The sequence below is a fragment of the Xyrauchen texanus genome, chromosome 45 (genome assembly GCF_025860055.1).
Source record: "Xyrauchen texanus isolate HMW12.3.18 chromosome 45, RBS_HiC_50CHRs, whole genome shotgun sequence".
Lineage (NCBI taxonomy): Eukaryota > Metazoa > Chordata > Actinopteri > Cypriniformes > Catostomidae > Xyrauchen > Xyrauchen texanus.
Window position 1 is genome coordinate 23950967 of NC_068320.1, and position 117973 is coordinate 24068939.

The window sequence follows — 117973 nt, forward strand, 5'->3', positions numbered from 1 at the left end:
TTTTCCACTAGGTCCAGAACAAGTGATCACATAACTCCTATATTGTGAGTGGTGGTGGTGGTGGTGGTGGTGGTAGTGGGCTAAAGCACATAACTGTTAATCAGAATGTTACTGGTTCAATCCCCACGGCCACCACCATTGTGCCCTTGAGCAAGGCCCTTAACTCCAGGTTGATCCTGTCCCTGTAAAAAGTGCACTGTAAGTTGCTTTGGATAAAAGCGTCTGCCGAATGCATAAATGTAAATGTAAATATTGGAGTCCTTGCACTGGCTCCCGGTCAGGTTTCCTGTTGATTTTAAAATTTTCCTGGTTACATACAAGGCTTTGCATGTTTGGCTCATCAGTATTTGGCTGAGCTTTTAACCCATTACAATCCAAAAATGTGAACTCTGCTCCTCCAATTCTGGTCTTTAAACTGTCCCTCAGACTGGTCTACGCACTGTGGGTAATAGGGCATTTTCTTCTTATCCAAAACTGTGGACTTCACTTCCTACTGATATTAGAGAAGTATTTTAGTGTATATAAAGCTTATCTCAAAACATATTTCTTTAGGATAGCTTTTACTTGATTATTTTGTCTCTTTATTTTTATTATTTTGAATCGTGTTTTTTTTTTTTTATTATTTTTTTTCTGTTTTTGATGCATGCCTTGATAGGCCTTTTTAAATGGCACTATATAAAATAAAGTTTATTATTAGGCTGAGTTATACAGCGAAGGGTAAATGTGGCATTTGCTGGAAGCTTCCCCCTCATTGATAAAATACTAATAATTGAAATTACAGAGAACCAACAGTAACATGTCAGTAGATGGCAGCTAAAAGTAGTGGAATGTCTTTCACCCTTCCCACTGTTCTCACCTCTTTAAAAATGGATTCATGATTGCAGAATCATTTGGGTCAACTCCAGAGCCAGCCTTCATCTCAATCCTCAGCAGAACTTTACCATCTGAGTGAGAGAACATCAAAATTATGTCATAAAATGGATCACCAGAAAATGAAAATGTACAAACTATCATGTCATTCCAAACCCACATGAAATAATAAGAGATTTTGAGAATGGCACTTGTGTGCTACTTTTGTGTCCTTTTTAACATTAAGTTATGTTAACTTATTTCTTATCTTTAACTCCAATTATCATGGCAAGTTTTGTACATTGAACTCAATTTTCTACTTTTTCAAAAAATTAAACAAAAGTAATCCATTGTCTTGACTACTTGCGAGTTTTGTTGGGGTTTTCAGTGTTCATTTAAATCATGTCTGTAAGTTATACGTTGAAAAAGGGGAAGGAAGGGTGATACTGAGCAGGAAATATAGAGAAGTTGCCATCTTTTTGAGTGAGCTGGAGAAGCTGAATTTCTGTTGTGTAACACAAAGGTGGAGAGAAGGGGAGTTTGTATTTTTTAATTTGCATTGATAACATTTAAATAGGATGCCACTTTCTTGCGTGGTGAAAAGTTCAGCACTTTGACCGTGCTCTGCGAATGTAACAGCACCGGTTCTGTAAAACATTGGAGAAACCTGGATATTATTTTGATTAAATAGGTGTTTTTACAATCAATCTTTATTAGAAACTGTTGTTCTATGAATTCCAAAGCCAATGATAAAGCTTGTGTAACATTGTTCTTGTTAAAATACATGTAATATTTTTTGAGTAGATAAGTTGAAAGTTCATTCAGTGTAAATAAGGAAACATGGCAAACTTATGACATTAGTCAAGATGAGAAATACATTAAAGAAACAATGTAAAAACATTAGTACTCAACTTAAAATGGCAATTGATATGAACAATTTTTGAAGATTTGTTGAATTTGAAACAAAGGTTATCTTCACGCTGAGTTTATTCATGTTTTTAAGGCAGTATAGGTGAAATTTTGTTTCTAAGTTTAACCAACTTTAAATGTTTTACAGTCTACACACCAGCCATCATCACACACTGTTCCCCACTGACCATCGAGAACCTCCACTCTTCCAGAACAAGAGTCACGGATATTGACCAACCTGATGGGTGCTAATGATAGTACAGATAAGGAGCAGTTTAAACTAACAATGGATATTTTTTAAACTGTATATATATATATATATATATATATATATATATATATATATATATATATATATATATATATATATTATATAATTAAATACATTGTTATGCATGTCTGTCAATCAATCAATCTACCCCTAGACTTTATTTATTTACATAAATGCAGTAGAAAACATAAGCTGTTATTTCAAGTTAAATATTACCAACTTAAACTGAAAAATGTCTCCAGCATCCTCAAAATGGTTGCAGCCAAGCATTCCCCATTTACTAGATTTACAAGTGCACAGTGTTAACTTATTTCAAGCACACTCTAGATTTATTGTCATTATTGGTCCTGATCCCCCTCCAAAAAAGGCAGCTCTCTTTGCCTCTATAACATCTCCACAGCCCATCTCTCTACACACCACTGCAGCATCTGATAGATCCCAGCAATCATCACACACTGTTCCCCACTGACCATCACAATGAACCTCCACTCTCCCAGAACTGCCGTTAACTAGTCTGTCTGAACCAGCCTAACTTGAAATGATATTGCCTAGGACTTCAAATTACAGAACTAAATAAAAACAACAAAGTAAAAAAACTGCACATTTCTTTTGTGTTGCAACATACATAAAAGTGGAACCAGCCACATGGAACACAGCATTGTTGCTCAACATATATCAAGGGCATCAATGGAGTTGTCTGGGGAATTACAATCAATTTATTTATTTACAAACAGTTAATGTGAAATCAACAAAGTATCTGGTTAAAATGTGATATGATTCATATATTTACGTTGAAATAGACATACACCTTTCAAGAACAAATAGAGAGACATCTATTTTAAGTAGGTACGAAAATAGTAAAAAGTACAGAAATGAGAATTTCATGGTCTTTGTAAGCACCCAAGATGATAAGATAGCATCATCAAAATTCACACATAAAATACAAATCACCAAAATATTTTTTTATTGTATAATTTTGCTGCTCACCTGCACTGTAGACTGCCTGCTGCCTTTGAAAACACCCAGTTAAAACGCATGAGTAGCAACAGTCATGTTTGGCTTACATGCCATTCCACTCTCAAGGTTTCCTCCTTGTTATGTAGGAAAGTCATGTATTCAGACTACAAAATGTTTTTAAATATATATAAATATATACACTGTACTGTTTCTGTCCATAAGTGTGTACCCCAAATGCTTCATAACCAGTAATGTAATTAACCTCACATTGATGTCTGAACCTGTGATTGTGAATGTGGCTTAATGATCAGTGAGATAATTGGAATAGAATGAAATCTATTTTCACTCTTTTATATTATTATTCTATATTTTTCCCCCTTCACTTGATTTACAGTTTCTCACTGAAGATTCAGTGCCACATTGTTTATTACTCAACCATACTGGCCCTGAGCCCAGGCCAAAAAATGAATCTTTTTTTGCTACTGCAGCATTATAACCACAGCCCATCTCTCTACACACCACTGCAGCATCTGTAGAATCCCAGTCATCATGACACACTGTTCCCCACTGCCATTCACCAACCTGATAGGAGCTAATGGTCACACAGAGGAGAAAAACAAATTTGCAGTAAGACATTTGATATGTAAAAACACAAGCTATTTAAGATATTGTTCTCACTTTAAGCACTTCTTCTGAGCCCTATTTTGCAATTACTCCTACACTTATCCCAAGTCAGAGGAGATCACAAACTCACACAGGTGTCCTCATCAAGTGTTGTTAATCACATTATGATTCGGGATTATGCAATAAATATGGTTTGAGGACATTTCTAGTGTCCCATAATTTAAATAGCTTAAAAAAAAACATTATGAAACTATGTTTTATTGAAAATGTAAAAATGCAGAAAGTTTTTCTGTGAGGGTTAGAATTAGGGGTATGGTTAGGGGATATAATCTATAATTTGTACAGTATAAAAATCATTATGTCTATGGAAAGTGCTCATAATGATAGGTAGACCAACATGTGTGTGTGTGTGTGTACACATATATACTCTACAGTGCAAAAATATTAGGCACATTAGCTATTTCACAAAAACATTTGTCTTAAGACAATTATGTTATATCTTCCGCTTTGGTACGCTTATATATTATATATAGAGACACACACACACACACACACACACACACACACAGAATATACATTTTAGTCTAGATACTTCTGACAGAAGCTTCAAAGCTTCTGGACAAAAAGGTACATTATCATAAATATTTATTTTCTGTTGATTTTGTTGAGTTGTGGCCTATTTCCGTTGTGTTGTGGCACAATCCCATGCCTTGCCATGGTGCAACCATTTTGGCAGTCCTCACCATCAATTTGCATTAAAAAAAAAAACTAAGAAAAAAAAAAAAAAAAAAGGATGCTCTAGTCGAGTTTGTGTTTTGAACATTTGTGAAATGCATTAAACTTTGTCTCATTTACCATGCTTTGTAGGTGTGACATTTTTGCCATTTCATCACCATTTATGATGGGAAATAATTGCTTACAAGAGCACGAAGTTCTTCATAGATCTAGCCTCATAATTTCGCTCTCAATGAATGTGCACCAGATTGATGCATTCAACTTAAAAATGTAATATCTCATATATATATATGTGTGTGTGTGTGTGTGTGTGTGTGTGTGTGTGTGTGTGTGTGTGTGTATTTTTCTAAAGAGATTATATAAAAGGATTAAAGCATAACAAAATTGTACAATTATGTGCTATAAAATTGAAGTATTGTCTATAATATATTGTGATTTTTGTCAATGTCATTCTTTTCATACACAAGAAAATATGGGTAGCTTGCTCATTCAGAAGTTGCCACCACAAAGCTAATGTGTTTGGAGTATTTTTTAGTCTGTGGAAGCAAGAGTGTTACTACTAAGTGGTTGCAAGTAGTCTACGGATTTTGTGTTTTTCATTTTATGGTTTGTTAAGCAAAAATATCTGTCTGAAAGTCTGATCACTTGAAAAAAATCTCTCCTCAACAAGCAAAATAATTTGAGGAATCATTCAGGCCCCTTGCATAAATGGTCTACTTAAAAGCACGAGCATCAGTAATAGTAATCTCGAATGCTGAAGCGAAGCAATTTATGCCATTCAGACTACCAATAGCACAGATATTGAGGTTTAAAACATTGCTAGTAACAAAGACCACAAAATAACAACGCACATGGAAAGTTTGCACATTTTTGCGCATTATGAGATGATGGGTTTTAGTGAAATAATTTCCCCAACTTATCCATACTTTAAATTACAATGAGAAAATGAATACATCTATTGTTATGGATTAAAAGTGGTGCTCCTTATACATAATGAAAGATAAATCTACTTAAGACAATTATCTAGGCACTGTTTAAATAACCACACAAAAAAGACGCACTCAAAAACAAATTCTTTTTTATTCATGCGATTTCTTTGTGTATAGTATTTGTGAACTGAGGCACAGTGCACTATCTATCCATCCATTTACTCTGTGCCATCTACAATTTTACTACTGTAAACAATTAATTTCAAAGCAAGATTTCATCTAAGGGGATTTAGTCATTGTTTGCAGGCTGATATGGATTGAATGGCTGGATGAGTTGTTTAGATGGCTATCAATTCACCAAACTGTGTCAGGTCATTAATGTGGCAGACAGCACCGACTGTCTCATAGATTTATCACATGCTTATTATGGTTGCTGGGGCTGTGATAAAGAAATACAACCTTTCATAAATAAACTTGCTTGAGAATCCAGATTGAGGTGCAGACAGCTAGATTTGGGAAATTAAAAGATAAATCAACTGTAGAAGGCACAGTTAATGCACTACTAATGACTTCTAACATCCAATCAGATGCAGCTGTGCATTATGGGTTAAAAAGTGGATTGTTTCTACAAAGGTAGTTTCTGACATGCATGTATGCATTCAAATGGAACCGTATAATTATAGGGATCAACTTAATGTGTCTGTGCAAAGGTACCTGTCAAATCCACTTTTTTGGGCATCACAGTTAGGGGTTGTATAACAGGCGAGATTTTATTCAATGTATTTTGTGCTTATTGCTTTTTTCTTCTAGAAAAAATAATGAAAAACCTCAACAGCTCAGTAGTTTTAAGAAGAGAAATCTTACACCTCTGCTTTTCAAAGAAATGTTTTAAACATGGGATTCTTTATCTCACTTGTCTCTGAATGGCTACTCTTATTTTATACTGTCAAGTCTTTGTTAGGAGATGGGATGGGTCAGCATTTTGGCTGATCAGTTGTTCAAGCCCTGAAATCAAAGGATATGTTAGACGGAGTGTTACAACTATCCCTTTAAGGGATTTAGAGTATACTTAAAGCAAAACATGCTAACCAATAAGGAAAATAGGGAGTAGTGCAACAACATTTTATAATATATTTTAATTGTTCGTGTTCATAATCAGCTAATGATCGTTATTTGAATGTTGACTGATGCATTGATCCAGGTGATCAGGCTACTGATTTCCATTAGTTCCATTAAGTTTGAAGAGTTCATTCAAATTAATTTTGTTCACAGAGTTTTAGGTCACGACCCATTAAACTGACCAAAAAAAAAAAAGGAAAATACTGTGGCTCATCCAAAATGTTGCTATTCTTCACTAGTCGGCCACTAATCCAATCTACTTTGGGTACCACAAATAACTACTACACAATAAAAATACAAATAAGGGTTAAATACTTGCACTAAACTTGTATTGTTGCACTAACAACTCATTATATACATATTACACAGAGAAAGGGTTAAGAGAAAACTACTGATATGAATCGAGTATCTTTGGTGTCAAACTCTGCCTTCCCTGTGGCGTCCATATTCCCCTTTTATGCAGTTAGTTTTTAAGACCAATACATTTGTCTTTTTTTTTTCATTCTTTTAATTGTCAATATTTGTATAATGATAGTACAAATAAAGCATTCCAGGGAAAATGTGCTTAGAAGCCTTATACCACTGATAGAAAAAAAATATAGAATGCATATTGAAACACTTTGTATACAAGAATCATACAGTAAGGGATACATTGCTGATCTACAGAATCACAGAACTCTGGGTTTGATCAATTAAAACTGCCTTTGTAGTATATTATTAACATAGTTTTTACTTTGCATTACTCCACAAGACAAAGACATAAGTCACTCTGTAATCATGCAAGTTATATATACATAAAACCATCCACAAAGGTTTATAATACGCTACTTAAATATTTACAATTCACACTCAAATGTATTATTTCAGACATTTTGTTGCATTTGTTGAAAAACACTCTCTGGTCCCCTCCAGTAAAAACAAAATCAAATCAGAGATCTCGATGTAACATGCTTTACTATACCGTCCATGCATTTTGAAGAAAGTTATTGGTTAACAACTACAGCTCAAGGTCTACAATTTTAAAGCCCTAAACTCTGTTGTCCAAATATGAACTAAGCAGGCATTCATTGGACCAGAAAATGCAATGCAAAAACAAAGGGAGAGGACATAATTTTGTCAGTGGCCTTTTGATTCATGGTGCTTTAAATTTCAGTGAGCTCGTCTTCGTGGCCTAGGTGCAAGACGATTGGCAAGCAGACATGCAAGGGCAATACCTGCCACCTGGGTGAAAGCAAGACCTAAAACTGTTGCAGCAATGTGGAAGACGTTCTCATTGACAAAGCTGAAGACTTTGCGGAAACAACCGTGGGTGTGAATCCCTGCTGGCTCGATGTTCCCACGTTCGTTCTCCGGCAACGGTCTGTTGCGGCAGCCTTTGCGCCTTATACAGCAACTATCTGGTAACGAAACGGCAAAGGAGTAATTTACAGAACTTCCCATTAAGTAAACAGCATCTTGAATGGCCCAATCAGACATCAGCCAGTCTCGCCAACCCTCAGCACCACAGCACTCTAGTGCCCTCTGAAGGCTGTCCAGTGCATCAGCACAGCCCTCATCTTCTCCATAGTCCAATACAGCTTTCTGCAGGCCACTATGGAACCCTTCAGCAATTTCCTCCCTGTAGAAGAGCCCTGAGAGACCTGCAGCCAGACCACCCAATAGTGTAGCCAACTGGAAGAAGCCATAAGCCCGCAGGAGGATCGGCAGGTTGGCAGCAACGCCCAAGCATCCTAAAAAGCCCCAGACGGTCACAGCAGCCCCTGTGCCTAACAAGATGAAGGGTGCATTGGGGTAGCGGTTAGCTGACAGTAGCATATAGTCGGCTAACGAAGCTTGTGCCCATACCCCAAGGGTGAAGATTGCAAGCCCTGCTGCCCAAAAGAGGAAGCTGAAAATCAGGAGTGCAAGACGCAGTAAGGGCATGACTCCCACCACCCGGCAGCACGGTGGAGCAGCACCCACTGCAGGAACAGGGGGTGCCAGCGAAGCCTCCGAGCACAACGACAACGAAAGTCGTTGCTGTTGGTCAATGTACTCTTGGGAGGGTGAGAGCAGATATCCAGGGAGTGCAGAGGGCCGTCGAGAGACTGAAGGCAGCGTTGGCAGAGCTGGCTGTAGTGGCGAGGAGAGTCGTCGAGCACCGTGCAGCTCTCTTTCCCACTCCTTTGCACGACAGGGGCTTGGCCGAGCTGGCAGGGAGTCATACGGTGGCGCAGAGCTCATGGTCTTTATCTACCCCCTGTTTCACTCTCTCTTTTCCTCCTCCCTTTTCCAAGCTTCTTTTGTTTATCCTCTGTTGTTTATGTCTTTCCTCATCTCGCCAGTGTTTTATGGCTGGTCATCAACCCACCTCTCCGCCTCTTCACACCCTAATTTCACCATAAATCGCATTTAGCGGATGAACGCGTGACACCCTTATCTTTGTCTGCAGATTCCCTGCAGTATTCCGCTGTTTATTTCAAAAATTCTTACACTCTCTTGATCACAAATGCTTCATGCTTCTGCAAAGGCTGGCTGACTATACTGCATCTCTGACAATGTTTTGTGGTTATATGGCTAGGATACTGTTAGTCCACCCTTCTCCAGATCTCCCTCTACTGGTGCAGGATCCACAAGTCAGGATCATAAATGCTGTACTGATCAATATGTGGCCTTAATAAGTCATTATTAATGTAATATTTCTAATATATAAGATATTCAGCATTACTCAGTCATGCAGGGCTGTGCATGTGTATGTATTCAAGGACACTTGTAGGGATATTTCACTTTCAGCTCTTTGAATGGGATTCAATGGCGTGTACATCACATTGATTATAAAATGTTCCTATCAGTTGTGGAGCAGACATGAGATATGTTAACTAAAATCATACTGTTATATTAATATAACAACATATAGGATACATATGAATGCATATGTTTTCTGAACATAGGCTCTTGTTCTTTTGCTTTAGAAGAATACAAGTAAAAATTGACATACCTTCCTTTTTTTTGTCTTGTCGTCCATATTTAGTTTACTAGTTCATCCAAAACATGAAGGCTTAAAAGAGCAAAATACAAAGTCTTAACCATCAACAGGCCACACCCAGGTAGGCTGAGAAAACTTCATATTAGTCAATATTAACTCCTCTCTTATGGATTTAAGATTTTATCAGTTTTATAATAATTTTTCTTTTTCTAAAAGAGCATTTTCACAGCTATTTCTTGATCTTCATACTTTAACTTACCTTGAGAGAAAAAGTTATCTGTTTACAATATACACTTTGTCAAACACTGGCTCAATAAACCTTATTATATATTACAGTCAGATATAGCGCAAACACACACACACACACACACACACACACACACAGAGGAAACACCCCATTGTTATGATCCATAATTATAAAATCTATGAATAGAGCAGTATCTCCCTCGACAGATGTTAGAAACGGCTAGGATGTTAGGAAACGTGCCCCAATCCCTCCTCTCCTCATTCCACAGATCCCTTTATTGTCTCTTCCGCTAATTAATTGGGTTTATGAACAGTGGTGCTTCTCAGAAAAAGACATCTGTCAATAAAAAAAAAAAAAAGTAAGACAGGCAAGGATGAGAGATGGGGCCAGAATGAAAATGGTGAGAGAGACACAGTACAGTGGTGGTTAGTAGACCGTTTGTGCATTCATGCACAATTGAAATAAGTATGCAAACGTGTCTTTATATTACAAATGTATGCATTTTATGTTGCCAATCCTATTATCTGAAATCTGAACTCTGCAACGAATCAATATTTTCTTTTGTAATTAATTTAAAAAAAGAGGTCAAATGCATTTGATTGAACTCCTTTTTAACATTCGTGATTAAAGTTTCCATACTCTTGTAGAAGTAGAAGACCTTGTAATATCATAGTACCAAAATGGCAGCCTTTATTTTGCGATACATGTCTTTTTGCTGTGAAATCTTTGCTGATTTTATTAACGTTGAAGTAATCACATTAATATTTTCATTCCATTCCATTCATGTTCACCACAATAAAAATTATTTTGAAAATATGACTTCTAATTTCATAAGATTTATTTAAAGTGGGAAATGATATTTATATGTACTTTAAAAATGCAGACTACTCTGTCATTATAAAGATCTCATTGTTTTACATTACAAGCTATTATGATGTCATCTTACTTAATTTACCTCATAAAACCCAGCCAAAAAAAAAAGGTTTTGTTGAACATTCAATTGAACTTTTTTAACGGTTAATATAGTATTTGGTGCATAAACAGCATATTTTTTGGGGGGGATAAAAAGATTTTATTCATATTTTATTTGATGTGTTGAATTTTATGTCATACATTTCAATAAACCAAGGAGATGTTGTTGTCATGGCCAAACATTCAGTATGTCTGAAAAGCCCAGGGTGTCCTCATAAAATATCCAAGATTTACTTCTGTGGCATGTATGGGCCAAGATAAACTTAAATAATAATAGACCTATACAAAAATGAATTGCTCTGTCTCAGAAGGATAATGATCTTTATACATAATCAAGCCAGATGCATCAAATGGTACAAAAATAACAAATCACATTAAAAATATTGTTTTTATATAGGTTAAAAAGAGCTCCATTTATATATATATATATATATATATATATATATATATATATATATATATATATATATATATATATATATATATATATACACATATACATACATACATACACACACACACACACTGGCAGCCAAAAGTTTTTGCTCTAATGGAAAGAAATTGGTACTATTATTCAACGACGTGGCATTCAACTGATCAAAATGTATAGTCAGGACATTAATAATGTGAAAAATGAATATTACAATTTGAAAACAAATTTCAGAACTTCTTAAACAACTTCAAAGTGTTCTGATCAAATAAGCCTCCATGTGCAGCAATGACAGCTTTGCAGATTCTTGTCATTCTAGCGGTCAGTTTATCCAGATACTCGGGTGACCTTTCACCCCACACTTCCTGTAGCACTTGCCATAGATATGACTGTCTTGTCAGACACTTCTCACGCACCTTACAGTCTAGCTGATCCCACAAAAGCTCAATGGGGTTAAGATCCATAACACTCTTTTCCAATTATCTGTTGTCCAATGTCTGTGTTTCTTTGCCCACTCAAACCTATTATTTTTTTTTTGGTTTCAAAATTGTTTTTCTTTGCAATTCTTCCCATAATGCCTCCTGAGTCTTCTCTTTACTGTTGTACATGAAACTGGTGTTGAGCGGGTAGAATTCAATGAAGCTGTCAGCCGAGGACATGTGAGGCGTCTATTTCTCACACTAGAGACTCTGATGTACTTATCCTCTTGTTTAGTTGTACATCTGGTCTTCCACATCTATTTCTGTCCTTGTTAGAGACAGTTGTCCTTTGTCTTTGAAGACTGTAGTGTACACCTTTGTATGAAATCTACGATTTTTGTAGAGAAATCGATTTCTTTTTTGCAATTTTTTACCCAATATTGACCTTAAGACATGCCAGTCTATTGCTTACTGTGGCAACTCAAAAACAAACACAAAGACAATGTTAAGCTTAAGGTGTTGGAGTGATAAAGGACTTTTTTTAAAAAGTAATGGTGCTGGTTTTTTACATCAGTAATGTCCTGACTATACTTTGTGATCAGCTGAATGCCACTTTGGTGAATTAAAGTACCAATTTCCTTCCAAAAGAGCAAAATCTGCCAGTGTGTGTATGCATGTATGTATGTGTTTGTGTGATATATATATATATATATATATATATATATATATATATATATATATATATATATATATATATATATATATATACCACATTCATGTATAAATAACGTACTATTTTATAAGTCGGGCTTTATAGGGTTAAACTTTATTTTCTAACTAAAGCTTAGACGCAAACAAGTACTTAAATAGACAGCCCGACAAAATACATAGTTGCAGCTTAAACTATGTAAATTTACGGAATGTTTTGGTTGTATTTCATATTTTTGTATTTCGCTGAAAAGCCGGTTCCATCACGACGCTACAGGGCATGTTGTCACAGAAAGTCAACGTGTGTTCAATGAACTGTCTGAAACGTAAAATAGCTTCTTTCTTTTTTATTGTGAGACGCTGTTTGTGCTTGTATTTCAAAGACACACCCACACTGAGAAATATTCACTTGCGTAAACAGTGCGCCGTGTTAAGGATTTGCAGTCGAACTGTTTGATGGTACTTACACTTGAATGAATACCTTGTTGGACAAAGTTGGGCTTTGCTTTGGAATTTGTCATCTGTAAATGCCATGTCTTCTTCAAACACGTTGCGATACATTAAGTTTTAAATGTTAACAGTGTAAACTCACTGGACATCGCTTCCGTTCTCCGCCAGACCTCAAGGTGTCGCCGAAAATTTCAAAATTCCCAAAAGGCGCGAACAACCGACTTCCTGCACGCGCTTCCGGTTGATTGTTGTTGTTCGTTGCTTCGGTCAACTTCAAGACAACCGTTCGCAAGCGAGTTTATCAGTTGTAACTGTTTAATTCAGTGATGTGAATCGTCCAGTGTTTAACAGAAACAAACACACAGACTTAATTTATCCGTAAATAATGGAACTCTTTAACGCAGAGAGTCGCGAGGCGGGTAAGTTGTTTAGCTTGTCAGCTAAATATGCTAAGAGAGTGAAGCTAGCAAAACTAATCCCGTTAAAGTTACTGACGCACAATACAACTCAAACACGTGTTTATGTTATTATTTTAATTGATGCTTTGAAAATAAATTCCTCCTTTTGTTTTTTGACTGTAGCTGTGATGAAACAATAAGTGTTATTTTTTTTTTATATATTTAAGGATATGTGCTGAGTAGTGCTAGGAGTTAAAGTTAATTATATGTCATTTGTTCTTATTGCATTATAAATGTAATTTATTAAGTAAAAATTGAGTTTTGACTCAGATTTAAGTTATGGTGAGAGTTTTTGAGAATGCCCTTTAAGATTTATATGCTATGCAAATTTATATTTTTGATTTGAGTTTTGTAGGATTTACAGTACCAACTTCAACACAGGCATACAACAACCCCTTCTTCTAAAGTTAGACAAACGGCATGTAATAAAGTTTCTAAACTTGATCCCTGCCTTACAGACAGCTAAACCCCCTTCCACACTTAAATTATTAATTAGATTCAACCTATAAATCATTTAGGCATTCATTCAGTGTACTATTGAGTACAGAATCAGAACAGGAGTCTGTTTGTGTGTATCCGTCTCTTTTATTTTTATTAAGTTATCCTTGCTTAATATAAGAGTTCTTAGAAATATCAGGACTTTACCCCACAATTATAATTAAGTTAAACATCAAGTAAAAGGCTTTCTTGTAAAATTCACTTGTTAATATTCATCTGCATCTCTCTCTCTCTCCCCATCTATCCACCCCCCCAAGCAATCCCTGCTCTACCTCTCTCTGCTCTGCGTCTGGTTGTGCCACCTCTCCGGCTGATGTCAGCGTTTTTATGGCAGGTGATTCAGCGTCGTAATGTGACACAATATGGGAAGCTGGAGCAGTTTGTGGTGCTGGTAACAGAGACTATTCCAGACATCATGAGTCGAAGTCTGGTTAATAAACTGATCTTTCACCTGAGGAAAAAGGTAAACCTCAGTTGAGATGAACAGCCAACACCTTATTAAATATTCATATTTAAATTACCAAATGTAAGAAAATTTGTGTTATGAAGGATATTTATATTTACATTAGCTTACATGCTCAACATTAAATCATTTTGAATTCAGAGACAACATGGATTAAATTCTGAAAATGTTTTAGGTGATCTTGGAACTCTGTCTGAAAGATAAACCACCAGACCTCTGGATCATTCAGGCACATCTGGATTCACTTCGAAATCTCACACACAAAGCAAGTGTTATTTTTAGCACCAACCATATACAATAATTCCATCTCCTTTGCATAAGTAACCTCTTTTTACCACTTTCAATTTATTGCAGTGTAAAGATGTGGAAAGTGAGATCATCAATAACAAATTTGTTAGAATGGTGCACAGCATCTTGGAGGACACAGAAAAGAAAGAAAATTTCATTCAGGTTAGACACATTTATATATGTTTGTCTCTTTCTTGTCTTTTGCGGTCTCTCACTCAGAAATGTTCTCTTAGAAAGTGTTTCACCCCGGGTTCTCTGTTTTCAGCATGTATTTCCTGTAGAATATGGATCAGGATATGATGCAGTGTTGCAAAGCCTGGCATGGGAGTTCCTGTCTCGAGTGGAAGATCTACTACCTGTTCCCAACCTTAAAGAGGTGGGTTGTTCTCTCCAGTGAAAGGCTGTTAAATGCATTGTCCATCGTATGAACATTTTTCAACAAGGAAATGGTCCATTTGACTGGGCCATTGTGTTTTTCCTCAGACAGCTTCAAGGCTTTGTGGTGGTCTGTCTATGATGGAGGAGATTGTGCAGCCACTATCAGATCCAGTTGAGATCAAGGATGTGCTTCAACACTTCAAAATCAGACAACTCCTTGTGAGAAATAATGAGCACTCTCAAAGATTTATCAGTGAAAGTGAGCTAAATTACAGTACCATATTTGTTTGCATCTGGGTTCATAATTTAGAACCATCTACCTAGAGTTTTTGCATTGTAATGTAATTTTCATTACAAAATCTGAATGTCTTCACATTGTGTAGTTATACAATTCTATATTCTTTAAATTCTAAAATGTTTACTGTATCATGGTAGTATTTGTTTTATTACCTTATTTAATTGTTTAAATTAAAAAAGCATCAATACAAAATTGTAGTATTTTCTAATATTATTTTGTAATATATTAAAAACAAATTGCATTTCAGTAATACAAATCAGAATAGTGTAAATGTTAAAAAAAAACATCCGAAGAAATAACGGTTATGGGAATTTTGGTGGGAAATGTGCTTAATTGACATGAAATGATTTGCAATGCAAAAAATAAAATAAAAAAGTCTTAACAGTTCACTTAATTTCCTTTTAACCACAATCGTAATATTTGGTTTTGATTTTAGGGTGTATTGTGACCTGGGCATACTGTTTGCATGAGATTCACCAATATGTATAGAAAAGTTTGATTTGTTAAAATTATGTTACTGCCAAGCCATTATTAGAATTATTTCTTACAATTTTTTTCTTTTTTGTCATTCAGTGTCCATTCCTTCTACAGCTGAAGTGGTTTGTTTGCCTCATCCAGTTGCACAAGAGACAATCTCGCCTGCCATTACCACTGAACATGAGGAAAGTTTACCACCCACTTCCATCGCACAAGAGACAATTATCGTTGAATCTAGTGGCACTGAGAACGAATCAGAAACTGAACAAGCGGCCATTACCATAATGAGCCCTGCTCACAGTTATACTGAAGAGGATGTAGCAGACAGCGAGGAGTTTACAGCAGTAGCCAGCACTGAAGAAGCAGAGGAAGTCTTGGAACAAGAAGAGACAATCTGTGAAGAGAAGGATTCAGAGATCTGTGAAGTCCAGCAAATCTACCTCACTGCAGATGGTTCTGCCGTGGTTGTGTCAGAGTTTGAAAATGAGCTAGAGGAGACGACTCAGCTGCAGTTCCTAGAACAACCAGATATGATGGAAGCATCTGGTGTGAGGCAAGTCAGCTTAGAGCAGTGGATCTCAGAATTAACTGGAAAGGGCATCTCTCTACCAGTTTTGCCTCCGAATCCTGTTGAGATTGTGAGGGAGGAAATGATCTATGTTCCCGTCATAGAAAGACCACCATCTGTAAAGTCCATCATCCACAGAAAGAGCAATCCACCACAAGTCGCTGTTTCCAAAAAGAAAGCTGCCGCAGCTTCTGAATCACAGACAATGCAAGAGGAGAAACGACACACGTGTACCGAATGTCACAAGGAGTTTCGTTTCGAGTGCCAGCTGCGCAATCACATGCGCACTCACACAGGCGAGCGTCCGTTCCAGTGTTCAGACTGTGGTAAAAGCTTTCGGTGTCTCAGTTTCTTGACCAATCACATAAAAACACACTCGCTAGCCAGACCTTTCAAATGCACACAGTGCGTCAAGACCTTCCGCAAAAAAGCAGACCTCATCAAGCACATCCGTGTGCACACGGGTGAAAAACCATACAACTGCACCATCTGCGGCAAGAGCTTCTCCCAGGGCTCATATTTGAAGATTCATCGTGAATGCCACACCTCGGAGAACCTCCACCAGTGCCCTCAATGTGACAAGAGGTTTCCGACAGCATTCAAGCTGTCCATCCATGTCCGACACCATTCCATGGAGCGCTCATACCAGTGTAACCTGTGTGGGAAAAGTTTCATCTATGCCAGCCTTCTCAGAAGACACAAAGGTTATCATGCAGGTGAGCGGCAGTACCTGTGTTCTCTCTGCGGCAAGTCCTTCGTCTACATGTTCGACTTAAAGAAGCACCAACGCAACCATGAAAAACCCCGGGACAAGATCCCATGCAGTCTTTGTCAAAAGACCTTTGCAGGACCAGAGATGTTGAGGTGCCATCTGCGCATACATACAGGAGAGCGGCCATTCCACTGCAAAATATGTGGAAAAGCCTTTTCGCAGATCGGTAACATGAAGAGACACGAGCGTGTGCACACAGGTGAGCGCCCATTCACCTGTGAGAGATGTGGAAAGACCTACAAGCATTCTTCTCACCTGAAGAACCACATGCTCAGCCACACAGGTGAACGGCCGTGGCAGTGCTCTCATTGTGGCAGGAGCTTCAAGTTTGCAGGTCCTCTGAAGAAGCATGAGAGAATTCATCTGGGCGAGCGCACAGACCGCAGAAGGAGCTTTGAGCAAACCCGTGGCCGCAAGAATCTCGAACCCAAAAGCCCTTGACTGAACATTTGATTCTGCCGTTAAAACGTGACATGACCAGTAAACCTGTTGAAATATGTGGCATCATGGTATTTCAATCATGCTGGATGAGTTCAACATACAAATAAATAATTGTTTATTGCACAGTAAAATGGCTGAAAGCAATATAGGATTAAAATAACTAAAAACAACAAAGTATCTTGAATTATGTACAGAAGAATTAACAGAAGGTTATGGCATATTTTTGTTGTCATTTTCTCAGAGTTTGTAAGGAGATTACAAAATTGCCCATCCAGAGAATTAGTGGATACAATTCAGTCCTGATTTTCTTGTCTCTTAAACAAAGTTGGCTTATGTAATAAATTACTTGTTTTAAGCCACAGTTTCCTGAAAGAGTATTAACCATCGTATTATATATACTATTCCATAACCACTGTGCAATGCGCAGCTTGGCAAGGTATTTTTTTAAACCCAGAACGTGGACCGAATGTTAGCTTAAACCTTAATTTACATCATTTGGATCATACACATTGGGCTCACTCTTATGCCAATGAGATTTGGCATCATCCTGTGTACTGGTAACCTACAGATTTTGTGGCTAAATCTAGCAATTCAAATACACTCATATCTAATACATTTATGTAACAAGGAAATCTTTAGTGTTGCATTTATTTCCAGATCATGACTTTTCCTCTTAAAATAGGTTCTCATTAAGATAAAAATATACAATAATAATTCAGTAGTGGAAGTTGTTTTTAGAAGACATTATTCACTCCAGGAAAAATCTGTCTAAACCAGGAAGATAAAGATTAGCTAAATTCACAGATTCCATCATGTTATGGTATTAAATATTTCAGTGTTTGTTTTTTATCATAACCAAGTTTGCAACAAAGTCAAACTAAGGTTAATTCAAATGATTGCTGCTTCTCATTCCTGTTACTTGATTTTTGAGTCCACGACTTTTAAAAAACAGTCTGAGAAAAATTAGATTTTATGCCATCTTTGTCATTTTTCGTAATAGATGCTTAAAATAAATTCAGTTACAAAATACAAAGGAAATAGCACTGATTGGCCTCTGAGGAAAGGACTAATCTAAAATAATGCCTTGCTATGCAAATATACTGCCTTCAAAGTCATGAAAGTAGTTGAGACGAAGTTCAGTGTTCCCTGTGAAAATGTGTGATCAACTAAAGCCACAAAACAATAGCACTGTTAGGCAAATGTTGTTTAGATCCAGAAATCATGTACCAGTGCCGTTGCACTCAGCTGATCAGAGGGTTTTGTGTCCCCTTGCTCCATCATCCACAGGCCATGTGACAGAAAATACCTCAATGTCAGGTCCCGTTTGTACCTCTCAGGCCAGATATGGAGGAGAAAGTCAGTTTTATGCCCACTCCACAGGAGATTCTGTGGTGGAGTTGAACTGAAAACTGCAATAAGATGTCATGTGATTAATCACTAATGAAGAAAACTATTTTTTCTTGTAAACATCTAAACTACACAGTATCTACTTTAAAAATGCATATGAAAGATGTCTAGCGCATTAAAATCAAGTAATTGAATAGGTAATTCAACCAAAAATTACAATTCTACTCACCCTTTTCAAAGGTTGCTCCAAACCCATAAGCTGTTATTTTTTCCATGGAAAGCAAAAGAAGAAATGTTTTGAAGAATCAGTTGTCAAGTTCCAATAAGGACAAAAAAACCACAACAAAATATGATAAAAAGTAGTTCATATGCACTATATTCCAAGTATTTTTAAGAGGAACAGACCGAAATGTAGGTCACCATTTATCCATGGGAAATCAAATAGAGGCTTGGAATGATGAAAATAATGACATAATTTTCGTGTTTGGGTGAATTATTCCTTTAACTAAGATTAATATTCACCTGAGCTTTATGCATTTGCAGACGTGCTGGCGGTTTCCCTCCCAACTGTCTTTGGCTTTTGAGTCACGGTGGTTTCGGCCTCATCTAAATATGGATACTTTTCAAATATTTTCTTTATCTGGCTGAAGAACTTCCAATACACCTTCTCCCCATTATTTCTATATGTAAAAAACATATACAATTCTTATATTTGTCTTGTAGTTTTAAACAGCATTACAGCAACATTTGAGGTCTTTGTTGTCGCGTTTACCTGTAACTTTCCAGACACTGGCGGTAGCTAGCCTTCAATCTTTTGATCCTGGTCCGACACTGTTCTGCGGATCTGCTGAAGCCCTTATCAGCCATGGCCTGAGCGATCTGCTCAAAAATAGGTCTGCGTATGACACTGACTTTCAACTTCTCCTGGATCTTATCACTCCCCCAGATGGATATGAGAGCCCGCGTCTCAACGTCACCCCACGTCAGCTTCGGCCCTTCCCCAGAGGTGGGTTTGGAGAGAGCTGCTGATTCTAAGCATGCAAACACATTTTTAAACATCCAAATGCTGTTTCTGCAGATAGTTACAAAAAATATATATTTAATGACTTTCATGTCATGAAGAACTTATTTCATGATCTAAGTTAGAAAAGAGGATTTAAAAGGGATAGTTCACCCAAATATGGAATATGGTGATAATTTACTCAACCTTCCATTTCCTGTGAACTATCGCTTATAAGTCAACATGAAAAATGCTGCTTCTGCTGCTCATTTTTCTTTTGTAATGAAATGTAATTATAAAGAAACGGGATATTCAATGATGTCGGCTGGAAAGGAAAGCCTTTTCAGAGGTGGAGTAAGTTAAATCTTTTTGACAAAAGAATATAAAGATAAAAAAAAATTCTCTGGCATAACATGCGCCAATGAATCACTGTCAATAAGACCAGGAATGTGTATTTGGAAAGTAAATGGGGTCAATTTTGATGATCCTTTTATATTTATGTATTAGATCAAAAGGAAAAGACAGTGTAAATGATTGGCATGACCAATCTGAAGATGAACCTTTGTCCAATATACCTGAATCAGAATCAGTTATGGATTCCAGCTCGCTGATGTCCTGCTCATCAGATGTTTTGTCAGTGCTTGTGTCCTTTAAAAGAATCTGTTCCATTTGATCGTAGAATTTACACTCTTCCTTGCTGAAAAAATATTGTACTTCAAACTCTGGCTATGTTCAGAATCACTGATTACATCATAACTACACACTATTTTTGAACTATGCAATATGTTTACAGTATAAACAGTATTTATTGTTCCATTATTATTCCATATACAGTAATAAACAAGCAACACACAAGCATTGTCTGAGGTCAAAATGACTCATTAAACTGAATTCTGTGTTTCTGACTCACCCTTCATAGTAAAACTGGGCTTTGAGTCTTTTCACCCGTGAGTGGCACTGTTCGCCCGTTCTGTTGAAACCCAGTGCTGCCATTTTCTTTGAAATGTATCTGTAGATGTGCCTGTTTTTCAGGGAGCTCTTGAGGCTGTGCTGCACACGACCCTCACCCCAGATCTCCAGCAGAGCCTGGGTCTCCTGGTGTGACCAGGGCATCTTCCTGCCTGATTCAGTCACTGCAACAACTCCTGCCCACTGGGATTCTGAGGAAGAATGACAGGATGAAGAGAAAAACAAGAAAATCAAGTGGATGGATGAAGGGATGAATGGATGGATTTTCATGGTGGCTGTGGCTCAGGTGGTAGAGCGGGTTGGCCACTAATCGCAGGGTTAGCGGATCAATTCCAAGCCTAAACGACTCCACGTGCCCTTGGAGGTATGTCCTTGGGAAAGACACTGAACCCCAAGTTGCTCCCAATGGCAGGCTAGCGCCTTGCATGGCAGCTCTGCCGTCATTGGTGTGTGAATGTGTGTAAAGCGCTTTGAATACTGCTAAGGTTAAAAAGGCGCTATATAAGTGCAGACCATTTAACATGGATTTCACATACCTGCATCCTGATCATCTTTCTCATCAAAGTCATCCGTGGAAAAGTCCTCATCGCCCAACACCTGCTCCAGTTTATCATAGAACTTAAAACCTACTTCCTTTATGCCACATCTAGATGAGAACAACATTGAGGACATTATTAAACCTCAAATAAAAAGCTTTTCATGAAACTGTCCAGTTATTTGTAAAGTCAACCAGCAAAAATAACTCACTTTTTCTTTTCATAACACTGTCGGAAATTCTTCCTCATGTTCTTGATCTTCAGTCTGCATTGCTCTGGTGTTTTGAGGAATCCCTTACTGTTCAGTTTCTCTGCTATATCAGCAAATACGTGGCCATTATGGATGGAGCCTCTCAGGGCGTTCTGCACCTCATCTTCTGCCCACACATCTATGAGAGCTTCAGTTTCTGCGTCTAACCAGAAACCTGATGCTGTCTGCTCCACACTGCTGCAGGCCTCCTGAGATTCTGAAGGAAGGAAAAACTTTATTTTAAGGGACTGTAGGCAGTCCATAATAGGGTCGGGCAAAATGAGGGTTTATACTGTGTGTCAGCTAGTAGAGATACTGCTGTACTGGTAGTACAAAGTAATATCTGCAACAACAACAAAAAAGTCTACACAAAACAGAAAACTATAGGCTAGGGTTGAAGTTATAATGCTTTGGTCATACTAAAATAATACAAAAACCTGATTTGATGGTGCTAAAGGATTCATTATCTTGCACTTCTGGCACTTTGGGAGAAGAATTCTTTTGAAAAATGTCTTCCATCAGATCATAGAATTTGAAATCTACATGTTCGGCTTCAGATGAACTGCAGAGATAAAAAAACAAAAAAACAATGAAATCATAAGCAGAACCTATTTTCAATTTCTAAAACATTATATAAAATTTTCTGGCAATATTCAGTAAGTGCCCTCACACTATAAAAGCTCTCCTTAGATAAGGTTTTTGTAATCATGCTAAGTTAACAACTAAATATTATAAAAGCAATTATATTTTCCAATATTGTTTTTTTTTTCTTTTTTTTGAGGTTGCCATTTTTGCAACCATGTTAATGAAAATTGGGACAAGTCTAAATACAGCTTTAACCTATGATTTTTATATTTTCTAGCCATTTAAAATAATAATAATAATAAACTTAAAAACATAGATCTTAGCGAAGTCCAAATTATGATACGTCTTGGTGTCACAGTTTTATGGAATGTTACATTTTTATTTTGGTAACAGGGTTGCTTGCAAAATGTGGGTCACAGCTAAATATGACATTTTTGGCCATTAATCTTTGTCAATAATTTTAAACCGAGGTAATACTTCACAATACGTTTAAAAAAAAATAACATTATGCATGAGGAATATTTATTAATAGCATTTATTAATCTTTGTTCATGCTAATTGATAAAAACACAATTGTTCATTGGTAGTTCATGTTAGTTCATATTGCATTAACTTATGTTGACATACACACTTTTAAAATTAAAAGATGCATAGGTAAATGTGAAATTAACATTAACCAAGATGTAACAACAGCTGTAAAATGTGTTCATTGTTAGTTCATGTTAACAAATGTAGTTAACTAATGTTAATAAATGGAACCTTATTGTAAAGTTTTACCAAAATTGAATATTAGTTCATTATTTTATGCCTAAATTATGGTAGGCAATAATTTACAGTAACCATTGAATGTGCAATAAATAGGTTTTAATGGGTGTGTGACTGGCCTGATGCGGTCTCTGCACTGCCGGTAACTGATCTTCAGCCGTTTGATTCTGGTTTGGCACTGCTCAGCGGAGCGCGGGTAGCCGTGGGCGTTCAGCTTGGCTGAGATCTCAGAGTAGATGTGGCCGTTGTGAGGGCAACGCTGCAGGTTCTGCTGGACCTGCTCATCACCCCATAACTGCAGGAGAATCAACGTCTCTGCATCGGACCACGCAACCTTCTTCCTGTCGTCTGTGCAGTTCACTGCCGTTTCTGTTTTTGTTGATTAAAGGAGCACATATAAAAGCTCAGTTTCAGTGTCATTTCAATGTTTAATTATACTCTATAAGAACATTTGGATCATTGCATGTAGTCAATAAGTGTGTACCTATTCTATCTTTTTGTTGAAAGCAGGTATTATGTGAAAATTGTAGAGGTGTAAATATTTGCTCTGACAACAATTTGATTTAAATTATGTAATGCATCATAAAATCTATCAATATTCTAACAATTATAGTTCAAGACTTATATTATGGATAACAAATAAACACACAATACAGTGGGAATTATTAATTCAATGTCTAGTAGCTTTGAAGGAATCTATAAGCTATTGAACTCCTAAAAGTTTACATACGCATATCAAATAAAAGTCTTTCTCTTACAAAACAAAAAACAGAACCAAAAATATGAATGACTCATTTTGCACTTGTACTTTCAATAGGAAATACGTCACACTTCAAGTGGTTTGATTGGTTCTTTAAATCAAGTTTTCGTTACATTGAATTTTCGTTGTCAGATTGATGCATTGTGATGCATTTTTACAGCCATTTTTATAGATTGTATGAACTATGGAAACAAATGCATACCTATATCCTGGTATGTGTACACCTGGTATTCACTGTCCGATTCTTCGTCTTTGACCTCTGGCAAAAGCATGTGACTGGACTCTTCATTACTCATAATTTTCTCCATCTGTTTATAGAATTTAAATTCAACTGGTTCTTTGCCCTCCGTGCTGCTGTTTTGGGGGAAAATAACAACACAACACAATAGCTTTTTTTAAATATTTGATATACTACAAAGGGTGCTCTTAATATATTTCTGAATTAGGTTCTGCTTTCAATCCATCAGGATAATCTAGTATGATCTTCAATGGTAATCATCTAAACTTTCTTTTTAATCAATGCCCTATTAAAGATGGTGAAGCACTCACAGGTTATTCTCAGAACACTGTTTGAAACACTGCTTCAGTCTCTTCATTCTAGTCTGACACTGTTCTGCCGTTCGGATGTAACTGTGAGCGGCCATCTTTTTGGAGATCATGGCGAAGATGTGTCCGTTCTGGTGGACTCCTCTCAGTTCTCGCTGGGTTCTGTCCTCTCCCCAGATCTTGATCAGGGTTTGAGTCTCCAGGTCTGTCCATGAAACATTCCTAGTGTCTTGAGAGGGCATAACAGAAATACACTGATATATAGTTTGCATAGTTTAATATACAAAGTTACCCTACTTGAAAATGACCAATGTCAACAGCTGGACTTCAGCAACAGTAAAATGGAACTGAAACCAGAAATCCCCAAAAAATGCTAAATAAGAGTACCCTCCTGTCCGGCATGACCAAGAAATTCCTGGTCTGTAGTGTCCTCTTCCTCCTGCTGTCCTGTGGACTCGTACGAAATTGTGTCGTCTTTAGCGTTGATACGGACTTCTTGGTTTGTAAAGGACTCTTTACCACAGATGATTTTCTCAAGCAGATTGTAGAACTTCCATTCGGGTCGCACTTTTCCTCTCATACTGCCAATCAAACACATATTAACTTCAGTTACGGCCTCTTCCTAATTCAGTTTTAAAGGTTTCTCAATCCAAAGTTTCCCATATGTCATCTATCAGATCAGTAAATTTCTGCTATTTGTTGCTAATAGAAACCTTCTAAACTGCGGCACGGTCACATTTACCTTTGCATGATGAAATTCTGAGGGCGAAATACAGTAATTTCAATGGGAATTCACACGATCGTGAACTTCATGCGATGGCCTTCCGGTGCCGAAGAATTTACCCTCGTGGATTTCACATGGAGTTCAAGACTGGTGAACTTTGACAGGCAAATTCTCCACTTTGACCAATAGGTAGTTGTTTGGTTTGGCAGTGACCTCTGTGTGGGCGGAGCTTCGTAATCAGCTACACTAAATATTCACAATGGCAAGGATTTTATTTGATTTCGCCCACGGAATTTCACCATTCAAAGTTAAATGGGACCGCGCGCCTTGAAGGCACACAAATTTCTCATATTGTTTCATATTTTGTTCATCTAATATTTTTTCACATCAGCAGGAGAGTAAACAAATGTAAGGACTAAATGATGACTAAAATGGTTTTATTTTTTGGGGGTAAACTATCCCTTCAAGTGTATTTATGAGTTAGTAAACTCACTTGCTTTCATGGCATTGTCGAAAGCTCATTTTTAAGCGTTTTATCCTGGTGTGACACTGTTCTGCTGTTCTGGCAAACCCTCGCTCGGACATCATCTTTGAGATGAGGTTGAATATGTGGCGGTTGTGGGCACAGTCTTTCAGAGTTCGCTGGATACTGTCTTTCCCCCATATGTCGATGAGACTGAATGTTTCTTCATCTGTCCAAGGGACTTTTGAAGCCTCGGTGGTGGGATAAGAAGCCTCGTCTAAGTAAATGAAGCAAAAACAAGTGAAAATCTGCTCTTTTGCTTACATTAGTAAAATTAATGCATGAAAAAATAATCTGTAATCATTACCTCATGTTGTTCCGAACCCAAATGACTTTTTTTCTTCTGTGGATCACGGTTTGGAACGACATGAGGTTGACTACATGATGACAGAATTTAAAAGTTGTTTTGGTGAACTATCACGTCAAATTCAGAGTAGCTTATATCTTAATAAGCTACAGTTTCAAAGTAGCTTCCCCAACACTGTTTATAATAACCTCACCTGTATATGCCCCCAAGTGATTGATAAACGTGAATTCTCTGGACACTTCAACGTCTTTGTCATCTCTTTTCCTTTTATTGGATTTCCCTAGTGTTCTTTTCGTGCTGGTTTGATTCCGAGAATGAGCAAGCGTTCCCCTATCACTTTTGGTTGGCAAGTATTCCTCATCATCATCATTATTATCATCGTCATCATCATCATCTTCTTCTTCATCTTCTCTCTCCATCAGTTCAATTGTCTCTTTCTTGAGTGTTCCCTTAGCTGACCAGCCAGAGATATGGAAATCAGATGGGGTTATAGAACTGTGGCAATCATCTTCAAGGCCATCTAAATCATTTCCCAATTCAGACAGGTCACCAGATTCTGTGTGGTCACTGGGTATGACGACTCGAACCAGTGGAAGAGACTCTGCAACAGAGAGAGAAATAAAATGTGTTACATCTTTTAGTATTCGAATTAGAAGATGATGGGTGGCTCACTAATGTGCTTGATTTCGTCTAATACACAAATAATAAGTAAGGAAGCCATGTGTTCAAAAACAGCAAGAATGAGGGCAACACATGTAAACGTATTGCAGTGGTCTTGCTGAAATTTTAAAAACCTAGATAAACTAGTTAAACATGCTGCCCATACCTAGTTAGGACCTCCCTAAGGAGTGCCCACAAATGGTTTTCCTTGAAACCGTCCCTTTATGATTTGGGTTTTGTTAGTGAAACTGTTCCTTTGTAATTCAGATTGTACGGGCCTTTTGATTCACATCATGAACACAGATGCAACTGAATGCACCTTAGGCACAGTTGCAATGTAACTGCATTGTGTGGTCACACATATAATTATATATTTCGCATGATTATGGGGTAAACAGAACGAGTAAACTTTAACTTTAATGCATTTAACATCGTCTTGGTACCAAAAGCGTACAAATTTGAACCACATTTAAAGTTCTACCATTTTCCAGAAGATGTCCGTTAGCTCTCTGGTGTTCAAGAAGGATCTTCATTTGCTTCGGGACCGTAAATGAATGAAGACACTTGTCTAGAAGAGAGGGACAAGCCCTGAGCCACGAGACCGTCTGAGGAATAAAATCATATAAATAGTGATGGATATTTACCATGAATGTCCATGCATAACTTGTTTTTAAGAATCCTTTATGGATTTTAGTCCACATCTATTAGCTTTGAGGTAAAATTGACAAAATATTAATTTGTCACTGTATTTACTAACATACCTGTGAAAGATCTGGGACTGATATCATCCGATCAAGCTGCAGGAGGAAGTCTTCCATAAGTGTATGAATTGTTTTGTCAAATGTTGGCCCGTATTCCACTGGGAAAACATTCTATGCAGAACACAGGAATGGAAAACTGGTAAATGCATTTCATTACACCGAAATAAAGGCAGAAACGTGGAAAAAGTGTATAGTGAACGTGTATGTATGTGGGTAACCTGAAAAAAGTTCTCTCTCTCTACAGGGTTGTTGATAATGGTCTGAACAAGGTCCAAAAAATGGGTCTCAGATTCCTCAATGTCTTTGTCAACCTGTGGATAGAAACAACATGTAAACACCATATACAAACAGTCCTAAAAACCACCCCCAACCTTCTCATCAGGGTCATCGCTAAATTTCAAAATTTGTATGGGTGGTGCTGGGCCCCCCTCATCACAGGCCACAGGCCAACATTCCCAGTTTTCCGTCCGCAACGACAGCTCTGCTTCTCATACCTCACTGAGTGTGGTGTTCACACGAGGACCCCGGATTCGATCCAACTGAGGCTGAAGATTGTCCATGTCCACTTGATTTTTAACACGACACGACTCCAGAAGTAGCTATACAAAATAAGAGACACTATACTGTGACCAGTTTTCTCTATAGAAACAGAAAAGCTATGTTTTTACATGGTGGCCCTTTTTATTTTGTACTATGTCTTACCCTTGCTCTTAATCCAAGTATCAGCTGGGCTCTTTGACGGTAATTCAGGAGCTCAGGCACAGCCTCCGTCACCATGGTTACAAACTCCTCCAGCATCCCATAGTGCTTCACTTGTCTCTGTTCTGTCACCTGCCACATGGCTGCAGAGAGTAACCTCAATGGAGGAACCATGAAGCTCATCAATGAAAGGGGGTCTGGTAAATAAAAAAACAAAAGAGTCATCAATGAGAGTGCCAGCATATGCACTGAGGTTAATATAGTCTGGGTTATACATTTATGGTATAGCATTTATATTGCATGTTGAATGACACCCTTATTAAACAAGAGGCTTAATCTAATAAAGATATCATGTCTGATGCATGTATTTAAGTGATATGATAAGCTACAAATTATTAAAACCTAAAAAACTACAATCTTCTAGAATAAAACACGATAATCGTGGAAATCAGATCAGACTGAATTTACCACATCGCTACTATTATTATAACATTTTGCTTTGTAGTGTTGTATTTTACCACAAAGAAAAATAGACAGGTAAAATCAATTACACACCTTCGATTGGCTTCGTCCACAGCGCGTCCATTCTTTACAACTTCAATCAAGTTTAAAGAACCTCGAAATTAATATTTTCTCCATCCAAGTAACATAATTCATAAGAAAGGTACTTTCAGTCAGAATATTTACTGATTACGCTGTGTTTTCCACATGACCTTTTTGTTCATTTGTAAACACGAGACTGGACGACGCAGGTTCCGGTCTAATCCGCTTTGGTCTGGTCTATAGTGTATTTTGACTGAGTTCTCCCTCTGGTGGTACAAAACCATATCATGCTGGTTTTGCTAATGCGAGGCCACCTCACAAACCAAACTGTCCACCGATTCTTTCGGCTCGCGTTTGTTTACTCGCGTTTTTATCGTTAATGTGGATTATTCTAGACTGGTCTGTGACAGATGGTTCAGAGCCACTGTGGAAACAGAAGATTTGTGCCCATGGTTAAAATTGAGGTGACTTTTATTATGAAGGATGTATCCGAGAATTTCCGATTTAGCTCATGAATATTAATTTAAGGCGGGTGCCGTGAGATAATCCGCTCCCCTCAAACCGTTTGCACCACCATAGCAACATTTGTACCCAGTTATTACTCTAATCAAGCACTTTCAATGTTTTTTCTTCTTTTAATATTATATGAAAAGTTTTAATTAATAAATAAGCAGAAAATACTTAGAGAAAATTGTAACACGTCAGCAATATGAAAGCATTAATATCTGAATTACATGAAAATAAATACATGATTGCATTTTCTCTTTTTTTTTTTCTCTCTTCACATTTATCATGCATTTTCTTTACAAGGTTATTTTAATTGCTATTTTACTTCTAATAAATGTACTTTAAACGTCTGTAAACGTCTTTAGTTAAGCATCACTCCAATAGTATTTATAAATAAATAAAATAGAAAGATTGAACAATTTAGTCTGGTAAGTATTAACTGTAATTAATTTTCATTGAAAATGAAATTGTTTTCATTGTTGATGGGTTTTCGAGCGCGTGGATCGCCAAACTGGATCACGCAACCTTAAAGCCCAGTCGTAAATTGTACAGTGTGCACCCACCTTTAGTCATGCAAACGTAACCTTCTTGGAGCGTCAGATCACGGATTCTATTTAATATTCATGAGTCACGTTTACCAACGTCTGTCATTGGTCATAACTTATAGTTTATTCAAAAGTGTAATGAATCTAATTAAAAAGTTATTATCTTTCATTATTACGCACTGATTTCGAGTAGTTCGAACTCCCAATTTCAAACTTTAGTTTTCTTTAGATTTTGTTTATAAATTCGTTTTTAAAAATAAAAACAACCCTCCACAATAACCGTATTGTTAAAACAGTACAAGTATACTGTATATCTTATATAGAAGAGTATTATATATTAGACATTTTTTGACAAACTATTTTTTATTGTCTTGTTTTTGTGATTACTGGCTAAGGATTGTATTTTTTTTACCATTATTATATATGATGACTTTTAGAGCAAAGCATAACAAGAGAATTTTAAATTCATTAGAAATTGCCATACATAATTCTATTATGTTATATCCATTATTTTTAATAAGTGTAAAAAAAAAAGAAACTGATGGATTCCATTTTTTATAAACTACACTTTATTTCAAAGCCTCAAAAATGGTTACAGACAGAAAGCAAAAACATCTCCAAAATCATTTGAAGTACAGGGATTTTTATTTTATTTAATATTTAACAATATTTAACCACCACTAGATTGCAATAAATCAGACTTATTGTAAATGTCAAAAGTTAAAATAGCACCAAAGACTCTTGTAAAGAAGCTTGTACAAATTGATCAGCATGAGAAGGTATTTTACAAGCTTCAGAAATATTTTGCTATAATCACAATATCCAGACAATGTTTATTACAGTAGTTTTTGCAGGGTTTATCATTTAGATAACAGTTTGTATGGCTTTTCTAAAACAAAATATAAGGGCCAAATGCCTTTATTATTCTGACTATGGTGAGGATTTTAAGAGAGCAATATTAACAGATAGGAAAAAGCATCAAAACTACAGAACAAATTGACTGATTAACTATGACACACTTGTCTGCTCCACAGATATGTCTACAGTAAATCTGGACCAGTGTTTTTAGAAAGGAAATGCTAATCTAGGGCTAGGACTCTGTATCAATGCAGAGGATGTTTGGGTGCATGTGGCCCCTGATATAGTGTATGAGACCTGATCTACACGGCCAGATACAGGGTGATGGGGCAGTGGTCACTCCCCATGGCAGTGTTTCGAATCTTGTTGTCACACAGGCCTGGCAGCAGGGCGGCTGACAGCACAAAGTAGTCCAAACGCCAGCCCACATTCTTGGCCCGAGAGTTCATCATGTAGGTCCAGAAGGTGTAGGCATTGGCTTGTTCCGGATACAGCTCCCGGAAACTGTCGGTAAAACCGGCCGCTAGAAGCTGAGTGAAGCCATCTCGTTCCTCAGGGGTGAAGCCGGCGTTCTTGCGGTTACCCTTGGCGTTTTTAAGATCAATCTCTTGGTGGGCCACATTCAGATCACCGCACAGCACCAAGGGCTTACGCTGGTCCAAGCCGCTCAAGTAGGCCCGGAAATCTACATCCCAGCTCTTGCGGTAATCGAGCCTCACCAAACCGCGGCTGGCATTGGGCACGTATGCCGTGACCAGGAAGAAAGCTGGAAACTCAGCAGTGATCACCCGTCCCTCTTTATCATGTTCCTCCTTACCTATGTTGAGGGAGAATAAGATTATTTAAAGGTGCAATATGTAACAATTTTCAAGTAATTTTTTGCCAATGTGTGAACAGCTTGTAACACAACTTCAAAAATGAGCCCTTTACGGACTTCCTTGGTTTCCTATTAAAGCCTGTAGACTGATTTTCACGCGAAGGGAGCGGGTCGCTTTTGCCGGCAAAATCCAAAGGATGTGACGTTTATGCGAGCTCCCAAGAGCCTTGCCTCATTGCTTCCGCTATTCAATAGTGACAACAAACTGCAACACTAAGTAACGTTATCTTAGAGATGGAATCCAGCAAACATCCGGCTCCTAGCACAACACCGACTCCTACACACACTTGGAGTAAGCCAGGATAAATGTAAGCAAATATGCAGGTATCTTATTCATATACAACATATGAAATACAAAACATACAATAGTGCAACAGAAAACTGTCTGATAAAGCTGATATAGTATGTAGCTGTATGTGTGTATCAGTATGCTACGTTAGCTGATAAGTAGTTTTAGTTTAGTCTCAAAGTTTGTAGTAAAAAAAATAATAACTGTAATTTTAATTATGCTACCTCATCTGTCAGCATGATGCCGGTGAATCACGTTCAGCCTCTTTGTACATTACGTCATTGTTTTGGATGCTCGCTCGCGTCCCTATGGAGTGTGTGCATGAGTAACAGGTAGCTGGCTGCAGTTCACTTAATGGCCACGAGTGTAATTAATAACAAAGGTTTCTGAATCTTACATACTGCACTTTTAGAAAAGATAATTTTGTAAATGTATGGATATAGAGTGATATACATTCACTGAGCACTTTATTAGGAACACAATGGTCCTAATAATGGAAATCAACATTATATCACTTTTAATTGAGCTTAACTTTTATTGAACCTGGATTATTGCTTTAAGTCTATAGCAAGCACCACTAATAACAAAACAAATACGGATAGCAAATTAAATAAATAAAACAGCAAAAAGACAAACCTAAGCAATACTTACCAATACCATAGGTGACATTGAGTGGTTCAGTCTTGCACAGCATTGCCACACCACTGTAACCCTCCTTGTCCTCTGATCCAGCCCAGTACTTGTGTGGATACTCAGGCATGTCCTTGATATCAGCTGGCAGTGCTTTCTCAGCACACTTTGTTTCCTGCAGGCACAGCACGTCTGGATCCTCCTGACGTACCCACTGCAAGCAGACAACAAAACAAAGAGAAAAGGGTTCAATCTGTCTATTCTGTACATCTTCAAAGAAACTGACTGGCATGGACTTACTTAAACACACACAGACTGGTTACACTACTCATGAGAGATCATCCAATTCATGAAAAATGTCAACAATGAAAGGATCAAGCAGACTTTTGCAGTGTGCAGTGTCCAATGTTTGCACAAATCATCTGATCTCTTACATCAAGGCCGTTCTTTTTCACCCATGCACGCAGGCCATCCACATTCCATGAGGTGATCTTCATGTTGGCGGCACGGCCATCCTTGCTGGTCATCTTATCTGGGGGATCTTCATACAGAATTGGGGCTTCTGGTTCTTTCCCCTTTTTCTCTTTCTTTGTAGGTGCTGTGAGAAAAACTCATGTTATCTCATGGCATCTGTAAACGTGCCAATTTTTCTTAGACATTATGAAAACACTGTACCAGTTCCATTGTCAGTCTCCCCATCCACAGATTCCTCGTTCTTCTTGGCTCTTTTGGGCATGTTCACAGTTGTTCGAAGACCACACACACGCAGAAGACTGACAGCAAAAACACGTAAACCTACAAGAGAGGACATGCGCAATGGAATGTGTAAGCGTGTGTAGTCTTGCAACCGCCTCAAAACAAAGGCCATAAAGACGTGTTTAACTCACATACAAGTGATTAAAATGCATGCGTTTGCAGTACGCTGCAATAATAAACGCACATGCATTAGCTAACTGACTAAACAGCCAGCCAGTAACATACGTGCGGCCTAAATGAATGAGACAATAGGAACTAACGGCTCGCGAGCAGTTTTTAAAATTGATATATTTACATTGACCTAAAGAAAATATCAATTTGCATATTAAATTTAAAAAATAGCTCTCTCTTACCGAGCACTTTAATCTTTGGTTGGAAATACAATAACAAATATGCGCAAAACTATACTATATAAGCTCCTCTTAACGGGTGCACTGCCACAGCGTCTGCAGTGTGCAGTATGCATGCAGACAGTGGCCATCAGGCGCGTGGTTTCCCATGAAAGGGTGCCTGAGTTACTGCCTGACGAAAATTTCCATTAAAAACGTATTATATAAACTATACGCTTGATTTTATAGGTAATTATGAAAATTATGTCAACATTTATTTTTCAAAACATATTTATATGTGTATATAATAGTTAATTGTTGTATTACATACACAATTTCGTTCTGGCATATTTTCAATTTCAATTTAAATTATGTTATGGTCCTGCAACCGACGAGTGTGCAAGAGTGGTAAGTGTGAACCGTGGAACATCGATTAAAGAATGTAAAATAACTATCATTAATATAGTTATTATTAATAATATTCCTAGATATGATCGTCGCGACATTTTAATTAATCTTAATATTTATCAAATTGTTTTATCAGCTGCACACGTTAAGACATGTCGCAAAATTATTCATAGATACTATCCACCAAATTAATCAATAGATACATCCAAACTATATGATAAATGTACATTTTGTAACACATCAATTGAAGACAGAGAACATCTAATTACTGTTCTTACTCTCATTTTGTAAAGATTTAAAATTGGTAAAGCCAACAAAGTTTTGATGATATCTTGCAATAGTCCATAGATATCAGAAATGGACAGTATTTTCTCAAAGCATTCATTATTTTATTCAAGAACTACGTTCAAACTAGAAGGCATTGCATGTTGTATTTTGCAATACTGGACTTAAAGATGCACTCAGTATTTTTTTTCTCTCCTCGTTAATAAAGATTTACTCTTAGAGAAATTAATTGTAATTTGTTTTTTATTATTAAATCATGACCCCTCACATGAGATTTAGACTCCAGTCAGATCAGTAACCTTATAAAAGCAGATTCATTTTGCATGGAGAGGGTCTGCACATGGGGGCTGCCATGTTATGATCACATGACCAGCCAAAGAATATTTGCTTAACTCTCATTAAATGCCCTGCTATTATGTTGCCTTCATGTGCTATCGGAATTATTCTACTTCCCACTTCTGAAGTAGTAATTACGAGTATGTTGCGTTCAAGTGCTTTATTGTTTACAGCTCATCATTCTACACCATAGTGCCCTCCAAGCTTGATGTGAGGCTCTGGGCTTAAACAGCTTGTTGTGCAGCTGGATCCTGGACTTCCTGTCAAGCAGACGCCAGGTGGTTAGAATGGGCAGCAACATTTCCTCATCACTGACCCTCAACACTGGAGCCCCACAGGGCTGTTTTCTCAGCCCACTCCTGTATTCCCTGTACACACATGACTGTGTGGCAACACATAGCTCCAATGCCATCATTAAAATTGCTGATGATACGATGGTGGTAGGTCTGATCACTGACAGTGATGAAACAGAGAAGAGGTGCACAATCTGACATGCTAGTGTGAGGAGCACAACCTCTCCCTCAATGTAAGACCAAGGAGCTTGTGGTGGACTTCAGGAGAAAATATCGTCTGTGCATCACCTTCAATGGAGCACTGGTGGAGAGAGTCAGCAGCTTCAAGTTCCTCGGTTTCCACATCACTGAGGAACTCACATGGTCCGTCCACACTGAGGCTGTTGTGAAGAAGGCTCACCAGCGCCTCTTCTTCCTGAGATGGCTGAGGAAGTTTGGAAAGAGCCACCACATCCTCACACGGTTCTACACCAGCACTGTAGAGAGCATACTGACTGGCTGCATCACTGCCTGGTACGGCAACAGCACTGCCCTCAACCGCAAAACCCTGCAAAGTTTGGCAATATGAGCTTCCCTCCCTCCAGGAGATCTATACCAGGCAGTGCATGAGAAAAGCTCGGAGGATCATCAGAGACTCCAGCCACCTGAGCCATGGGCTGCTCTCACTGCTACCATCAGGCAGGTGGTGTCGCAGCATCAGGACCCGCACCAGCTGACTTCACAACAGCTTCTTCCCCCAAGCAATCAGACTTTTTAACTCTTGATCTCTCGATCAATATACATCAGCACTGCACTTTATTAATCTTATTAATCTCACACTGAACTGACATGTGATTTTATTTTTGTTTTTTATTTTTAATACATTTTCAAAGATTTCAAACAAACTTCTTTCACTTTGTCATTATGGGGTATTGTTTGTAGAATTTTGAAGAAAATAATGAATTGAATCCGTTTTGGAATAAGGCTGTAACATAACAAAATGTGGAAAAAGTGAAGCACTGTGAATACTTTCCGGATGCACTGTACATTGTTTATTATTATTGTATGTTGTGTGTAATTATGTGTATATATAAGATATGTAAATTGTGTTGTGGAAATCTGATGTTTATTGTTAAATGTCTCATCACTGTCATGACTGCTGTTACTTGGAACTGCACCCAAGACTTTCACCCACAGTTGCACTTGTGTATATGGTTGAGTGTTTTTTGTCAGCAAGAACAGGAAACATGGATGACGCCAGATTTATTTGTACATGTTTTTTGAGGAACTTTTATTTTGACAGCATAATACATTATCACTCGGTTAGCCTGCTGATAATAATGGAATTTTGGTGAAATACAAGCTATTTTCACAGTGTAAAAATGGACAAAATGCATCAAATGGTTGCTGATATACATAAATGAATATGACTGAAAGTGCAAGCATTAACAATTAGCTGTGTTTAGAAACATTTATAAAACCTGTCAATCACTACAGAAACCATATTCTCCTCCACCATGTTGAAAGTTTATGACTCCTCCCATCTCAGAAACTCTTATCAAAATGATCTCGTTTCCCAGTCGTTCAAGTGCAACTTTTGAGTGGGGAAACTCGTATTTACAATAATTACGATAGCACGAAGGCAGCATTAGACACTTCAACTTATCGATTAAATAAATCATGGATGACTGTGAATAGTGAATTTCTACATTGGCATCAAACAATTGCCCTTGCATGATGCTGCATCCTTGCCCCTAGGTGTCAGCGTAAGTCCAAGACAACTGTCATATTGACCAGCACAACATAAACAAAACATTACTGAGTGCATCTTAAAGTGCAATATTTCTTTTTTCATATAAAACATTCAAATTTTGTCTCTTATTCTTTCTACAGTAAAATGACTGTGGTGATTGGATTTGAGGGCAGTGCTAATAAGATTGGCATTGGCATAGTGAAAGATGGGGAAGTCCTGTCAAACCCCAGACGCACATATATCACCCCACCTGGCCAAGGTGAGCTGATCAGTGGTCCTGGACAGTATCATACAAGTGATTACTTCTAATTTCTTTAGCTCATTCTCTAGCCGACTAAATGATTCAGTAACAATCTTCTCAGGGTTCCTACCTGGTGAGACTGCCAAACACCATCGTAGTGTCATTCTCACTGTCCTCCAGGAGGCGCTAGATGAGGCCGGGCTCAAACCTGCAGATATTGACTGTGTGGCGTATACCAAAGGTGAAATAAAATTTTAGAAACCAGCTAATCGTGATCAAAATACTGTGTTTCTCATGCTCGTTTTCGGATTAAATCTTTTACAGGGCCTGGAATGGGGGCTCCTCTGGTGACAGTGGCGATTGTGGCCCGGACAGTCGCTCAGTTGTGGGGGAAGCCACTGCTGGGGGTGAATCACTGTATCGGGCACATTGAGATGGGCCGCTTGATCACCAGAGCCCAAAATCCCACCGTGCTTTATGTGAGTGGAGGTAATACTCAGGTGAGAGATGTTTTTCAAATTCAGTTTACTATAAATAATAGACATATTGATATGATCATCTCAATCAACACCATCATAGAATGACATTGGCGTTATCATGTTGTGTGTACAATTTCATACATTTTCAGGTTATTGCATATTCTGAACGACGTTACAGGATATTTGGAGAAACTATAGACATTGCTGTGGGAAACTGCCTGGACCGGTTTGCCAGGGTCATCAAGGTAAGTGTTAAAAAAACTCACTGAAGAAAATTGAACAGCATGTGTCCAGAACCTTAAAGGAATAGTTCACCCAAAAATGTCTCTGTAGGACCAAACAATGCAAGTAAACAGGGTCCAAAACGTTGAAGCTCCAAAAAGCAAACAAATGCAGCATAAAAGTAGCCCAAACAACTCCAGTGGTTAAATCCATGTATTCAGAAGTGCTATGATAGGTGCAGATGAAAAACAGATCAATATTTAAGTCCTTTCTTTTTACTATAAATCTCCACTTTCAAACATCCCTCCTAAGTGCTCTTCTCTCCTAAGAGGAGTAGTTCTTTTTTTTTTTTTTGCGATTTGCGTTCTTCTTGTATATCGCCACCTACTGGGCAGGGAGGATAATCTATAGTAATAAAGGACTTGCATATTGATCTGTTTCTCACCCATACTTATCTTAAAGCTTTTGAAGTCAATGATTTATAAACTGGAGTCGTATTGATTATATTTATGCTGACTTAACATTCTTTTTTTGAGCTTGAAAGATTTGGGCCCTGTTGACTTGAATTTTACGGACCTGCAGAGCTGAGATTTTTTCCTAAAAATCTACATTTGTGTTCTGCAGAAGAAAAAAGTCATGCACATCTGGGATGGCATGAAAGTGAGTGAATGATGAGAGAATTTTCATTTTTGTGTGAACTATTCCTTTCAGTATCCATAGTTTCATTGTCCATGTTTTTAAAAAATGCACCTTGATTATTTATTTTCATCTTTGAAAATATTTAGTCATGCTTTTGAGATTGAGATTTCTTTGTCCTGTATATGCAGATATCAAATGATCCCAGTCCCGGTTACAACATTGAACAGATGGCAAAAAAGTAAGTTCACGCTCCATGTGAAGTGCTAAAAGGTCGGGACACTTATTTTAAAATAGTCAGATGCCTGATTTGTTTAAAAGCATATCGATCATTCTTCAGGGGCACACAGTACATAGAGCTGCCGTATACAGTGAAGGGCATGGATGTGTCATTTTCTGGGATCTTGTCCTACATAGAGGTGAGATGAAGACCTGTTTTTTATTATTTGAATAACTACAAAATAATATGAGGGTTCCAAAAAATAAAAAATCTATGTGCGAGTTCTTTTCATAGAATTATGCATTTTTTAAATGATGGATGAACTGTTATGTTGAAATGCAGGAAGCTGCTCACAAAATGTTGAGTACAGTTCAGTGCACGCCTGAGGATCTGTGTTTCTCCCTACAAGTAAGTGAGCTCCCATTTAAAATTGTCATATCTCAAACATGATCAAAAAAGGAACTGAAAAGACACTGTAATTGGCAGGAGACTCTGTTTGCTATGCTGGTGGAGATCACAGAGAGAGCGATGGCTCACTGCGGCTCTCAGGAAGTTTTGATTGTTGGAGGAGTAGGCTGTGAGTTCATTTTTTAAACAAATTTACAGATTACATTAGTCTCAATGCTAGCTGCAGTGTTTGTCAGCATCTGAATGACACTGAGGGATGTTTTGCAGGTAACCTGCGTCTGCAGGAGATGATGGGAGTCATGTGTAAAGAGAGAGGTGCTCGACTCTTTTCCACAGATGAGAGGTGAGAGAGACAATCTGGAGATGATTTTGAACGGTAGTTAGTGTTCAGACCGCCACAGACACTCTATGCTATGTTGTTCTCATGACGTTTTCCCTACACATTGTGTCAGTGTCAATTGTTTGAATCTGTGCAGGTTTTGTATAGACAATGGTGCAATGATTGCACAGGCCGGTTGGGAAATGTTTCGCTCGGGTTACGTCACAGAGTTACCAGATTCCTGGATAACACAAAGGTAAACATTTTCACAACCACTCTGTCCCTTTAAACATTACTAGCCCACTGGTTGACATTTTCCAATGCATATTATGATTAAATACAAACCCTATATAGGACAGCTGTTTTGCTTACTTGGCCCTGTCTGTGAAATGATCATTTTCAGTAACAGCCTGGTTTGTTTTTCTCTCTCAGGTACAGAACAGATGAAGTGGAGGTCACATGGCGAGACTGATATTTGTGGCAATTTTGAACCGATTATTTATGGATTTCAGTGGCACTAAATAACATGGTCAATTTCCTTAGTATGAGGTTTTTAATAAGGCCTTGAACAATATGTAGATCTTAAATGATTTAACTAAACATTTGTCACATCAGTATCAGAAAATCTTAAGTTTCATACCCCAGTTGAAATCGTCAAGGCAGATTTTTCTTTGTCTTGTATTTTTTGTACAGACATTTAGTGAAAAATAATACAAAAGAGTGTTTGTATAAAATTGTTTAATAAAACCTATTGAATTTCTGCCTCTTCTGCTGTATGCACAATGACCAAATACTTGCTTTACATTTAACAGTGCTTAAAATGTCTTTATTCAACAGTTAGATCCAGTCCACTACTATGATTGAACAAGCAGCGCTCCAAGCTTGTCCAAGTTCACAACATAGAAATCTAATGCTAGACAATGCTTTTGCTTCTTTTGGAACTATTTTAATTGGCAGAGCAAAAATAAACAAAAAAGCTAGCTATAATGTGTCTGAATTGTGTTAAATGTGACAGCCCTGTAATCCGCTCCAACATGATTCAATATAGTTGTACTAGAGATGCACCGATACCAGTTTTTGAAGACCAACTGAATCTCCCTGAATTGGGAGAGTACATTTTTTTAACTAGTGTTATTTCAATGAATTTCTACGCAAAATAAACAAATAAGAGACTTGTTAGTGTTTTATTTTCTTATATACTTTTCTCATGAAACAAATACTAAGGTATCTTCAGAATAATGACTGTTTGGTAATCTGTAAACTCTTAAGCATCACCTAACTTGTTAAACGGTACAGAAAGATATGTATAATATGTTAATGTGTTTGTTGCTAACTAGCAAAAAGCTGCAAGGTTCAATAATTATTTGAACAGCTCATAATATTGAACAGCTAGGCAAACTCAATTCATTTAGGTTTTCACTACACAAAGTATTTGAGTAGAGCCTACATTTTAATTATTTATCGAAAAATTCATTTTCATTGTGTAAAGAACATCCACAATTGAATTAATTTAAACCAAACAAAAATGTCTGTGTATACTGATACAAGTATGACTAGTTCTAATTGATAAAAATTAAGATATAGGCAGTATAACCAGTAAATAAAAATTACATTTCATGACTGTTTTATCAGGGCATGACCTACCTTGAAAAGTAACCCAGCTAACATGTAAGATATGTTATTGGTGCTTTAACATCTTGTTTAATGCATTTTGTTCTGGGCATTCATGGAGAGGGCAATGTGACCTGTGACGATCTTTTGATTGCTTTATCCTGTGTTGTTGGGCTAAGTTTCAAATGGTTTTCTTTCTTTTCTATTTTTATCTGTCAAATTATGTAACATCTTAATCAGATTAAAATCACAAAAATAATGATTTCATTTTTTTTATATATATAATTATGCATTAGTTTGTCTTCATTTCCAATACAATTTGCTAGATCATACAAACAAAAAAAGAAACAGGCCAAATAATTGTATAAAGTTTATTTTTTTTATTATGCAACACTGTTCGATTAAATCTCTGAACATCTTCCAGTGTAAATTATTTGTATGTTTCCAAAAAAAAAAAAAACACGTTAGGTCATACACAGCAATGGATTCCTATTAGGATTTATGTCCGACATTCATTTTAGGTGAAATATATATATTAAAAAAACAGCATGAAGACCAATAAGACATTTAAAGGCGCTGCCATAATGTGCCAGCTGCACCTCTGTAAACTTCATGAAAACAATTTATGAGGGAAGAAAGGGATTATTCAGGAAGGGAAGAAGGATGAAAAGACATTCTGCATTTGGTTCTAAATATGAGCGCAGTCTTTAGAGAGAGGCATGACGTGTTTAACTACAGGTCAGAAAGTGCTCCATCAAACCACCTGCACACAAGTAGGAACAAGGGAGGAATAAAAACGGATTTCTTAACAGTAAAACTGCAGCTCATTGAAATAAAATTGCAGCTTGGTAACGCTTTTTTTTTCTTTTCTTAAAAAGAGAATTCTCCACCATTAAAATGACAGTTATGCAGAGGCAGACTCTGTTGTAAGGCAACCAACAAGTCCAAGACATCTATCTTCATTGGGGAAAGTCCAAAGTGTCTCAGTACAAACGTTGTGGGGAAGATAACCTGAGTGCGACATGTATGTGTGTGTATGTATGTATGTTGAGCTGTGTTAGTGTGTGCTAGGCTGGTGACTCCAGGGTGTTATTGTACCAAACAACCTTTGCAGGATCTGAAAAACAGAGTAACTCTGTTAGTGAGTATCAAAAAATTATATAGACAAGTTTTGTTTGGGCCCATATAATAAATATTTATTTTTCTCAACATTAAAGAGTCAAAAACCTCTTAAAAGAGTAGTAGAGGTAGACCGATATATCGGTTTTACTGATTAATCTGTGCCGATAGTTGCTTTTTGGAACTATCTGTGATCTGCAAAAATCTATGTTGAAAGTTGCCATTATTTTTTTTTCTCCTTAATTTTGTAATTTCAAAATAAGTGTCCCTGGTGTGTTTTGGGCCCGTTTATACTCAAGTCCCACGTAATGCACCAAATCTTTATCTAAAACTTAATCTGAGATTTTATTCATTTTGGACTCTTCGTCTTTACTCACTATAGCAAAGAAATAAGATTTTATAGATATAAGATTCTAAAAACATTCGGTCGATTAATCTGTTTTCGGACTTCCCCACCAACTTAATTATGGGTATTGGCAAAACCCACTATCTGTCGACCTCTAATTTGTACCACAAAAATAATGACTCGTCCTTTATGTAAAAAAATTGCAATTACAGATAGGGCTGGGCGATATGACGATATAAAAAGTCAATCGACATAGATTTTGCTATATCGTGTACATCACAATATGTAAATATCCATGTGCACAGCATGACCATATCTATCAGTGGGCAGGTTTCATATGAATCTGAAACCAGGCTTGGGTGGGGAATGAATGCGTGTGCTGGTTTAACGCCAGATTCACTAAAGGAATTATGCAGATCAGGAAACGGCACAAACGCTCACATACTCATGGCTTATTCTTTGCCATTCTTATTTTGTGGGCTGGTTCAGAGCGATCTACAGCGAAGGATGCAGAAATCCACTGTGATCTGACTGACACTCCCTGCCAGGACAACGTCACTGTGATCCAGACAACTGGATCATCTCTTTAACATGCAGAGGTATGCTCGAATACACTCCACATCTGTGTGTCTCAATCATTTGATACCTTTCACGGGGAGCTTGTTATAAAAAAAGGTGTGACATCTGGTTAAAAAAAAACTGACACAGATTAGAAATTTTTTATTTGCAAACTATTGCGTGACAATCACTTGAGGTAATGCAACCAATTTGTTGTTTAAATAAAACACTCAAGAATATTATGAAGGCTAAAAGATGCGCTTTGCATTAATTCAGTCTTTTTTTTATATTTTGTTGTTGTTGTTGTTAAGTGTTTATTCATATATTTTAAATTTATTTTCGTTGTGAATCTTTGACTATATGTATGTAATATTTTTTTACATGGTTTAGAAAAGATCTTGAGTTTCTTGAGGGAATTTATAATAATATTGGTCAAACAAAATATTGGACCGAAATGTGGCATAACGTGAAATTGAGTATTATGGTATGGTTGATTTAATAATGAATGTTTTACTTATTTTTAACTCTGTCAATTCCTAAATAGAGAGAAAATTATATAAGAGGAAGTAGTTTTCAATTAAAAAGCATTTATTTCACTAACTAGATATTTAAAAAACAGACATTACAATATGTTTATTACGTTAACCGATTTGTATTGATTTACCAGAACAAAAGTAATATCGTGATATAGGTCATTATCGTGATATAAAATTACTCATATTGTGATAAGATTTGTCATATCGCCAACCCCTAGTTACAGTGAGGCACTTACTTTAGAAGTGAATGGGGCCAGTACATAAACCTTAAAATATACACAATTTCAAAAGAATAGCACCAAGATGTGTGTAGTTATATTCAATATTAACATAACTTAATTGCCTTGACAAGAAAACCCTGTAATCCCAATGTTAGTAAACTCTACCCTCCCTAGCAACCAGGCCAATTTGGTTGCTTAGGAGACCTGGCTGGAGTCATCAGCACACCCTGGATTCGAACTCATGACTCCAGTGGTGGTAATCAGTGGCAATACTTGCGAAGCTAGAAAGTGTTTTTCACACAAATCATGTTAACATGCATACATCTTGTTTCCATACTTTTGTGAGAATTTTAGCATTTATTGACTGTCCCCAGTCCCAATAAATGTTTGAAATATATACCTTTTTTTTGTTTCCACAATATTGCCTTCCATTCTGCAAAACAAAAACAACCAGTCAAAACAGAAAGCATAGCTCAATATTATACAATCAAAACAAACACCAACTACATAATGCCTTGCATGAGCACATCTTCCATAATCATCTTACCTTGTGTGTGATAAGCCAATGCTTCCTCCAGGTGGCGACAGCTGAGCAGCAGTTCCTCTGAACTCTCTGAGCCTCTTGAAAACTGACTGGGCAGAGACTCTGAAGAGGATTGGGGTGGTTTTTCAGTAACCTCTCCAGCAACCGGGTGGACAACTGGACACTTCCCTGGAATGGCTTGTGGCACATCTGCTGGTGGGCCATCGCTGATGAAGCTCAGTCCCCACTGGTTCTGCAGCAAGACACAAATGCCAGGGGGCTCCTCAGCTGCACTGACAGAACCTCCCCCTGCCTTCACCTTGGAAGCATAGCTGACAGTCGGTTGTAGCTTGGCAGGGCTGTCTTTCACGGGGAAAGCAGGAGGAGGTTTGAGCAAAGACAAACTGTTTACTACCCATCTTTCCTTTAGCGCCTGGTTCTGACTGGTTCTGGATGGTCTCTCATCTGTACGAGGCCCTGGTCTCGGCCCATCTCTCCGAAAGCTTCTTCCTTTATTTGTGGCTCGCCGGTCTCGGTCCCATTTGGGGGTGTAGATGTGGCCTGACCCATTAAGATAACCTTCAGAGTTGCTTGGTGAGGCTTGACGAGAAGATTTCACCACCATGGAGGTACAGCCTCCTCCCCCACCACCACCACCACAGCTGCCAGAGCCGGGGGAGAGGCGACGGTTTCGGATCTGTGGTTCGGGTTTAGAGGGTGACACTAGGACAGCAGGATCACACAGGGGGTCGGACTCACACACAGCATTGCTTGACTCCCAAGTACCTGACAAAGGAATCAGATGCAATTTGAATCAGTACATAAATATCTGAAACAATGGCAGGAAAATTGCTCAACGGCGGTATTTACTTTTATTTCCAAAAGCTAAACTTGATTTCTGATGTCTGTGTATCCACATGAGATCCCATTAATTTGAACTCAACTGTTAGAAGACCATACACCATAATAAACACCCAAAATTATACCTAATCTTAAAAACAGTGCATGGAAGGAACGCACAAAATGCCCCATGCAAACCAATGCTACTCAAGTCAGCTACAGCGAGATGTAACTGGAAATTTCTAGTCGGGGCCTCATTGCCATCTGCAGACGGAGAGGCCTAATGGGACAAACGTAGCTAGATCTGTACATTTCCCCCATATCATAAGCAACATTTATTAAAAATAGCCTGACATTGATCACTGGTTTCAAAATGTACTTTTTGGTTTGATGTAGTTTACTGCAGCACACCAATCTAGTCTGCAAAAAACACTTAAACTTGCCGTTTAGCACATATTTCAAGGAACGTCGGAAAGAACAACCAAATAAACGCGTTTTCAAGTTTAACTCACTGTTTAAAAAAATAAGTAGTACTAAAAAAAATAACACTTCTAGACATGAGCACAATTGTTTAGACGGCTAAAGCTAACGGCAGGCCGTTTATGTTTGGATGTTTAGGGCCCATAACAACCGCATAATAGACAACCAGCTTTAAGTCGAACACCTTAACATAGTAGTTTCAGATCCATTAAAACATATGTCGTGTTTGGACTTTGACATTCAGTAAAAAGATTCCCAAACATTCAAAAGTTTCATAAGCCCGAGAACGTTTCATCCCGCTTCAGCACAAACATCTTCCAATTTCAAAATATTCACATTTTTAAACAACAAAATATCCGGTAATTATAAAGCGAGCGATACATACTCAAAATAATTCCCTCACCTGTTTTGATATGCATTTTGGTGTGATAAATCAAATCCGGGGTTGTATGCGCGGTTTGGACTTTAGTGTGTGTATGTCGCTTAGCGGCGTGTTGCTTAATACGATCGTACGGATGTGACAGTCACCAGGGGGAAACGGGCCTATGACAACTTCCGGAGTGAAGAAGGCGCGAAGAAGAGCGGGAAAGACATGTGACCAGATTTGAAATCTTTTTTCTTTTCTTTTTCTTCTTTTTTATTTGTACGTGGGACATAAAGTGATGGAACAAAGGAAACAAATAAATAAATAAAATAAAGGGAGAAAAAACAAACCAATATTGGATCTCTATTCATAATAGACTTCATAATCTTATTGAATATCTGGGATGTTTTAAAGGGTTTTTTGTTTCATTTAAGTTTACACAGAGAATCCAAAAAATCTTTTATCACAGAGCAAAATAAAACAAAGCTATGTTTAGATGCTATTTTCCCAACAAGCACAGGCAGATTTGAAATCATGTGTGACTGGCTACAACTGGTTATGCGTAATTAAACTTAGCCACTTCCTTTTCATGTGGAGGTGAAATTTGATTTGAATATTATTAAAACAGTTAGCTGAAAAGTAGACATAACAAATATTTATCTCCAGTATGCTTCCTTTTATACTCAAAAAGGGTTAGGCCTATAGTGTTAAGAAGAACAAGTACAATCTCTGTCTCTAAAACGTGTGTTGTGGAGGTACCTTGGTAAACTTGATGGTCTCAGATGGTAAGACCATGGTACTCCAAGATATCTCAAAGAATACTTTCCATACTATGATGGTACACATCAGAAAAACATGATACTGCCATTGTACATGTCCAAAATAACCTATGGTTATTTGAGACCATCCCTTGATAGCACATGTACATCTTCCAGACATACATTTTTTGTGCGTTTATATCTGTGACACATATTTTGTACATAATTTGCCCATCTGCAATCTAAGACGTATGTCAATAAGGATGTCTCAGATGTCAATGGGAAACTCAGCAGATGTCTTTGAGATGTTTATGATTTAGAATGTTTGTAAATCTGATCTTTTTAAGATGTTTAGCAGATGTTAATTAGAATGTGATGCTTTCCGGATGAAAAGATCTAACACAGACATCTCGGAGATAAAGGTGTGCTATCAGGGATGTTCCTAAAAGAAACCAACTTGGTATAAAAAAAAGAAAGAAAGAAAGAAAGAAAGAAAGAAAGAAAGAAAGAAAGAAAGAAAGAAATATCCATGAATTGAGTCAGACTCAAAACTAATTCAGTCTATGTCCACAAAGTAATTCCAGCAATCTCTGAAAAAATATTGAACAAACAGGAATATTGTTAACCTGTCTCACCTTTCCTGTCCATTCTGTTCACTTCACCTAAGCATTTGTTTGACTGAAACTCATTCATACACTTACTCCTCTGGAACGTATGCCATTGGCTATTCCTTTTTTCCTCTCTGTCTTTCCCCTCATGATTGTGGTTACTTCTTCTCATGTTGCATTTCCAGGCCTCTCTGCAGAAATACTGCCTCATCCTGTCTTCCTTGCATCTGACTTTTTGTTGCCTTCCCTCATTTGATTGATCTCCCTCATGGACTTCATCAAGCACCTTCTCTGTGAGATTTTCTGTATATTTCTCTTTATAATGTTGCATTTCATCACTCACTTGTGAAGGAGGCTCAGATTTGCGGATTCTTTGTTGTTCGTTGGTCTTTTTAAGCTTAAACAGTTGGTCTACTGACTTTATAATGTTGCTAGCCTGATCAATCTTCCCTGACAAACTCTCTGAAACATAACAATGAAAAGACAATGACAAAAAAAATCAAATGACATCAAAGATAAAAGAACAATTTAATAAGCAAAGTCTCAAAGTCTTGATACACTCACAATAATAAGATTAGCATTTCCTTTGGGAAATGCCAGTGCTTTAAGGAAGCAAAATAATAGTTAAGTTTTAGATAAAATTAGGTTTTAGTTTTTATGTTCAAGCTGAATTAAAGGGATAGTTCACCCAAAAATTAAAATTCTCACTTCATTTACTCACCCTCATGCCATCCCAGATGTGTATGACTTTCTTCCTTCTGCTGAACACAAACGAAGATTTTTAGAAGAATATTTCAGCTCTGTGGGTCTTTTAAGTTTCAAAATGGTGGTGCCCATTCACCAGCATTGTATGGACCTACAGACCTGAAATATTCTTCTAAAAATCTTCGTTGGTGTTCAGCAGAAGAAAGAAAATAATATCCAGGATGGTATGAGGGTGAGTAAATGATGAGAGAATTTTCATTTTTGGGTGAACTATTTATTTAATTACTTTGCTACTCCGCACATCACCTTTGCACTCCTGCAGAGGTACAACTTCATTCTGCAAGCTCATTGCAGTGATTCTCATCTTCTCGTGCTCCTCACTCCACCCTTCTTTGGTTTTTGTCCCTAAATGAATCCTAAGCTTTCTGCATTTGTGCAGATCTTCTGCAGTGTAATCAAAAAGATCTGCATTGTTTCTATCACTCCATGCAGCCATGCCATTTTGCTTTTCATTTATGCAGCCAGTTCCCATCATTCTGTACTCGTGGAATTTGCGGGCCCTTTCCTGTACCTGTTTTCTGTGCTGCAGTGTTCTCTGGCTGTTGTGAGCAAATGGCTTGATGTCTCCATACAGCAGTTTAAATGTTTGTTTGGCAGAAAATCCTGAGTTGTAGTAGTCAAGAGGAGTACTTTCAGGCCTGGGAGGATCAGTAAAACACTCCAACTTTTGTATTCTACTTTTGTCCAGTCTCATCGAAAATCTTTGCATAGTCATCTGGTCCTTTTTGTCTGACTTTTCTCTTCTTTTCTCTTTAACCTTCTCTCTGGTTTCCTTATACATTCCTGTGGCCCAACTCATCCTCTTGCATTGCTCTTTCTCTATTCCTCTCATCATCTCTTGAGGCAAAAGCTGGCCAGTCAACTCTGATCCATCAAGACCTTTTTTATAGATGTCTGTCCAAGCATCTACTCTGGACCTACTGATCTGACCTAAGAGATGTTCCGAATCAAGGCTTAAACGGCATGCTTCCTCTTCTTTGTTCTCTTCCTCTTCCTCCCAAAAATAATGGAGCAGATCCATTTTAAAAACACCATTTCTTAGATGGTCAGGCATTAGATTCTGTGTTCTAACATCTGATACATTTTGATGCTTTGTATGCTTCATTGGCTTCCATTTGAGGCTTGCATTTTCCCCTTTTGTTTGTAAAGCTATGTATGTGTCATTTCCTCGATTCATATATTCAGATGTCACATGACCACTGCAGTGCCTGTAAGCATTGTTGCTAGTGGTGGAATAATAGGGGTGAATAGGGTGGATTAGTTGCTGTTTAGGAATACAAATACTGGACTCAGTTACAAAGATTTTCAAATCAGCATCTTCCCTAAGTACGACTGGCTCAAGGTACCATTCATCTGTTCTTTTACTCGTACTGATTTCAAAATTTTCATCAGCTTCCAACATGCTGAAAACTGAACTAACATCATCTACTGCCTTCTCAGAAACAGCATTCTCTGTTTCATCTATATGTCCACCACAGAGCACAGACATCCTTTCTTTCTTTATTTCAGCTGTAGCTGTTGTTAGGATCTCATTTATGAGAAGTTTGATGGTGGAGCAGAGTTCCTCATTTCTACCCAGCTGAGAAGATGAGAGACTCTGGATGTGCATGATAGGCACAGTTATCAAGCTAATCTGCAAAAATAAAAAACAAAGAATAAACAAAACATATGCATAAGTATATTTGCACATAGACCATTCACAACAGTGCATTTTCTTTTGTAGGCCCCATAAGCACAAATAAAATTGCATAGTGATTGCATTTGGATCTCTTCCATAATCTTACAAATATAAAATAAACATGAAATTGGCATGAAAATGAACATCTTGCAAATCTTCATTTGAATGTTAAAAAGGCATCACCCATCTTTCAAGACATTAGGCATTACCCATGTTACACAAGCATTTATTAATCATTTAAGTTAATTAATAAAAATTGTTCATTGTTTGTTCATGTTTGTATATAGTGTATTAACTAATGTTAACATTTACAACTTTGATAATATATATATATATATATATATATATATATATATATATATATATATATATATATATATATATATATATATATATATATATATATATGTTGAAATTAATATTAACCAAGATTAATAAATGCTGAAAAAGTATTGTTCATTGTTAGTTCACTTTAACTAATATGCTATTGTTAACAAAGGAGCCTTATTGTGAAGTGTTATTATTAATACAATTGTTAATAAAAAATATTGTGCTTACCTCTTCTGTTTCGGGCTGATATTGCATTGCTGTCATTCCCTCCCCGGATAGCATAGGCTAAGGAACGCGACCCGTTCATTTATTCACCGCTAAAAAGAATAAATGACTGAATGTTTAACTATCGGGGGACCGTGGTTGAATGTGTTGTTCAGATTTGTCTTTGTTCTTTTATCCGCTTTCAGTGTTTACTTTTAAATTAACAACGATGTTGTAATGTTTACGTTATGATTTGAAATACTTTCATTACGCACATCCAAACAGATTATTGCCGTTCACGCGCTTTATTGTATTTTTATTTATTTATTGTTATTATTAATTCGCTATTAATGTTAGGTTATTTATATTATGTTATAGGTTAATGTAAGGATTTATTTCGGAAGGGGAGGGGTGCGTTTAAATGCATTTTTTCATAATTAATAAACATTTGAGAATTAGGACTATAGGCTTCCCTATTCAGCATTAAATTAATAATTAATGAATGGACTCGAAATGTATAGCATTTTATTTTCTGAATTGAAAGAAATGTCCCCATAAGGATAGTAAAACCAGACATTTTTGACCTTGTGGGGACATTTTGTCAGTCCCCATGAGGAAAACAGCTTATAAATCATACTAAATTATGTTTTTGAAAATGTAAAAATGCAGAAAGTTTTTGCGAGGGTTAGGTTTAGGGGTAGAGTTAGGGGATAGAATATATAGTTTGTACAGTATATAAACCATTATGTCTATGGAAAGTCCCCATAAAACATGGAAACACAATATGTGTGTGTGTGTGTGTCTGCAGTTTCTCATAATATTCAGGAAGCATTGCACTGGAGTGGAGTAATTTTTCTTAATGCATGTTATATCACCAAAGAATGTTTTGGCATTGTGTTTGTGCAAGGAGTGCTTTGATCAGTGGATGTTAATCTTGTTTTACTGGATGAAGTCTTGCCCATTATGGGGTCCATGATAAAATCTTGGTTAGGGTTCTGAGCAAACAGAAACTAATCACACCACAGAAATATACTTTATTATCCTGTTCTGTTTATTGACATGCAGTAATTGTATAACTGAGGGAAAGTCACTTTAGGGATTGGTTTATTGCAGTGCAAACTTTGGACCGTGTAATGGGGTTGATAAATTGTTTCAAAACACACCTAACACTGAGTATGCTTTACACTCAGAGCTGTCCGCTTCCACTGGAAAGAAAACTGCAATAATGATCTTTGAAATAAATAAGAGAAATAGGGCTGTTTATTATCCTGTATGAACCACTGCTAAGGTCTTATGTGATTTGTGAAAACACCTGCATGACCCATAATGGCCTTTGAAGGAGCTCAGAATCCAAGTAAGTTATTTAATTGTCATATGTTTATCTTGAACTTTGTTCCTCAAGATAAATATTGTGTTTACTATGACTTAATGAAATGGCTGTTGTAGGGACAAGAACATATCAAGTTTGAGGATTTGTTTATTGGTAAACTGAAACATTTATAATGAGCAGTTACTTGTGATAAATCATTTTATCTAGGTTGTGGCCTTAAGAAATGGCTAGGGACAACAGATGAAAATAAGACTACATTTATAGTTTTTCTGTTAATTAAGGAGTACTGTCCCTATAAAAAAAAAGAAAGAAAATCCATAAAATGTGTATGCCTACACATGCTTAGCAAAGCCACAGTTAATAGGTAACCCTTTACAGTGTCCAGTTATGACCATATATGTTCTACAATAAAGGGCCTCAGATCCCACACAAATGGATAGTTGTATTTATACAATAACAAGTCATATCATTAATTTACCATTTTATTGCTTATTATAAACTGTGATGTAATAGCAAGCATTGTTTGTAACCTTCAGTTCCTACAGTTTAATTTCCTAATTGTAACACATTTCTATAATGTTCTCCCGTCAGTAACAAATTCAATAAATGTAATTAAATTGTTATTTTATTTTTGGATTTTCTCCCCAATTTGGAATGCCAAATTCCCACTGTGCTCTAAGTCCTCGTGGTGGCGTAGTGACTCGCCTCAATCTGGGTGGTGGAGGACGAATCTCAGTTGCCTCCACGTCTGAGACCATCAATCTTATCACGTGGCTTGTCGAGCATGTTACCGCGGAGACCTAGCACATGTGGAAGCTTCATGCCATTCTCCGTGGCATCCATGCACAACTCACCACTTGCGCCACCGAGAGCGAGAACCACATTATTGCCACCACAAGGAGGTTACCCCATGTGACTCCACCTTCCCTAGCAACTGGGCCAATTTGGTTGCTTAGGAAGCCTGACTGGAGTCGCTCAGCACACCCTGTATTCCAACTTGCAACTCCAGGTGTGGTTGTCAGCGTCTTTACTTGCTGAGCTACCCAGCCCCCCTAATGTAATTCAATTTTTAAACAAAATGTAAAAAACATGAACATACTGGGTCCTAAAAGGTACTCACCCTCTGTGTCAACACTTTGATCTTTTACAGCTACATGGTATGTCTAAATAAGTTTAGATATGTAACACATTTAGATGTGTGTTTTGAGGTTATATTTTAACTTTATATACATACATTGATCTGCTTTTGCAGGTTCTTCATACTTTATGTGTTTTGGGAGAAGTCAATATATGCATGTTGAATATTAACATGAGCTGTGCATAATGTCATGTCTTCTGATTTAAAATCTTGAAGTATATCAGACTTGTCACTTTTTGAAGGAGAAATGCAACATCCGATCACGTTGAGGCTCGTCCTTCTTGGGGGTCGAAATTCTGGAAAGAGCTTTGTGGGAAATGCCATCTTAAACCAAGAAGAGTTCGTCCTCCGTGAGCGGACCACATGTATGAAAAGAGAGGCTGAATTTCAAGGGCGAAGGCTGACTGTGGTGGACACCCCAGGCTGGTGGTGTGACTTCTCAGCACAAGACACACCTGAGCTGGTTAAGAGAGAAATCAGACGCAGTGTCTCCCTAAGCCTCCCAGGGCCGAATGCTTTTCTCCTGGTGGTCAAAACAGACTCTACATTCATAGAAAAGCGGAGAAGAGCTGTAGAAGAGCATCTGGAACTCCTTGGAAAGACAATTTGGAGTCACACTCTGGTGCTGTTCACCAAGGGAAAACATTTAGGAGATACATCATTTGAGGAACATGTTAAGGCATCAGGTAAACCCCTCCAGTGGCTCCTGAAGAAGTGCAGTGGCAGGTTTCATGTGCTGGATATCCAGGGAACATGCAATGCCACCCAGATAAAGGAAATTATGGGGAAAATTGACAAAATGGTGACAGGAAATCCCCATTTTGAAATGGATGACAACACTTTACAGGAAATTGAGGACAAGAGGAAAGAAGTGGAGCTAAAGGCTCACCAGAGATTGATAAGGATAAACAAAAAGAGAGCTACTCTGAAAGGTGAGATCATTAAGGCACTTAAAGTTTTGAGAAAGTTGTATTGTACATAATGTCACAGTGCAACTACATCTGAATTGTCTTTAAAAATATGCATTAAATTATTCTTTCCCTTCCTTCCATCAGTGCACTCATATCACCTCCAAAACTTTAGACTTGTCCTGCTCGGAGCAAAGGGGTCAGGGAAGAGCTCGACAGGAAAAAGCATTCTAGCAGCAGGAAGTGACCAAACGTTTACAGCAAAGAGGCGGACCACACGAAGCATGATGGAAACATGCATAGTGGCAGGAAGGCATGTGACAGTGGTGGACACACCTGGTTGGTGGATGAACTACTTTGCCCAGGATTCTTCAGCTTTTGACAAACAGGAAATAGTCAACAGCATGTACTTGTGTCCACCTGGTCCTCATGCTTTCCTTTTGGTGGTGCGAGTGGACAGGTCATTCACAGAGACCTACAGAAGAGCGATTCAAGAGCATGTAGAACTTATTAGTAAGGAAATCTGGAATCACACTATAGTCGTCTTCAGCTTTGGAGACTGGCTTGGTGACACAACCATCGATCAGCACATTGAAAGTGAAGGAAAAGCCCTTCAGTGGCTTGTGGAGAGATGTGGAGACCGCTATCATGTTCTAAACAACAAGAGTCTTGGGAATATGTTCCAGATCACAGCACTACTGGAGAAGATAGAGGAGATGAGAACAGGAAATGGGGTGAGCCACATCAACATAGACAAGAGTGTTTTTAAAGACATTGAGAGAAAACAGAGAGAAGAAGAGAACAGAGTAAAACTGCGGTGGGACAATGTTTTACGACGAAGGTACAACTTGAGGGCTTTCAAGGGTAAGTTAAATGGATAGTTCATCCAAAAATTCTGTCATGATTTACTCACCCTCATGGTGTTTAAGCCCATATGACTTCTTATTCTTCTAGGGATCCCAAAAGGAGATGTTAGGCAGAATGTTAGCCTCACAATCACTTTCATTTAAACGTTTTTCCATCCAGAGTTACTAGCGAAAATGTAAAGGTTTTTTAATGCTTCTAAAGTTGCAATCACACCTACTTTGTAAAAACTATAGAAAAAGTGTTTGTTTTTTATTTTATGTTTTTTAGTTTTTGATCGTACACCAATGGCATATACTGTAATGCAACTCGAGGTGCTGAAGTCAACTAGAAATACACCTACCTATATCTGTGTAAAAATAAAATAATAACGCTACCACCTATCAAAGGTTATTTTCACCTGTAGTTTTGCTCCAAAATCATAGATGACAATATCATTTTTACTTCAAGAAAAGTATTAACAAAATAAAAAATGGTTCATTTGGCCTAGGAATAACCCTATATGACTTTCTATTCAATTGTTTCCTCTTAACAGAACAGGTGCAGCTGCCCACATCCGTACGAGTCATTCTTCTGGGTGGCAAAAACTCTGGCAAGACCTCTGCTGCCAAGTGCATTTTGGGAAATGAGGGACTAGAGATTGACAGCCAAAAACCCACGAGAGGTACTGTTATGTTCAACGAGAAAAACGTTGAAGTTGTGGACACAACAGGCTGGACCACAGAGTGTCCAGATACTACAGAGTTCCGCAGGCAACATCTCAAGGACTGGGTTTCTGGGTCGGCCAGTGGGATCTGCACCCTACTGCTGGTAGTCAATGGCAGCTCCTCATTTACATTAAAGAACTTGAAAGTGGCTGACGAACATCTGCGTGCTCTGGGAGGGAACGCATGGAGCTGCACCATTGTGTTGTTCACAAATGGAGACTGGCTCGGTGAAGTTAGTGTGGAACAGTATATTGAACGTGAAGGAGAAGCACTACAAACGCTGATGGAGAAATGTGGAAACCGATATCATGTTTTTAACAACAAGATCAAAGACAGTGGCACTCAGGTTGCAGAGCTGATGCAGAAGATTGAAGAAATGGTTTTAGAACAGATGCTAAACAGTACCGAAAATCAAGGGAATATTAAACAACCTTTGGTAAATGGTGTATTGAAGTTAGATGGAAGTATACAGATCGGGGAAGAACAAATAACCCCTTTAAGCAGCTCTACAAACATCAATCATGGTAGGTTATCAATCTTATTGTGCACAATTGTACTGTAGAATACTAGGATTGCATCTCATCCATTATTACATAAATATAAATATTATGTATGTTTAATGTTGTAATGATGTATCGGTATAGGGATGGGAATCGTATGTAATTTAATTAATCTGTTTCTGATTGCTCTTAACGATTCAGGTTCCTTACTGGTGATATTAATTATTATTTTAGTAGTTTAGTACCACTAATTACAACCAAACTAATAATGTATATCTTTAACTGCACACTGTCATATCAACAGCCATCCAGTATCAACAACCATCCAGCGCTGATGCTTTTTAGTGTAGATTTAAATAACAGTAAGTTAATAAGAGTAATTTGTTTGGGGATTGGGTTATACTGGTCACCAGTATGTTTAGCGCTGCTGATTCAATAGCGGTGTTGCAGTGCCAGTAGTGAATAGTGCAAGAAACTGTTTCTCATTGCTCTGTCTGCACTGGCTGACGAATGCACGCTCAAGAACTGTTAACGGAACCGAAAGTCATGGAAATCCCTCATTTCCGGTATTTAAAAAAATATTCCCAACACTCCGTTTCAGTGTTTATAATTCTTTTTGTAACAGGTGATACTGACGTTCCAGGAGAGCATCAAATGACTGGGTTCTCTGGACATCCGCTCCCTTCTTCTTCCTGTGATTCGAGAATCACCATCACAGACTCCAGCCTTTCACAGAGTGAAGATCAACAACTGACCTGTATAAATGGCAGATTATATAGGAACTCATTGCCGAAAAACAATCAGCAAAGACTGGTAGTCGTGCTCAACACCTCTGAATGGTTTCACTCAAATATACCATGGGGGATTGATGTGAATAGAACAAGTAGGCCTGAATTACCTCCTCTTGCTGTGCTCAATTTTACACCAGCTGAGCAATCCAGGAATGAATTACGAATGTTGAGGAACGGATCACAGGAGGGAAGGTTTTTTGAGCAGTCCTTTCCACAGTCTCAGACGAGGACACCTTACACAGGCCAAACTGCAAAAAAAAGAGCCTTTGTGGATTTTGTCCAATCAGGGAGCATGCAGGACTTAATCGACCAATGGGGCGACAGTAACATTGAGGAACTGGAGGCATTCATAGATTCTTATTTTGAGATGGTGTGGCAGGAAGCTATGAAAGAGGCTGAAGCAAAGAAATGCAGCAATGCAACCCCAATAAACTGTGAATGTTCAGAGAAAGATCAAGAACATCTGGCCTCAATTGACAGGAAGCTGTCTAAACTTGAAATCCTGGAAGAAGTTCAACGAGACCTGCTGGAGCTGAAGCATAGCTTCAAGCACTGTAGTAGGATATTTCTGGAACTAAATGACAGGAGTAAAGAGACAAATAATCCCTGCCGACACACTGAGGCAACAGGGTCAGCAGTAAGTGAGGAAAGGGATTAAATAGATGTAAAGCGAATAAAACTGTCGAGTGCTGAGTGATAAACCTTCATAAAGACACCAATAATAATCAATGTCCACAGCCTGGGGCTTTGACTATGGCACACAACCATCCTGACATTGTTTTGACAACTTAATGCAACATCACAACATTAATTTCAATCCAGAGTTGCTTTACTTTTTTAGCCGAAGTCTTGTATTGATGACGGAGAGTCGAACCAATCTGTAAGGTCTTCTCCAACACACCCCAAAGACTTTCAATGGGGGGGTCAGGACTCTGTGGTGGCCAGTTCATGTATGATTCTCATACAGTTCCTTATACTCACTGAACCACTCTTTCACAATTTGAGCATGAAAATATTGGCATTGTCGTCCTGGAATATACCTGTGCTGTCAGGGAAGAAAAAATCCATTGATGGGATAACCTGGTCATTCAGATAGTCAGCTGGCTTCGTTTTATTCATAACACTTCCTCCAGAGGCTTGTACACTGGGCACAATGCATGACGAGTGCATTGCTACATACGCTTCCCTTTTTACCATGACGCGCCCATTGCTTTGGGATTGCGTAAATCTGGACTCATCAGACCACATGACCTTTTTCCATTGCTTCATAGTCCAGTCTTTATGCTCTCTAGCTAATTTAAGTAGTTTTTTCTTCTGACATGGTCGTTTAAGAAATGAGAAGCTACACACTGCATCAGTTAGGGTTCAAAAATTGTTGCCAGATGAAACATATTAATCACTGCAATAATGATCCAATCATAGGCTCTTAAGTATCTGCTTATTTAAATCCAAATGATGACTTTTTGTTTTTGGCCAGGCAGTAGTATTTCTTGTCAAGGTTGGTCATTACTATAACTATATTCTCGTCCTACATCCAGAGGAGACCACGTTTGAGAATTCTTTATTTTTGGGCAAATATTTAACTACATGTCTGAAGCCCAAACATGTGTGGTGGTGCATGAGACTGTTCTGATATGAACAAGTTCCCTTAATTGTAATGAAATTACTTTTGCTTTCTGCAGATCAAAAATATACCAAGGAAGAAATGACAATTGTGAAATTCTCTTGAACTGTAAAAAATGCTTCAGCTATAAAGGCATCTGTGTACAACTGACATATCAAATCACTTACTGAAGCACTAAAGCACCTTTTCTGAGAATTGAAAGCAGTTTAGAAACCTGAATTAATGAATCGCAATTACAACTAGATTTGTAAATTTTCTGAAGAAAATTGGAGTGGTGCTTACCTGTGAAAAACTCAAGGTTGCCCTAGGCATTATGTTTTTTTCTTAACTTATTAACTTAATCCTAACAATGAAACAATGTACGTGTGGTACCTCACCTGTGCTCACAGACTCAGAAGAAGATGATCTCTCTGTTTGCAGGTCAGCAGCTGGGACCGTGTTTGAGTCTAACATGGAGGAGTGTCTAACTCCTCCATCTTCCCATAATCCATGATGCAGACAGAGGGAAGTCAGTGGGAGAAAAATAACTGTACACAGACTGACACTGCTTCTACATGAGTTCAAAAACTAAACTCAAATTATTATTATTTTAATAAATTCTATTTAAAAGGACCCAATTCACAAATCAAGATTCTAATGCAAATACTGTCTGCCTTTTACATTTACATTATGCATTTGGCAGACACTTTTATCTAAAGCGACTTACAGTGCATTTATTACAGGGACAATCCCCCCGGAGCAACCTGGAGTTAAGTGCCTTGCTCAAGGACACAATGGTGTTGACTGTGGGGATCGAACCAGCAACCTTCTGATTAACAGTTATGTGCATTAGCCCACTACGCCACCACCACCAGGAAATCTAAATCCATTATTTTACAGATGTCTCTCACCTTCCTCTCTTGTGGTTCTCTGAGCAATTTGCAACGTTGTATTATGGCACTTCTCACATTACTGCCTCCTTAGGATAAATCGCTTCTGTTGTGTTCCTCATTTGTAAGTAGCTTTGGATAAAAGTATCTGCTAAATGAATAAATGGAAATTTACTATAATTATTTAGATTTAAATGCTGAACACCCTCAAGTATGTTATTGATGAATCCAATAATCTCAATATTATATTATAATCTCAATATTATAACTCAAACAATACAATTCAAAACTATTTTCAAATAAATATTACAGGTGTTCTGAAAAAGATTTAAACTGATCCAAATGCAATCTATAAAAACACATCTTTGTGCAATAAGAGTAGACCACAATTTCTCAAATGTAATTCATGATTCCCATATATATATATATATATATATATGAGAGAGAGAGAGAGAGAGAGAGAGAGAGAGAGAGAGAGAGAGAGAGAGAGAGAGAGAGAGAAAGAGAGAGAGATGGAGTTTAGATAAAAACTGCACTTAATGAATTTCCGGTTCGCTGTATAACTAAAGAAAAATAAAAGCGGAACATTTAGCAGCAACAGTAGAAATTTTGTGAGTGTGTCGCATGGTTGACAAAAGAAAAATATAAATTCTTCTAGCTTTAAGAGATCCAGATTTGTTGGACCAAGTATAGACTCTACAAGCACTGTTGAAAAACGCTGAGGATCTACCAGTGTAAAACTACCACACAGCCATAAAATAAGGTTATTGTACGATTAAGAAGCAGTTCTTGTGGGAAATCTGACTTGTGCATCAGGAGTTTCATTAAAGTCTCCAGCTATAATCAAATAGGCATTAATAAAGTGATTGTATATTAATAAGTGTCCCCCCCAATTGTTTAAACATACATATAAGTATGCAATGTGTGAGGGTTATGCCAATAAACATTACAGAGTATGAATACTACATTTTCGGTCTTGCATACTTTTACGATCCATCTACCCTCATTCGATGAAAGAGATTCTAAAATGTCACCCCTGAATTTATGCTTCAAAATTAAAGTACCAGCCAAACAATTAGAACTGTGACTCATAAAGAGTGAATTTTCCCACTGAGTTTTCCAAACTTTGGAGTCTGATTCACATGAATGTGAACAAAAATAAAATCTACATTACTGCATTTATAATACAAAAATCAAGCTTTTCTTTTCATAGTTTCTCTTAAACCTATAACATTAAGAGAGGCTAAACTGAAATAGGTAAACTCAAAATAATGCATAAACAACAATTAAACACTAGTGCAACAGGAAACAGCTTGTGAACCAAACAAAAACCGACTTTGGCTTATAAAAATTGTCTTCTCTACCTTGAACAAAGCAGAAGGTGATTAATCAATAATGTCTCCAACGTGACATCATTAGAACATGTAACGGCAGCACGGTTGTCCATGCAATTCAGCAGAGTACAGATGTTGTTCCTTTGACTATATCAAGTGCCATTACCCTTCCATCTCCAAAGTTCCAATCTGTTGTTTATTTTGCTTCAATTTTCTGTCTGTCAATGAATGCAAACAATGGAGTTAGAATTGCTTCTAATTCAGAGACAAATGGAAAGCGACTCACAAACAGAAAGTTGGTTCACAAATAAATTGAATGAGATCCACAAATATATGTTAGTTTCAAAAAATAAAGTGAATTCTCAAATAAATAAAATGAGATATAGATAAATATATTTTTTTACTTTCTTTGTGGCTCGCTTGCTGTGCATTTGTGGATGGCAGCTGATATTTGTGAATTCTGAAACATTTCTTGCCAGAGCTGCAGGCAATCCACAAATAGGTGGACTCATCGTCTACTCAAGCCAATCAGATAACGGCCACATTACTCGGACCAATCGTAGCACGTTCTATCTTCAACCAATAATCTTTGTTTTAATATTAGGGCAGGATCAGAGTCACAGTGCTCTCATGAGCATGGAATCAAGCACACACAGTTAAGTTTCAAGGCTGCAAATTCTTAAGAAATGGACGCCATCAGAGGAATACTGTGACTTAAGATTTGTATAATTTTCTCTCAGTTATAAACTTGTGTAATGTATATGTCGACTGCTGAAAATTGCTCATTTGTAGAGTATCCTGATCAATAGCTGTATAGCTACGCTAACCTTTTCTTTGCTAAAACCTTTTCTCTTAATGCTACTTGGCAGATCCAAACAGACACACTACTAGACACTACAAAATATCAGTAGTACAGATTGTGCCTTCATAAAACATGAATCATTAGGTGATCTTAGGAGCACAAACGTATATTAATACTCAACAGTATATTTCACAGTGTACAAGATCTGCTATGCCAATAATTTGGTTTCATATTATGTTAATGCATTTAATAAAAGCAGTTGTAAGGTTATATTTATTAGAATTTTTTAGGAGGTCCTATTATGGGGTCCCTTCATAAAATACAGCATCATGTTCTGACAGTGATAACTGACTCGTTGATTGTAGACATCTTTTTCAGATGTTTCCCCTGTGTACTGCTCATCAACTTTGAGCAATTGACTCACCTGCTCCAAACCTCAGTGGTTCCAGTACAGGACACCTTTTAAAATATGAGATTCTTTATTATTCTGTTATGTCAGATTTATTTAAGTTACAATGTCATGTCTTGAAATGAAAGCGCATACAAATGTAAATAAGCTGTAACACTGTCTTTAGGTTTACTTACTTAAAAAGGAAAATTCTGTCATGTACTCTCATGTTTTTTGTTTTGTTTTTAGTTTTTTGAAAATATGAGAATACATTGTAAAATGTAGATGCAACTAATTTGGTTGAAATGAAAGTGAAGCTGTCAGTCCGTATCATAATCTCGGACATTTCCTTTTGAGTTCCTCCCACAAAAGAAAGTCAGTCGTTTGGGTTTGGAACAACATGAATATGAGTATAAATGATGCCTCATCTCATTTGACAAAACATTTTTTGTCATTTAGTTGACAAATCTTTCACTGAGTTCTATCAAGGCATTTTGAGGTAAATAGGTTTTATAGAGTGTCTGTTTTTTAACACCTTGTTTTTGGTTGCAAATTACAGGTTGTCATTCATGTAACTACAAAAGACAATCAATTTGAGTACATGTATTCATACACAAACACTGGAATTGAAGATTACAACTGGAGTGCTTGAATTTTGCTTGAGTATTTTGTACATGGACATCCTCATTGCCACATCAAGGTGTTTTATCAGTTGTCTGGGACAGATACTCCCAGTCAGGGTAAGAGCATTCTGCACAAATGATTGGAAAAAATAACAGTTTCACATTAAAAACTAGTCCATTACTGTATAGAAAAGAACATGTTAAACAAACAAGATTGGGTCATGGAGCTTTGTGATGGCTAACCACCAGTAACACAAAAGTCCCACAACTCTATCCATCTTTTTGTGTGGAGCAGAGAGCACCAGTCCTCCAGTCTCTTCACAACTCTTTTATTTTTATTATTGTCCTCCTGTATCTCACAGCCCACATACTTCCAGAGTAAATAAGTGAAACACGCATTGTTTAACAGGGTTAACAAATAATTTATTGTGAGTAACATTGGACTGGTCTGCCAGAACACTAAGTGCTAAAAATATACTTTAAATACTAAAAATTACTTCAATAAATGTTTGTTTGTATGTATATATATATATATATATATATACACTACCGGTCAAAAGTTTTGAAACACTCTAAAAAGAGGAATACATTATAAGTGAATCATCTTAAGGAGACAGTGGTATGAAAAGTGCTGTATTACAAAGTTTCACTAGCATCAGAATAGTAATAAGATTTTTTTTGTGACTGGTTAAGTACTCATGGAAAAGCTGTTTTTAGGCATTTTTTGAAGACAGAAAGTGAGTCAGCTTCATGGATGGAGTTGGGAAGGTCATTCCACCAACGTGGTGCAATGAAATCGAATGTCCAGGAAATTGTTTTATTCCATGCTCATAAGAGCGCTGTGACTCTGGTCCCACCATGATAGTAAAATGAAGCATGATTGGTTGAAAATAAAATTAGCTACAAATGGTCAGAGTAATGTGGCCATTATCTGATTGGCTTGAGTAGAAAATGGGTGGAGTCCACCTATTTCTGTATTGCCCAAAGCTCTCGTGCAAGAAATGTTTCAGAATTCCCAAAGTCAGCTGCCATCCACAAATGCACAGCAATCGATCTACAAAGAAATGCTGGAGTTGTGTTTGTGAGTAAAAAATATATTTGTAAAAAAACTATTATTTTAAATAAATAATTTTATTTAATTGTGAATTCACTTTATTTTTGTGAAACTTCTTACATTTATTTGTGGATATCTTTCCATTTGTCTCTGAATTAGAAACAATTCAAACTCCATACAAAAGGCCCTGAGAAGGACGCATTCTTACCCTCTTCTCAAGCCTTCATTTTGATCTCGCAGCAACATCTGCAGGAATCAAGGCCTCTGAAAAGCGCAGAGGATTTTCATTCAAGTAAGTGTTATCCTTGCAGCCTTCCAGATGAGGTCTCATGTGAAACTCAATATAATACTTTGATGAGGACAATCCTGCTTCAGTCTCCCAACTCGATGCAAAACATCAAGTGCATCGTTGAGTTTACCACTGATGTCAGGTGCCACATGCTTCAATATAGTTAGAGCAATCAAATGCAAATCCTCATTCTTGGTTTCAGGAACACCATGTCAACGCCAACTGTAGTGCTCAAGCTGCTCAAACTGCGATCTGACATACTTGTCGAAGCTCTGGAATTTCACTAGCCATTTTGCACATCTTCTCTGAATGCTCCTTTACGTCAGATACAATCTTCTGCACCACCACGGACAGGTTGTCAACAGCTTTTGTTGTAGCTTCAGCCGAATTCTCAATGGAGATGAGCTTTTGGAAGGTAGCTTGCTTTGAGGATAATGCCTGAATTCAAAATGTCTGAAAGGTTCTCCCTTGTTTCGGCCTTCATTTCAGTCTTCTTAGAAAGAGGACGTTTGCGGGAGTTACTGGGAAGGGTTACTGGGAAGTTATGATGACAAACTCCAAGCAGAGTTTGTCATCATAACTCACACTAGGCGACCCAGGAGGGCCGGCGAGCACAGCATACCTGTTGCTCAAGCAATCGTCAGAGACTAACTCAACTTTGGGCCAACCTTGACTTCCATAACTTTTGACAAAACACTTCTATTTCTTCCCATTTACAAAAAGTAGATGCAATGCTTAGTTATAACGTTGGGAACAGCAAAATGTAAAGAAAGACACTCAACAGTTAACAGATTAACCACATTCCTACCATCACCGCCAGAATTACACAATTGCACGACCACCCTCCACGACGCCATCTTGGCTCCTAATGCAATAATTCACATTGCTGTTCGTGCAAATCTATTACGTCAAATCACCGTGTTCAATGGACTCTACCTAGTGGTGAAATTATGGAGATGCTATTCATTCACAAGAAGGTGATTCACCGTTCTGTTGCAAGGTTTTCTAAGTACAAAAAAATGCACAATTTGAAATAAATATTGAGCTTATAGCCTATGTGTTCACAGACCACATGAAATGTCCAACACACAAATATCATAGAACAGGGAACCTAGACCTGAGGATCGGAATCTCTAAATTAGAAGGACATTTCATTTGCATCATTCAACATGCCTGCCCTTCTTCTGACTAATATAATTTAAAGCCCACGATAGAGAGCTCTATATTTGTGCACATGAACCGTGAACGCGCACAGACCCCTTAAAGGTGAATGACAGCGTGACGCCGCTTCCCTTTAAGAGCCCGTTATGCGTCACCTGACCTGGTCCACCGACAAGCTAGGACCTTAAAAAAAATACAAAATAACGAAATAATCCAAACCGAAGCAATACAACACTTAACCTAACAACATTTCTGTCCTCTAACTCGTGCCCTTGAAAAGGCTTGAAAACAGACACGCCATTATTATTCAACCGGACGGGAAGGAAACACGGGCGGCTTTGACCGAATACAGACTCCGTGATCCCGAACAGGTTCATAGTAGATTAAACGACGAGGACACCCTGCAGGAAAACCCTTTTAATGTGTTTCTACGTGGTTTGAATTTCTCATCCGCTCGTTTTAAGCGTTTATTCATTGATTTCATTGCAAAAAAAAAACAAACAAAAAAAAAAACTATCCAACGCAAAACTTTTTTTGGCTAGATTGGCTTTTATAATACAGATCATAATCAAATGCAACAGTTTACTCTGGTAAATTGATTAGGCTACTTATTCCTCAAGAGAACCCGAAATACTCGATATTTCTCAGCCTTTGGGTGTTACGTAATAGGGGCATTACCTAGGGTGCTGAAACCAACCCCATAGACGCCGGCATCCACCAATCTAAAAAAATATATTTTTGAGTGTGTTTCTGAATATATATTTAGTTTTTTGTTGGCAATCAAGAGGAGAAATGCTCTGGCGATTTTAAAGGGATCGTTTGGATTCCGTCTCTGGTGTTTTTGTCGGCGAAAAGCCTATACATTTCGTCTGTCCTTCCCTTTTTCCCGGTGAAGTTGATTCGTGAGGTGGTTGTCGACTCTACGGGGAGAAAATGTCGGGGCAGACTCTGACGGATCGTATCGCCGCGGCGCAGTACCAGCTCACCGGATCCGATGTGGCTCGCACCGTTTGCAAAGCCACCACGCACGAGGTGATGGCGCCCAAGAAGAAGCACCTGGATTGTAAGTGAAACGCTTCTGTACCGACCCTCATTTCAGGCTCAATCATATCTGGAGCTGTCCAGTTCAGCACCACTCCACAGGAGCGCGCCTTCGGTACATTCAGGCCGACTTGTGTTGCTGTAGTTACCTTGAAATTGGCCCTGTGATTTGCATTGTGCTAGTTTTTTTCCTCAAAAGAAACACAGTTGTTACTAGTTTGGTACTAGTTGCAATTCTAGGTTGGAAAACTTGGCTTTTTTGGGTGCTTACTTTTACTACAATCTTAAAAGCAGAGTGTTAGTTAGAATTGAATGTACTTTTATGGATAATTGACAGTCTATAACAGTGGAAAACCCTGAAGGGTCTCTATGTCGGTGGTGTGGTTTAGGACTAGAGGCTAAAAGAAAGTGATTGCCTTAAAACAGACAGTGTAGATAGGTTAAAAAGCATCTTCATGTCTTGCTTTAACTTTGAGCTTTGTGTCCTACAGGAGAAGGCCTTCTGAATTATAAATCGATCAGCCAAAGCATGCATGTATTATTTACAAAGCCAAAGGTGAGGAGGCTGGAATACAAACAGAAGACGAATCCAAAGACTTTTGTGTGTTAATAATATCGCCATTTATTTCACCTGCGAGTCACCCATAGAGATTAATCAAATGTGTTTTTGTACACAAGTTACACCAGATTTATATAGCAAAGCCCACTTTGAATTCACTCAATAGGGGCTCCCAAAATCCATATATTTATTGATCCACATCTTGGTTCAGTTTAGAGTTGTTGGCCTGTAAAAAGACACATTGTTCATTCTAAAGAAATACCTTCATTGAACTTATTTCATTACAGAAAAAAAGTGGTTTTACCTAATGGTTGAATTTTAAGGAGTGAGGGGTGGTGAGGTTGTCATGGAAACTGTAGTAGATTATTGGGGTTGGGGGAGGAGTGAGTGACATCATGATGACATGACATCAGTGAGCATAAGGGTGTCTTAATTCTCATAGAGCACCATGTGCTTTTAAGTGAACTAAAATGTAAGCAAAATCTGCATTTTGGTCATCCAGACATGAACATATTCCAAAACTTAGGTTAAATGTTTGATTTAAGTCTTTTATGTAAACTGTTAAATCTTCACCTAATGATTGAGAGATTGTTTTTTTTTTATATTGCTACCAGGCTTGTATTATTTTGTTGCATCATCAAGAACATAAACAACAAACAGAACATTCGATTGGCAAAGTTTATCGTGCTCACTGTGATGTGACACTGCATGTGTGTGTGTGTGTCTTTAATCTGGTCACTTGAATCACGGTGTGGTGAGCAATTCCATAATCCCAGTGAGCTACACCTGCTCACATATTCAAAGCCTACATATAGACATATGGACATGTGAATGGTGCAATATACTTCACTATTTCTGTTGTTAAGTAGCAACATATCGTGTACTATTTCTGGCAATACACACTGTATCTAATCTGTACTAATCTTTGCTTCTTAACTCTCCTGCAGTCCGCTCTGTGGCAGGCATGACTAACATATTGGCATCCTGAACACGTTTTATGTATTATAAGCATTATATGGTTTTAACTCTTAAATGCATGGAAATTTCACCAAACGCTCTTATATTTTCGAGTCTTTAGAGACTCGGCACTATCCATCCATCCATCCATCCATCCATCCATCCATCGAACAACAAAATGCGACAAATCTGGACAAAAATCTAGAACAGGATTCACACTGAAATTTCCTGAGACGCAACTGGCTGTCAAACACACATTGAGCTACACATAACACATAATCTACACATAAGCTACACATAAGTTACACATGCAGATTTTCTCATGCTCTAATTGAGTTTAAATAGATGCATAAGTTACATAATTTCAGTAGTAAACCCAAATGACAATAGTCATATACTGTTCATGTGTTAAACTTGCTATAGTTTACTTCCATGTTGTTTGTTCATCAGACAGCAATGTCAAATGTAAGTCAATCACTGAACCAACAATGACACCTTGAGTAAGAAATAGCATGTATAATATTTTTGTACACTCATATGAATAATGATAATTCACCATTGTTGATAACTCATTGTTCCACAGAAAATCAACATGATATAATATTTATTTGTGTGAATATAGTACTCATTCCTATAGTACATTGATATATTATTTAATTTCTAAAGTATTTGGACATATTTGTTGCACCACCCTTAATTAATGCTGATTTAAAGGGGTCATGACATGAGAAACCAAATTTGCCTTGATCTTTTGGCATATAAGAGGTCTTTGTATCATTAAAACGTCCTGCAAGTTTAATATTTTAAGACGTCCTCCCCATTCTAAACGAATCATTTATTTAATCAAGCTCAAAATACAGCTCGTTCTGGATTCATGGTTAGAAGTGACGTGACGGTTAGAAGTGACGTACCAGCGTTTGCATATGACCGCCTCCAGCACAAGATAACTACGCTTTAAGCGCAAGACAACTACGCTCATTTCAGTATCGCCGTGCGCCTCACAAGTGTTCAGTCGATGGACAGCGAGCTCTGACAGAGACTACTTGTGCACAGGAAAATTACGATGCCACACAGATGTGCTGTTCCTGGCTGTGGTCAAACAAAACCTCTGAATAAGCTGCCGAAAGATCCAGACGTCAGGGAAAAATGGATGCAGTTTATTTTTTGCGGACGTCCCAGTCACGGCAGTGTTAACTTAAGCGTTTGTTCTGTACATTTTAAGGATGACTGTTTTGAGAACAAATCTCAATATGATGTTGGCTTTGCCAGAAAACTGTTGCTCAAAGATAAGTCCGTGCCGACTATTCTGGGAACAACGACGACGCAAACTGTAAGTAATCTATTTTAAACTTTAAACTACTTTTTAAAGCGCAATTTCATTCATTATGAATAATCACAGTGTTTTTACTTAGTTTACTTGCATATTGTTCTGGCTGGGGGCGTCAATAATTGATACATAGGCACTGACGTTAGCCAATCATAACAGTGGGTGTTAACACTGAGGTCTTCAATGGAAAACGCCCCCAAAACAGACTGTTTGAATCAGAGGATGAGAAACAGGGTGGGAAAAGGTCATAAATCACTAGATTTTAAAAGTTTTTCTTAAAAAAAATATATATTAATACTATAATTGCACCTAAGGGAACATAATAATACAATAAAAAAACCCATGTCATGACCCGTTTAAATAAATAGTATTTTTGTATTGCATTACAGTATTTTTTAGTCTAATGAGCAGGGACTGAAAATGTTTTTTTGGCAGAACGTAACCGAAAAGTCCTTTCCAATTGTTACAGAGTGAAAATGTAATTTTCAAATGTTGGTAACCAGTTAATAACCTATTAATTTCATTCTGACAATATTTTCATAAAACCAAACTCTAAATTATTTATTACAGTACATTTTTGGAATTACACCACTTCCTGTTGCCCCAAAAATTAGGCTTTCTATCTTTTTAGTTGAATATGATCAGCATGTGGTTTGATTCTGAAGGAAACTGCTGGATGTAGCCTTCCGTGACATGCTGAAGACCTTTTGGACAACTATATATAATTACTATGTATACATGCACGGTTAATCCAGATACAAGGAAAAAAATTGTGGTAAAAAGTAAATTTCTCAGTTGTTTCCAAGTCTTCACTGAATCATTGTTAAATATAACCTCATTCACACTGGGCTCTGATCCCAGAATATCGGCGGGATCAATGTCGGGGAGATTTCTGTGTGAACACTTTCTTAGTCAGGGTTGGGAGGGTTATTTTTGAAATGTACTCCACTACAGATTACAGATTACATGCTGTAAAATGTCATTTGTAATGTATTCCGTTACCTTACTCAAGGTCAGTAACATATTCTAAATACTTTGGATTACTTCTTCAGCACTGGTAGATTTTTTTCAATAGTTTTGACTATAAAAATACACATGTTAAAAATATATTCTCTGAAAAATCAAAATATCTTATGCAGTGTTATTTCTAAAACAAGATAAATCAAAGCGATCTTGTTTTTAGGATTTTTAGATGTTTTTACAGGAAAACAAAACAAAAATTATAATCAAAAATATGATTTTTGCCCTAATATCAAAGGTCTTACTAGAAAAAAAGAAATTATGATCTAACTGACTAGAAATAGCGTTTTAGCTTAGCGTAAAGCTGACAATTTACACAAGGATTATTTATATTTCTTCTGCTCCAAACTTACTTCAAACTTCTCTGTCTGCTCGTATGAATGTAAGACATTATAAGAAAGTGTGTGAAAGGGGCTTATGATGCATTTGGCATTGCTTGAGGATCCCTTGGCCTTAAGTGGCACACTAGCAACTGATGCTAAAGGCTGTAGCCTCCTCGTTAGCCTCCTCATTAGCACGTCTGCCTCCCATCCCAGTGATGCTGGTTTGAATTCGGCTCAGAGCGGTCAAGCAGGACCTGTTACAGTGGTGCCATGACATGGATGGAAGTGAGGTTTAGGGGGGTGAGTGTAAGGGTGGCTAGCTGGTAGTTAGCAGTGCTATGTGTATACCTCATACCCTTGGTGTCAAGTGACGCACTTGCGACTGATGCTAGAGTCTGTGGCCGTTAGCCTCCTCGTTAGCGCGCCCACCTCCCATGCTGTTTCGAATCCTGCTCGGAGTGGGTCGATGCAGGACTGGTTAAAGTGGTGCTGTAACCCAGTTGGGAGAGCGGTTTAAGGGGTTGAGTGTAACATAGTCAGCTGGTAGGTAGTTATGCAGTGTGTAAACCTCACTCCCTTGGCCTCAAGTGGTGCACTAGTGACTGACCATAGAGGCTGTATCCAGGGGCAAAAATTTCATCTAAATGTTGGGGGGGACAATAAACATAACAATTCTCAAGAGCAAATTTTGAAGGGGACACCAAGGTTTTTTTTGTTGTTGCCCCGTTTGCATTTGTATTATTTTATTTCTTAAACAATTATTTTAAGAATATATCATTATATTATTTACAATACACATATTTTAGGGGGGGACAACCCTCAGACATCACTGTCTTAAAAACTGTCATTCGTCTGTAATGGATATCATTAACATGGGCTTGGGATAACTTTAGTAAACCTTTGTTAGACAACAGCATTCACCGCTGCATCTACAGATGCAAGTTAAGACTTTACTATGCAAAGCAGAAGCCCTACATCAACACTGTCCAGAAGCGCTGCCGACTTCTCTGGGCTCAGTCTCATCTTAGATGGAAAGTAGAACAGTGTAAATGTGTTTTGTGGTCTGAAGTGTCCACATTTCAAAAAGTTTTTGAAAAACAAAGCTGTTGTGTTATCTGGGCCAAAGAGGAAAAGGACCATCCAAGCTGATATTAGCATCAGGTCCAAAAGCCAGTGTCTCTATGGACCAGGGGTGTGTCAGTGCCCATGGCATGTGTAGCTCACACATCTGTGAGAACACCATGAATGCAGACAGATATGTACAAGTTTTGGAGCAACATGCAGTATACTGCCATCCAACACAATTTCTTCCGTGGATGTCCATATTACAAGTGCATGGCTGTGTAAGCAGAGAGTGTGGGTGTTAGATTGGCCTGCCTGCAGTCCTGACCATCTCCAATTGAGAATGTGTTGCCCATTATTGAGCACATCATCCAGCAGCGAAGACCTCATAGAATTGTGCATCTAAAGACCTAAATAATGGGTGAATTGGAAAATTCCACTTTCTAAAATTCACAAACATATGTATTCAGTGCCCAAATGCTTAATATGTGTTATTAGAAGAAACGGTGGTTTCACAGTGGTAAACACTCGAATCTCCCAACTTTTTTGGAGCATGCTGCAACCATCTGATTTGAAATTACTGTATATTTAAAATAAATAAATAAAAAATGCACAGGGTAAAACATCATATGTATCAAAGCATCAAATGTAACAAAGTGTGATTATAATTTACAAATCCCTAATTATTGTTTTTATTATCATTTTTCATACTGTTCCAACTTTTTTGGAATTGGGGTTGTACATCACCCACACTTAGCACAGTTTCATTTAAAAATAAAAAAAGAATGTTATTAACCATACTTTATTTGCATTCAAACCGGTTACTAATTGGAAAGGTGGCAGCAGAACGTTGGAACCAGACAAAAAAATGTGCACAGTTACTTCAAATCTCAGAAATGATTTCTCAGTCTGTTTGGGCTATTATTTGCTCCATATATTGGTGGTTTGAGGTTGGAAACATTCATATTGGGTCAGAAAGAAGCTACATTAACAGTTTATGTGTACAGTTCTCTTGAGTGGTGCTGATTGCTTAATAGGACTATATTTAGATCTGTCAAGTGTGATTAGTTTCACACTCCACACTTATGTATTTATGAAAGCAGACACCAGCTACAAGATAACCTAAACAGAAAGATAGATTGATAGAAACGTGTCTGAATAATGGAACTACAAATCCATGTTTATTTCAAATACATTCATTGGTGTTTGATTGTGACTGTAGTATGACATCCTGTACATCATCCACTAGAATGGCTGTAAGTGGTAAGTTTTATGTAGATTTCATTGAAGTGTGTAAGAAATGTGTGTGCAGTTTAGCAACCTTGATATGACCTTAATCTCTTTCAGCAGAAACATTTCCTTCATTTAATTCCTCATAAATTCCCCTGAATGCAGTATGTTATTCTCTGCTAGAAAAATGCTCAATCATATTTATATCTCTGTGTGGCCGCTTCGTGCTTCTTAAATGCAGTTGCTGTTATGAATATGTCCCCTAAGAATCTTTCTGCTGGTTCAATAAACTTAAAACTCTCAATGCTGTTTGTGTAAAAGTCCTCAATCCCCATTGCAGTGCATAGACATGGTGGTTCATGTGTGTGTGTGTTTCTGTATGTGCAGATCTGATCTCAGCCACCAATGAGACAAATGTGAACATCCCTCAGATGGCTGATACACTCTTTGAAAGAGCCACCAATGCTAGCTGGGTGGTCGTGTTCAAAGCCCTAACCACAACTCACCACATCTGCATCTACGGGAATGAAGTGAGTTGTCATATTACTTCTTTTATTCATTTATGGGTGTTTCTTCAACGTAGGGCACTTTTAGTACTGTGCACAGCTAGAAAGGAAAGTCTCAGTAACACTCACATAGTTTTTTTTTTATTTGTGTACTAACAATGTCTAACTTTGTATGTTCTTATACCATAGAAAATTAGATTTTTCTGAAAGTCATTGAAATTTCCCACCAGTGTCATTTCCAGCTCATCTCAAATTCTGTATCGTGTAATAGAATTTTGTGGTGAAGTTGATGGTGATGGATGTCTCGCTAAGGCTAATTTCATAGATAACATTTTATGTATCCTTAATAAACATAATGAAATCATATTTTCAGGCTTTTTGCATAATTTGGCATAATAACAGCTTGATTGATAATGATGACCAATTAAAAATTTCAGAGTGATATTAAGATTACATTTTCTTTGTTTTGCTCAAACATCACTTGACTCAAATTTCATCTCAAGCATGCTCTTCTCTGACACTTTTGTCGACTTGGTTAAACAAGTACACTTACTAAAAAAAATTAAAAAAAACTTTATTAGAGGCAGAATTGTTTGGTGTGGTGGAACTGGTCGTCATTTAATTTTTTTTAATAAAAATCATTATTACAAAGAAAATATTTAAATTATTTTTTTATTTCACCATTTGTTTATATTAGTACATATTAATACATAGTTTTACACATGTAATCATTTTTATTTTTTGATGGATTTTCATTCTTTAAAATTGAAAGTCTGGACCTGAGACATGGCTAAAACAATTGTCAAATATATACATAAAAAAACATTTGAAAATTACCAAAATCAAACATATTTTAAGATTTGTCCTGTTTAAATCTCTACAGAGATTCATCCAGTATTTGGCCTCAAGGACTTCTCTGTTCAATCTCAGCAACTTTATCGACAAAACAGGCTCCCATGGTGAGTTTGTGCATATTTGAGTTTGAGCTTAAGACACATGAACTTTAATAAAATTTCACTTAATAGAACGCCAGGTAAAAGAACAAGCCCCTAACTCTCAAGTATAACACTTATTCTGCATAGCTTGTGTTACGGACATGAATGCTAACTCATACTGTGCTGCTTGTCAAGAATTTATTGTGATTTCCACCTGGTAGAAAATAAAACCGGCTAGCAACATTCACCATTTATTTAGTTATCTACTAATGTAATCTCACTCTTTGTAATGACCTTAAATTTGTTCTTTGTCATGTTAAATGCAACTAATCTTCTGTTTATTCCTTTTCTGTTTATTATTTCCTGTCTCCAAGGCTATGACATGTCAACATTTATCAGACGATACGCACGGTACCTGAATGAGAAGGCATATGCCTACCGCGCTATGGCCTTCGACTTCACTCGAGTCAAGAAGGGGTATGTTGATTGATTCTGGGAATAGAAGGCTGATGGGTTTCTTATTTTGGCATCATTGAGACACCAGTTGCTCACAGTTCTCAAATATTGAGTTAGAGTGCAATTTGGATAGTTGAGGAGTTACAAGAGACAAGGTTAGAGATACTTTAGATCACAATTTTACTCCCAGAGTTGCAAAGCATATAGAACACAAAGGAAATGCCATCTTTTAGGATGGCAACTACAAGATGCCAATTCAAAGCTGTTTTATCATAATAAGAGGGTTTAAGAATTTTAAAGTTCCCCCACTCACCTTGAAATGCTCTGTCCTCTGTGTGTGTGTGCTCAGAGCTGAGGGTGTGATGAGGACTATGGCTCCTGACAAGCTCCTGAAGGCCATGCCTGCCCTGCAGACTCAAGTGGACACACTGCTGGAGTTTGACGTGAGTAACGTCCGCCCACATTCTGGAACATTTAGCAGACTCTGAAAATGTAGCAGACCTGCATTTAGTCGGTTGACTTCATTGTGTCTATTTCAATCATTTTTCATTGAATTCATTTGATCTAAAGTGTCAGCATCTGGTTCATATCTATCTTACTTTTCTGTTTTCTGAATTAATGTTGTTACAATCCAAATACGTTTTCTAGCAATGAAAATGTCATGATAACGATGTTTAAAATGCTGCTTTTCCTGTTTGTTTCATGTGATTCTGTGTCTCCTTCTCTCTCCTGCAGGTTCATCCTAAAGATTTGAACAACGGCATCATGAACGCAGCGTTCATGCTTCTCTTTAAGGATCTGATAAAGCTGTTTGCCTCCTACAATGATGGCATCATTAATTTATTAGGCATGTGTTGCTATAACAACTTACTGTAGATCATCATCTCTCACCTACAGTACATCTTTATTTAGAACAATGAATTTATCCTTTAAATTATTAAAGATGTTTCTGGTTACACAGAGAAATATTTCAAAATGAAGAAGTCTGAATGCAAGGACTCACTTGAAATTTACAAGAGGTTTCTGACCCGAGTGACCAAGATCTCAGAGTTCATGAAAATTGCCGAGGTAAGAAACAGAGATTAAATGTCGCACATTATTAAGAAAACGATTTTGATCAGTTTAAGCCGTAAGAAGTTAGTTTGAAATGTTTATGTAACCTTCATGTATGCTTGTATATAATTCAATCTGAATAAAGTTTTCGGTTTCTGTTGCAGCAAGTGGGAGTGGATAAAAATGACATTCCTGACATCTCTTATGTAAGTCAACCACAGGACATCTGAGCTTAGTTTTCTAATATCCAAGTCTCCAAGTCGTTTCAATTATGCATATACATTTGTGCATTATAATTAGCTTCTTTTTAACATTACGATGAGATTTTGACATCATGAAATTAATAGCTTTAGAATTTTTATTAAGCAAATTGTTCATTCAACATTTTTCCTAACTGATTGTTGTTATCATAACTCCTCCCTGTGGGGATTCCCAGTGTCTGCACCCCCGCGTGGTGGCTGACCTGGCAGATTCAGACAATGAAGACTGTCCCTTTAAAGACAGCCAGAACGAAGAGCCGGTAACCATAGCGACTGATGTGGGACCCAGTTTGCATCTCAGTGCATTGCTTTTTCCAGTTTGTTCAGACTCCTTTCCTGCCTGAGCTAGTTAGTTACAAAACACAATTTCCTGGAACTGATGGTTTTAGACCTCTCAGAATCACAGTGACTACTGATTTAAGATCAGATTTTGCCCATCCTCTCCTAATAAGTGTTTTATGTGAACAGAGGCAAGCTGATCCTGTTTCTTCCTTGTTATAATACACCGTTTTGTTGGTTTTCTACATATTAAAATGACAGTGAAGTCACACCACAATATTATCATTCAGCATCAGTGTAAAATTAGCCGGAATTAGTCAGAAACAAGCTTAGGCAATGTACTGAAGTGTCAAAGTTTCAGAGTTTGCAGTGGTTGGATGGAAAGTTTTCAAAAATGTGTTCTGGTGTGGTTTGCTCTTAAGATTTGCAGTGGAACTTTGAGAGATATTGACATAAGTTGTGCTCTGATGGTGTTTGGGCTGTCCTCATCATGTGACTTTTTCTCTGCTCATCATATGTGTGTGCTTGATTCTGACATCTTCAGGCTCCCAGCAGTATCCTGGAATCTCTGGAGACACATATGAACAGTCTAGAGGGAAAGAAAGGGTACGAAACTTCTGAACTCACTCTAAATCTCATTAAATGTCAGAGTGGCAGGAGCAGTGGTTCAGATGTTGGGCTTGTAAAGCAAATGTTCCAGACTAATTAGAAAACCTGATAATTATTGTGCTTTTGAAAAAGGCACATAACCACAGATTGCTCCATGGGGACGTTCATTAAAGTTAGTGTACTGTGTGTCCATTTAGATGAAATATGGCTGCTAATAATAAGTAACCATTTTGAGAACTGTTATATGAACTTTCTTTTTGATTTATGTATTTTTTACTCTCCCTGCATTGCACCGTTGGATATCCAGGGAAGGGTGAGTTTGTTTGCTTCAATCATGTTCTTTTTACATGTAGAAAAGAAAATTCACAAATGAGATCTTGTTAATATCCTATTTGGGTTGCACTTCATAATTACATTCATTAATAAACCATTAACAAACGTGCATGCTTAAGTTAGTAGCTCAAAATCCACTGACCATAAAGATACTAAATAATCATTAGTAAACCTTTAATTAACATTTACAATGTATGAATAGTTGCAACTTTAGATTGGATACTGCAAAATATGAACAAATAATTAAAATCAGTTGCAAAGGTCTGTAAAATGTAAAAGCATACATCAACAAACAAACAGTAAATGTGCAGCTTTTACAGACCTTGGTCACTAGTTAGTTAGACATTAATAAATAATTTGTAAACATGGAGTGTTTGAAGGGGTATAAAATATTAATGATCTCTAAAACATTTGTAAATGTAAAAAGTGCATGAGCTCATTTATAAAAAAAATATTATGAAAAAGTTTAATAACATTTATAAGCATTCAAATGTACATTAAAAAATGATAATTTAATCATTATATAACATTTGTAATAAAAACAAACATTTGTAGATGTTAAAAAGTGCAAGTCATATATGAATGAAAGCTTAATAACGTTTGTAATTATTTGAATTTAGATTACATAATGTTTAACAGATCATTAGTTAATGTTAGTTAATAGTAAATATTAACAAGCACATTATCTCATATTTCTATCTGAATACACATTAACTAATAATCTGTTAAGCATTAAATAATGTTTGTTAATGATTAATTAATGAAAGTTATGGTAAATTGTTACCCTTATTTGTTTATCCTAGACAGCAATGACATTAAATAGAGAACAAATAGAGACTTTTGATTAAGTATCATGTTACTCATGAGTCACGTGTGAGATTACCAGGGTCTTTTCTTCTGAGAATTTTCAGAAGAGATCTCAAACCTGTGATATATCAAGATTTGCCAAGATACCAAAGTCTCCAATCAAATGTCAGATTTCAATATGAACTCAAACATTTCTCATCAAATTAACTGAGCTATGCTATGCATCCACATTAATCTTATAGCTCTTATAACTCTTACTATGTGTCAACATTGGTCTCAATTGGGTCTGATTTATTTATCAAAGTTAAAGAAATAGTTCTCGTAAAAATTTTAATTCTCATATCATTTACTCAACCTTATGCCATACCGGATGTGTATGACTTTCTTTCTTCAGAAGACCACAGATGAAGACTTCTCAGCTTGTTTGGTCCATACAATGCAAGTGAATGGGTGCCAAGATTTTAAAGCTCCAAATATCACATAGGTCAGCATAAAAGTAATCCATATGTCTCCTGTGGCTAAATCAATGTCTTCAGAAGTGATTTGATAGGTGTGGGTGAGGAACAGGTCAAGACACCTGGAGTCTTATGCATTTTTTTATGCTGCTTTTATGTGCTTTTTTGAGCGTCAAAATTTTGGCACACCCATTCACTTGCATTTTATGGACATACTGTACAGAGCTAAAATGTTCTTCTAAAAATCTTCATTTGTGTTCTGCAGAAGAAAGAAAATCATACACATCTGGGATGGCATGAGGGTGAGTAAATGATGAGAGAATAAAAATTTTGGGGTGAACTATTCCTTTTATACTTAAAAACATTAAGCCATTAAGAGCAAAACAACAAATATGACGCCATTAAGAAAAAAATAAATAACCAATAAGTCTAAAAGAACATTTGATCCATAAGATTATCCTATATAAGATCTTCTGCTCACTTTAGTTTTTTATTTTCTCTCCAATGTTTCTGATAGGTCACCCACAAAGGTAAGGAATTGATTTTACATGATACATTTTTTTTAACACATACAAATAGAATGACGTTACTATAAATACATTTTTGCTAAATTATTTTTACATGGCCCATTGTACATATCGCGGCAGTTTCTTGGTGAAACTAACACTAGATACGCTACAACAATAATAACTTATATTCCTTTTCACACAAATCACGAGTAAAATGGCAGATTATCAGTTCATAATCACTTACTCTTCACCTTATTCCTCACACAATGCTATCATATGACATCAAAACACTTTTACTATATTGCATGTTTTGTATTTACAAGCTTGTTCTAGTGTGATTAGATAGGTAGCTCAACTGATAGAGAGTTGCACTTGCGATGCAAAGGACTGTGGTACTAGTCCTGAAGAGCATGCAAGTCGGCACTTTGCCAAAAGTGTTATAGAAGCACTACAAAATTATGGGTTGCTTCAGCAATTGCATTTTAATCGTTTAGGTTTAGGGTAGGGAGGTAGGTTTTGTTGAATTATAACTTGATCCTTAACCTTAAACAACTCATCTGTTTGGGAGAAAATTACCCCGCTTTAAGCGCCACACAGTGAACATTTCACCTTGGAATTTGAGTAAGGAAACACATAATGTAATTTAGCAAAAATGCCACCACAATCATGCAATTTTCATGAGATCAGGCTCAGACTCAGCGCACTACTCTATTTGGTATTAGGGATCGCCCTCCAATAATGTGTCTCCGACCTCCACTCCCGCCAAATCCTCTGCTGCCGTACCCACTCTGGAGCCGCCACCCACTGAGGCAGCATCCGCTGCTGAGACTGCCACTGAGTGAGTGACCTGTTTCACCACCCTTCACTTCCTATCTGATAACAACTAAATTATTGCTAATCAGAACAATAGTCCCAATATCTGACCTTACAACTTTATTTCATATGGTCACTTATTCTCCGTCTTTTTGTAGTTCTCTGTTGGATCTGGACCCGTTGTCTTCCTCTGGACCTTCTGCAGGTGGCGCATCAGCTGCTCCCACATCCTGGGGAGGTAAAAAACATAATAGTCAGACAAACACACTCGTTCAAACACACCCTAAACATCTTACCTTCGACCGGTAATTAAACGTACTCCTTTTCTCTTTCTTCCTGTCTTTGTTATGGACTTCACACAACAGATCTGCTGGGGTCAGGTATGTGCCGAAGACTTTTTGTTTGTTTTTTTACATTTGTTTTAATGTCTTAAATGTCTCATCCACCTTCTTGAACGTTTTAAACACTTGTTACAGTTTATCTGGCGAATTGATATTAAGTTATAACAATTGTGTGTGATGTATATCCAACCTAGTCTCCTAAAACCCATTTAGAGTGTGAACCCATTTCTATCCCTCTGTCTTGGCTCAGTTGAATCTCTTTTTCTTTCTGTCTCTCTTCTGCTCTTGCCCTCTCCTTTTGGTTCTCTCTTTCTTGGTTATCTTTTTATTTACTTTGCGGTTTATATTGTTCATCTGGGGGCGTGGCTATGCAGAAATAGGTTCCCTTACTACAGAGACTCTCCTTCCTGACTCAACCCCTGCCGTAGACTCCGCCTCCTCAGCCACGCCCACCACAGCTGCAGAGGCAGCCGTTTCTTTGGCTCCTCCTCCTTCCGCTGCCGGTGCTTCCTCCGGCTCAGCGGATCTCCTCGGAGGTCAGTAGTGACGTTTTTATGTTTCTTCCTTAAGAAGATGTTTCTGGGAGAAAAGGCTGTGCCACATTCTGAAACAGAGAAACATCCCAGCACACAGTAACAGTTCAGATCAAAATATGAACATTACACTGTGTGTGCTGCTTCATTTGTCTGCTGTCACCATTGCTCCATTTTTGTGCCCTGCTCCGTTAGAAATACAGAGCACCACAATTCCTTTTCTGTTACACTTTTGTATTTTCTGTTTGACATTCTTGTGCACTTCAATGCTCCACCAGGTCTTATTTATTAAAACTACATTTATGATGGATAATCAGTTTAATATTCTTATGTGTAATCTACAGTTTTTTTAAATCAGTGCATGCCAAACTGTTTAAAATCAACATGAAATCAAAAGTGACCCTTTTTACTTTCGTAATACACGTTTTCTGGTCTTATTATGATCCTATCAACCAGGTAAAACAGTGCCCATCCACATTTTCAGCAGTCTTAGTTCCAGTAGTATTTGTTCCATAATTTTTTTCCATAGGGATTTCCTAAAAAAGCATTCTAAGCCATGAACCAAACCAACCAGCTCCGAGGTGAATTCCAACATTACAAGCTCTGACTGAGACAAAGGTATAAGACTGTGTACTTAAAGTTTTTACCAATGCAATAAACTACAATACTTAATCAAATAATGATTTTTTTTCTAAATATGAACAATGTAAAAATATTAAACTTTTGATTTAAAGTAGGGCTGTCAGTCGATTACATGCATTTTTTTTTTAGTTAATCGTGATTAATGGCAGATTTTGTAAATGCTGAAAATTGACACCATATATTATTATTTTCTAATCAAAATGCATTTATTTCCATCTTAGGCAAGAAATCAAAACAATATGTAACAATAACATTTTCCAAACAAATCCTTCCACAGTATAAAGATAAAATTGCAATAAGATATCATCAATTCAAGTAACATTAAACGTTTCCCAGAGTCTAAGTGGGAGGTTGAATTATTGAAAGAATTAGTCCCCATAGGTTGAGTATTCACTCGTATTTTCATTCATTTTATATTTCTATATTCATAATTTTACTTTTGAAATATTCATGTCATAAAATTATTTATGCATTTACAACTGCTGTGTAAAAGATTTATTCCTGCTCTGTGCAAATACATCTAACTGCCATTCACATGCGTCTTCTGTGCCACCTTTGCTGTGTAAAAATGGCTTTATTCCACATAGGTTTAGTATTCATTGCAAAGGGCATTAAATCTCTTAAAATCTCCATAATATTAATCTGCCAATAGACTGTGACTATCCGCTTTCTTACAGCAATCGTGAAGCTGCATTCGTGATTCGCATCAGAGCGTCAACGCCAGCGTCCAGCGCCGCTTTGAACTCCACGGGAAAAGCAGAGTGATAGTTAAGACTTGATATGCTTCTGTGGTAATTAAATTGTGCATTACAGAGGCTGAAAATACTTGATTTCTATCACAAGTCCCATCTGGGATCGTTTTGTACATTAAATAATAGTGCTAAGAGCTCCTTTCTCCATTTTATCGCTGACAGGGAAGTGCTGTTGTGGTGTGTGCTTCAGTGTAATGACTCCGGGTGGACACATTACAAAGATTCCACCCTCCCAATAAGTGTTTATGCTGGTTTGTGCTGTATTAACGGTAAATGCATTAATTGCGATTAAGAATGTACGAATGAAAAATGTACGTATTCAACTTTTTTAATGAATCATTTGCGATTACGTGCTAATTTACAGTTGTTGATCATAATTATAGACATAAAAATATAACATTTTATTGCAAAATAGTAATATATTTATAAATATTGTAGTTTGAGTGTGTATTGAGACCGACTCATTCACACTAAAGTGGCCGGTCGCTGCAGAGATGGTTTGGTGTGATTTGTTTGCCATGAATCTCTGATTGGTTGATCTTTCTCTTCAGGATCATGGGTAGTGCAGTTCTTTACCAGGAAATCCGCTATTAAACACGATTTCTAAAAATGTAGGTTGAAGTTACACAGACCGATGGCTTCAAAAGAAGCATATACCATCGATTTACAAGCTCTGAGCTCACAGTTGGCCTGTCTTTACAGGTTTTAAAAATATAAATAAAGAAAATACAAATGAATTTGTCTATGGAGAAAATGAATGGAATTTTTACTTCCGGAACTAGACTGTTGCGCTCTATTAGTGGCAATGCCTTTTTAATATGTTGGGATGTGGAGAGTGAAGTCCCTCCCTAAGATGTCACATTACGGAAGTAAAGGGGTTTTGAATGTTATTTTATTTTGACTATTAGAGAAAGGGTCATAATTATTTATGTAGAAAATGTATTTTTAGTAAGACCTATATGAAACATAGCTTTAAAGATTTTAAATTACTTTCAAACTCTTTGCATGACACTGACGTTTGTCCTTTCTCTCTCCATGCTGTTATCTACTCTATCTCTCTATTTCCTTTTCTTCTTTTCTTTTTCTTCCTGTACCACTCCTATCCTCTGGCCCTCGTGTGCGATACCCCAGATGTGTTTGCGGCCCCTGCAGCTGAATCAGCTTCTGCTACAGAGGGTGGGGCCGCAGCATCCACTCCCACCCCTGCTTCCGAGGGCACAGCTTCAACCGGTGGGTGATGGCACTGTGCATATGTGTGTGCGAGTGTGTGTGTGTGTGTGTGTTGCATTGGCTACATGTGGTGCAAAGTGGACCAGACATTATACTGATGAATGTCAAAAGTCTGATTACGGGAAACCATAGTCCCTCTTCTACAGGCTCTTGTACTAAAGTAATTTCCTTGGGTAAGTTGTTCTTCTGTTCTGTTGAGTTTTCTCTCTGAATTGGCATTGGTGTTGCCATGACTATTGCCATCTTTGATGCTAGGGCAATGGTCTTTGAACATTGAAGTTCTGTTCTCTGGGGCACATAAGCAGATGTCGACTCATTATAGACGCAACGCTCACTGTTACTGACAGAACTGACTCTAACTTCTCTCAGTGAACCGTCTAGAATTTATTATTCTATTTTCTTTTTCTGTTTCTCTTTCCTCCTTTTTTAAAGTTACAATCTGTGGGCAACTCTATATAATATATAATATCATACAGTGAGCCTGAAAGATGTTTTTAAGCACTCATCCTCTTTGCTAGATCCCTTCACTCGAGCGGCTGGTACTGCTGTTGAAACCTCCCTTCAATTGGATCTATTCTCAAAGCAACCAGTAGATGACTGTAACTCCTTCTTTAACTCAGTGGTGCCTCCTACTGTTCAGACACCTGCCACCACCAGTATTGTAGCCCCAGCTTCTACCCCAGCCCCGACGACAGACCTGTTCGCTGGTAAACCCCCTTTAGGCATCAACATGCTCTACGCAAGAGAGCAAACATAAACGTGAATGCTTTTCCAATGCACTGTTGTAGCACCTTGTAGCAGTGCTGAGAAATCAATGCACACTTGCATTGTGTTGTGAATTGCGTTCTAACTAGGGCTGCACAATTATGACATAATTAATAATCTTTTTTTTTTTTCATTCCCATTTCTCCCAATTTGGAATGCCCACTGCTTCCCACTACTTAGTAGGGCCTCATGGTGGCACAGTTACTCACCTCAATCTGGATGGTGGAGGACAAGTCTCAGTTGCCTCCGCTTCTGAGACCATCAATCCATGCATCTTATCAAGTAGCTCGTTGTGCATGACACCGTGGAGACTCCGCATGTGGATTCTATTCTCCGCGATCCATGCACAACTTACCACATGCCTCATTGAGAGCAAGAACCACTAATCGTGACCATGAGGAGGTTACCCCATGTGACTCTACCCTCCCTAGCATCTGGGCCAATTTGGATGCTTAAGAGACCTGGCTGGAGAGTTACTCAGCATACCCTGGATTTGAACTTGCGACTTCAGGGGTGGTAGTCAACGTAGTCTCGCTGAGCTACGCAGAACCCAAAATTCATAATAGTTGATTATTTCCCTTGAACTTGTATTCACGATTATTATTGTCTTTTAACTGAATTAAATACATTTTTAATGAGTTCACTGGTTCATATAGTCCTGGAGTGTAACTGTCCATAATGGAGGGGCTCAAGCACAGGACATTAGCCCACTTAAACGTGACGAAATAAATAGAAATCTTTGATGCAGTAGATTTAAATGGAATGCTGTAAGCATCCGTTTTCACGATTAGTTAATCATGGCAGCCGTAATTCTAATTTGCTAACTTTTTTGATTAATTGTACAGCCATAGTTCTAACATTTTGGCAAAAAATAACATGTGAGTTTCAATAGCGAGAAGCATTTGCATTCACATTCTTGCGTAGAGTATATATACCGTATATACTCTTGAACATACTACACATCAGGTGGTTTACTTTGGATAAGTTTGAACTATTTTTCTTGTGTTTGATTGGTTTGATTTGTGTTACCCATCCCTTAGACTTTTATGTATCATTACATGTCTGTATATCTGTCTGTGCATATGCATTCTTGTCTGTAGGTTTTTTTGATACCATGCCAGATTCATCTGTTCCCAAAACAGACCCTAATCCCGGTCTAGACCTGTTTTCAGCAGGTACACGCTGCACTGCATCCATCCTCTAACTCTGTCAGTTTCTTGTACATTGCTGACCCCCCCCTCCCCATTCTGTCCTTGGCTATTCAAGGTGAGCCAAAAATGCTTCTCTCCTGAGGCAGCCAAAGGAAATGTCCAACACACTCACTCCGCTTTCTCCCACTCCTTGAGGCCCTTAATTCTCACTCTGTCTGTCTCTTGAAACATCTCCAAGATCCATTTGTTACATTTTGCTTCATTCCTTTTTAATATCCTCTATTACCCTTTGCCCGTATCTGATTTCACATTTCTAAATCTATAAATAGAAAACAAGTTATTTTAGTGGTTCTGTGCTACAAACCAATGCATCTCCCAACTTCAGTGTGATTGCATTTTCCTAAATACTTAGTGTTTATTTTACACGTGTAGTAAAGATAAGCATAAATTCATCTAAACCCTCCTCCGTCTGCATCAGATGTGTTTCGTCCACCTGCTCCTGCTCTATCTGCCCCCATGAGCTGGCCTGACAACGGGGCATCTCTGAACCTGTTTGGGGGTTGGTAACTACCCCAGTCTGAATGATTTGATGTCCTTGGTTGCACAAATGGTTTGAGTGGATTCTGTTATTGTGAGATAAAGCTGCTCTGAAGGTGGATGGGCATCATAAAGAGGTTATGGTAGAGTTATCTGACTTAAAAGAAAATAAGAAAAGAGACTTTAATCTTGAGTGTGTGTTTGTTTGTGCTGGTTTGTGTCCTTTTATCTCTAGGAGTGATAACATGCGCTCTATCTCTTTTTCTCTCTACATAAAGGCTTTGTCTCACTCTAAACTTTTTTACCCTCATGCTGCATGGATGTTTTCTCTGGTTATGGTTGGACGGGTTTCCTTCAGACTCTGCAGGTGCTACTGAGGCCAAACCAGCTGCTCCGCCCTCAGTGTCTACAGGAGGTAATCTGATGTCAGGTAAATCATCTGCACCCCTCTGTGACCACCTCCGTCATTCTGTACATCATTTTCTACTTTTCATTGGTTTATTGTACTCAGATTTCTGTCCGGTGTTCAAAACATTCACATCATAGTCCACAGCATGGAAATGGTTTTATTTTACATGACCGTTGGGAAATAAAACACAAATGAGATTGGAGTTGTTTCTCCTAGACATCATTGAGATTAAATGGAAAGAAAATTGAGATTTGTGCTTGAGCCTCCTGCTTCTCAGATTTCCCCCTGAGAAAAACATCCCAGTAATCTCGCTAGAGTTTCAGAAGAGATCTCAACAGTGTGTGCTCAGATTTACCAAGATACCAAAGTCATTATCAAAGAATCAAAAGTCAGATATTTCAATATGAACTAAAACATTTATCATCAAATTCTTCCAAGACCAAATTTTCCAGGCAATGCTTTATAGCATTACATTTTTACTGTATGTCACGTTTGTGTATATTTTCTTTAGTCCAAGTAATATTAGGGGAAACATCTGAGACAAAGTAGATACCTATATCAAACAACTGAGAGCTCAGTTAAGTCTCCTGAGATATGAAAGAGCAACCTTTGAGCAATATAAATTTATCTGGGTCATTTTAACATAGTAAACACGTGAATATGTGTGTTGAAACACCTCTCAGTGTTGTGTATGTGCTGTTGTTGGCATATTGAGTTTCTGGAAGTGTTGCTTCTCAGATGTGCTGATATTTACGTGTTGAAATGAGATCTGTCTTGTTCCATCTGTTTCTCACATGTGTGCCATTTACATTCATCTCTGCCCTACATGGACTGAAAATGCCTTTTTCCCAATGGCTTACTACTTAATTCTGCTTTCTCTCATTTACTCACTATCTCTCTCTATATTCTGCTCATTTGATCTGTTTCTTCTGTGGGATGACACTCTCTTCTTTTTTTATCATGTTCTCTTTCACATGTTTTTCCCCCATTTCCATTCTTTTATCATTTTATTCTTCATTTTCCTTCTCTTCTCTCTCCCTCCATCTGGCTCTTGGGTCATTGCTTGCTCCCTGCTGTGCTACTGGTGAGTTATGATGCTCTACACAGCTGCTATTCGGATGGATGGATGGATGGATGGATGGAATTATCGTTCGATCTCTATTCCAGTTGGTTAAAGTTCATTGCAAAAAATAAAACAGAAGTAAATTGAGTTCTTAAGAAATATTTTGCATCATGTTTATGCAGATGCCACTTGCTTTTTATATTTTGTTCCTAGTCCACTTACATTGTAAGTGTGGATTTAATGTCCAAATACGTTTTTTTAATTTGTGTAACACACTGATATTTGAAATATCAGCGCTCACTAAGAGCTGAAGAGTAGTATATTTTTATTTAGGCATTTCGTTCATGCTTAATATGTTTATGGTGAAATGAATGTGGGTTTGTTGTGATCATAGAGTCCCAAAGTTGTACTCCAATAAGCGTGATGTTGTGTGTGTCTGTGTGCGTTGTCTTATAACTTGCCTGCAATCGTGCTCTCTTTCTTCCTGCTGTCATCTTGACAATGCTTTCCTTTGTTTGTTGCCATGGCGATGAGGGCATTCAGTTTAGCCCCAGTTTCTTTACTTTTACTCTGTTACTCAAAATCTCCCTTTTCTGGCTCATTGTCTCTCTTAATTCATACTCTCCTTTGAAGCCTTCGATGGATTTGGTGATGTGCTCATGCCAGCAATGGCCCCCCAGGCAGCTGGGGCCTCCTCGCCTGTCAAACCCATGGGAAACCTGGACTCAGTCATGGCCAACATGGCCAGCAGTACGTGAACATCCACTTTCAATTTAATCAAGTTCTGATTTGGTGGTCTATAAACTCTCAAATCATAGCCAAAATAAAAAGGTCACAAATGTCTAGATAGATTGCCTGTAATCTGCAGAATCCAACATGTGTATTTATGTGCTTTCAGATTTGACAATGGGAAACCAGAAACCGTAAGAATACAGTAACTTCCTTTCTCCCACTTTCACCTTATTCTTTTCCCTCTTTGACAAAAAATTATTACATTGTTTATTTGTTCCTCCTGTATTTCTATCTCTTTCTTGCTCTCAATTCCTAGGGGTGAAGCAGCTGGAGGGGTGAACTGGCAAGCGCAGGTACCCACTGCTAGCTGGGGCGTAACCATGGTAAATGTTGTGTTGTTCTGTAGACGTGGAGCATGTGGATGGAGCCGTATGGCTTTGAGCAGCATGGCGTGAAGCCAATCACAAGCTTCCTCTTCTCCCTAAATCTTTTTTAGCTCCTGTCAGCTCAATGGATAGGACTAAATGCAGAGCTTCCTCACTAGAGTTTTTTTGCATTTGTATACATTGCTTTCGAACACACATGGACATGTTAGGATTGAAAAGTGAAACAGTACATTTTTTTAACACTGTAACTGAATGAACTTCACTGGTGTCCTAGATAATTACCAGTAGTTACAAACTACATGGAAGTATCAAACTTTATAGGAACATTTACATTTATGCATTTGGCAGATGCTTTTATCCAAAGCGACTTACAGTGCACTTATTACTGGAGTTAAGTGCCTTGCTCAAGGACACAATGGTGGTGGCTGTGGGGATCGAAACAGCGACCTTCTGCTGAACAATTTAGTGCTTTAGCAAACTACGCCACCACCACTCCGAATAGTTATACATAAAAAAATGTCACTTTTACTCACCCTCATGCTTTTCAAAATATGTATGAATTTCTTTCATCCACGGAACACATAAGTAGCTATTGCAACTACTGTTATGATGCTTTTATGTTTTTATTTTTGGAGGTCAATAACATTCGACCCCATTTATTTTCATTGTATGTAAAAGAGCAAGATAAACATAATGCTGTTGGTTTCCTCACAAGAAAGAAAGTCATGCATTTTTAAGGAAAATTATGTATTTGAATTCATAAAACTGACCTTAAACTTCCATTTTTTAGAACAACAATTGAATGGCATTCAGAAGATGGATGCATTCAGAAGTTCTTGCTTTAAACCAGAGCTAGTTTATTTGCTCACTTTGCAGCTCTTTTCTACACCGCCAGCCATATAAATGCATGCACAACATATTTATTAAAACACACATAAAATAGATCAAATGACTTTAAGGTTCAAATCCTTTTTAAAAGCTGCATTCGAGCACATAGATTCCCCTCTGTCTCTGTGTGTGTGTGTGTGTGTGTGTGTGTTTGTCTGTGGTAGAGCCATATTATACTATGTTGTTCTGTCCTAATGTCTTGCCCCCCTGATCCCTCCCACCCAACTAGACTTCCCCTCGCGGGGTCTCTCCTGTCATGGGATCCCAAACAATGTTTTGCATGGTAAGAGTGTGTGTTTATGTGTATGTCTGTATAGGCGTACTGTACGTGTTTGTGTCTTACTGTGTCTGGCTTGCACTCACAGTCTGGAGCTGCTCCTATGATGCCCGGTTCACCGATGAGGCCACAACTTCTTGCCGCCGGAGCCCCTGGACAACCGGTATAAAACACAGAAACAACTCACTTTCAACTGCTTTTATTTTCAGCAAACTTAACATTTATAAATATTTGTATGAACATAAAAGATTCAACAACTAAGACATAAACTGAACAAGTTTCACAAACATGTGACTAACAGAAATTTAGTTAAAAGAAAGTTAAAATATTTTCAACTTTGACCCCATTGCTGCTGTCCATTCCAAGTGTCAGCCAATGATTACCGGCTGGTTTTGCAAGGTACAACTTAACACAGAAGTGATTTTTCCACAAGATTTACCTCACTGATGTCTTTTAGAGTTCAAAGCACCAAGAAATATTATAAAACTGTCAAACTTTATGGATATATATTGAAAAAATGTATGTCTTTTATTAATACATATTTAACGACATTTAACTACGCCTGGCTAGCAAGAGGTGTGCACAGTAAACATTGAACACAGAAAAAAGTCCTGGCAATTGCTATGATACATTCATTTCAGATGTTAAAGTCTTATGATGATCTTGGTGAATTCAAAATTGCTCAAGAACTGAAGTCTCTGGATGCTTGGAAACAATATGGTATATATTTATGCAGAAGCTATTTGTACTCCTATTTAAATTCTAGCATACAGTATAGGGGCATCACTGCAGTGTGTTTATTGTGTTCATTTAGAGTCCCACAGACACCAACCCTTAACTTCCCTTACAAAAATGAACTATGGTTTTACTACATTAACCATAGTATCACCATGGTATTTTGTTGAAAAATCATAGTAACCACAAAAGTAAACATGTCTACTATATTAACATCATATTACTGTAGTAACACAACAAGTTAATTGCATTTAATCATGGTTACTACAATATTACTGTCGTGGCTACTCTTACCTGGATCAAGTAGTATTAAAGAAATATTAATAGCGGAGACAGGAAACAGGATGGGAAAAAAGTGGGCCAATAGGTGAAATCGAATCTTGGTCATTCGCACGGAAAAAGCACAGCCACACTGTCGGAACAGCCCACGCAAATGCAATGACGCTGGGGTACATTTTGTCTTCAATTTCTATGTTTCCACCAGACTATTGGAGTGCAAATGCAATTCAAAAACACTCTTCATAAAGTTCTACAGTTTATAAATATTTTGTTGCTTTCTTCACTAAAAGACATTTGTGAGGTAAAAACGTGTGTGAAAATCACTTTTCTGTGAAGTTGGACCTATCATTGTAAAGACTATATAAACTACCTGGTTAATCATTGGCTGACACTTCGAAAGATCAGCGGCAATGGGGTCATGAAATGATTTGAAGTTTAAGGGGCAACGCTGATGCTTCACTCCATAAACTTGAATATATTCGGCAGCACTGCCATGAATCATGTGAAAGCCCCTTTACGTAGACAGTGCATTCACCAATAAAGCTGTGCTTGCACTCTTCAGTCCCTGCTTGTGTGTTTCTCCACAGATGTCTCCAGGAATGGCTCAAAGTCCCAGGAAGCCTCCTCCTCCTAAAGACCCTCTTGCTGACCTCAATATCAAAGACTTTATGTAGACGAGCAGCCGGTGTAAGTTTAACGGCACCTATATCACATATATAGTTTCCTGTGAAGTTCAATTAAAACATTTATTAATTTCTCACTGGAAATAGAAGGTGAGGTCAAGCACCCAGTGTGCTCTGTTGCATACTATACAATGTACACAGGGCTGGACTGGACTGGGAAGAGAAATTGGCCTGGGATTTTACATGGCAACTGCCCCAACTGTTGAGCTGTGAGGGCTGTGCAAATGTTGTTTGGGGGGGGGGGTGTTCACTGTTCTTTTCTGCATATCACAGCACCGTTTTGTGGTCCGTTCTGCATAACGCAGCGGCTCAATGTTGCTTATCATGGCCCATTCGGCACGTTTCACGGTCGAACCACCGGCCCGCTCGGTTCTCCCAATGGCCATTCCACCCCTGATCGGCCCAATAGTGCGTCAACCCACCGGGAAAATACCCAGTATGCCAGATTACCAGTCCAGCCCTGACTGTACTACATATATAGTGCTGGGTACAAATGGATTACATGTTAATCAGTCCCAGATAACAATTCAGAGTTAATCTATGTGTATATTCTGCAAAAATCCTGGAAGTAGTATGATATTCCAAACATAATCACAATTTTTTTTCACTGGAATTGGGCTACTTTTTGTTTTGAAGGTGTGCCTAGAAATGTGAAAACCCTTTTCTTTTTTTCTTTTGCAGTTGTCACAATTAATGTGCGGCCCTGATGAAAAAGATGTGTGTACTCTCTCTTCTGTTCATCAGATTCAGGGCCCAGAGTCCCTCTTTTTTCTCGGTCTCTATCCCTTCCTCTCTGTCTGTTGTTGTAGCACAAACCGTGAACGTGACGAAGTACATGTGTGTATGTGTGTTTGTATTTCAATGTTCTCAGTTACTTCAGATCTATATATTTAAAAAATACAATGAAAAATGAAGAGTAATGGAAGATGCATTCTTGAACAGGCATCTGCAGGTCTCTTAACGATAGATGTGCATTCATTTTTCCTGGCTCGCTTTCCATGGGAAATCCAATCAAAAGTGTGACGTTTTCTGTGGAAAATGGTTTTTGCTGTGGTAAATATCACTGGGCTGATATATGTCATCATCATCACTCAAGTATTAATCATATTTTGATCATAGAACTTTTTCTGTGGTCACACATGAACAATTATCAGTGTATTACAAGTGAAGCTAGTGTCTCATGCACTGTTTTTGTTTTTATCAATGCCCTAATTTCATTCGTTTTTCATATCTATTGATTGTGAGTTACATGCAACATGTGACTAATGAAAATACATATGCATTTTAGAATATTTTAATGAAAGATTGTTTTGAATATCCTTAGTCTTTATTTTGAGATAAAAAGTTGAATATATTTTATGTATGTCTCAAGTTTACTTTGCATACTACATGGCTAGTTAGTAATCCCATTTGTAAAAAAAAATAAAAAATATCAGTCTACATCACAAGGAACATAGGCACTCTCTGAGCCAATAGTCAAATGTGCTACTCGGTGGTCAATCCTGTGTTACGATAAATAAGCATGCAATTCCTCTGTTGTCCAAAGGAGATGCTATTGATTAGATTCTGTCAGCAGCAGGTTCACTCCAGTAGTTCATGGTACTTCTTGATCATCAGTCTTATTGATCAATAGGACTGAATATTACTGGCTGTGTAGGGTTCTGTTGCATTGCAATTAACTGTACTGAAAAAGTATACCAATTCTGTTCACTGCAAGGGATATCAAAGGGACAAACAGCAGCCTGTTACGACAGTATTGCATTTTATTAATGGCTGTCTTTTTTATTATTATTATTTTATTTTGAAAATTTCTTGATACATTTTATTTTTGGCTGGAAATACTCCCTCTGGCCTTCCCCCACTTTTGTGCATGTTAGTCCTGTTGAAATGCAATAAACAGTGAGCTGAAAAGTCAATGAGTGATTATTGGGTTAAGTGTCCTACATTCATGAATGCTATGAATGGTAATAATTCACTTCCGAAAAATGTACGTGCCACCACCGGGCAGGTGCCTATGTCGCCCATGCCTAAATCCGCCACTGCATACGCATTTGTTTTATATGCCTAATCAAAATTACTCATATTTATCATGTACACCTGTCGTGGTCCGAGAGTTGCTCTTTTCTCTGTCTAAACTCCGCCCTCTCTAGGCAATGCATCAATCTAAACAATAAATAAATAAATAAATGCATCACATTTCAGCATACACAGTGATATGACTGAAGCCATTTGCATTTTTTTCTATGAAACTATACAGATATTTAGAGGTGAGACTATTATCAAATAAAATTATTTGCATTTTGTATAATTTATATGAATTCGTTATGATTACTGCCTTGTTGTAATAGTTGTCAGTTAGTTCAAGCGCATCATTGTATGTCATGAAGGTGCAAATCTACTAATATCATATTTACATTACTTACGACACGCCGTCTTTGACATGCACATTTTTGGAAGATCTGAGACGCATGGTGAAGAGAAATCATAGGAATACCAAATATACTTCCGCATACGATTGTTTCATTCAATCTTTTGTCGGTTAAAATGTCGTTCTCAGTCAATGACGAGATACATACTGTCATCTGCTGTCTGGGAGGTGTCAATTAAACATTAATCCACGCCATGAATTTACTTTTTATAAAATTGTTGTCAATATTGATAATTGTCAATTATCAAATGTATATAATTATTGTATTATTATAGGCTACAACTACTTTTACTTACTATTTTCATAACCATGTTGAACCTTTTGTATATTTTTTTAATGGAAAATTTTTACTGCTATTGCTTTTTAGCAGAAACTATTTAGCAGAGACGGGCCACTTCTATTAAAATGAGTGGGAGAAATAGAGCTGTTCTGGTTGTAGTCCAAAAACCACAATGGGCTCCCTCTGGATTTTCCTGTGAGTTTTTATAATGGGGGTTTGAACCTTATGTGTAATATAAGGTCTGTGGTAAACATTTCTTGATGATCCGTGGACACTTTGTTCTAAAAAATAAATGAAACACAGTCATATTTCAAATGTAAATTTTAAAGCCGTATTGAATTTCATACTTAAAAAAAAAACACACGGCGGCTTCAAATTTCACATTTGATGTATGACTGTGTGTAGTTTATTTTGTAGAACAAAACATCCACGTATCACCAAGTAATATTTACCACAGACCTTATTTAACACATAAGTTTAAAAACCCATAGGAAAATCCAGAGAGACCCCATGGTGAATTAGACTTCCAGGTTCGCCTACAAATTGAGGTCACGGCTGAACAGCTCAACGGTCAATGGATGTAGAAAAGGACATCTCGCCTTACGGGTAAACGAGCCAATCGGCTTTTAGATACAGATAAGACCATGCATACTCATTCACAGAACCACCAGAAAAATAGCATTTTTAGCATAATCAGAGCTAAAGAAGCGCAATTTATGATAACATTGTTGTCAGATTGCACTGCTGATTTTTAAAAGGTTATTTGGTTTTGACCAACCATTTTGGAGGTTTTGGTCTTTCCCTGTTCAATTAGATAGGAGCTGTACTTTAAAGCTGCTTGTTTACATAGAATAGCTGTCCAGCCTGCCCTGGAGCATTCCAAAGTCTGCAGAGTGGACTGACTTGCCTTGAAAGAGACAGTTCTTTATATAGATTTATTTTTTAAATTAGGAAGCACAAAGCATGTGTACACAATAAGGCTACTGTTTTTCATTGTTAAAATCATTAAAGAGAAATACAGTCCTGCTACTTTCTACTCAATGTATATGTAAGTACTCCCACTACTGCCACCAGGGCGGCACCACCAACGAGCAACACAGGTAATTCGAAAGGTGAATTGGCAGAGGTCGCTGGCTTTGGCTCTGCCATTGGAAGAACTTCCTCTGAAGATGATGTTGTGTGGTCTTGGGACACAGATGCATTAGTCGACTCTGATTCAGAGATAAGAACTTCCTCTGAGGTTGTAACTGTAGTTGCAGGGATTTGAGGAAGTTCTTGTGGGGATGGAAGGTGATCGAAGACCTGTGCGATGATTTCAGGAATAGGGACAGAGGCAAGGGTATAATGTGAAGGCTCAGACAGAAGAGTGGTGTGAGGGAAAATTGGCTCATAAGAAGCCTCCTCTATCTCGATCTCCTCAACAGTGGGCTCCTCCACACACACCAGAAGCTCCACAGTCTCTGGAGGCCTCAGATCATGTTCAACAGAAGACATAATATCCAATGATGCTCCAATCTCTGCCCTCATCTCTGCCAGCTCTCTATCGCTGCCAAGCATGCTCAGCACGCTGCTCTGAAGATCTGCCTCCTCCTCATTATCTGTCTCCACCCTCTCATGGAGCTCCGCCTCTAAGTGAATGATGTCCGAGGTGGAGGAGTGGGTCTCACTTTGATCCTCTAGAACTAGGACCATCTCACTGGTTTCAAGACTTCGAACCTCAGGCTCCATGTCACTAACAGATGCCCAGGATTCAGACAGATTCTTGGGCTGCCAGTGGGTAGGATCAATACTCTCCTCCAGGTTTGGGTTTAGATCCTGGGAAGGGTTGGGCCCCACAAAATGCTTATCCCCAGACAGGGTGGAAGATTTTTGCTACCCTCTGAAATTCTGAATAGTCTGAAAAGTCCTGTAGATGAGAGACATAAAGAGGAAATAACTCAGGAAATTCAGTGTCACTACCACTGGCCAGTTGAATCAATATGGATGTACCAAGAGAGAATTGTGAGAATGTGGAAAGTCAATATAAAAACAAAATGGACCTTTTTTACTTTTTTCTTATCTTTTTTTATCCACTTTTCTCCCAATTTGGAATTTCCACTACTTAGTAGGGCCTCGTGGTGGTGCGGTTACTCACCTCAATCCAGGTGGCAGAGGACAAGTCTCAGTTTCCTCCGCTTCTAAGACAATCAATCTGCGCATCTTATCATGTGGCTCATTGTGCATGACACCGTTGAGACTTCCACCACGCGCCCCATTGAGAGTAAGAACCACTAATCGCGACCATGAGGAGGTTACCCCATGTGATTCTACCTTCCCTGGGACAATTTGGTTGCTTAGGAGTTCTGGCTGGAGTCAATCAGCACACACTGGATTCATACTCACGAGTCCAGGGGTGGTTGTCAGCGCCAGTACTCGCTGAGTTACCCAGGCCCCTCTCCTTTTTTACTTTCTTAATGCACATGATTCATCAGTTGTGAAATGTAATAACATGCTCCACCTCTGAAACTCCACCTTTCCTTCTCGTCTGATATCATCAAGCCCTCTTATTCTTTAAACCCCTCCCCTCCATTCACCTGGCTCCATAGATTCAAAATTTATGATGCATAATTTTATTTTAACATGTTCAGCAGTAGGGGCCTGGGTAGCTCATCGAGTATTGACGCTGACTCCCACCCCTGGAGTCGCGATTTCGAATCCAGGGTATGCTGAGAGACTCAAGCCAGTTCTACTAAGCAACCAAATTGGTCCAATTACTAGGGAGGATAGAGTCACATGGGGTAACCTCCTTGTGGTCGCGATCAGATGCAATGAGCCATGTGATAAGTTGCATGGATTGACGGTCTCAGAAGCGGAGGCATCTGAGACTTGTTCTCCGACACCTGGATTGAGGTGAGTAATCGCGAGGAATTGTAGTGGATTCAACTGGGCAGGCACAGTCGGCCCAGTCGGTTTGCGGATCCCCCTCCCCTCGAGGCTGGGGACCACCGTCCGGTTCGGGCTCGGCCGCCACCAGGCGCACTTCCTGAAGTAGTGGGAATTGGGCATTCCAAATTGGGGAGAAAAGGGAATCAAAATAAATAAATAAATAAATAAAACATGGTCGGCAGTTATTGGATGATGCTGGCCATTACTTTGAATCAGAATTAATTATGCTAATAAACTGATGTAATGTCTCAAAAACACGAATAAGAAAACACTCCTAGAAACATAACAACACTTTGATAAAAAAATAAAAAACTTGGTATCGTTTAAACTTCACAACTTAGTCCTGCTGTCCACAAATGACGCCATACATTTTTTGGAAAACTGTTTGCTCTAAAATTCATATTTATTAGGTGCTACTAGTTAAAATGCACAAAGCAATTATGCTCGGGTCTCAGAAGGTTAAAGGCTAATTATTATCATTCAAATCCATTCTTCTATGGAGAAAATTAATGGAATTTTATACTTAAAGGAACCAGACTGCTGTGCTATATTCTGGCATGTAAAGCCCACTTTTCATGATCCAATCTCATTCTGATGGATTAAATAAAATATTTTTTTCTCATATAATATTTTTGGTGTTAATCAAATGTGAATTTCAAACAACCTTATCTGTTTCCACATTCTGATCTATGCATAGGCCTGTACGCACATATCTAAGTGTGCAAACTATATATATCTCCATCTGTTCCCATGAATGAGAATGTCAGATTTTTCACATGACATGACAGAGGAGCATGATTCACGTCATGTTGCACTTCTACAGAATGGACACATCTACACTTATACTTTTATGACCAAAGATCAAGGGTGCATGAAGTCTCATTATTGCTCTTCTTTGTACATTTTGGTTTCCAATCACAGCTCCCAATAAACAGAATGAACATTGTGTAAACTGCAGTTGTGGTGCAAGTTAGAGCTTGTTTTATTATTGAACAGTAGCATCACTGCAAAAGCATGTGCAGTGTCAACAGTCAGATTGTGAATAGTGGACTAAAGCCCATCACTAAGATCAAAGGTCAAAGTGCTTAAAGGGATCAGATTTACATGAAAAACATGATATAGTGTTTTAACTTTTATTCTGAAAGAGGAACAACAGAAATCTGAGTGTGAACCAGTGGAAAAAGTGACTAACAGGACAGAAGATAATAGCACAGGTTACAGACAACGGAGAACTCTGGTGATACAGCATAAGCCCTTTTGGTGGCTAATATAGTTAACTATTTTACCAGTTAGAAGCAAGTAACAAACAAAAAGATGCTACTGTACTGTACTACTAACCCAGTATAAAAACACATCTAGCACTTGTTTAAGTGAACATATATTTCCAATCTTAACTTCTAATATGACTGCACCAACACAGGCAATTTTACACATACTCCAACACATGACAATAGTTAGCTAATTTGAGTTACAATACATGTTCAGTGGTAAGCAACAAACAAAATAAATGCCCGGTTTTCTTTATATAGTGTAGGATTATAGATTGGGAGACAGTAAATGTCTTTGTCCTACAGTCTGCTGTAAGAGACAATGGACTACAATATAAACACAGTCTTAAACTATGCCTGAACCACTAGACTACATGAATATGACATTCAGTAAGAGCAGCTATTGAAAATAGATCTCACCTTATCTGATCACAGGGTTTAGTCAGCAAAAGAATGTAGAACTGGAGCCTTGAATACAGAGGACAGGTCTCTGGAGCTCAGGGGCACTGCTGCAACAAAATGCAACCCAGCCCCTCCCTTCCCTGTGCCCTACAACCCCTCCCCTCAGTACATATGTGCACCTCATAGTGACATGACAAAGTAGATCTGTCCTTAGTCTATGCAGCTTTGCTCTATTAGTTCAGTATTTTCACAGTCACCTGCTTTCTGTGACCCTGTTTCCTTTGACAGCTGTCCAGTAATGTGTTTACTTTTGTAACCCTTCTGTTTTGCTAGCAAATTTCTAACAACAAATCTGTGCGGGTCAGAAAAGATCTGGAATAGTGCTGTAGATATACAGAACAATTGACTATAAACATGAACACTGACATATAGGCTTTTTATTTATTTACACTAAACTCAAGCTTTTATAGTTGCTGAGTAGCATCTTCTGGAAAGAGCGCCATCTATATGTCAGTGGTGGTACTATTCTTTTACAGTAGATATACAGTAAACCCTTTATTTAAAGTGGAAAAAGCTGATTTAATGAATTAAATTCAGTGTATCTGTTTTAAATAAACAAGAATTACAGATTATATTTAAACATATTTTTATAAGTATAAGAGTAGCCTATAAACTTTCACCCGGCAAATAGAAAAGTGAGGGGAAAATCTAATAGACTTCCATTAAAAAGATCCCTACACACATCGAAGGATCAGGATCCCAAAACACTGAATAAATATAAACAAGTAACATAAAAATGTAACTATTTATTTAAACTAGTTAATTTATTAATTGTTGTGTCAAACCAATTTTCATCTGATAAGAATTATGCTAGATCTTTTCTCTGAATTAATTTTACTCTGTTGTTTTACAATTTAAAACCTAACAAACGTTTTATTCAAAGTAATTTGCCATCTAGTACAATGACATAAGTGTTACCTAAAGGGATAGTTCACCCAAAAATGTTTATTCTCTCATCGTTTACTCACCTCATGTCATCCCAGATGCATATGACGTTTTACTTCTGCTGAACACAAACAATATTTTTATATATATATATATATTTCAGCTCTGTGGGTACATAAAATGCAAGTGAATGGTGGCTAGAACTTATAAGGTCCTAAAGCACGAATTGTCATTTTGGTCGAACTATCCCTTTAACCAATCATTTTTGTATTTATTTTTATTTTATTTTTTTAATAGTATTTTCTTTGCAAGAAATACTATTACTATTATTAATTACCTTGTCACAGGTTCAAAATAAGTACAGATGTCACATACACCTGAAGCGCATTGAAATCTGATTGGTTCCCGCAGAGGAAACACGTGTCATGTGACGTCTGTGTCATCTTTGACTGAGAATCAGCTGATCCTTCCAGTCTATATTCTAGTCTCTTGGTCTGTCGCGATCGCCCTATTTCATGTCATTATTTGTGTGTTTTTAAATCTTTAGGCTTTTCTAAATTATTATAAAGTCCCGTGTGACACACAGAGCTCTCCACGTCGACCTTCATCTTTCGGTGGAGCTGAAAATCCTCTTACAGTTGCAGTCATGGCGCTCAGCGATGCAGACGTCCAGAAACAGGTGAAAACGCATTTAAATGCATTAGATAGTCTTAATTACAGCGCAATACTGTATCATTATCAGACAGTCAATGCTTTTGCAAATGCATTACTTTACATGAACCTGGCTGGAGCATCTTAAAGCGGTGCAGGGAGCGTGATGTGGATTTCAAGGTTGTTGGTCATTTATTTAATGGGACACGCGCGTGAATCACGTGTAATAATAGTCCATTGATGTAAATAGATTAAAACTGAACCACTGTATTAAGAAAGATTAATATGAAATTGCACAAAATAAATCCTATATGCACAAAATAAATGCCTCAACGCAGTGTGAATATTGTCGAGTCATGCAAAAATAGGAAAACCTTCTCTAGATGATGCAAACTATTAAGATGTGAGACTTTTGACATACCTTGAACCTACTCTAGCACATCACAATTTGAAAAAAGCAATTTTTGATCAAATCTAGACAGCAGCCATCCCTCCAACACATTATCCTTAAGTAATCATGCTAAATTGCTCATTTGGTTCTAGAAAATCACTTGCCATTATATCAAACTTAGTTGAAAGCTATTTGATTCGTTAAATGAAGCGTAACTTTGTATTTGTGTTTGTTTTTGAGTTATGCAATAGATTGACACGTCTTAAGGTCAATATTAGGTAAAAAAAAAAAATGGCTTTCTCTAGAAACCCCTCAGTCAATCATTGTTTTGAGGCTATACAATGTTTGAAATTGAAGATTTCATACGAAGGTGTACACTACAGTCTTCAAAGACAAAGTACAACTGTCTCTAACAAGGACAGAAATAGATGTGGAAGACCAGATGTACAACTAAACAAGAGGATAAGTACATCAGAGTCTCTAGTTTGAGAAATAGACGCCTCACATGTCCTCCGCTGACAGCTTCATTGAATTCTACCCGCTCAACACCAGTTTCATGTACAACAGTAAAGAGAAGACTCAGTAGGTCTTATGGGAAGAATTGCAAGAAAAAGCCACTTTTGAAACAGAAAAACGAAAAGAAAAGGTTCGAGCAGGCAAAGAAACACAGACATTGGACAACAGATAATTGGAAAGAGTGTTATGGATCTTAACCCCATTGAGCTTTTGTGGGATCAGCTAGACTGTAAAGTGCTTGAGATGTGCCCAACATGACAGTCACATCTATGGCAAGTGCTACAGGAAGTGTGGGGTGAAAGGTCACCTGAGTATCTGGACAAACTGACAGCTAGAATGACAAGGATCGGTAAAGCTGTCATTGCTGCGCATGGAGGATTTTTAACTCTTTGAAGTAGTTTAAGAAGTTCTGAAGTTTGTTTTCAAATTGTAATAGTAAGTTTTCACATTATTAATGACTATACATTGTGATCAGTTGAATGCCACTTTGGCGAATAAAAGTACCAATTTCTTTCCATAAGAGCAATACGTATATATCTACGTACTAGCTATCTAAATGAGGACATACTACAGACTTCTGTTGATTTTATTATTATATAATCAAAATCATTAATGGGGAAATTCATGTAAATTAATAACATTTTATTAGAAAGTAATAGAAATGTCTATAGTAGGCTATATATATATATATATATATATATATATATATACAGTGAGGAAAATAAGTATTTGAACACCCTGCTATTTTGCAAGTTCTCCCACTTGGAAATCATGGAGGGGTCTGAAATTGTCATCGTAGGTGCATGTCCACTGTGAGAGACATAATCTAAAAAAAAAAATCCAGAAATCACAATGTATGATTTTTTAACTATTTATTTGTATGATACAGCTGCAAATAAGTATTTGAACACCTGAAGAAAATCAATGTTAATATTTGGTACAGTAGCCTTTGTTTGCAATTACAGAGGTCAAACGTTTCCTGTAGTTTTTCACCAGGTTTGCACACACTGCAGGAGGGATTTTGGCCCACTCCTCCACACAGATCTTCTCTAGATCAGTCAGGTTTCTGGGCTGTCGCTGAGAAACACGGAGTTTGAGCTCCCTCCAAAGATTCTCTATTGGGTTTAGGTCTGGAGACTGGCTAGGCCACGCCAGAACCTTGATATGCTTCTTACAGAGCCACTCCTTGGTTATCCTGGCTGTGTGCTTCGGGTCATTGTCATGTTGGAAGACCCAGCCTCGACCCATCTTCAATGCTCTAACTGAGGGAAGGAGGTTGTTCCCCAAAATCTCGCAATACATGGCCCCGGTCATCCTCTCCTTAATACAGTGCAGTCAGCCCTGTCCCATGTGCAGAAAAACACCCCCAAAGCATGATGCTATCACCCCCATGCTTCACAGTAGGGATGGTGTTCTTGGGATGGTACTCATCATTCTTCTTCCTCCAAACACGGTTAGTGGAATTATGACCAAAAAGTTCTATTTTGGTCTCATCTGACCACATGACTTTCTCCCATGACTCCTCTGGATCATCCAAATGGTCATTGGCAAACTTAAGACGGGCCTTGACATGTGCTGGTTTAAGCAGGGGAACCTTCCGTACCATGCATGATTTCAAACCATGACGTCTTAGTGTATTACCAACAGTAACCTTGGAAGCGGTGGTCCCAGCTCTTTTCAGGTCATTGACCAGCTCCTCCCGTGTAGTTCTGGGCTGATTTCTCACCTTTCTTAGGATCATTGAGACCCCACGAGGTGAGATCTTGCATGGAGCCCCAGTCCGAGGGAGATTGACAGTCATGTTTAGCTTCTTCCATTTTCTAATGATTGCTCCAACAGTGGACCTTTTTTCACCAAGCTGCTTGGCAATTACCCCGTAGCCCTTTCCAGCCTTGTGGAGGTGTACAATTTTGTCTCTAGTGTCTTTGGACAGCTCTTTGGTCGTGGCCATGTTAGTAGTTGGATTCTTACTGATTGTATGGGGTGGACAGGTGTCTTTATGCAGCTAACGACCTCAAACAGGTGCATCTAATTTAGGATAATAAATGGAGTGGAGGTGGACATTTTAAAGGCAGACTAACAGGTCTTTGAGAGTCAGAATTCTAGCTGATAGACAGGTGTTCAAATACTTATTTGCAGCTGTATCATACAAATAAATAGTTAAAAAATCATACATTGTGATTTCTGGATTTTTTTTTTAGATTATGTCTCTCACAGTGGACATGTACCTACGATGACAATTTCAGACCCCTCCATGATTTCCAAGTGGGAGAACTTGCAAAATAGCAGGGTGTTCAAATACTTATTTTCCTCACTGTATATATATATATATATATATATATATTTCTTTTTATTATTGTTGTTATGCTCGGTTCAAAGACAATTTTGTCCCTGAAGTATATCAAGTAATCACCCACACACACACCAAGCAAACCCATTCCACATCCTTGTGATGGGGCTACAAGTTCAGATAAAGGGATATGACAAGCTTATTTTCTATTTTTTACAGTAAATAAAGAAAATCCGACATTTTGGTTTTAGAGCATTGCCAAATCTTACATAACACTTAACGGCCTTTGCTTTTAATGCTGTAACATATATTGATGTTTTGTGTGTTGACGTTGGATTTTTATCATATCTTTCCAGATTAAGCACATGATGGCTTTTATTGAGCAGGAGGCCAATGAAAAAGCAGAGGAGATTGATGCTAAGGTAAATCACACACAAAGTTATCTTTGAATTACCCAATGTAAATAGACCGTGTTTAACGCATACTATTGGAAACCTCATGGGAAGCTGCTGATGAAAGACAATGTAATGCGTGACTCCCTCTGCAGGCAGAAGAGGAGTTCAACATTGAGAAAGGTCGGCTGGTTCAGACCCAGCGTTTGAAAATAATGGAGTATTATGAGAAGAAGGAAAAACAGATCGAACAGCAGAAGAAAATGTGAGTGTGTGGAAATTCCCTGTTCCCTTAAAATCTCTGTTACTCAATGCAGTTAAACACCATTTCATGGAATCAGATCATTCCATTATTTAGATCATTCTAAATGTTCTTATTGTGTAGTCACTGTTGCTGATTGTGAACTTTTTGATTCTCATCCACAGTCAAATGTCCAATCTAATGAACCAAGCTAGACTGAAGGTCCTGAAAGCCCGCGATGACATGATTTCGGTTGGTTCACATATTGAACCTTAAACTTTGTGTAGTTGTTCCTGTTGTCCATTTCCACTTCACATGCAGTTGATTTAATTCTGTGTTTTTTAGGGTTTGCTAAACGATGCACGCCAACGGCTAGCAAATGTAGCCAGAGATCCATCCAGATACTCTGCTCTGATGGATGGGCTTATCCTGCAGGTGAGCAAATGGTTCTTTGCACATAATTTTTTTTAATAGGAAATCTAAAACAAAATGAATGCTTAATGCTGTCAAACTCTGATGTTCTTTCTGCATGTTTCAGGGTTTTTACCAGCTCCTGGAACCAAAAGTGAACATCCGTTGCCGCAAACAGGACATTGGTATTGTACAGGTCTGTACATGCTTAATCGAAATAAACATTTACATTTATATTCATTAATATTGTAGATATATACTTTTATGGATCAGTCAGCAAGCACATTGCATTTTCTTCCTTTTATTAGGCTGCTGTGCAGAAAAACATCCCGATCTACAAAGCATCAGTGAAGGATAATCTTGAAGTACGCATTGACCAGGACAACTTCCTCTCTCCAGAAATGTGAGTATCTTAATTTCCTGTGCAGTTCCACTCATTTAAGCAAATCAATTAGCTTTGCTAGTGATATTTGTATTTTTTGTTTATCTGTTGTTGTTTTTTTATCTTATGTTTATACTGTGTGTGCATTAGAGAACTAGCACATCAATTATTTAAAGGAATATTCCGGGTTCAAGACAATTAAGCTCAATCGACAGCAATTGTGGCATAATGTTGATTACCACAAAACTTGTCTCCCCTTTTCTTTAAAGAAAAAAGCAAAAATCTGGGGTCTTTAAAATATCCACTGTTTTAAATGTATAGCCACAAGACGTAAACAGTATGCGTGTTAACATTATTTTAGTGTGGTGATAAATCATTTACTAACCTTTTCTGTGTAAAGTTGTATCCACTTTTAACCAGGTCGTTGCCATGACGATGTAACACCGTAAACTCTAAAACCGCAAAATGAACAAAGATGATTTAAACAACCGATAATCAACATTATGCCACAAATTCTGTCGATTGAGCTTAACTTCTTTTGAACTCCAAATATTCCTTTTAATTGTGTTTTGTTTTAATGGATTATGCTGGTTTAGTTTGTGTGTTGACTTTGAATGTTCCTCTGTGTAGCTCTGGAGGTATTGAGATGTATAATACGAATGGAAAGATTAAGGTGTCCAACACTCTGGAGAGCAGACTGGACCTCATGGCGCAACAGGTACTGCAAAATGATTCCTTTGAACATTCTGGAATTTGAACTTGTATGAATAGTGTATACGTGTATGAAGCCGTTTGGTGAATATAAGCTAGAAATTTAGATTTCCTTTTTGATACTTTTTCAGATGATGCCTGAAATCCGAGTTGCCCTATTCGGGGCAAACCAGAACCGCAGGTTCATGGACTGATCTTCACTCATATAGAGGACCTTTTAGAACTATGGCGGAATGCCATTGTTTGATGTTGTACTTTCTTTTTTTTTATTCTGATGTTAAAAATTCCATTCCTGTGTCTGTATTTAAGAAAATATTATGTGTATGTGGTGATTCATTATTGCTGTAAAAAAGGACCAAGATAGTGTTTTGATTGGCTGCTGGAACTCAAGTCCTTTACATCTCATGTGTTGATTTTGACTGCAGTTGTAATAAAGCACTGTTATGTTTACAGAAAAGCTCAAATTAATCTTAAACTGATGGAGAACTTCCATGAGCTCTTCTTAGTTTTTGGTTTACCAACTCTAAAACCCATTTGGTGGATGGGCGAGGAAAACGGCAGCCACATTTTGAACATCCTTAGTGATAAAGATTTGACCATTTAGATTTTTTTTTGGTTGTCCATTCCTGTGCAGAGCATGACCTGTATATCAGAACCAATGTATCTGTTAACACTGCAAAGATTCAATTGATGTGAAAATAATATGTAATGAAAACAGTATCAATCAGATCTTCTCCCAGTGTGTGCTTCTTGACTGTTGTGCAGATGTACTATAGTATGTATTGAACTGATAAATGTCAGTGATTTGGGGAATGTTATATTGAAGGTTTGCAGAAGGCTCTTTTTTTGCAGTCTGTCACATGCTCTGTTGTCATCACATTATCAGCATGCACAATGAGGAACTGCAGAGCTAATACTGTATCACCAGACATGAAGGCACACAAACAGCTCAAATAGATGTCTTTGAAGAATCGGTTTGAAGGTAAGATTATGTTTTATCATAAGCTCATGGAACTTGGAATTATTTATGTGGAATTAATACATTTTCAATTAATTTTCCCATTGGGACTGCTGTTTTCCTACTGCTAAATTTGTCCAAATTGGATTATTAGTGATGTGAATTATGTGGGTTAGGATTAAGGGCAAAATTGGTGGTCATATGCAGATACCATATTAAGATGAAAATAATATTTATTTGTCAAATTAATTCCTCAAATGTTAGTTTTAAACAAAAGCTCATATGCAGTTGCAAGTTAACTTCAAATTGAATCTTTCATATCCTACAAAGAAATGAAAGGAGACCTAACCAGGAGAGCCAAAATAATAGACAATGAATTAGTAAATCATCTAAATCATTCCAGTAAATGACAAAACAGCTCGATTTATGACCGACAGGTTTAAGAATATCCTCCGCAACCAGTTTGCTGAAAAGTGTCATAAAACAGCAGTATCCTTCATACTTTATAAACTTAAGTTTAAGATAGATCTCCATATTGGTGTTTCTACAACTTCTGGCACTTTTAGCACTGCTGATTCTTACTTGGTAGTTCTGTAAAAAAAAAAAAGATATTTATTTTTCTACAATGTCGAACAGTGTACAACAATATTGCATATGCATCACAGGAGATTTATGCATTTTTATGCATTTTTATTAATACAATTCTGTATTGGAGATAAAATGTGACTTTTTAAAAATAAAATGGCCACCTCATTTGTCATGCTGAGGCTAATGTCATAGCTAATATTTTAAGAGTTTTTTTTTCACACTTTGTGCGTGATTTGACAAAATTAGGCCAAAACCTGAAATGATGCCCCAATAAAAATACTCTGCTTACAAGTGACATTCAAATTTTCTTTGTTTTCTTTAAAGGTGCACTCAATGATTTTTTTTTTCCCCTCATTAAAAGTTTAAATGTAACTCGTAAAGACATGAATTGAAATTTGGCAATATATGTATAAATTCATGAGCACTCACATTAAAATGAAGACTCTATCAGTAACATGTTAAAAGCTGTTTTATTTATGCATGGAGAGGGTCCACACATGGGGCGGCCATGTTAGAATCACATGACCAACCGAATATTAGGTTAATGAGTGCATTTTTAAATATCATTTTGTTTCATATTTTATCTCAAGCATGCTCTTCAATTACACTTTTTACGACTTGGTAGACAACTACACTAACTAAAAAATTATTAACCTCCTGAGACATGCTGTGTGCATTTTCCATTCCTCTTTTTGATTTGTAACTAGTAGCCCATAAGAGACATGCCAAAAATACCTATGAATTTCTAATTACATCAGATATTTGCATAAATAATTCTGATTCAAAGTAAAGGTCATCATCACTCAATCACAACCATGTTAAAATAAAATCTTGCATGAAAAATTCTGAATCGATGTACTGATTGCCATTGTCCCATGTCTGCCAAATATGTTGAGTGGTCCAAACATCATCTGCAGCCTTAAACTGAACTTTTGCCAGGATGTTAGGAGTTTAATCCTTTAATGACTGCCTAGAGTGTCCTGAACTGAGATCAGCCTGTTTAAATGAAATGAAATTATGCATAGCCTGTAACAAAGCCAAAATGTAATGTCCACTCATGTGGATGCGGGGTCTGTTATGATGATTATCATAGTTTTAAACATGTAACGATTTGTATATTTTATAAAGGATTTTCACATTTTAATATTGAAAGTCTGGGTCTGGGACAAGGCTAAAACAGTCAAATCTATACATAAGAAATATCTGATAAGTAGCCTATTAAATACAAATGAGGAAGGCATGGTAAAATGTTTCCAGTTCTATTTTAATGAGACCTTTATATAACAAAAATAATACAAATAAAAACTGAGACATGAAATAGTCTGAAGTTGAAGAAACACCCATAAATGCAATCTCATTGAGATACATCCATGGCAACCTTTAATTCCATCAAGGAAAGTTTTGATGTGCATCACTCTCTTATTGAGACATATCAGTCTCTCTATCTCTCTTTAATTCTGAAAGGTGTTTTTATTTGTAAATAATTTGTCAAATAAAGTGATCTTTAAACATCTCTCACTCTCACTCCCTCTCCCCACCCTAAACCCCCTTAGATTTTGAGTCCTTTTGGGTTACAAATAGACAATGAAGCACACCTCCAGCAGGCAATCTCCTCGGATCATGCTGATGTTAATGTGTGTCAGAGGGTGCACTCCAATGCCAGACCCCCATTAGAGGGACCTGATGCTGAATCAAGAGCTCTCCCAGCATGTAGGTGGCAGAGTGAAGCTCATACAAGCAGAAGAGTGACTAGACTTACTTCTACACCAGCTAAAAGTGAAAAAAAAAATTGCTGTTTCACCATTCCCACCCACATATAACTTCTTCAAATTGTGGTACATTATCCAAAAAAAGCCCCATCTACAAACTGCTGCAGAAAATGCCCAAAGGTATGCAAAGAGTCTTGGGTCTTTCAGGTGACACATTGTAAGGACTGAGTAATTATTCCAAAAATAATTGATTCTTTGATTCATAGGCTTTGGGAGACCAAAATCGACTCCAAAGCTTGGAATTAACTCCAACTCCTCATTGGCACCCCCCAACTCCAACTCCTCATTGGCGGAGTGAGGACCGTATGGTGTGAGGACACTTTTGAAATGCAATTTTGAAACTATTGGAAGTAACTTTCAGGACCATTTTCATCCAAAAGAAACATCAATTATCTTGTCTATTACATGTCTTCATCCTCACAGAGAAATCTTTGACAGTTTATTTGTATTTTGCTCATTAGTGTAGTGTATTTTTTGGATCTTACACAGGTCTTTTAATGTGTCTCAAGTGAAGCAGGCTGTACAAGAGGCCATTGAAATGCAGAAATAATATCCAGAAATCATTGCTGGATTTGGCCTAATAATATCAGACCTGTAATATTTTATACACTAGATAGATAGATAGATAGATAGATAGATAGATAGATAGATAGATAGATAGATAGATAGATTCAATTGCCTCCTGTGTTTCAGAGGTCCTCAGGTACATTATGTATCGTCCAGTGCTGGTCGCTGCACTCCTGAATCAAAAGCTCATAATTTCCATTCTGGTCAGAGCTGATCTCCAGACAGCGTTTGGTATTCCTGTTCTGTATGGCCTGGCCCTAAAAATTATCATTCATTTAATAGATTGTGTTGTATCTTGAAATACAACAATGAAAATTCATGAATAGCATTTTCAGGATGTCATAATTGAATCACCTGTTTGAAGTCCCAGTACATTAGCTTTTTAGTATCTGAACACAAGTTGAACTCCGGGACACTCCTCGTGGCTGGATCACTTACACAACGGGCCTGTTGAAATGCACTGCTCATGAGGGAGCCAACAAATATCTCACCTTTGTCTGAATAGTAAAATATCTGAGAAATGAAATGGAAGTTTAGTAAACATTTCACAAAAATAAAATGTCTATGAGTAGATAGAATATAAAATAAAATGCTGTTACCTGTGTGAATGTGAAATGACATTGATATATAATGGGAGTGTTCTTTTCAACTGGCCCTTGATCCAAGCATAAACTTGTTTGCAGATTGTTAATCAACTGTTTGTGAGGACATAATAAGGAAATTATTGTTGCAAACCATTACTTTTTATTCGTATGTACATTTGTTTCATAGCATGTCAAATTTCTCACCACTCCATAAGCAACTATTTTTCTAGCGGGATGTAACTGAGGATAGACATTTTCCAAATACCATTTGAATGGTTTGCATTTCAGCTTCTCTCGAAGTTGTTTTCTCTCTGATACATCTCCGATGTCTATCCCATGGTTCTGCCAGAGAACATGAGAACAGACGTACTGGAGTTTTACAGTTATACAGACATACAGTTGGCTGAATCTTTCAGATTCAATGAGTGCATTTGCCAAGATCATTCTTTCATTAGATCTACCTGAATGGGAATATTCCATGCGATGTAGACGTTTTTCTTGTATTCATCCATCCAAATTTCTGCCACTCTGAGGGCATTTCTCTTCATTACAATGCTCAGGTCGGGCATGTAAGGTTTGTGTGCCCTTTCAATATGGGCAATTTTAGAGCAGGGAACAATCTCTATGCTTCCTCCACAAAGCCACACCTGAACCAAACCACACCAAAGACAATGTCAGCATGGTGCATTGTGGCTATATCATAATTAATATGTTTATGGACAGCATCTGTGGGATATGCCACACCCAATTTCAAGTCATCCCTTATTTTCACAATATATATATGTATATATATATATATATATATATATATATATATATATATATATATATATATATATACAGTCCAAGTCATCAATTTCAGTAACTTTTTTATTATTATTTAATTTTAGATTTATAATTAAATAAATTAATATGGTGGCACAATAATATTTTGTCTACAAAACTAATTTCAAACATTTAAGCATACGCTTTCAGATCAAAAGATTTTTAAGATTGTGTGTTTCAAAACTTTTGAGCGGTAACATATATATATATATATATATATACACACACACACACACACACACACACACACACACACACACACACACACACACACACACACAATGGTGGCCAACAGTTTGGAATAATGGTAGATTATGCTGTCTCAAATGGAAATTGGTACATTAATTCACCAAAATGGAATTCAACTGATCACAAAGTATATTTAGGACATTACTGATGTAAAAAACAGCACATCACTATTTCAAAAAAGCTATTTTTGATCAAATCTAGACAGCAGCATCACAACAACACCTTATCTTTGAGTAATCATGCTAAATTGCTTGACACTTGACATTATATCAAACACAGTTGAAAGCTATTTGGTTCATTAAATGAAGCTTAACATTGTATTTGTGTTTGTTTTTGAGTTGACACAGTATGCAATAGATTGACATGTCTTAAGGTCAATATTAGCTGAAAAATGGCAAAAAAGAACCTGATTTCTCTTTAAACTCATCAGTCAGTCATTGTTTTGAGCTATAAAATGCTTGAAATTGCCAAAAAAAAACCTGAAGATTTCATACAAAGGTGTAACTACAGTCTTCAAAGACAAAGGACAACTGGCTCTAACAAGGACAGAAAGAGATGTGGAAGACCAGATGTACAACTAAACAAGAGGATAAGTACATCAGAGTCTCTAGTTAGAGAAATAGACGCCTCCGATGTCCGCTTCATGTCCTCCGCTGACAGCTTCATTGAATTCTACCTGTCTATAGGATTTTATTTTTGTTTTTTGGTTGCTTTATCATCTGCCTAATGAAAATAAGTTTGATCACTTAGAACAGTAATAGCATGCATTGTTTTTGAAAGACACTTAATGCACTGTTTGAGCAATAGTAATAGTAAGTGCCTAAGCACCACACATAATCTGGAATATTATTTTTAAGGTATTATAATGAAAGCCGTGTGTTTTACCCGTATGCCTAATTCAACATTCTCTCCTCCATACACCTGCATCCCTCCATCCAGAGTTCCAATCTCACCGAAGAACAGACGATCAGCCACGAGAATGCCCATTACAGAGGGACTTCTGGAGAACAGCCCAAGAGAATGCTCTCAATAGAGTAGAATACAATGAAACAGAATAATGGGGAAAAGAATACACAACACACCCACTTTCCTGGCTGTGACGGGTCATTTCGTTCATACCACTTCTGTGGAAATCTCTCGTACATGCACCAGAGAGCCCAGTCAAAACCATGGGCAGAGGCGACATAGTTTATCACTTGCAAATCATAGAAATTCACTTTGTCAAACACAGGACTCACGATCAACTTGCGATCAGCTTGGATACGGGCAAGCAGAGGCTCCGCCCTAAAAACAAGAGAGTACTTGAGAAATTGTACACATTTCAAGCACCATATTTTCGTTTTGTCTATATCCATACAGGTGTTTGTTTACATCTACAGTATGATGCAATATTGATGTAAAATATTGTATATATAAGTATTGCATCTTGTTGAGCAAATACAGTTTTTCCAGATAAATGGAACTGAGTATTTCACACCATTTAACATGGACCTCAATGTGGGCATCCAAAATTGCCACCACATCCCCGGTGGCAACCTTCCACCCTGAGATTCTTGCCTGAGCAAGGCCTCTCTGCTCTGAATGTGTCACCATCTTCACCAGGCCTGGGTGCTTCTCATTAATGGAGCTGACATAGACTTCCAGCAGTGACTTCAGATCTTCTGTAGAAGAGACGCATCCAAAATTAATGGTGCAAACAAATACACATGATTTAAAGAAATAGTTCACCAAAAATGTCAAATTCTCTCATACTTTACTCACCCTCATTCCATCCCAGATGTGTATGACTTTCTTTCTTCTGCAGAACACAAAGAAAGATTTTTTTGGAAGAATATCTCAGTAGGTCAATACAATGAAAGTGAATGGTGGCCAAAACTTTAAAGCTCCAATAAGCATATAAAGGCAGCCTAAAAGTAATCCATCAGACTCCAGTGGTTTAATAAATGAGAACAAGCCAAAATATTCCTCCTCCAACTCCTTTTTCACTGTACATCTTGTCATTGTAGTCTCTAGTGTAATCAAGCTTAAATTTCCTAGAGAAAAACAAGTTATATTGAAGACATATATTAAACCACTGGAGTCTGATAGATTACTTTTAGGCTGCCTTAGTGTGCTTTTTGGAGCTTCAAAGTTTTGGTCACAATTCTCTTGCATGGTGTGGACCTACATAGCTGAAACATTCTTTTAAAAATCTTTTTTTGTGTTCAGTAGAAGAAAGAAAGTCATACACATCTGGGATGTCATGAGAGTGAGAAAATGATGAGAGAATTTAAATTTTTGGGTGAACAATCCCTTTAAAACGCTATAGGGTAGCACATGATAAGGCCTACATCAACTTGTCTACTGACCGTCAGGTTTCATTTTATGACTTTATTCCTTCAGTCAATATTTGGATTAGCAGTATAGGCTATTCAATAAAATAATCACCAAGCAGGATAGGCTGTCTAAACGTTGAGACAAACAAACCATTTTTGCTGTGGTCATCCACCAGTATGATCTCTTTGAGCAGGTGGGCTGGAGTTCTGTTGATTATGCTGCAAATGGCTCTTTGAATGATAGACAGAGCCTCATCCAGATAAATCAACACCACACTGATGGTGGGAAGATTAGGGGGGTATTCACGTCCAATGCATCTACATAGGAATGACAAATGCAAAATAGAAAACAGATGGCTCAATAATTTTTGTGCATTTTGCACAAGACAGAGATGTTTTGAATTTCTGGGCATTTACATAAACCACCGAGACATACCTGTAGTCTCGAGTCTCCGGCAGCGCTCTGTCCAAAGGGATTTGGTCACTGAGGAAGGCATTATAACCGTATTTCTGAAAGAGATCTTGAGCTTTTCTCAGGTCTTCCTCAGAAAGCTCCACCTTCCATTGCCTGAAGAGTTGTGAGTTTGGGAACAGATTCTCACCTTTCACTTTCAGATTTCTTCCTTCTGCAAGAATTTGCATTTGTTGTTTAAAAATTATATATATATAAAATCATTGCAGTAAAAAAATAAAATAATAAATAAATAAATTATATATATATATATATATATATATATATATATATATATATATATATATATATATATATATATATATATATATATTTTTTTTTTAATTATTTTAATTAGAGGTTCAGATTCAATACAATTGTGTTAAATTAGAATCTTTGATTGGGGAGGTTATACTTGCTTGGTTTGATTTTTCTAAAATAATTTGTTTTTTTTAAATGGTCCTACAGTTTGACAGATTCATTAAAAAAACTAATTGCATGTAGTGTCTCAATTTATATGGGGTCGTACAAAATGCAAGTATTAATAATTGGGAATTAATTTTTTTAGCATGTCCGCACCACTTGAAATTTAATGTCACATAATCAGAATCAGCTTTATTGCCAAGTATGCTTACACATACAAGGAATTTGTCTTGGTGACAGGAGCTTCCAGTGTACAACAATACAAATAACAATACAAAAAAAGGCAGCAAGACATAGATAATAAAAAATATCTATATTATAATATCTATATAATTATACATATACGTATATACACACAGTCACACACCTTCATAAACACACATAGTGCAAATCTAAATATTCTAAATAAATCAACTATTGTGCATATGCAAGTTATTATTTTAAAGCAGAATATGAGACTTTGAAATATAACATGAAACAATTCTTAATTTCTTTAGTAAAAATGTACTAAACAGACATTAGTAACTCACCTATCGCGTGTACATGAGCCTCCAGTTTCTCCAGCTTGTTGAGGAGCAGTGCACTGTGACTCGAAAAGTTCTGCTGAACTTGGTAAAACTGCTTCTCTTGGGTTTGGATTTCCCTCTTGACAGAGATCACACAGAGAAGCAGTATAGCAACAGCCAAGGCTGGAAACAGACCCTTCACATAGCGTCCCCTCATTGTGATCTGCACATTGACAGTGTGGGTCATAGAGTTTTGTTGTCTAGATATGGTTAGATAAAGATGTGTTTGGATAAAGATATGTTCCTTCATCGTGAGGCTGTCATTTATATTTACCCTTGTGGTTTTGTTGGCATCACAAATGTTTGCTAATGGTTTATGATTGGTAACCTAATGGATAAAGTTTTTTCTTTATGACTAGTGGTGGATCTGTATGGTTCTAAGAACTGGGAGACTATGGATTATGGTTCTAAGAACTAGGAGACTCTTTCATTCTTAAAAAAAACTTTCTCATCATTTATTCACCCTCATGCCATCAAAATATAGCTCCTTTTTCACTGTACATCTTGTCATTGCAGTCTCTAGTGTAATCAAACTTAAAATGCTTAGAGACAAACAAAATATTATAATAATTATATTGTGGTTTGTTCTTATCCAAAGTCGATTGGATTGCTTCTGAAGACATATCTTAAACCATATACATATATATATATATTGGAGCTTGATAGATTACTTTTAGGCTGATTTAATGTGCTTTTTGGAGCTTCAAAGTTTTCGTCACAATTCACTTGCAAGGTGTGGACCTACAGAGCTGAAACATTCCTTTAAAAATCTTTGTGTTCTGCTGGAGAAATTCATACACATCTGGGATGGGAGTAAATGAGAGTGTTTTCATATTTGGGTGAACTATCCCTTTAAAACTCACCTGCTCCAATGCTACCACCCAATTTATATCTTTCAATAAAAGTAGCCAATCTTAAACACTGTAGTCATCGCAATTGTGGATAGTCTGGATTTGGGGTAAATTACACTCACCTAAAGGATTATTAGGAACACCATACTAATACTGTGTTTGACCCCCTTTTGCCTTCAGAACTGCCTTAATTCTACGTGGCATTGATTCAACAAGGTGCTGAAAGCATTCTTTAGAAATGTTGGCCCATATTGATAGGATAGCATCTTGCAGTTGATGGAGATTTGTGGGATGCACATCCAGGGCACGAAGCTCCCGTTCCACCACATCCCAAAGATGCTCTATTGGGTTGAGATCTGGTGACTGTGGGGGCCATTTTAGTACAGTGAACTCATTGTCATGTTCAAGAAACCAATTTGAAATGATTCGAGCTTTGTGACATGGTGCATTATCCTGCTGGAAGTAGCCATCAGAGGATGGGTACATGGTGGCCATAAAGGGATGGACATGGTCAGAAACAATGCTCAGGTAGGCCGTGGCATTTAAACGATGCCCAATTGGCACTAAGGGGCCTAAAGTGTGCCAAGAAAACATCCCCCACACCATTACACCACCGCCACCAGCCTGCACAGTGGTAACAAGGCATGATGGATCCATATTCTCATTCTGTTTATGCCAAATTCTGACTCTACCATCTGAATGTCTCAACAGAAATCGAGACTCATCAGACCAGGCAACATTTTTCCAGTCTTCAACTGTCCAATTTTGGTGAACTCTTGCAAATTGTAGCCTCTTTTTCCTATTTGTAGTGGAGATGAGTGGTACCCGGTGGGGTCTTCTGCTGTTGTAGCCTATCCGCCTCAAGGTTGTGCGTGTTGTGGCTTCACAAATGCTTTGCTGCATACCTCGGTTGTAACGAGTGGTTATTTCAGGCAAAGTTGCTCTTCTATCAGCTTGAATCAGTCGGCCCATTCTCCTCTGACCTCTAGCATCAACAAGGCATTTTCGCCCACAGGACTGCCGCATACTGGATGTTTTTCACTTTTCACACCATTCTTTGTAAACCCTAGAAATGGTTGTGCGTGAAAATCCCAGTAACTGAGCAGATTGTGAAATACTCAGACTGGCCCGTCTGGCACCAACAACCATGCCGCGCTCAAAATTGCTTAAATCACCTTTCTTTCCCATTCTGACATTCAGTTTGGAGTTCAGGAGATTGTCTTGACCAGGACCACACCCCTAAATGCATTGAAGCAACTGCCATGTGATTGGTTGATTAGATAATTGCATTAATGAGAAATTGAACAGGTGTTCCTAATAATCCTTTAGGTTAGTGTATATAAATGATCTACAAGATTTACTAAATCTAATTGATGTGACAAAAGTTATCAAATTTCTCTTGCCATGCATGTGTTTTTATTATTTCAGCCATGAATCAACATTTGAATTTGCTCAAAGCAATAATTATGGAAGGCCCTTCAGAATCCCATAATTCTTTCAAAATAAATTCTGAGAATGATTATGAAGGAAATAACTCTTAGTGCAAATTTCAAAAAGGACATTTTAAAAGTGCATGACAACAAGTCACAATTGACAAGTCTTAATTTACAATGGCCTAAAGGCACAGATCAACCATTCAAGTTGCAAATTTATATATAAAAAAATATAAAATAAAATAAAAAACCCACACATGTAAATAAGTATTCACAGCCTTTGCTCAATATTTTGTTGAAGCACCTTTGGCACCAATTACAGCCTCAAGTCTTTTTGAGTATGATGCTACAAGCTTGGCACACCTATTTTTGGGCAGTTTCTCACATTCTTCTTTGCAGGACCTCTCAAGCTCCATCAGGTTTGATGGGGAGTGTCAGTGCACAGCCATTTTCAGATCTGATGTTCAATCGGGTTCAAGTCTGGGCCACTCAAGAACATTCAGAGTTGTCCCGTAACCACACCTTTGTTATCTTGGCTGTGTGCTTAGGGTTGTTGTCCTGTTGGAAGATGAACCTTCGCCCCAGTCTGAGGTCCAGAGTGCTCTGGAGCAGGTTTTCATCAAGGATTTCTCTGTACATCGCTGCACTCATCTTTCCCTCGATCCTGACTAGTCTCCCAGTTCCTGCCGCTGAAAAATAAAATCTGATATAATCCTGTCTTGGAGGTCTACAGACAATTCCTTGGAATTCATGGCTTGTTTGTGCTCTGGCATGCACTGTTAACTGTGGGACCTTATATAGACAGGTGTGTGCCTTTCCAATTCATGTCCAATCAACTGAATTTACCAAAGGTGTACTCCAGTCAAGTTGTAGAAACATCACAAGGTTGATCAGTGGAAACAGGACGCAACTGAGCTCAATTTTGAGTGTCATGGCAAAGGCTGTGAATACTTATGTACATGTGATTTTTTGCATTTTTTATAAATCTGCAAAGATTTCAAACAAACTTCATTCACATTGTAATTTTGGGGTATTGTTTGTAGAATTTTGAAGAAAATAATGAATTTAATCCATTCTGGAATAAGACTCTAACATAAAATGTGGAAAAAGTGAAGCGCTGTGAATACTTTCCGGATGCACTGTATATAATTTGTGAATAACCCCTCCTTAAATAATATTTCATACCACGTAAACAGATTTGTCAGAAGCTTTTTGTTTGCGATTGCTCTTTAAAAAGTGTGGATGATCTGGATTGCAGTATCAGGGTTATTTGCAAAGCACTTTTAACAGTTTTACAGGGAACAGTGAGGTGATCTCTTGTAAGCTAAGAAACCTTGTAAGTAACCAAAACAGCAAGGACAGCAAATCATCATGTTTTGAAACAGTTAGTTATTAAAGGGTTATTAATTGTTCCCACAGCTCTGGTTACTAGAGGGAGACAATGCACAAGTATTACAGTAAATACCATCACTGTAAATACCTTAACTATAATAAGGAGCCAACACAAAACTCTTTCCAAATATTCATTTTTTTGGAAAAGTGAAGCATGTCCAAATCTGAGCATGTCCTCAATCTTTAATGTTTATCATTGTGCATATTTAAAAGGCTAAAATACATAAATACACCACATTTAAAAATCTTACAACAAAAAGTGAGAAAGAAGTAACAAATAGAATAAAGAATGAAAGAGCTTTAAAAATAATCTTAATATGGACTTTCTAGAAATTCTCTTTGAGAGGGGAAAATACCAAGCATCCCCTCGATAAGACTGCTGCACAGTTAACAATTACATTGTGTCTATAAAACAAGTGTGTTTAGTGAGCAGCGGTATTAGGGTGCAGGGGTTTGACTCGGGCACGACGGGAAAGTCCTAACCGCAGGCCCTGGCCAGGAGACTTCACAACTGCATTCTGAGATGCACCAGGACTCCTGCCAACCAGACCTGGACATGGAGTTAGAGAGAGGTTACAAAAGGGTCACACATCATGGGAAAGTTCTCTTGTATCACTGTTCTGAGCTGAATGAACACATTCATTCATTTATGCTAGGGATGGGCGGATCGATACTAAAGTGTTGATGCTTCCAATACTGAAGTAGCATCAAGAATATCGATCCTCACATTAAAATATTGATTCTGAAGCGGGTTTTTAACTAGTGATCTTATTATTTAGATAACATGAATATTAATGCATCTCTTAAGCTTTGAAGTGGAAAAGAATCATTATATGAGTGAACTGTTGCATGGCAACTGGAACTATTTTTTCTTCCGCTCATCGTGACTATGATAAAATGCTAAAATACACCAGCAGACAGCGCTCACCCTTTCAGTCA

General features: G+C 37.5%; 12 protein-coding genes across 12 annotated transcripts in view; 5 read left to right on the plus strand and 7 right to left on the minus strand.

The window, feature by feature from the left end:
• Nucleotides 1-7542: 7542 nt before the first annotated feature.
• Nucleotides 7543-8732, minus strand: LOC127637168 (tetraspanin-7-like). The gene has a single exon (XM_052118098.1). The coding sequence runs from the start codon at nt 8614-8616 to the stop codon at nt 7543-7545; it is 1074 nt and encodes a 357-aa protein (XP_051974058.1). The 5' UTR covers nt 8617-8732.
• Nucleotides 8733-12842: 4110 nt separating this feature from the next.
• On the plus strand, nt 12843-17226 carry LOC127637739 (zinc finger protein 502-like). The gene is made up of 7 exons (XM_052118978.1): nt 12843-13003; nt 13798-14003; nt 14179-14268; nt 14358-14453; nt 14557-14667; nt 14775-14928; nt 15541-17226. Exons 1-7 carry the CDS (start codon nt 12970-12972, stop codon nt 17223-17225), a joined length of 2376 nt encoding a protein of 791 aa, XP_051974938.1. The 5' UTR covers nt 12843-12969; the 3' UTR covers nt 17226.
• A 1262-nt stretch (nt 17227-18488) lies between these two features.
• Nucleotides 18489-28530, minus strand: LOC127637738 (uncharacterized). The gene is made up of 21 exons (XM_052118977.1): nt 28213-28530; nt 27661-27854; nt 27453-27557; nt 27177-27269; nt 26959-27069; nt 26679-26802; nt 25731-26138; nt 25201-25447; nt 24371-24564; nt 23987-24212; nt 23640-23791; nt 22797-23046; nt 21765-21889; nt 21289-21544; nt 21078-21187; nt 20483-20732; nt 20148-20269; nt 19345-19603; nt 19095-19252; nt 18802-18831; nt 18489-18634 (listed from the first exon to the last, which is right to left on the minus strand). Exons 1-19 carry the CDS (start codon nt 28241-28243, stop codon nt 19102-19104), a joined length of 3408 nt encoding a protein of 1135 aa, XP_051974937.1. The 5' UTR covers nt 28244-28530; the 3' UTR covers nt 18489-18634; nt 18802-18831; nt 19095-19101.
• Nucleotides 28531-29820: 1290 nt separating this feature from the next.
• On the minus strand, nt 29821-33127 carry LOC127637600 (DNA-(apurinic or apyrimidinic site) endonuclease). The gene is made up of 5 exons (XM_052118741.1): nt 33016-33127; nt 32582-32701; nt 32341-32504; nt 31928-32120; nt 29821-30927 (listed from the first exon to the last, which is right to left on the minus strand). The coding sequence occupies exons 2-5, from the start codon at nt 32640-32642 to the stop codon at nt 30413-30415; spliced, it is 933 nt and encodes a 310-aa protein (XP_051974701.1). The 5' UTR covers nt 32643-32701; nt 33016-33127; the 3' UTR covers nt 29821-30412.
• A 252-nt stretch (nt 33128-33379) lies between these two features.
• osgep (O-sialoglycoprotein endopeptidase) lies at nt 33380-39699 on the plus strand. The gene is made up of 12 exons (XM_052118822.1): nt 33380-33399; nt 36186-36304; nt 36408-36527; nt 36611-36786; nt 36915-37010; nt 37815-37864; nt 37964-38042; nt 38186-38251; nt 38330-38420; nt 38519-38594; nt 38728-38826; nt 39003-39699. The coding sequence occupies exons 2-12, from the start codon at nt 36190-36192 to the stop codon at nt 39040-39042; spliced, it is 1008 nt and encodes a 335-aa protein (XP_051974782.1). The 5' UTR covers nt 33380-33399; nt 36186-36189; the 3' UTR covers nt 39043-39699.
• An 850-nt stretch (nt 39700-40549) lies between these two features.
• On the minus strand, nt 40550-45307 carry LOC127637593 (uncharacterized). The gene is made up of 4 exons (XM_052118731.1): nt 45208-45307; nt 43509-44270; nt 43362-43394; nt 40550-41298 (listed from the first exon to the last, which is right to left on the minus strand). The coding sequence occupies exons 1-4, from the start codon at nt 45221-45223 to the stop codon at nt 41249-41251; spliced, it is 861 nt and encodes a 286-aa protein (XP_051974691.1). The 5' UTR covers nt 45224-45307; the 3' UTR covers nt 40550-41248.
• Nucleotides 45308-50723: 5416 nt separating this feature from the next.
• si:ch211-214j24.15 (GTPase IMAP family member 8) lies at nt 50724-57674 on the plus strand. The gene is made up of 5 exons (XM_052118917.1): nt 50724-50865; nt 52222-52911; nt 53035-53751; nt 54287-54982; nt 55584-57674. Exons 1-5 carry the CDS (start codon nt 50838-50840, stop codon nt 56405-56407), a joined length of 2955 nt encoding a protein of 984 aa, XP_051974877.1. The 5' UTR covers nt 50724-50837; the 3' UTR covers nt 56408-57674.
• Nucleotides 57675-64042: 6368 nt separating this feature from the next.
• On the plus strand, nt 64043-92130 carry snap91b (synaptosome associated protein 91b). The gene is made up of 23 exons (XM_052119011.1): nt 64043-64956; nt 71800-71942; nt 72802-72877; nt 73228-73330; nt 73659-73752; nt 74045-74156; nt 74271-74377; nt 74527-74568; nt 75446-75507; nt 75818-75823; nt 77623-77635; nt 78337-78452; nt 78586-78665; nt 78793-78807; nt 79143-79304; nt 81827-81925; nt 84737-84808; nt 86484-86600; nt 86749-86773; nt 86899-86965; nt 88222-88296; nt 89735-89834; nt 90512-92130. Exons 1-22 carry the CDS (start codon nt 64827-64829, stop codon nt 89819-89821), a joined length of 1803 nt encoding a protein of 600 aa, XP_051974971.1. The 5' UTR covers nt 64043-64826; the 3' UTR covers nt 89822-89834; nt 90512-92130.
• Nucleotides 92131-93238: 1108 nt separating this feature from the next.
• si:ch211-214j24.14 (uncharacterized protein LOC559160 homolog) lies at nt 93239-97278 on the minus strand. Its single transcript, XM_052119015.1, has 2 exons — nt 97152-97278; nt 93239-94444 (listed from the first exon to the last, which is right to left on the minus strand). The coding sequence occupies exon 2, from the start codon at nt 94264-94266 to the stop codon at nt 93565-93567; it is 702 nt and encodes a 233-aa protein (XP_051974975.1). The 5' UTR covers nt 94267-94444; nt 97152-97278; the 3' UTR covers nt 93239-93564.
• Nucleotides 97279-98527: 1249 nt separating this feature from the next.
• Nucleotides 98528-104866, plus strand: LOC127637618 (V-type proton ATPase subunit E 1-like). Its single transcript, XM_052118771.1, has 9 exons — nt 98528-98757; nt 102283-102348; nt 102474-102583; nt 102745-102811; nt 102905-102994; nt 103098-103166; nt 103279-103373; nt 103983-104070; nt 104195-104866. The coding sequence occupies exons 1-9, from the start codon at nt 98725-98727 to the stop codon at nt 104255-104257; spliced, it is 681 nt and encodes a 226-aa protein (XP_051974731.1). The 5' UTR covers nt 98528-98724; the 3' UTR covers nt 104258-104866.
• A 3201-nt stretch (nt 104867-108067) lies between these two features.
• On the minus strand, nt 108068-113515 carry LOC127637702 (probable polypeptide N-acetylgalactosaminyltransferase 8). The gene is made up of 11 exons (XM_052118916.1): nt 113323-113515; nt 112355-112544; nt 112070-112236; nt 111081-111264; nt 110690-110887; nt 110489-110603; nt 108991-109176; nt 108734-108871; nt 108545-108640; nt 108300-108458; nt 108068-108202 (listed from the first exon to the last, which is right to left on the minus strand). The coding sequence occupies exons 1-11, from the start codon at nt 113513-113515 to the stop codon at nt 108068-108070; spliced, it is 1761 nt and encodes a 586-aa protein (XP_051974876.1).
• A 3700-nt stretch (nt 113516-117215) lies between these two features.
• Nucleotides 117216-117973, minus strand: part of rad51ap1 (RAD51 associated protein 1) — a 4983-nt gene continuing 4225 nt past the window's right edge. The window contains exon 10 of the mRNA XM_052118169.1: nt 117216-117584. Within this exon, the coding sequence (XP_051974129.1) occupies nt 117457-117584 (128 nt within the window). The 3' untranslated portion in view covers nt 117216-117456. The remainder of the gene's footprint in view (nt 117585-117973) is intronic.

What these genes read in the sequence shown, in the direction of transcription:
- LOC127637168 (XM_052118098.1), bottom strand. Translation starts at nt 8,616, where the DNA reads ATGAGCTCTGCGCCACCGTATGACTCCCTGCCAGCTCGGCCAAGCCCC.
- LOC127637739 (XM_052118978.1), top strand. Translation starts at nt 12,970, where the DNA reads ATGGAACTCTTTAACGCAGAGAGTCGCGAGGCGG. An exon ending in TTCGAAATCTCACACACAAA is followed by an intron (nt 14,269 to 14,357) that starts GCAAGTGTTATT and finishes AATTTATTGCAG; the next exon opens with TGTAAAGATGTGGAAAGTGA. An exon ending in TCAAAGATTTATCAGTGAAA is followed by an intron (nt 14,929 to 15,540) that starts GTGAGCTAAATT and finishes TTTGTCATTCAG; the next exon opens with TGTCCATTCCTTCTACAGCT.
- LOC127637738 (XM_052118977.1), bottom strand. Translation starts at nt 28,243, where the DNA reads ATGGACGCGCTGTGGACGAAGCCAATCGAAG. An exon ending in CAGTGTTCTGAGAATAACCT is followed by an intron (nt 23,792 to 23,986) that starts GTGAGTGCTTCA and finishes CCCCCAAAACAG; the next exon opens with CAGCACGGAGGGCAAAGAAC. An exon ending in CAGTGTTATGAAAAGAAAAA is followed by an intron (nt 21,188 to 21,288) that starts GTGAGTTATTTT and finishes GTTCTCATCTAG; the next exon opens with ATGTGGCATAAAGGAAGTAG.
- LOC127637600 (XM_052118741.1), bottom strand. Translation starts at nt 32,642, where the DNA reads ATGCCCAAAAGAGCCAAGAAGAACGAGGAATCTGTGGATGGGGAGACT. An exon ending in TGAAAAAGAACGGCCTTGAT is followed by an intron (nt 32,121 to 32,340) that starts GTAAGAGATCAG and finishes GTCTGCTTGCAG; the next exon opens with TGGGTACGTCAGGAGGATCC. An exon ending in CAATGTCACCTATGGTATTG is followed by an intron (nt 30,928 to 31,927) that starts GTAAGTATTGCT and finishes CCCTCAACATAG; the next exon opens with GTAAGGAGGAACATGATAAA.
- osgep (XM_052118822.1), top strand. Translation starts at nt 36,190, where the DNA reads ATGACTGTGGTGATTGGATTTGAGGGCAGTGCTAATAAGATTGGCATT. An exon ending in TGAGTGGAGGTAATACTCAG is followed by an intron (nt 36,787 to 36,914) that starts GTGAGAGATGTT and finishes ATACATTTTCAG; the next exon opens with GTTATTGCATATTCTGAACG. An exon ending in GATTCCTGGATAACACAAAG is followed by an intron (nt 38,827 to 39,002) that starts GTAAACATTTTC and finishes TTTCTCTCTCAG; the next exon opens with GTACAGAACAGATGAAGTGG.
- LOC127637593 (XM_052118731.1), bottom strand. An exon ending in ATTGGCTTATCACACACAAG is followed by an intron (nt 43,395 to 43,508) that starts GTAAGATGATTA and finishes TTTGTTTTGCAG; the next exon opens with AATGGAAGGCAATATTGTGG. An exon ending in ATTGTGGAAACAAAAAAAAG is followed by an intron (nt 41,299 to 43,361) that starts GTATATATTTCA and finishes TCTGTTTTTCAG; the next exon opens with ATCCTGCAAAGGTTGTTTGG.
- si:ch211-214j24.15 (XM_052118917.1), top strand. Translation starts at nt 50,838, where the DNA reads ATGGCCTTTGAAGGAGCTCAGAATCCAA. An exon ending in CAACTTGAGGGCTTTCAAGG is followed by an intron (nt 53,752 to 54,286) that starts GTAAGTTAAATG and finishes TCCTCTTAACAG; the next exon opens with AACAGGTGCAGCTGCCCACA. An exon ending in CTCTACAAACATCAATCATG is followed by an intron (nt 54,983 to 55,583) that starts GTAGGTTATCAA and finishes TTTTTGTAACAG; the next exon opens with GTGATACTGACGTTCCAGGA.
- snap91b (XM_052119011.1), top strand. Translation starts at nt 64,827, where the DNA reads ATGTCGGGGCAGACTCTGACGGATCGTATCGCCGCGGCGCAGTACCAG. An exon ending in CTCAGCGGATCTCCTCGGAG is followed by an intron (nt 79,305 to 81,826) that starts GTCAGTAGTGAC and finishes GCGATACCCCAG; the next exon opens with ATGTGTTTGCGGCCCCTGCA. An exon ending in ACAATGGGAAACCAGAAACC is followed by an intron (nt 86,774 to 86,898) that starts GTAAGAATACAG and finishes CTCAATTCCTAG; the next exon opens with GGGTGAAGCAGCTGGAGGGG.
- si:ch211-214j24.14 (XM_052119015.1), bottom strand. Translation starts at nt 94,266, where the DNA reads ATGGAGCCTGAGGTTCGAAGTCTTGAAACCAGTGAGATGGTCCTAGTT.
- LOC127637618 (XM_052118771.1), top strand. Translation starts at nt 98,725, where the DNA reads ATGGCGCTCAGCGATGCAGACGTCCAGAAACAG. An exon ending in ATGCAGACGTCCAGAAACAG is followed by an intron (nt 98,758 to 102,282) that starts GTGAAAACGCAT and finishes ATATCTTTCCAG; the next exon opens with ATTAAGCACATGATGGCTTT. An exon ending in CCCGCGATGACATGATTTCG is followed by an intron (nt 102,812 to 102,904) that starts GTTGGTTCACAT and finishes TGTGTTTTTTAG; the next exon opens with GGTTTGCTAAACGATGCACG.
- LOC127637702 (XM_052118916.1), bottom strand. Translation starts at nt 113,515, where the DNA reads ATGAGGGGACGCTATGTGAAGGGTCTGTTTCCAGCCTTGGCTGTTGCT. An exon ending in GGATGACCACAGCAAAAATG is followed by an intron (nt 111,265 to 112,069) that starts GTTTGTTTGTCT and finishes TCTCTTCTACAG; the next exon opens with AAGATCTGAAGTCACTGCTG. An exon ending in ATTGAGGTCCATGTTAAATG is followed by an intron (nt 110,888 to 111,080) that starts GTGTGAAATACT and finishes TCTTGTTTTTAG; the next exon opens with GGCGGAGCCTCTGCTTGCCC.